At 47.1% G+C, this 144,179-nt stretch overlaps 1 protein-coding gene and 1 pseudogene across 1 annotated transcript; both read left to right on the top strand.

Annotated features, from left to right (window-relative positions):
• Positions 1-57,136: 57,136 nt before the first annotated feature.
• Positions 57,137-132,484, top strand: ONECUT3 (one cut homeobox 3). Its single transcript, XM_061601474.1, has 2 exons — positions 57,137-58,211; positions 132,192-132,484. Exons 1-2 carry the CDS (start codon positions 57,137-57,139, stop codon positions 132,482-132,484), a joined length of 1,368 nt encoding a protein of 455 aa, XP_061457458.1.
• LOC133373024 (5S ribosomal RNA) lies at positions 104,505-104,621 on the top strand (annotated as a pseudogene).
• Positions 132,485-144,179: the final 11,695 nt, after the last annotated feature.

Raw genomic sequence — 144,179 nt, 5'->3', positions numbered from 1 at the left:
GCTGTGTACTGGCCATCAGCAGGGTCCTCTCCATTGTCGTTTGCTTGGAGTTCCTGTCAGTTGAATAGAGAAAGTAAGCTCCGTAGGTTTTGCTGCCTGTATCCTTTTGCCTGCTACTTAATAAAATCTTTGACTTCCACCTGCCTGTGTGTTTATTACCACTGAATCTGCAAGATCCTTTGCCAGTTGGCAAGACACTAATGACTTGTGGAACTTAATGTCACAAAGTTAATGTCTAATGTTTTAACAGACAGTCATACGACACACCTTTTATAATTGGATGATTAGCTGGTTTTCTAGCTGCTTTTTAAAATTGTTTGTAACTGTTTATTTTTTATGTACACCGCCCAGAGAGCATTGCTATGGGTGGTATAAAAGTTCAATCAAATAAATAAATAAATAAAATAAAGTGGGGTAGTGGCCACTGAATGAGATGACTGTAAACAGGAACAAGATTCATGAAAGATCAGTCTATTCACCATGGCAGCTAAACAGAACACCCATGTTCAGAAGCAGTGTACCTCTGGAGAAGAACATCAGAAGAGCCTGATTTCCGGATCAGGCCATCTAGTCCAACATCCTGTTGTCACAGTGGCCAACCGGATGACCCCCCAGGAAGCCTGCAAGCCCTCTCCCCATTTGTGATTCCCAGTGACTGATATTCAGATGCGTCCTGGCTCTGACAGTGAAGGCAGAACATAGCCATCATGGCTAGTAGTCTGATCTTCCATAAATTTGTTTTACCAATTGGAGGGATGCCTTCATGCCATCACAGGGGAAGAATTGTAGCTCAGTGTCAGAGTGTCTGCTTTCCGCACAGAAGATCCCAAGTTCGGTCTCTGGTATCTCCAGATAGGGCTGGGAGTGACCATTCTCTGAAATCCTGGAAAGCCCCTGCCAGTCTGTGCAGGCGATCCTGAGCTACATGGATCAATGATTTGACTCTGTATAAGGCAGCTTCCTACATTCCTATTTAAATCAGCCGTTTCATTCAGAACCATGAGGACTGGAACCTTACTTTCTTTTTAGGGGAAAGGCCACTGCTCTCTGCTAGAGCATTATGAACCTTTATTCAGAACCATGGGAACTGGGATCTTCTTTTCTTTTAATTTCAGAGGAAGGACATACAGTCGAACGATGGCTTACAGGCAGATTTCCCTCTAAAGCTCAGCTTCAATTTGCACCCACGTTTATCAATTAGCATGGGCAACTTTTGTGGGAAGAAGCCATCGCTCAGGGGTAGAGCATGCAGAAGGTCCCAGGTCCAGTCCTTTCCTTGACCATCTCCTGGTAGGGCTGGGAAGGTCCCATGCCTGAAATCCTGAGGAGCTGCTGCCAGTCAGAGTAGACATTATTGAGCTAGATGGACCAATGATCTGACTCAGGATGTTCTTCAGTTCCTACGTCCTGTTAGAAGGCTCTGCAAGTCATCCTGCAGAAAGCAGGACCCCACTCTAGCTGAAGCACGGGCCCCCCTCTTGCGGACATCGTGGCCTCTCTGCACTCTGCATAGGCCGAGCAGTCATTGGGCTTTGATTGGGCGTTCGGGGGCATCTCTGAAGCTGCAACTTGAGGCTTGTTTTGAATCCACAGAAAGCACCATAGCCTGAAGAGGCGCTCAATATGCCTATCGATCAACCATTTCACCTCGATCGTTTTTTTCCCAGCGTGAGCTCCTGCCGCACCGTTGCGGTGCGGGACCAGCGGGAGAGGAGTGGAAGCATGGTGTGTGTGTGTGTGTGTGTGTGTGTGTGTGAATAAGAACATAAGGAGAGGAGAGCCCTGCAACAGCTGGATCAGGCTAGAGGGGGCCCATCTGGTCTAGCATCAGTGGCCCACCAGAGGCCCAAAAGGGAAACCTTCGAGGAGGACCTGAGGGCAACAGCAACTCTCCCCTGCTTGTGATTGCTCAGCAGCTGGTATTCAGAGGTAGACTGCCTCTGACCCTGGAGGTAATATACAGCCACCATGGACCACGAAAAAGATAAATAATTGGGTGTTAGAACCAATTAAACCAGAACTGTCACTAGAAGCTAAAATGATGAAATGGAGGTTATCATCCTTTGGACACATCTTGAGAAGACATGATTCACTAGAAAAGACGATAATGCTGGGAAAAACAGCAGGGAGTAGAAAAAGAGGAAGGCCAAACAAGAGATGGATTCCATAAAGGAAGCCACAGACCTGAACTTACAAGGTCTGAACAGGATGGTTCACAACAGATGATCTTGGAGGTCATAGGGTTGCTATGAGTCGTAATTGACTTGAAGGCACATAACAACAACAACGACTAGTAGATATTGACAGTCTTATCCTCATAAGAACATCGGAAGGAGTCTGGCTGCCCAATCAGGCCAAAGAAGACCCATCTAGTCCAGCGTCCTGTTCTCACAGCGACCAGCCAGATGCCCATTACAGGAAGCCCACAAGCAGGACCTGTTGCGATTCCCAACAACTGGTAATTTGCCACCTCCAACAGCGGTGGAAGGACGTGGCCCTCATGATTAGTAGTAGCCATTTTGCCAGGGGGAAAGTGGATCAGGTGTTAGGGATGGGGTGGGGAAGTTCGCCCACTTTGGATTTTAATGCAAACCTACCTAATTTGCACTTTTATTTATTTATTAATGAAATGTATATCCCTCCTTTCCTTCCAGCAGGAGCCCAGGGCCGCAACGAAAACCCTAAAAACACTCTAAAGCATTTTAAAAGCAGATGTTTAAATATATTTTAAATAAATATATTCCTGCATGGAGCAGGGGGTTGGACTTGATGGCCTTATAGACCCCTTCCAGCTCTACTGTTCTATCATTCTGTATTAAAAGAAAACATCTTTAAATATGCTAACCGAAATAATACGCCAAGCAGAGCTTAGCAGTCCTTTGAAACCTGCACTTCTCTGAATTTTGCCAAGTAATATGCTTGGTAAAGTCTGCATAAGAAAACAGCATACAAGAGTGTCCTATATTAAGGGGAATTGCAAAAAGAAAAAATGAGTTAGGCAAAGCTGCAAATAAAAAATGTGCGTGCTAGGAAAAATTTGCACCAAAATGCTGACAAATTTCCATGAGGATTTTAAAAAATAATAATTATGGATGCAAAAATGCAGAGAACTGAAATTAGGATTGGTGGTGGAGGCTCAAGAATGAATTGGACAGCCTTCAAGTCGATTCTGACTTATGGTGATCCTATGAAGAGGGTTTTCATGGTATTCAGAGCGGGTTCACCATTGCCTCCCTCTGAGGCTGAGAGGCAGGGACTGGCCCAAGGTCACCCAGGGAGCTTCATGGCTGTTTTGGGATTCGAATCCTGGTCTTCCAGGTTGTAGTCCAACACTCTAACCACTACACCACAAGTGGCAAGAAAACTTGCCAATTCCAGATACCAAATAGGTGACTATGACTCAGGTGCTGGGTTGTGTCCCCCCCACCCCCAGTAATCCAAGGGTGTCTTCTAGTATTTCGCGGGAGGGATTTAAGCACATAACTGGGGATTTCAGGTTTGTGCAATTCAAGCGGATTAAAGCACCCTGGAAGAGGTTCTTTGAAGTCTTTGAGAAGAACTCCTGAAAGATTATCGTGATGGGCTCGCCGGTTGCACAAGGGGTGGGGTGTGGAATCGGTGTGATGCCAAAATCCTGATCTTTGTCCATGTGCGTTGTATATGTGCATATGTGAGCTCACCACCAAAAGGAGGGCAAGAATCCCAAAGGGAGAGAATGGTGGGAAAAGTCATAATCTCCTCCCTGTGGTTTTCTCTCACATGCCACTGATTCATAATTGAACAAAATGTAGTTCATTTACCCCAGTGGCATGGAAAAGCATCTCCCAGAATAAGCTGGAGGGAAGGAACATCCCTCAGTGGTATTGAGCACTTGCTTTGCATGCCAAAGGTCCCAGGTTCAATCTCTGGCATCTTCGGGTAGGGCTAGGAATGATCCCCATTTGAGAGCCGCTGCCAGTCAGTGTGGGCCACACTGATCTAGACAGCCTGACTTGGTATAAGTCAGCTTCCCGGGTTCCTGTTTAAAGCAGATCTTTATCCAAGACCATGAGGACTAGAATCTTACTTTCTCTTTGGGGGAAGGGCCATAGCTCAGTGGGAGTGCACCTGCTTTGCATGCGGCAGTTCCCAGGTTCAATTGCTGCCCCCCAGGTGGGGCTGAGAATGCCCCCTGTTTCTGAAACCTTCTTCCTTATTTTATAGTCCTTGGAATCTCCATAGTTTGTCCTTCCTTTTCACCTAGCAACCAGGATGCATCTTTCCTGTGGTGGGTTCCTCTGAGATCAGGTACTCCCTAGATGTTATTTTCAGCAAATATTACGTCACAATAAAGAATGTTAAAGAATCCCCTCTCCAAATAGCGAATGCAAAATGTGGAAACTTTCTGAAGAGGCTTAGACATATCTCCTGCTCATCAGGAGCTGACTTCCAGATTTCCAGTGAACTTACAGCACAATCCCTCGAGCCCTTTCCAGTGCCGCACTCCCTTCTCTCTCTTTCGACCTCTGGGAAAGACAAATTCTTCCTGGTCCCAGAGCAGTTGCTGCTATTCTGCAGCCCCCCCTCCTTAGCCATCGGTTGCATGCAGGCGGGGCGGGGCGGGCGTGTGTCGGTGTGGGATTCTGATGCAAGGAATGGCCGAATCAATTAATCAATCATAACTGAGATTACTGGATGTGATCATAATTAATTTTCAAGACCTGATTGATCATGTCATGGCTGTTTGCTGTGTGTGCGTGTGCGAGAACTGAGATGATGAAGTGTGATCTTTTAAGGGAGCTGTTTTCTCGTGCTGATCCATCCCTCGGGTCCTGCCCCCCTCTTCTGCAGGGAAAGAGGTGTGGGTGCGGAGAGACAAAAATCACCAATCTGGTGACAAAAAGGAGGGCGAGTAATGTTACCATCTGGCTAGCGAGGGTGTGGATTGGGCAATGCGTGAGCCAAAATCCTCGTTAGCGGAATTCTCCATTCCTTCTCGCATGGGTCACAGAGAGACGTCAATGCATAAAAGCCGCCCTCCTGGAGGGAAGATATAGAAGGGTACCTTACCGCGAACGGGTTTGTCCATGTGGAATGGAGGAAGTGGAAACCGTAGGCCACGTTCTATTGTACTGTACCTTTTATAGGGCTCTCCGCCACTCTTTTCTTACCCCAATTTTACTAAGCAGCTCAGACTTACCTACTGAGCTGTACTTAACACACCTATTGCCAGACAGGAGCCCACAGGTTACAGTAAGAGCGGCTAGCTTCTGTGCTGCTGCTATTGCATGTCAGAAAACAATGATTTGTTGTTGTTATGTGCCTCCAAGTCTACTTATGGCGACCCTATGAATCAGTGACCTCCAAGAGCAACTGTCGTGGACCACCCTGTTCAGATCTTGTAACACGCAAGCCCACTCACCACTACAAGGTGACAATCCAGGGAGGGAACTCGCAGCAGCCGCAGCATGACTGATGGTCAGAGATGATAAAGAGAGTCAGAGCCCACCGACATCTGGAGGGCCACAGGTGTTCCCCCATCCCTGATCTAAGAAGCAGGATTCCATACCATATGCGAGAGATGGAGGAATGCCTCTTTTTAGAAGAGGCATTCCCTCCTGAGAGAGGGATGCCTCTTCTGAGATCAAGGTTGAGGGCACCTTTATTCCCCGCTCAGTGTTGTTGGACCCCCAACTCCTAGCAGCTCCAGTGGACAGTGTGGCCAGTGGCCAGAGATGATGAGAGGTGGTAGCTTAGCAAGATGTGAAGGGAACTAGGAAGCAAGAGGTTCCCCAAAAAGAATTAATTTTTCCAGGGCTGAGCAAACGATGCCTCCATTTCTTTGTGTTATCTTATGTACCATTTATTTATATATATCTTTGGCTTTTTAATTTAATTTTAATTTTCGATGAGCTGTAAGTCGCTTTGAGAGCACATATTTGCGTAGAAGAGCGGCTAACAAACGCATTCAAGGAATAAAAAGAAATCAATATCTCTGTGTTGCAAAATGGGCCGGGATGTAAAGATTTGTCCATTTTGGTCCCTGCCGTTTCTCAATTTGGTTCTGCAGCAATTTGCGATTTTTTTCTTTAAAAAAGAAATCCTCATGAAAATTCTCCAGCATTTGAGTGCGAATGAAAACATTTTTGTCAGTGGTTTTGAGTAAGGTACACACTTTTGCAAGCCATCTCGAGTCATATAATGCATTTTTTTTGGTATGTTCCTTTCACTCATATATTCATTTTTATAAACACTTTCCCCCTAACGTAAGCATTTTTGTAAATATGGCTTGCTGAACCGCATTGCAAAATTAGAGTAAGTGCGGCTTTCAAAGGATGGCTGTTTCCATTCTCATATTGTTTCAGAAAGTGCGAATTTGATGGATTTGGCTTGAAATGCGAACTGCGTCGAATTTCTCATCCACCCCTAAAAATTTTGCCATATATTCTTGTGTGGGTCACGGAGAGGAGGTGAAATCATACAACTGTTTTTCTCAGAATAGTCTCTCCCGAGGAATTTTGTCCCGATTTAATATTGAATGGAACTCTGTCATTGGTGGGTGAAGGCAGCGAAACAGGATCCGATCCTTTACTGTAAAGATATCCACCTAATCTTTCACAACATTAAAACTGGATCCACAGTTCACACCCAAAATTCAAGGACGGTGAATCTGTTTCACCACATATTCTCCATGGAAGGGCTGAAATTCTCTAGCAGTTCCGGATGAGCTCTGGAAAAGGGAGGGGGCAATCTCAATATTCCTCTGAAAATTCCTTTCTCGAGAAATTTAAGCTCAACCTTAGAATTAACGATCTCTGCATAGCGATGCTCAATAGCTTTCAGAATGAAATCGTGCAGCTTGTTACCGTTTCAGCGTTCCTTGGAAAAAGGAAAAAAAGAATGAAAAAGTAATTAAAATATAAATAAAGGTGTGTGTGGCAGAGACGTGGCCTTGTATTTCAAAAGGAAAACCCTTGTCCCTTAAAAAGAAAAAGCACACCCAGCCCTCCTTCACAATGACACCCACAAAGCGAAGAGTTTTTCAACCATTTAATGATGGCAATTAACAGATTTCAGGCTCAAATGGATGCTATCTCTTTAACAGAAGGGGGGACGGAATATTGGTGCCGAGGTCCCCGTGGGGAGTAAATTCATACGCTGGTATTGATTTGATTGTTATTCTCTCTAACCCCCCACCCCCCGCATCTTGCCTCAATCCCAAAGCCTCCTGGGTAATAAAGATTTAACAGGAAAGCGTTCTGATGTGACTTCGAATAGCAGAGAAAAACCAAAACAAACGCAACTCATATCATTCAAGACAGATGGACCAGTATCATCTCTCCGTTTGTCCGTTTCATTTTCTCATTTTCCCCCAACCTTAAATCCAGTTCTCCCCATTTGTGCAGCAGTTTGCCTTTAAAAAGAAAAATCCTCATGAAAATTCTCCAGCATCGTAGCGCAAATTTCTCCAAACATTTTTGGAGGGCGTTTTGACTAACGTGCACATTTCTGCAAGCAATTTCTCATCGTAGAATGCATTTTTGTATGTAATTTTTCACCCATATATTTGGTTTTTTGAGGCACGCTTGCCCCTTGCATACGCATTTTTATAAACATTGCTTGGTTGGAGGCCTGCTTTGCAAAGTTCAGATAAGTGCGAATGTCAAAGGATGGTTGTGTTTTAGCTCTAATGCTGTTTTCGAAAGTGTGAATTTGATAGATTTTGGCTTCAGATACTAACTGAACTGAATCGTCCTTAGCCAGTATTTTTAGACCCTTTTTTCTTTCATAGCAAAAGCTTGCTCATGTCATCTCTCCACTGCCTAATTTTGATTTTTTTTTTTTTTGGTGTGTGTGTTTTTAAAAATTGAGACATGTGCTTGATTATATAGGAGGCTGGGCCCAATAACTTCTAGGACGCTGGGCCCGATGTCCTGTAGGACCCTGCAGAGTTGCGTAGCGGAACGGAGAGTTTTGAGCGAGCTTATGTGTGTGCGTTTGAATCTTTGCTAAGATTCTACCTTCCCTGCAAATTAGTCAGACAGAGACTTTAAGCTTTAAAATAAGAAATTACTTTATTCTGGAAGTACATGCTTGATAGGAAAGAGTCCTATATCTAGCTTACTAGCTAAGTTGAAGCAACGAGCACTGAGCCCAGTACTCTCCCTCTTGCTGGTGGAGAGGGAGAGACAAAAGAAAGATGTCTGCTCCCCTCTCGAGAAAGAAGAAGACTGGGAAGGAGGGATTGAACTGGGATCAACATCCTTTGCATATCAGTCTAGCAGAAAGGAAGAGACAGCAGGAAATCAAAGGGATAGGTATAGCCTAGCAACCAAGATGTCTCCTCTCTAGCTATGACTTTAGCCCCATGCAGCCTCAACCCATAAATTGGAGTTGAACCTCATACATTCCAACAGATTAAACCAGGAGGGCCTTTGATGTTGAGCGTAGTGTATGAGTGGGGACAGTGACTCATGCAGAGATGCAAGAGGGCAGCCTCCTATATGGGTGGGTAGTTCTCCTGCATCTCTTCATTGAAAGGAACCCAGGAAGCTGCCTTATACCAAGCCAGATTACCGATACATCTATCTATACATATTGTCCACACTGACCCGCACCATCTCTCCAGGGTTTTAGTTATGACTTTTTCCGTGTCATACCTGGAGATGCTGGCAGTTGAACCTGGGACCTTCTGCATGCAAAAATCTGCTCTGCCTGTGAGCTACAGGTCCTTGAAGAGACCTAATCCCATTGGATGCCAAGATGAGAAAGAACCGACCTAAACCCTGCATTCCTCATCTGAGACCTTTCTTCGCATCCCCCCTTCATGGTAGGCTTGGAGGGTGGCAACTCAAGAACAGGCCTTTTCAGTGGTGGCCCCCGGCTGTGGACTGCTTTCCCCAGGGAGACACACCTGGCACCTTCTCTATCCACCTTTGGCGCCAGGCAAAGACCTGCCTTTTTGCTCAGGCCTTTGGTATGCTGTCTGTGTCTTTTTTGTTTGGGTTTTAAATGTTGTATATTGCATCTTTTAAAATTCATTTTATATTGTATGTTTCAACAATGTGTCGTAAGCCACCTAGAGACCACAAGGTATGAGGCAGCTAACAAAATAATAAGAATAATAAAAACCAATAATAATAATAATAAACAATAAAATAATAAAAATAATAAACAACAATAACAATATCTGCAAGCCAAAGAGGCCAGTTGGATTGCAGCACACATTTAGATCAGTGACTCATGCAGGGGTGCAACAAACAAGTTCCTCTTTACTCTGGCCTCATTTAATGAATTGCACGAGGTGCACACATGGCACACCACTGGGGATTACTGGTCTGCTTTAATAGCCTGGATTAAAAACACAACAACCCGTGTATGATGAAAATGGTACTTGTGACCGCGGCAGTGTCCCCCATCAATATACTTTATTTTCTCTCTCTCTCTCTTTGCAGATCCTTCAAGCAATTAAAAAAGCAAGCGAGGAAAAGTGAACGAGGCAAAAGGGAAGACAAAAGGAGTTGATGTTCCACTTCTAGACTATCACTTAGACCCTTGTTCCTCCGTACTGGGGGCTTATTAAACCTCATTCAATGCCCATAGCTGGGCAAGATCGATAGGTGCTCTGAGCAAAAAATGACTCTGTTTGGTCACTGTAGCCCATGTTGCCGAATTGATCCAACGCGGCTGCCGCATTTTGGGGGGGGGGAAATCCATCTCTCTTTTTTCCACCCCCCTTCCCAAGCCAGGTTGCCAGGCAACGGTTCTTGTGCGGGGGAGCCATTGGCCAACATCTGTGGATTGGTTTCTGATGTCCCCTCTGTGGTCAGTTGGTCAGTTTGGGGCCTGCAATCTGTCCTCCGGGCTGGCTCCAGGGGTTGGACAGAGAGGGAGTGAAATCAATAGCATCTCACATTTAACCTTTCTTCGTCTTCTCCTCTCCGAAAAGGGAGAAAGGGGGGGGACTTCTCAAAAACTATATTGACCCATCCCTTATCGCTGGGTAGCACCACAACAGCTTGCACGGGAGGTATCCAGGCTCTTTGTTGGGTCACTGGCCTGATTTTCCCCCTCAAACAGAAGTCACATCTTTCTGCTGGCTGGCTAGCTGGCTGGACTGAGACCCTTTGGGAGAGAGGGGCAGTCCTCAGGAACTAGAAACATGTGAAATAAACCTGGTTCTTCTATTGAGAGGTCAGGAAGAAAGCAACAGCTGCTAGGCTGCTAGGCAGGTCAAGCTCCCGGGCAGTTTGATTGCTGAAATGGTCCTTCCTTCCTTCCAGTATCACCCACCTTTTACCATCTTTCCCCCACCTCCCATTCCAAATCGATATTTCCGTCCTTCATTTCTGTATTTAGGGTTGTCTCCAACGTCTGTTCAGAGCAGACCTATGGGTTTTCACGGTAAGCGGTATTCAGCAGTGGTTTGCCATTGCCTTCCTGTGAGGCTGAGAGGCAGTGACTGGCCCAAGGTCACCCGGTGAGCCTCATGGATATTATTTTTTATTTTTATTTATTTATTTATTTATTTATTATTATTATTATTATTACATTTCTATACCGCCCCATAGCTGAGGCTCTCTGGGCGGTTTACAACAATATGGGGAATATGTGGGGATTCGAACCCTGGTCTCCCAAGTCATAATCCAACACACTAACCACTACGCCACACTGGCTCTCGATATATATATATATATAAAGGCACAGATGATGGTAACGAAAGCAAGGAGAAATATCATCCAGAACTGAAACAGGGCAGAGGTAAACAAACTCTTCCGAACGGCGTGCGGCAGATGGCAAATCAGTGACTAAACTTCAACAACAAGAAGAGTAAAAACAATAAATCTTCAGTAATTATAATTGATTGGGGACCCTGTAAGAACATATCTTCTAACGTGTGCTTACTTCATCATATATCGCACGAGCCTCATATACTGCACAAGCCTCCTTGCTCGATTGACAAATTGCAATCGGGAGCGAGTTCTCAAGAATGGTCCGTAGCAAAATCCTTTACATGACTACTCGGGAGTAGGCTAGATGGGCCTTTGACTTGATCCAGCAGGGCTCTTCTGATGCTCTTAACCAAAGATGTAACTGGAGACTTCCTGCATGTAGTCCCTCTGCTGCTGGGCTATGGATGCTAAGCATATTATAAAGCAACCTTATATTTGGTACCTTTGCTAGGTATTCTTCCTGCAGCATGAGCAGTGAAATGGGCCAGAGCTGAAATGTATTACTTGTTGTCAGGGATGGGTGAGAATTTCAATTCGGTTCGCATTTCAAGCAGAATTGATCAAATTCGCCATTTCTGAAACAATCTGAGAGCCGAGATTCGCACTGGGATGCAGTTTGCCGACAAACATTTACAAAAATGCATATGTTAGGGGAAAGCGTGCATAAGAATGAATACATGAGTGGAAATGACATGCAAAAAGTCAGGAAATTATGAGAAATGGCTACAAAAATGTACCTTTGTCAAAACTGCCTACAAAAAATGTGTTTATTTGAATGAATTCGCACTGAAATGGTGGAAAATTTTCATGAGGATTTTTTAAAAAAAATTGCAGATTGCTGTAGAAATGTAGAGGGTGGAATTTAAACTGAATTTAAAATGAGAAACTGAGAGAACTGAAACAGATAGATCTTTCCATCCCTACTTGTTATAGCCCACCTCCCTCTCTCCCTCCCTCTCCCTCTCCCTCTCTCTCTCTCTCCCCCTCTTCCTCTCCCTCACCCTCTCTCTCTCTTCCTAGAATCATAGAATCATAGAGTTGGAAGGGGTCTTGTAGGCCATCAAGTCCAACCCCCTGCTCACAGCAGGAAATCCACAGCTAGAGCATCTCCCGCAGATAGCTGTCCAGCCTCTGCTTGAAGACATCCAGCGAAGGGGATCCCACCACCTCCCTAGGCAGTCAGTTCCATTGCCGAACCGCCCTTACTGTCAAGAAGTTCCTTCTAATGTCCAATCTGAATCTACGCTCCTGCAACTTAAAACCATTAGACCTAGTCCTACCCTCTGGGGCAGCAGAGAACAAATCTGTACCCTCCTCTATGTGACAGCCCTTCAGGTACTTAAAGAGTGCAATCATGTCACCCCTCAGCCTTCTCTTCACCAGACTGAACATGCCAAGTTCCTTCAACCTTTCCTCATAAGACTTGTTCTCCATACCGGCTATCATCCTCGTCGCCCTCTTCTGAACCCGCTCTAACTTGTCTATATCTTTCTTAAAATGAGATGCCCAGAACTGAACGCAGTATTCCAGATGAGGCCTGACTAATGCAGAATATAGTGGGACTATTACTTCCCTCGACCTGGAAACTATAGCTCTGTTTATGCAGCCCAAAACCGCTTTTTGCCTTTTTTGCCGCAGCATCACACTGCTGGGTCATGTTCCTCTCCCTCCCCCTCTCTCCCTCTCCCTCTCCTCTCTCTCTCTCTATTCTTCTCCCCCCTCTCTCCCTCTCCCTCCCTCTCTCCCTCCCTCCCTCTCTCTCCCTCTCCCTCTCCCTCCCTCCCTCCCTCTCTTTCTCTCGCTCCCTCCCTCTCTCCCTCCCTCTCTCCCTCCCTCTCTCTCCCTTCCTCCCTCCCTCTCCTCTCTCTCCCTCTCCCTCTCCCTCTCTCTCTCCCTCTCCCTCTCCCTCTCCCCCTCTCTCCCTCTCCCTCTCTCTCTTCCTCTCCCTCTCTCCCTCTCCCTCTCTCTCCCTCTCCCTCTCTTCCTCTCCCTCCCCCTCTCTCCCTCTCCCCCTCTCCCTCCCTCTCCCCCTCTCCCTCCCCCTCTCTCCCTCCCCCTCTCTCCCTCCCCCTCTTTGCCTCTCCCTCTCCCTCTCTCTTCCTCTCCCTCCCCCTCTCTCCCTCTCCCTCCCCCTCTCCCTCTCCCTCCCTCTCTTCCTCTCCCTCCCCCTCTCTCCCTCCCCCTCTCTCCCTCCCCCTCTCTCCCTCTCCCTCCCTCCCTCTCTCTCTTCCTCTCCCTCTCCCTCTCTCTTCCTCTCCCTCTCCCTCTCTCTTCCTCTCCCTCCCCCTCTCTCCCTCTCCCTCTCCTCTCTCTCTCTCTATTCTACTCCCCCCTCTCTCCCTCCCTCCCTCCCTCTCTCTCTCCCTCTCTTTCTCTCGCTCCCTCCCTCTCTCCCTCTCCCTTCCTTCCTCCCTTCCCCCTCTCCCTCTCCCTCTCCCTCTCCCTCCCTCTCTCTCTCTTCCTCTCCCTCCCCCCTCTCCCTCTCCCTCTCCCTCCCCCCTCTCCCTCTCCCTCTCCCTCTCCTTCTCCCTCTCTTCCTCTCCTAGAGACTAGCCTATTGCACAAAGCTAATGGCTTATATCCAGGTACGTCATGCTCAGAGTAGACCCACTGAAATGAACGGACATGACTTCCTTAGGCCCATTAATTTCAATGGGTCTGTCCTGTGACTGACTAACATTAGATGCAACCCAACAGTTACCTTCATTGCTCTGCCTACTTTTGCCTGTGACCCCACCCACCCCACTGTTTCATGGCCCCCGGAACATTGCCCAGAAAAGAATGTGGCCCTCAGGCTGGAAAAAGCTTCCCCACTCCCCTGCTCTAACCAATGTACCACAGAGACCTCCCTCGGGTCGCCGGGTCAAAACCTCTGTCTGGGTGCAGGGTCTACAGACTGCCCCAAAGATAAAGGATTCTAGGCTTTATCACTGATTTGTACGCAAGGGATATTTCTTTGGATGTCTGCAGAACAACGGCTGTGATAAGCTGCACATCATGAATAATGTTTGTACTGGGCACTGTTTGGGCCCACCATGCCAAGAGAACGTCTCAACAAGACCATTAACTGCTCTCTTCCCCCACCCCCCCTTGGCTGTTTGTTTTCACTTAGGGCTAACATCATTGACGTCTCTGCTCAATATTTGACGGGCAATCCACTGACCCTGTCAGCCTCGGAGATCTTAGCAGCATCTCAGCCAGACATCCTTGCGTTCTTAAACCTCAGCATAAATCTTTGTTCTGATCCCGAGCCACCACCATCAAACTCCTCCTAATGAGGCTGATCGTGTCTTGCCAAGATTTGTGGACGGGCGGCAGGAGAGGCGATGCTCAGCCCACTGGCTGCCTTTGGAGAGGCAATTCTGGGCACAGTGAGTAGGCTTCTCGCGTCTCTGTCTTGCAACTTCGGGAAGGGTATGCAGAGCAGTGGTGCTGGGCAAGATCACCCTCCCCAGTCCTTCTCTTCTATATAAACGTAAGAGCCCTGCTGGATCAGGCTAAAGGCCCATGTAGTCCAGCATCCTGTTCTCACAGTGGCCAATCAGATTCCTCCAGGAAGCCTACAGGCAGGGCGTAAAGGCAAGAGCCCTTTCCTCATTGTTATTCATAAGAACGTAAGAAGAGCCCTGCTTGATCAGGCCAAAGGCCCCATCTACTCCAGCGTCCTGTTCCCACCATGGCTAATCAGATGGATCTGGGAAGACCACGAGCAGGGCTTGAGAGCAATAGCCATCTCCCATAAATGATCTCCAGAAACTGGTATTCAGCGACAAACCGCCCCTGATCCTGGACATGACCTATTGCCATCATGAGCAGTACCAACTGAACATAAGAAAAGCCCTAGCAGATCAAGCAAAAGGCGGCCCATCTAATCCAGCATCCTGTTCTCAGAGTGGCCAACCAGATGCCCCCATAAGAAGCCCACAAGCAGAACACCAACTCTCCGCACGTGTGGTTCTCAGCGACTGGTGTTCAGAGCCATAGCACCTGTAGCAGTGGCACTGGGCCATAGCCATCGTGGCTAGAAGCCACAAAGGGCCTTATCCTCCTCCATAAATCCTTTCTTTTTGTCTGTCCTGAATCTTCCAATATTCAGCTTCATTGTTGTTGTTATGTGCCTTCAAGTCGATTACGAGTTCAAGTCAGTTTCGACTTATGGTGACCCTATGAATCAGCGACCTCCAAGAACATCTGTCGTGAACCACCCTGTTCTGATCTTGTAAGTTCAGGTCAGTGGCTTCCTTTATGGAATCAACCCATCTCTTGTTTGGCCTTCCTCTTTTTCTACTCCCTTCTGTTTTTCCCAGCATTGTTGTCTTTTCTAGTGAATAATATCTTCTCATTATGTGTCTAAAGGATGATGACCCATCATTCCAGCTTCTAGTGATAGTTCTGGTTTAATTTGTTCTAACACACAATTCTTTGTCTTTTTCACGATCCATGGTATTTGCAAGGCTCTCTTGCAACACCACATTTCAAATGAGTTGATTTTTCTCTTATCCACTTTTTTCACTGTCCAACTTTCACATCCATACATAGAGATTGGGAATACCATGGTCTGAATGATCCTGACTTGAGTGTTCAGCTACCCCTGCTGTAAAATAAAATGCTTGCACAGCCGTCAAACAGCCAGTGGCAACATAGTGAAAACCTGACTTTGGTGTTCAGTGATACATCTTTGCATTTGAGGACCTTTTCTAGTTCTTTCATAGCTGCCCTCCCCAGTCCTAGCCTTCTTCCGATTTCTTGACTATTGTCTCCATTTTGGTTAATGACTGTGCCAAGATGTTGATGATCCTTGAGAAGTTCAATTTCCTCATTGTCAACTTTAAAGTTACATAACTCTTCTGTTGTCATTACTTTAGTCTTCTTGACGTTCAGCAGTTTTTTCAGCTTCATTGAACGCCCCCAATTTCTGGTATTATGAAAAAAGAAGAACAAGTCCTCCCTGTCCACTTTCTCTATTCTGTGTATCACTTTATACACCTCTATAATACCCCCTTTATTCATATTTTTTCCTAAACCTAAAAAAAGGTCCTCAAATTCAAAGATGTATCACTGAACACTAAAGTCAAGATCATTCAGAACATGGTATTCCCGATTTCTATGTATGGGTGTGAAAGTTGGACAGTGAAAAAGGCGGATAAGAGAAAAATCAACTCATTTGAAATGTGGTGTTGGAGGAGAGCTTTGCGCATTCCATGGACTGTGAAAAAGACAAATACTTGGGTGTTAGAACAAATTAAACCAGAACTGTCACCAGAAGCTAAAATGATGAAACTGAGGTTATCCTACTTTGGACACATAATGAGAAGACATGATTCACTAGAAAAGACAATAATGCTGGGAAAAACAGAAGGGAGTAGAAAAAGAGGAAGGCCAAACAAGAGATGGATTGATTCCATAAAAGAAGCCACAGAACTGAACTTACAAGATCTGACCAGGGAAGTTCATGACAGATGCTCTTGGAGGTCCCTGATTCATAGGGTTGCCATAAGTCCCTATGACATAACAACAAAAAAAGAGCCTAACCCCTCCTAGGAGAGTTCTTCCAACTCCCTGGATCATTTGGGTTGCCTTTTCCTACACCGTTTCCCAGCTCAACAATATCCTTTGTGAGGGACGGTGACCAGGATGAAACACAGAACTCTGAGTGAGCGGTGGTCGTAGCATCGATCTGTATGAACGGCATGAAGGCATTGGCTGTTTGATTTTCAGTACAGGTGCCAAAAGAAAGTGTTGTCTCCCTAGAAAATGTCTCTTACAAATGGTGACATGTCCTTTGGCCTCGTTGGCTAGCTGGGGATAAGACACACACCAGCCTTGACATAATAAATAAATAACCGAGCCTTCAGCACCATGGACAGATCGCCATGTGCTGGTTATGGAGGTCACACTTGGCTTCCTCATGGCTGAGTCCAATGCAGAGCTCGACTCTTCTCCTAAAGCACTTTTCAAAGCAGTCCCAAGATTGCATCCTCTTGGACAGTTTACAGCAAATTTATTTCTTTGTTTGCTTGTTTACAGCAATTCTGCCCAGCAGCTATGCCCCTGCCTGCCTGCCTGCCTGCCTGCCTGCCTGCCTGCCTGCCTCCCACTCCTGACCCCTCCCTTAGCCAAGAGGGCTTGCCACGCTAGCTTACAAAATCCAGTACCAAGATGGTCCCAAGCTCACAGTCTAAAAAACATGACACACGAGGAAAGAGGACCGGGACGGAGGAGGAGAAAAGCAAGCTCAACCACAGTACACCAGTGTGTGTGTGATAGATAGATAGACAGAGAGAGACAGAGAGAAGGAAGGAAGGAAGGAAGGAAGGAAGGAAGGAAGGAAGGAAGGAAGGAAGGAAGGAAGGAAGGAAGGACGGACGGACGGACGGACGGACGGACGGACGGAGAGAGAGAGAGAGAGAGAGAGAGAGAGAGAGAGGAGTTATTCTCAGGAACCGGAATGAATAAAAAGTAGAGAAAATTTGATAAGCCTTATCCCTAAGAATATGCCTGCTCAGTCAGACCAAACCTCCATTTTTGCCTTTCCCCCTTTCCCCTTGTCATGCCCTCCAGCTAGAATTCATCATCTTCCAACACAGAACACCCCCTCCCCCAAATAACTGTTTTACCAATTGTTTCATGGGATTGCTTTATCGCATGGTTTAACGATGGCTGTTTATTATCTTTAACATTTTAATGGGTGTGTTTTCTCGTGCATTTCAGTGATGGATGTGTAGACTTTAGCATTTGTGTGCCTGGTTTTAACACTTTGCAAGCCATTTAGAGCTGTTTTTTGGCATTAAGGGGTAATAACAACAACAGCCCCTAAGTTGTGGAATCCCCCCCCCCGCCAGGTGCATCTGAGACCTGCACTGTATAGCTGTCATCGCATCCTGGCCTTTGACACTTTATAAATATAAGGGCCCTTTCTAATTTGTAATTTTAGTAGATGCCTTTTGCATTGTTGTGACCTGTCCTGGGACCTACTGATGAAGAGGGTTTTCATGGTAAGCGGTGTTCAGAGGGGGTTTGCCATTGCCTTCCTCTGAGGCTGAGAGGCAGTGACTGGCCCAAGGTCTACCAGTGAGCTTCGTGGCTGTGTGGGGATTCGAACCCTGGTCTTCCAGGTTGTAATCCAACACTCTAACCACTACACCACCCTGTCTTTCTTAATAATAATATCTATGGGGAAAATCTGGTTTCTCTTCAAAACTGCATATTATTACTACTAATAATATGGAGACTGCCTTCAAGTCGATCCCGACTGATGGCAACCCTGCGAAGAAGGTTTTCACGGTAAGCGGTATTCAAAGGAGGTTTCCCATTGCCTTCCTCTGAGGCTGAGAGGCAGTGACTGGCCCAAGGCCACCCAGTGAGCTTCATGGCTGTGTGGGGATTCGAACCCTGGTCTCCCAGGTCATAATCCAGCACCTTAACCACTACACCACACTGGCTCTCTTTTACCTCTTTAGTCCCCTTTTAATAACACTCCCCTAGATTTCCTAACTGTATTTGATGTATTATTATCTATTTTAATGGTTTTTTGGGTTTGTTTTTTGTGTGCATGATTTTATTGTGAGCCACCCTGAGCGATGTATTTTAGGGTAGAAGAGTGGGACAGATATAGTTTAAATAAATAAATAAAACAAGAAACTGAGCTCACACGTTGTCGAACGTTCCAAGACTTCATCTCCTCCCTCCTCATGGCAAATGTCTGAGGCTCCTTCCTCAGCACAAGTCCTGAAAAAGATCCAGAGTTGGATTTGCTGAGGGTCAGCCAGCCTTTTTGTTCTCTTGCTCAATTTCCACTGGACGTCCACTGCAAGCCAGAGAAAACGTCGATAGAGACAAAGCAAGGTTATTAATTTTTCAGAAAAGAAAATGCATTATACATTTTCAGGAGAAATATTGATAAAGGCACTCAGTTGCCGGCCTTCCTCCTCCCCCCACCCAGCAACTTCTCTGTTCATCTCCATCTTGTTTTTTTTTACTTCCCAAAGGTTTCGTTTATAATATATTTTAATATTATCTCTCTGTTTTGATTATGGCTTGTTTAAAACAACAGCGACAGATTTTCCAGCCAAACTACAAGATGAATATTTTCTCTCTTCCTTGGCCAAAAATAAAAAAGAATGCATCCCCATTTGCCTTGATTTTAGAGAGACTGCTACCAGGAATGGATGTACATTAAAAAAAAAAAATCAATTCTAGACCAAGAAAAATGGATTTTGTGACCTGGACAAAATTATGTAATTCAAGGGCTGTAGCTCAGTAGTAGAGCATCTGCTTTCTATGCAAAAGATCCCAGATTTAACCCCCAAAATCCTCAGATAGGACTAGGACAGATAAAATAAAGTGTCCATGTTGTTCAAATGCCTGATCACCGTCTTGCAAAGCAGCTACTTTACTCCCAACTTAAGGATGGAAAACGGAATATCGGTGGACAGCAAAAGAGGTTTAAAGATGTTCTTAAAGCGAATCTTAAAAAATGCAACATGAGCATCGAGAACTGGGAAGTCTTGGCCCACAAACGTCCCAAATGGAGGTCAGCGATTATATCAAAGGTGCTGTAGACTTTGAAGAAGCACGAACACAGGGCGAACGGGACAGACGAGAGGGCCACTGACCTGGATGGCACTGAAAGAGGACCAGACAAATTCGTGACGGATAAGGTTATTGGTGGCTACCAGCCGTGACCTTCTGCTGGGAGGAAGGGTGGGATAGAAATCAAAGAATAAATAAATAAATGATGGCTACGTTCTGCCTCCACTGTCAAAAGCTCTTCTTGCGCCCCCTGCCTGAAACCCTGGGGAGTTGCTGCCAGTCAGTGTCGACAACACTAAGCTAGAGGGACCAAAGTTTTTGACTTGGTGTAAGGCACCTCTTACGCTCCTGTGGAGGATTTCCCTTATTTTGCATGTTTTATGGGTTTTGCCTACTTGCAAGGAAAGGCGAGGGGCAATACTGAAACTCTCGCGCTAGACATCCCTGGCATCTCAGCGCATGCCTGTTAGCTCCCTGACTTTTGCAACCGTACACCGGAAGCCAGAGATGTCTGGTGCAAGGATCTCCTACTGGATCAGGGAGACTGGTCCAGAATTAAATGTGTAGCGTACAGACAGCCATCTCTGGGCAATCTTGATGTGACCCTCTGCATGCCTGCATCACGATGCTGGCTTGCACACTGTTTTGACTAGTGCACAGGGGTGCTTCTGTGCATTGAGGGAGAGACGGCACAAAAAGAAATCTTGGCACCATTGTACCTACCAAGCACGTAGTGGTGTGTATATGTGTAGTGGCTACCCCCTAACCTTTTTTCTGCCCCCTTTTGCCCCCCAAAAATACATAATTAAATTTATTACAGGGGAACAAATTGTTCCCCCACCCACTTCCCACCCCAACTTTTGGGCTGGCTATGGCCTGACACCTACCGACACACCAATTACCAATGACCTCGGGAGGTGGTGGGCTCTCCAACCCTGGAGGCCTTCAAGAGGCAGCTGGACAGCCACCTCTCGGGGATGCTTCAATTTGGATTCCTGCATTGAGCAGGGGGTTGGACCTGATGGCCTTAGAGACCCCTTCCAACTCTGCGAATGTAGGATTCTATGACATCAACATTGCTTCCTTTGCAAAGGGATGTCAGGGTTTTATCCATGCATAATTGTGCTACCGCCAGATGCAGTGATGTTCTGGGACAGTAGTGTAGCAGCAAATCCAGAAGTGCAGGGTCCCTTCATGTTAGTCACAGCTATGCCCCCTCCCTCACTTTTTTTTTTTTTACTGCGGGATTGAATATGAGATCCTTGCTAATGCCTTCTCCCACAACAACAGACATCCTTAGGAGCCAATAAGCATGAAAGAGGAGAGTGTTAGCTACTGAGAAGAGTCTTCTCAGTGGTGGACTCACCTCCTTCACTCTGATTGGCTCCAATCAGCAGGAAAACACAAGGAAACATGTTAAAAGACTCTTCTCAGTGACTAATACACTCCCCTTTCATGCTGATTGGCTCATAGGATGCTGGAGACATATGAACCCTGCTGGGACCCTGCTCCCAAAAACGTAAAGGGTCTAAGACACCCCCCTGCCACTCTGGATGACTACACCCCTGGTCAGGGATAATAGGACTTGTAGTCCAGCAACATCTGGGGTTCCATGGCTGACAAACAGGTGCCTATTCAACAGTGGTTGGGCCTCATCTTGAGTACTGTGTCCAGTTCTTGTCTCCGCACTTCAAGAAGGGTGCAGACAAACTGGAACAGGTTCAGAGGAGGGCAACAAGGATGATCAGGGGACTGGAAACAAAGCCCTATGAGGAGAGACTGAAAGAACTGGGCATGTTTAGCCTGGAGAAGAGAAGACTGAGGAGAGATACAATAAGCATTCTTCAAGTACATGAAAGGTTGTCACACAGAGGAGGGCCGGGATCTCTTTTCGATCGTCCCAGAGTGCAGGACACGGAATAATGGGCTCAAGTTGCAGGAAGCCAGATTTCAACTGGACATCAGGAAAAACTTCCTAACTGTTAGAGCCATATGAGAGTGGAACCAATGACCTAGAGAGGTAGTGGGCTCTCCGACACTGGAGGCATTCAAGAGGCAGCTGGACAGCCATGTGTCGGGAATGCTTTGATTTGGATTCCTTCATTGCACAGGGGGCAGGACTTGATGGTCTTATAGGTCCCTTCTAACTCTACTATTCTATGATTTTATGATTCTATGAAGGATAGTAAAGATCTCCTTCCACTTAGATCTGGTGGGGGGAACAGATTTGCCCATCCCTAACTCCCTCCCTCCCCCAAGACCCTGGCTCTTCTTGCACCCCAGTTCTTCAGAAGCTGAATTCTGTGCCTCATGATGAAATTCTGTGCTCAGAATTGTGAGAAATAACTCCCCTTTCTGTGTCCGGCCAATAGGGGACCCACCCCGTTATCGTGGCGGCGATGATGACTTGAGAAATGGGAAGGTGTATGTGTGTGAGGGGGGGTGGCAGGAGGCAGAAGCTGTTGAAACGGTCTCTTTACGTCTCTTGTTGTTGACAAGACTATTCTAATCCCATCGAAGCTCTAAGTGATAGATGGAGGCTGTCTTTCTCAATCTCACACTATAGCATGCATTGATTTCTTTCTCTTTCTCTCTCTCTCTCTCTCTCTCTCTCTCCTCCACAGATGGATTTCAGAGGTAACCTTTCTCCAAAAGCAATGGAGGTGTGTTATTTTCTTTCATATCTATCGAAGAGGCTGGCAGCATGGGGAAACCTCACGTTGAGGGCCGCTCCACATTCCCTCCTATTGTGAAAATAGGAGGGGGCATTTTTGCGCCGTTTTCTTTGAGTGGGTACGGGGCAGCTTCTCTGAAATTTTCAGGAGGGGGTTGGAACAGACTGAGGCAAAGAGTGGCAATGAGAGATGAAGTCCTAGGCTTAATAAGCAAAATAAAAACTGATAGATTGCATGGTCAGGACAGCGTCCACCCGAGAGTTCTCCAAGAACTCAGATGTGAGATACATCACAAAAATATGCAATTTGTCCCTCAGATCTGCCTCCATACCTGAGGGCTCGAAAGTGCCCAATCTAACACCAATTTTTAAAAAGGAATCTAGGGGTAATCCCAGAAATTACAGGCCAGTTACCTTAATGGCTGTACAGAGCATGCTTATCAAATCTGCAGATGATACAAATTTGGGGGGCACAGCTAATACCGTGGAAGACAGAAACAAAAGTCAAAGGAACCTGGATAGGCTGTTGCACTGGGCTGAAAACAACAGAATGAAATTCAACAGGGATAAATGCAAAGTTCTGCACCTAGGAAAAAGAAACCAAATGTGCAGTTACAAGATGGGGAATACTTGGCTCAGCAATAGACATGTGAGAAGGATCTTGGAATTGTCATTCAGTCAGAGAAGCTACCGGGCAGCAGGGTGGACGGTACACCAGCAGCAACCCTAGTTTACTGTCTCCTTGGCCAACACTAGGTGCCGGTTTTAGACCCTTCGGAGGCCCACTGTGAATTGATTGCAAGGCACTTTGAGGGTAAAGTTGCTCACCTCCATAGCCATCTTGATGCCCCATCCACATCTACTGTAGTCCCCAATGAGGTGTCCAGTGCAATGTCTGCTGCAACTTCCTGGGAACGGTTGCAGTTGATGTGGCCTGATGACGTAGACAAGGTGCTTGCGTTGATGCGGCCAGCAATGTGTCCTCTTGACCCTTGTCCTTCTTGGCTTATTAAAGCTTGCCAAGAGGGTTTGATCAAGTGGATCCAGGGTGTGGTCAATGCATCATTGTGGGAGAGAGTGGTTCCAGCCACCCTGAAAGAGGCGGTGATCCGACCACTCCTGAAAAAGCCCACCCTGGACCCATTGGTTTGCAACAATTAACGACCAGTCGCAAATACCCCCTTTTTAGGGAAGGTGATTGAGAGGGTTGTGGCGCAGCAATTGCAGGTACTCTTGGATGAAACAGATTATCTGGACCCATTCCAGTTTGAGTTCAGAACTGGTTATGGGACCGAATCGGCCTTGGTTGCCCTGATGGATGACCTTTATCAGGAGAAAGACAGGGGGAGTGAGACCCTGTTACTCTTATTTGATCTCTCAGCAGTTTCTGATACCATTAACCATGGTATCCTTCTGAGCTGACTTGGTGACATGGGTATTGGAGGCACTGTTTTACAGTGGTTCTGATCCTATCTCCAAGGTCATTTTCAGAGAAAATGATTGGGTGATTGTCTTTTGGCCCCCTGGCAGTTGTGCTATGCGGTGCCACAGGGTACCATCTTGTCCCCCATGCTGTTTAACATCTATATGATGCCCTTGGGAGCAGTCATCAGAGGATTTGGGGCAAGGTGTCAGCAGTACGCTGATGATATCCAGCTCTATTTCTCTGTAACATCTGAATCGGGAGAGGCCGTGCAAGCCCTGGACCGGTACCTGGACTCGGTGGTGGGCTGGATGAGGGCCAATAAACTTAGTCTGAATCCTAGGAAGACAGAGGTGCTGTGGGTTGGTGGTTCCCTAGTCCAGATAATTGATCAGTTGCCTGCTTTGGATGGGGTTGTACTCCCTCTTTAAGAACAGGTCCATAGTCTGGGGGTGCTCCTGGATCCATCTTTGTTGCTAGAGGCCCAGGTGACCTCAGTGGCTAGGAGTGCCTTTTACCAGCTTTGACTGGTAAGAAAGCTGCAGCTGTTTCTGGACTGGGATAGCCTGACTACTGTTGTCCACACACTGGTAACCTCCAGGCTGGATTACTGTAATGCGCTCTATGTGGGGCTGCCCTTGAGGTTGGTCTGGAAGCTGCAGCTGGTGCAAAATGCAGCTGTGAGACTGCTCACTGGGGCAGGGTATCGCCACCATGTCACCCTGCTGCTGAAAGAATTGCACTGGCTGCCCATTTGCTACTGGGCCAAGTTCAGGGTTCTGGTTTTGGTGTGCAAAACCCTATACAGCTTGGGACCAGGATACGTGAAAGACCATCTTATCCCTTATATGCCCAGTTGATCACTGCGGTCTGCAGGTGAGGACCTCCTGCAGATATCATCTTATCAGGAGGTCCATTCTGCACAACATAGGAAGGAAGGAGATAATCTTGGTTGCCCTTTTTAAAAACCTTTTCCAACTCTACAATATTCTCTTTTGGTGAGGCAACCAGGATTGTACACAGTATTCCAAATGCTGCGACACCACAGATTTCTATAACGCATTATGATATCAGCCGTTTTATTTTCCATATCTTTCCTAATGATCCCTAGTGTGGAATTTACCTTTTTCACAGCTGCCGCACACTGGGTTGACATCTTAAAATCATAGAATCATAGAATAGTAGAGTTGGAAGGGGCCTATAAGGCCTTCAAGTCTATCCCTTTGCTCAATGCAGGAATCCAAATTAAATCATTAGGAAGTTTTTCCTGATGTTCACTGGAAATCTGGCTTCCTACAACTTGAGCCCATTATTCCGTGTCCTGCACTCTGGGACGATTGAGAAGAGATCCTGGTCCTCCTCTGGGTGACAACCTGCCATGTACTTGAAGAGTGCTGATCGTATCTCCCCTCAGTCTTCTCTTCTCCAGACTAAACTTGCCCAGTTCTTTCAGTCTCTCCTCATAGGGCTTTGTTTCCAGTCCCCTGATCATCCTTGTTGCCCTCCTCTGAACCTGTTCCAGTTTGTCTGCACCCTTCTTGAAGTGCGGAGACCAGAACTGGAACCAGTACTCAGGAAGAGGCCTAACCAGTGCTGCATAGAAGGGAACTAATACTTCATGCAATTTGGAAACTATTCTTCTGTTAATGCAGCCTAAAATAGCATTTGCCTTTTTTGCAGCCACATCGCACTGCTGGCTCATATTCTGCTTGTGATCAACGACAATCCCAAGATCCTTCTCTCATGTAGTATTGCTGAGCCAAGTATTCCCCATTTTATAACTGTGCAATTCGTTTCTTTTTCCTGGGTGTAGAACTTTGCATTTATCCCTGTTGAATTCCCTGTTGTTTTCAGCCCAATGCTCCAGCCTATCAAGGTCCCTTTGAATTTTGTTTCTATCTTCCAGGGTATTAGCTATCCCTCCCAATTTTGTATCATCTGCAAATTTGATAAGCATTCCCTGCACCTCCTCATCCGAGCCATTAATACAAATTGTTGCAGAGCACTGGGCCCAGGACGGAGCCCTGCAGTACCCCACTTGTTACCTCCCCCCACTTTGAAAAGGAACCCTTGATAAGCATTCCTCCCCCATGAATGTGTCTAACCCTATTTTAAAGCTATCCAAGTTGGTGGATATTTTTTTCTTTATCATGTTTATATCCTACCTTTCCTCCAAGGAGCTCAAGGCTGTATACATGGCTTCCCCTCTCCATTTTATCCTCACAACAACCCTGTGAGGTAGGTTAGGCTGAAAGGCAGTGACTGGCCCAAAGTCACCAAGTGAGCTTCATGGATGACTAGGGATTTGAACCCTGGTCTCCCAGGTCTTGGCCATCACCCTGTAGGAACAAATCCCATAGTTTAGCTATGCACTGTGTGAATAACTCCTTTCGTTTTGTATGTCCTGAATCCTCCAACAATGGATTCATTGGATGTCCACGAGTGCTAGTATTGTGAGAGGCCCTCCCTTTCCCCCTCGCCAGCATAACCAGAGAAGGGTGATATTGACAGGCTCGTCTCCATCTCTCTGTCAATTCCACTGTCGACATCATTAAAGCTAGCAGTGGATCTTAATTTAAGGTGTTAGCTAACGGATTATTTAATTAGTTTTCAATACTAAGGAAAAGACAACCAAAAAGATTTATGAAAGAAAGAAAGAGAATATTGTCACTACAGAAAGCATCAGGGACCCCAGCTTGTGGAACTCATGGTCTGAGACTCAGGTGATCAGTTGGAGAATTATCATAGACTTTGCCTGTGATAATTATGGAATTCGCTCCCACAATGATGAACAACTTGGATGGCTTTAATAGAGGATTAAGGCAAGTTGATGGAGGCGGAGGCTATCAAAGGCTACTAGCCACAAGGCTGTGTTCTGCATCCTCTGTTGGAGGCTGAGGATCAGTCCCGTTGGCTGCATCAAACGCTAGTCATACTCAGAAGAGACCAAATGAAATGACTGGACTTCTTTTCATTGGGTCTACCCCGATTAGAATTTAGTTGGATGCCACCAAATGAGCTTAATAAAGTTTACTCTCAAGTAAATGTGTTTTGGAACACGGCCTTCATATTTATCACAATGATTGTTGGATGTGTGGAAGATTGCAACTCAATTTTATGGGTAGTGGTGGTGGAAGTGTGCACACCAGGGGGGAGGTAGAAAAATAATCCACCAAGGTGGCTAGGCTGTCCATCTGACCTGCCCTCATCTACCTGTCTCCCTTCCTTTGTAAACTGATACCCGTTAGGGAAGCTGACAACTCCTTCCAATGACTCCTCCAACAATGATGATGATAATAAAATGGTGTTATGTGGTGAGCGAGTCAGACAAGGACTAGGGAGACCCAGGTTCAAATCCTCCCTCAACCAGAAAGCTCACTTGGTACAGTCATTGTCTCTCAACCTACCTCTCAGGGTTGTTGTGAAGAGGAGGGTCGAGGGAAGAGCCATGTATACTGCCTTGAGTTCCTTGTAGGAAAGGTGAGATATAGATAATGTTAATGTTAATATTAAGAGATGGATTGCAGTCTAAGTCGGACTCAGAGGAGACCCTTTGAAATTAATGGACCTAAGCAAGTTGGGTCCATTACTCTGAATGGGTCTACTCTGTATGACTTAGATACTACCAATTTTATAATAATAATAATAATAATAATAAAGAGTAAAAGCCTTTGTCTAAACCGCAGTCTGCAGGTCCATTTCTCTAAATGATAAAAGGATCTCGTGGAAACAGAAAGGGAAACTATTTTCACAGGCAAAATATGCATCATATTCATGCATCAACAATGCAGGTTAGGAGGAAAATAAGAAAGAACTAACTGGAAGAGAAGAATGGAAGGAAGATGTTTGCAGATGGCGGGGGCGACACCGTAAACCTGCCCTTTTTTACTCCTAAGAAACTCAGGCAGCGCCTGCGCGTTTCTATTTCAAAACGTAGCTCGTGACGCCCTGGGAAAGGAGCGCGCGCACTGTCGAAAGGTTCCAGCGGCCTTTCTCACGCCACCCCCCCCCACATGCAAACATGTTTAGATGTAAACAAGGCTGAACTCCCCCCCCCAATCTAAATCGATAGGGATGTTCCTGGTGATGGCCAACAACTTCCACCGCCTTTAAATATAACAGCCTTCTTTCTATTTTTATTATTATTTTTATTATTATTATTATTATTTAAAAATAAAGTATCTTCCTCAGTTTAATGGTCTTTATACTGCTTTAAAAAAAAGTTTTACAAACAAGGAATTCTGGCCCTACACACGAGGAATAAATCCCACAGATTGATTCTCCTTCCCTCGATTTTGCTGCAGTGGGGCGGAGGGGTAGGTGGGTGCGCGTGAGGCTTGCTAAGCGACGGGAAGGGGATCGATACCGATCGATGCGGAGCCCGATCAATCCAACTCCCATTCTGATCAATTTGGCGCAGGATTGGGCCTCTTCCGCAGGAAATTTGCCAGCCCCTTCGACCCTTTCACGCAGAGAAGGAGAGGGAGATATTTGTACAAAGAGCCAAGCGCGCAGGTGAAATCTGCAAGGCCTTGTCAGTTTCATTAAACTGGGGGAAATATGTGTGTGTGCGCGCAAAAGTGTAAATAATTAAGCCAAGCTGGAAATCTTAAAGCAGATGTAGGGCGGGTCCGCATACTCTAGTGTGGTTGGGTGGAGATAATATTTTTATTTGTGTGTGTGGGAATAATGGCATATATATATATATGCGCGGGGGGTGGGGATAAGATAATGAGATGCACTTGACAACACAGCAACTTTACCATAAATTTAATCCTACACTGTGAATATGTATCATATATATTCACAATATATTTACAGTGTAGTTGTGCGTATGTATATATATATATATATATCATTCACAATGTGGTAGTAAATTTATAGTAAAGCGGCTATCCCGGAAAAACATCCTGTTCCTTTTATGTTTATAAACAGATAATTTTAAGACATGATTAAGTGTGTGTGTGCTGGGCAAGTCAGGTCCCTTGCAAAAGAATGAACGAAAGAGAGGCTGTTGGTTTTCGTTCAGAAAGTTGGTTGGAAAGCTAAAAAGGCAAGCTAATTCCTGAGCATGTCAAAAGCCGGCTCGCAGAGGACCTTCCGCCCCCCCCCGTTTCTTCACAAAGGCTGCAACCTAATACATGTCTACTCGGAGGTAAGGTCCATTCTCAGAAATCTACCTCCAACCTGCCTGCTGTGTGTGTGTAGCAAGCAACTGCAACGCGGAAGAGCATTGCCCGGCTGAAGGGTTGGACTTTGGTTCCAAACTGAGGAAAGAGGCCCGTTTTGCAAGACTATTGATCGCGACTATTGCGTGCAGTGGAGCTTAGTTACTCCTAGGTAAGTGGTGTTAGGATTGCAGGCTGCTCGAGCTGGAGAAGGCTAGCGTCGCCCATCTACTGAGGAGTAAACCGGAGTGAACAGGGCTGAAATAGGAAGGGCGGAGAAAAAGCATCATAGAACAGTAGAGTTGGGAGGGGCCTGTAAGGTCATCGAGCCCAACCCCCTGCTTGATCCTATGCACGTTTACTCCGAAGTAAATTCTATCCCGTTCAACCAGGGTTACTTCCCAGGCCCAGCAGAGCAGGTTTAGGATTAGCAGTCTGGTTCCCCTCGATTCCCCCCCCAACCATCTGGGGGCAAATAATATGTATATTTTAATATATATATATGTTGAGGAAGCACATCCAGACCGCTCCCCTCTCCTCTTTTCGAAAGCTGGGCTCGATCCTGGCGAAATAGGAAGTATTGATGCAGACTTCGCAAGCCCTCCTTAGCACCCCGCCCAGGTTTCTTGCTATCAAGTTTCCCCTAAATGCTTCGCATAAAAAAATTAGGGAAGAGGAACTCTAAAGGTAACAGTGTATAGAGCAATGCAGAGGAAGAGGAAATGACATCAGATTATTATTATTATTATTATTATTATTATTATTATTCCAGCTAACTCATCCTGAGAGTAGACCCATAAGTAAGTCAGGCCCATTAATTTCAATGGGTCAACTCTGAGCAGGAGAAACTTCTCTACCTGTGACTGAAGACCTTCCTCTTTCAACAAGCCTTTTAAGTAGAGACCTTATCCCAGTCTGCCTCTGTGTTGGAACTGCTTTCTGAGATATTTTTAAAGCTTTTTTTATTTTTTAAAAAGGTTTTTTAAAAAAGATGTTCTGTTTTGATATGTTTTGAAGATGTTTTGTTTTAATATGTTGTAAAGTCTGTTTTTAAGATGTTTTGAAGTGTTTTTAGTGGGTTTTTGTTTGCCGCCCTGGGCGCCTACTGGGAGGAAGGGTGGGATATAAATTTAACAAATAGTACTACCAAAACGTATGCTTGCTTTTGGGCCTGGTTTTTGACGGGGGGGGGGGCTCCGTCTTATGAATTGTTGGTTGGGGAAGGGTGTTTTACAAATTCTTGATTGATGGGGGAATAAATGCTTTTTAGAAATAGGTGTGGGTTTATTGCTTTTGGCGACTGCCTCTTTGCATCCCTTATTTCCTGCATAAGTCGTTTTGAGACATTGTCCTCTCCCTGTCAAAAGCCAGGAGTAACTTGAAACATTACAAATTGTGTCCAACGGAGTTGACCATTCAAATGAATAGACCCGAGTTAGTCGTGCTCTTTAATTTCAGCGAGTCTACTTTGAGCAGAGCTAATGCTGGATAAACTTATTATATTATCATTATAATATTATCATTATATTATAATTATATATCATAATTACTGACCATTCAGATGAATAGACCTGAGTTAGTCATGCTCTTTAATTTCATTGGGTCTATAATAATAATAATAACAATAATTTCAAGCCAATCTACTATGAACTAGGACTTGCAGTGCATTCTTAGGCCTGTCTACCCAGAAGTAAGTCCCATTGAGTTTGATGGGGTTTACTTTTGAGTCAGTGTCTACATGTGCTACGTGGCTATACCATTCCCCCCAAAATCATAATGCATATTTTAAAAAAACACAGGAAGGCTCCTGGTGAATAAGCTGTTGTTTCTACGGAGAGAGAGAAAAAAAATATGTTTCTGGAGGGCTTCCTTTGAATTAAACACACAAACACCCCCACACAAAACATTTCGAAAGAAACCGGCCGCAGAGGTCACAGTCCCAGGCAAGACCACGATAAAGAGTTACTCAGCGACCAAGTCAGCAAGGTTTTATTTTAATTTATTTTAAGACACGCCAAACCCCAACATCATTTGAGATCAGTGGTTCAGATCCTCTCTCCCACGACTGTAATTTTCAAACACAGCGAAGGAATCGCCTCAACAGGATCCGATCCAGGCCAAATCGCAGATCCACACTGGAGGAATCGCGCTCTCTAAATCTAAGGCGGGCTCATCTCTTGCTCCTTCGCCGAGGCGGCGATCCTTTACGTCCACGCTTACTTGAGAGTAAGCCCTGCTAAAAGCAATCGGGTTTACTCAGCAGCAGGCGTGCGCTGTCAAAGTGACTCCCGGGAAAGGAGTCTCGACAGAGTTAGGATGCTCGTCAGGAGAGCTAGAAAGGGAGACGGAGGAAATTCAGGGCACCCCGAGAAATAAGGAATATAAACATCTCCACGGGCGCCTCTTTGTGTGTTTCTTAATCTACTTTTTAAAAATAAATACCGAACCTCTCAAAGCTTGCCGCAAGATGCCTGCAATTTTCCCACGCAGGCCAGAAAGCTGGGGGGAAAAAAACCTCGATGATGGGGGCGTGAGCGTGTTGGTGCGTGCCATTCAATGACAATATATTCCTACCCGTATAATTGCAGGCTGAATTATTTGGGAGCAAGCCGGCTTGCATCCCAGATTCCTGGCCTCTGTGCCTCATTGCGTAAAAATCTACCCGCGCCGCTGTCGTTTCATGATTTGCTCACAACCGAGTTACTTCAAAGGCACCCCGATTTTTTCTGTCTCTGGGTGTGGATTCAAGAAAATGCTATTCATAAATCTATAGTTCCATGCACCTTTCCATGCACGTTTCCTTGCAACTCACAGTCAAGACACCCTAATTGTGTGTGTATTATATAGAAATCTATTCACATACACGTAGGTCTGCAATTCAATACTCAATTGACGTTGGAGTAAGTTGCAACTGAATTACTTCTCAGCTGCTGGGATCGGGTTTGTTTGAGACCCAACCGGCTGACCTGCGTTATTGGGGGGGGGGGTCGCAACCACCACCCCTAAATCCCTGCAGGACTATTTCAAAAAAAACCCCCACATGAATGCACTTTCGGGTTTGTTTAAATGTACCTAAGTAAAACGCATTGCTTTCAACCTTTTTTTGGTGCGCGTCCTGCGATATCTCCGGGCCTCGCCTCGTGTGGCAAGATGGGTGTGTGTGTGGGGGGGGCAGACTCAAATGAAGTTCATGGGGGGATGAAGAAGTTGGTATTATTTAACAGTCAGAAAAAGGGCACCTCCCAGTCTGGTCGGCCGGAAGATTTGCTATGCCCAATTAACCCTATTGAATGCAAGGGGGCTCACTCCCAGGTAAGTGGAGTTAGGATTTGCACCCTCAGCTGATGGAGAAGAGAACCTTTGGGCATGTTGGGTTGGGGAGGGGGAGATCTCTCCCCCCCCCGTCAAATCACCCTGGTTTGAAAGCTGCAAGACCCTTATCTCTCCTGCATAACATTCTTGGGCACATAACCATTAATTTTTATTTGAAAACCTGATTTCAGTTGGGGGGGTGAAGAGTGCAATCTCTGGCCACCTTGAAGCATCTGCGTGGGATATTTGGGGAGATCCAGTTCATATTTAGGCAGAAGCCCTCAAGCGTCTATTATCTGGGGGTCAGCCCTATAGGATTGCCCTCTCAGACATGGGTCGGGTGCAGCCCTGGTCGTGCTTAGAGTTGTGCAGACTTGCCAGTTCGAGTCTCTAGGCCACAGGTTTTGTTGTTTTTGTTTAGAAATAGACCCCTCATACCAAAGCTCTCATGTTATTACATATGCGTGTAAAGTGGGCTCCTACTGGGAGGAAGGGTGGGATAAATCTATAAATAAAATAATAAATAATAATATAAATGTGTGTGTATATATATCCCCACATGTGTGTAAAAACATAGGCTTGTCCCCGCTAGTCCGAGTAGACCCATTGAAATGGATGAACCTAAGTCAGTCATGTCTGTTCACTTCAGAGGGTCTCCTGTCTTCTGAGTTCTTTCAATTTAGTTAAAACATTGAAAAAGCCCTTTAAGTGGTTTGCAGAGAAGGACTCCTTATGAATGAATCCACCCTTCCTCCCAAAACCAGGCGTTCTGTTCTGAGCTGTCTTGAGATTAACTCCCCCCTCCTCCACACATCATACGTTAAAAGCACATTATTTTCCTCCAAGAATCCTGGGAATTGTAGTTTGTTAAGGGTGCCAGGAACTGTAACTCTGTGAGAACTACAGTTCTCTGGATTCTTGGGCGGATATAATGTGCTTTAAATGTATGGTATGTGTAGGTGGAATATTTTCATTTTAAGACAATCAGGTTTTTAAAAAAGTCTTGCCATTTGAAACCAAGAACGTGACCTTTGAATGGGTGCATTCAAAACGATGTTTTGAAAGTGTATTATAAATGGGACCCTCCCTTTGGAATGAACATCACCAATATTCATCATCAAAAGCAAAAGAGGTCATGTGGGCCCATTAGAAGGAGAGCCCCCACCCTCCAGAAACCACAGTTGGGCAATTTTTTATTGCAACCCACAAAATGTCACCAAAATGCAGCAAGTTTGAGAGTTCTCCAGAGATCTTCGGCAAGATGTTATACAGAGCTGGGGGGGGGGAGAGGGGAGCCAGACCAAAATAAATAAATACATAGGCTGATGTTGGAGCCATTGAGATCATCAGCTTGTAGACTCGGTTCCATGATGGAGATCGCAGGCTGGGCCAGTCCCACCTCCAGCTTTGGGTAACATTCTGCCTGATGAAGAGTTCTGCAGAACCTGAAAGCTTGCCATACTTCTGTGACAGTGTGGGTGGTCCCATCAAAAGGCACTGATCTACTGAGGATGATGAAGATGATGATTACCACCACCTCCTGGACTCACTGTGCCCATTCTCACTGTAAGATGAAGACAAAGAGTGATTAATTCATTAATAATACTAATGCTAATATTGCACGTTTGTCCTACTCTGAGTAGACCCACTGAAATTAAGAAACAATGACTAACTCGGGTCCTTTGATTTCAGTGGGTCTACCCTGAGTAGAATGTCGTTAAATGCAACTTATAATAATAATAAAATAATGATAATAATTACAATACAATACATAGATAATATTTATATAATGTAATAGATCACACTGCACTGTGCGTTTAAGTTTAACCGAGCAAGCTCGTGCGTACTTCCGAGGCCGTCCCAGAATGACGAACGGTGCTATATTTATTTTTTAAAGCTTACTTTGCAGCTTCAACCCACCCCTTCAATGCGAAATGATTTCTGGAAAGTCAAATGTCTCTCTGTGTGTGGGAGGGCGTATATTCCAAAAGCAGAGCCTTCGGTAGATTTACTCAGAAGTAACCAACCTTTCCAGCGTTGGCCATATTCAGGCCAGACCCGCTCAATTAAAGGAAATTACATACTTAGGTCAGTTAATTCCACTCTCAGTAGAATTTAGTTAGATACCTAAAAATTTACCTTGCATTTTTTTTCATTGGCTTTCTTGGCACACAAGCCCCGTTGAACACGACGCGGCTTACTCTTGAGTGGACATGCCTAAAATTGTACCCTCTCCTCCAGTTTGTGTGTGCGCGCGCGCGTGGGCGCGCCATGCAGCCCGATCCCAAGCACGTTTACTCGGAAGTAACTCTGCCCACGCTTAATGGGGTTTGCCCCCGCGTAAAGCATGCCTCGGATCGCAGCCTTGCCAGCTTCACCTTGATAGATCTGTACGAATTTCCTCGGCTAACCATTGCTAATATTAATTAAACACAGAAACACAAGCCGGTCTGGCTGGCTGAATCCAAACTGGACTCACTGGAGGAAGGCGCGCCCAGAGTAGACCCGCTGAAATCCAGCGGATTGAGGTCGCATCAAGTCTCTCCTCATTTGCCCATATGCAGCCCAAGTGAAATGTGGCTTTAGGATCGCGGCTGTGTGCGAACAAGCAAAACAACAAGACAGTCGCGACTTGCAGAAAAATCCGGTTGATTTGAGAAGCAGCTCACTCGCACCTAGCTGAGAAGCAGATCACCGCATCTAGCTATTATTAATTATCATCATCATCATCATTATATTATTATTATTATCGTTATTGTTGTTGTTATTATTATTAAAATGAAACAAAATGCAAGACTCTGTGATCCTGTTTTTTTTAAGCAATTGAGGACACAAAAATCACTCCAGTACACATTCTTGTGGATACCTACATAAAGGGTGGCGTGTCCAGCTAAATCCTGCTCAGAGTAGACCCATGGCTCGTCCAGACAGAGGTCGAAGAGAGCATCGCCCCTCCAGGTGAGGTCTCTTTATTGATAGGGTCTGTCAATAAACTGACTCCACACAGGCGACTTGCCTGTGAAGTCCCATGGATTCCGATGGGTCTACTCTGGATGCGGCTAAGTGGGATGCACCCCTTTTCTTTAAATCTTTTTATTTTATTTTATTTTTTTAATCGCTGCTCATGCTGGGGCTTCGGACCCCAAAGGAGCCCACAGAATTCACGGGTGGATTTTCCTGTGCTGGCCTTGGCGAGGACAAGACACCGGCGAAGAGGGGCCGGTCGGAGGTGGGGGTCGGAGGTCTCCCAAGATAAAGCCCCCTCCGATTCCAGCCCTCTCTTGAACGCCATCTCCAACGCGTGCTAAAACGATGAGTCGGTTCGTCCAGACATAGGTAGAGGACAGCATCGCCGGTCCAGGTGAGAACTCCTGGAAAGGGGTGCCCTGGCTAGACTCCACGGGATATTGTCGAAAAAGCTCCGTGCCCAAGGACCCTACATGACAATCCCCACGTATATCTCTATAGACACGTGCACGCGCCTACCCAGTAAGTGAATGGGGGAGACCTGCAAGTGGGGTCCATCTTGGCAGGGGCCTGCGCGCCGACGGCACCCGGGACGCACAGCCCACGCGCATGGTCGCTGGCACGGCCCAAGGAGATGGTCAGCCACGCAGGGAAAGGCCTCAGCTCCGGGCCAGTGCCTCGCCCGCAGGAGGACCCAGATGCCAGGCCCCCGGCATCTCCAGGCTGGGGCGGGCCAGAACCTTGCCTGAACCCCTGATGGAGAGTTGCTGCCAGTCAGGGTGGGTGGACCGAGGGTCTCACTTGAGGGAAGGCACCTTCCTGCCTTGGCACTACATCACGATTACGTATTATTATTAGCCCTGGGCTCCTATTGGGAGGAAGGGCAGGATATCAATATAATAATGATGATATTGATAAAATTAATATTGCTGCTGATAATAATGATATTGACATTCATAGAATAATAGAGTTGGAAGGGGCCTGTAAGGCCATCAAGTCCAACCCCCTTTATAATATTAATATTATATTAATATAATTATATCAATTATAATTATATATTGATAATAATATTTATGATGATATTGATGATGATGATGATGATGATGATAATTAGCATTTTAACCCCACCTTCTCTCCAAAGAGCTCAGAGTGGTGTACATGGTTCTCTCCCTCCCCAAGTTCATCCTCACAACAACCATACGGGGTAGGTTAGGCTGAGAGGCAGTGACTAGCCCAGGGTCAGTGAGCTTAATGCCGAGTGGGGATTTGAACCCTCGTCTCCCAGGTGCGGTAGCTGGAATCAATCCACATTCAATCTTCTCTCCCTCTTACACACACACATACACACACACATATTTTGGGTGTGTTGAATCCGCGTCCCAACGTGTGCGAGAGAAAAGTTACCGCCGCCATCAAATGTCAGTTCCCTCCAGTCAACCCAGACAGGCTGGGGGGCTCAGGGGGCCTCCCCCTCCATCTCCTGTCTTTGGAGCTGGATCCACGACCACTTTAAGCCGGACAGCAATGGGTGGGTGGTTATCGAACGAACTCATGCTCAGAGCCAGACCCATTGTGTTTTTTAACTTGTATATGTATTTTATATTGTTGTACGTCGCCTAGAGTGTCCGTTAGCTCGGACAGATAGGCGACTCAAAAATAAAACTTATTATTATTATTATTATTATGGAAACCAACGAGTCCCCGGATATCAAGGGGTCTCCACTAGGGCTCAGCTGGGCGCGACCCTCCGACTTGACAGAGACCAGGCGCTCAGTCCTCAAGGCCAACCACAGGAGAGAGGGCTGGGTCTGTATACAGGTTGGCTTGGCTTGTTTGTTGCACCCAGGACTCGGACATTTACTCGGGAGTCACCCCGGCTTAAAAAAGAAGACAGCAGAACCGGCTGCCCAACAACCCCCGTGCGGCCCTGGCGCAGGCTTACTTGGGAGTAAGAAAGTACTCCCAAGGTCCACTCCGCCGGGCTTACTTCGAAGTTGCCGCTGGACTAGAGAACGGGGAGCCTTTGACGACCAACCCCCTCCCCCCGGTTTGCCACTCCCGATCGAAGCTCTCCAACATAAGAAGTGGCCTTGCACGCAGCTCAGTATTGCCCACACGGGCTGACAGCGGCCCTCCGGGTTTTCAAGCCGGGTCTCTCCCAGCCTCACCTGTGGTTGCCACGAGGGACTGAACCCCGGGACTCCCTGCTTGCAAACCACGGAGCTGTGGCCCTTCCTCTAAGGCCCCAGTCCTCATGGCTCTGCATAAGCGACTGGCCCAGCTAATTGGGGATTGCTGGCAACAGCTCTCCAGGGTTTCAAAAAGGGACATTTTCAGTCTTGCCTGGAGCTGCCTGGGCCTGAACTTGGGACCTTCTGCAAGCAACGCACTGGCTGTGCCACTTAGGCCCTTCCTTGTGCGAGTTATGGTGCGTCCCCTATAAACACAGTAAGCTCCCAGCCCTCAGGGTTCTGAATGTAGGGCTTCACTAAACAGGAATTCAGGCTTCCTACGGTTTCAGGCAGGGCGTGTTTCTCGGGCTATGGGGCTTGACCGTGGGATCTTTTGCTGCAAGGCAGTCCCTCCATCGCTGAGGCACCAGGCTTTCTTTGGCTAGTCCAGCCAGCAAATAAAAAACGAGACCCACTTTTTTGGGGTGTGGTGTGAAATTTAAAAAGGTGGTATTCAAGGCTAAAGTTAATAAACACGGCTAATTTAGGCTTAATTACTTTCAGTGGGTCTGAGTAGCACTTAGTTGACTGCAACCCAATAATAATAATAATAATAAGCGCAGCTTCCCCCAATTCCTTAATCTCCTTTAAATCCACTATCTTCCCGTGTAGGGAGCTGAGTTATATCCTGATCCTACTGGGAGAAAGAGCGGGATATAAATCTAATAAATAAATCAATAAATGATCTTTAAAACGATCATGGGAGGGATATTTCCAGAGAAGGGAACAGGAACCCGGATTAGTTCTCTCGGGTTCACACGCCGCTTTTCGACATCTGAAGGAGGGCCTGTGCTGCTGTCGGCTGTCGCCACCCTCCCCCCCCCAAAAAAAGGAAGAAAAAATGAAAGATCTAATTTGAAATAGTGAAATAGCTAAGTAGTTCTATTAGGCCTCCAAGCTATGTATTATTAAGAAATATAATTTTTGATGGCTCTTTGCTGTGACATCGTCTGCCTACATGACACTTGTTTTGACAACAAACAAGGAAAAAGCGACAGCTGTGCCCCGAGGTACTCACAATCACCATAATAATTATGTATATTTGCAATGCGTTCTTTAGTCACGACACATTCAGACCATTGCCGCTGCTGTAGTGCGCTGCTGTTCTTGCCTGTTCAGGAAGGGAATGGCCGGAGCTGGAAAATCCACCTAGACCGTATGGATTCTTGAGAGATGTATATATCCTATATTTCCTCTCGCTGCTGTGAAGAGAGCTCATTCCTCCCCGCTTCCCCTCCCCCGATCCCCCGAATCTTGCTTCGGAAAGTCCTCTGGGGAGAATCTTCGGTTTAAACCCAAGGCTGATTGCAAGCGCCTCCAGGACAGAGACTTTTCCTTTCTAAGAGGAGGGAGGTCTGCAAAGGTGTAGAGTTCAAGGGTTGCCACACTAAGCGAATAATGAGCTTTAGAGGATGAAAAGCCCCCCCCCCTCCGCTGATCAAATGCTAGAGGTAGGTTCCCTCATACACACACACACACACACACAATCATAAAAAAAGCTTTCTCGGATAATTCCCAGCCAATCAGGGAGCCTCGCCCTCCGCCCCTCTGGCTTGCGGTTGCCGTTGGACAAGTGCGGCCGAGCCGAGGCGCCAAGAAATCTTTTCCCAGCGTTGATCTATCGATTGCCCCAACAGAGAAAACAAATCTTTATGTGTCGAGAGCTGAAGTGTTTATGATAGATCTGCGGAGGAGAGGGGAGGGGAAGGAAGGGAAGGGCTTCCACAGGAAAGAAAAAGAAACCAAAGTCCTGCTCTCTTCTTGGCACTTTCTTTCTAGTCCACCTTTCTTTTTCCTTTTTTCTCTCTTTCCATCCTCTTTCCTTTTCTTGCAGTCTCTACTACCTTTCTTCCTAGTTTTATTATTTTCTATTTAGTGTCAGCTTACCCCCTCTCTGTGGATACACACACACACCCTTTCCTCTCCCTCCCTCCCTGCATCTATCTATCTATCTATCTATCTATCTATCTATCTATCTATCTATCTATCTATCTATCTATCTATCTATCTATCTATCTATCTATCTATCTATCTATCTATCTATCTATCTATCTATCTATCTATCTATCTATCTATCTATCTATCTATCTATCTATCTATCTACATCCTGAGTATATCTATCTATCTATCTATCTATCTATCTATCTATCTATCTATCTATCTATCTATCTATCTATCTATCTATCTATCTATCTATCTATCTATCTATCTATCTATCTATCTATCTATCTATCTATCTATCTATCTATCTATCTATTCTGATCATTCTATATATCTTACTTCCTACCTCTCTCCTTACTTCTCTGCACCCCTTCTCTCTTTCTCTGTGTAATTTATTTCATTTATGAATCACTTCCTATGACCATCTGGAAGCCATTTCACGCAAAAAAGCCCCGCATACAAAATAACTGCATCATGGAAACGATTACATATATACAAACAATCGCATATAAAAACCATTTCAAATAAATTCAGATAAGTTTGTGTGCGAGTGTGTGAAGCTGTAGCTAGTGTTACTCATGCTCAAGGTAGACCTATTAAATTAATTGACACAACTAATTTAGGGCACTAATTTCAATGGATCCATTCTTCATAGAACTTGAATTGGATACAAACCATAATTTATCTGCAGTCTGTTTCCTTCCTTGCAACTCTCATTCCTGTATAACCTTCCCTGCTCTCTCTTTTTCTATTTCCTCCTCTATTAATTCTCTCTCTCTCTCTCTCTCTCTCTCTCCTCTTCCTTCTCTGTCTATATCTATCTATTTCTCTGTCCTCCAAAGCAAAAACATTTGATTTTGTTCAAAGATGAATACATTTTATTAATAGTAAATAAAACATTTATTGGGTTGCATCTGACTCAGTAGACACATCCAAAGCAAGCAATGTCATTAACTTGGTCATGCCCATTGATTTCCATGGGTCTGCTCTAAGTATGACGTAACAGACTAACAACAGCTGCGTCTATACATTTATGAAGTCACTGCCTCTCTGCCTCATGAAAACCCTATTCATAGGGTCGCCATAAGTCAGAATCGACTTGAAGGCAGTACATTTACATATTAAGGTGCCACAAAACTCTGACTGGATTTTTTGCTGCAAGAGACTTATCACAATGGCTTGAAATTCAATTTTCAGGGGCAACGTTGGTCCAATTTCAAGTCAGTTTTACAAAACAACCCATCATATTCTAGCCAGGGAGCTGTCTCTGCTGTGCTGTGTATGTCTACTGATTAACATTCTGTGTCGTTCAGTCCAGAAGCATCTTTACTCTTAAGTAAATCCCATTTTAATCATAAGTAAATCCCTGGTAGTAAGCAAAAGATAGTGGCCTTAATCAACAATTGGACCTGCTAGACCAGGGGTGGGAAACCTTTTTTTCAGCCAGAGGGCCACATTCTTTTCTGGTCAATCATCTAGAGGCCACATAACAGAGGTGGGTGGGGCTAGAGGAAAAGTGGGCGGAGAAACGAATAAATCCCCCCTTTGCAGTGTAGGCTACGTTCTAAGAGGTTCTCCATTCTAGCTGTAGAAGCATTGGTGGGTGAGTGTGGGGATAAAGCAGAAAGAGAGAAGAGCCTCCAAGCTTCCTAGACTGTCTTTCTGACCTAACCTGGGCTAACCGTCCTTCAGGTGTCAACTAATACTCTTAGGGTTGCTGACCTCACTTCCTTCTTCCTCCTCTTCCAGATACAATGGTCCTTTATCTCTCCCTCCTGCAGGGATCAAACGGCAAGCATGGCTCTGTAAAGCACCTACAACTTAGTGAGCTAGAAAATGGAAATGGAGACCCTAGGAATAGGGTTTCCATGGTAAGCGGTATTCAGAGGGGGTTTACCTTTGCCTTCCTCTGAGGCTGAGAGGCAGCGACTGGCCCAAGGTCACCCAGTGAGCTTTGCGGCTGTGAGGGGATTCAAACCCTGGTCTCCCAGGTCATAGTCGAACACTCTAACCACTACACTACACTAGGTTAGGTCAGACGGACAGTCCAGGAAGCATCCCCACACTTTCAGGCAGCAGGGGTGTAGTCATGGAGGGTCACAGGGGGTCTTCGACCCTTTACTTTTTTGGGAGCAGGGTCCCAATGTCTTCAGCAGCCTGCAAGCCAATCAGCATGAAAGGGAGTGTGTTGGCCACTGAAAAGAGTCTTCTAACATGCTTCTTCCCTGCTAATTGGAGCCAATCCGAGTGAAAGGAGGCAAGCCAGCCACTGGGAAAACTCTTTTCGGTGCTTACACACTCCTCTTTCATGCTGATCGGTTCCTAGGCATTGACAAGGATCTCATTCTTAACCTCACAGCAGAAATAAAATAAATAAATAAAAGCTGGGAGGGGGCATGTCTGTGATCAACATGAAGGGATCCTGCACTTCTGAATGTGCCACCACACTACGGCCAGGAAGGAAAGGACGATGGGCTAGGTGGCATTTGGCCTGATCCAGCTGCCAAGCTCTTCTGATGCTCATTTAATGGCCATGATGACTGTGTGCTACCTCCAAGATCAGAGGCAGGATGCCTTTGAATATGATTCGCCTGGGGAGCAACCACAGCAGAGGGCTATTGCCTTCCTGCCCTACTTGTGAGCTTCCTGTTGTCACTTGATTGGCCACTGTGAGAACAGGAGGCTGGACTAGAGAGACCTTTGATCTGATCCAACAGGGCTCTTCTTGTGTTCTGAACTCAACAGTGTTTTGTCTGCCTTGGTTCATGGGCCTCTGGGGTTCTCTTTCAGCTGAGCTAACCAGCTCCAAGAGGTTGAGGCAACGGAAGCATTTACAGGTGAGACATTCTGGACAGTTTTCACCTGTGGCAGGTAAGCAAAAACAGCACCAAGTTTTGTGGCACCTTATGGAATCATGGAGTCGTAGAGTTAGAAGGGGCCTATAAGGCCATTGAGTCCAACCCCCTGCTCAATGCAGGAATCCAACTCAAAGCATCTCCAACAGGAGGCTATCCAGCTGCCTCTTGAAGGCCTCCAGTGTTGGAGAGTTCACCACCTGCCAAGGTCATTCGTTTCTGCTGGAAGTGTGGCAAGAACAACTCCTGTTTGGGTTCTGTTTGCATTCCAGAAGGAAGATAGAGTTAGCGTCCTCCAGGTGGCTAGACTTACCTACCTTTACGGGTGATCTTCTCGTCCTTTCTTCCATTGTAAGCTGATATTCTCAGGGAAGCTGACCTCACTTCTGACCTTCCTTCCTGTTTACTTTTCTTTGACTGTTTGAGGGGAGAGGAGACATCTCTGTCTTTGTTCTCTCTCCTGAAACATTAGGGCAGTACCCAAGTCCAGGCTCTGCACCTCCAACTTAGTTAGTAAGAACTAGGTATGCCTGCCCTATCTACTATGTATTTCTATAAATAAAGTAGGTTTTCTTATTTTACTAAGTCTTAAGTCTCAGTGATCTCAATGCACGGTAAAAGTCTGCTTTCTTAGGTAAACACACACACTGGCACATACGCAGCTCAGACCGCTGAATCACTCTGCATACACAGAACAGCTCCATTGTTGTACTTCTCTAACAGTTAGGAAGTTTTTCCTGATGTTCAGTCAAGATCCGGCTCCCTGCCACTTGAGCCCATTCCTCCGTGTCCTGCACTCTGGGACTATTGAGAAGAGATCCTGGCCCTCCTCTGGGTGGCAACCTTTCATATCTCCTCTTCTCAAGGCTAAATATGCCCAGTTCTTTCAGTTTCTCCTCAAAGGGCTTTGTTTCCAGTCCCCTGATCATCCTCGTTGCCTTCCTCTGAACCTGCTGTTATAGACGTTTTATGAATGGGAGTGGGAAAGATGTGGAGCTCCAGATGTTGCTGGACTACAGCTCCCATTATTGCCAGCCATGAACTCCGATAATGCTTCTTGCTCAGTAGTGTAGTGACAAATTCAGAAGTGCAGGGACCCTTCATGATAGTCACACCACACACCCCTCACAGCCACCCCACCTTTCCACAATCCCTTGGCACCCTTGCTCTTCCTGTCACCCACGCTCCACTACAATAGATGTCTCTAGGAGCCAATCAGCATGGAAAGGAAGGCTGTACGGTTAGCTACTGAGAAGAGTCTTCTCAGTGACTGACTTACCTCCTTTCACTCTGATTGGCTCCAGTCAGCATGAAAGGACAATGACTCTTCTCACTGGCTGTCTGCCCTTTCATGCTGATTGGCTCACACAGAGGGACCTGCTCCCATAGAAGTAACGGGTCTATGACCCTCTGTGATCCCGGATGACTACACCTCTGTTCTTAATTGCCTGGATGGATGACAGAGAGGAATGTGTGAGTAGATCAACATCCATTGCTCCATCTACTCTTGCTTCTGGCCCCACCCACCACTTATATGTGGCCCTTAGACAGTGGCCAGGAAGGGAATGCGGCCCTCAGGCATCCCCACCCTTGGAATACAAGATCCAGTTAACACAAGGTCTGATCTGCACAGAGGTAGAACTTGCAGGAAGGAGAAAAGGTTTGATGGTCAGGAGGAACTGGCCCCAAATCCTGGCGCTGGCTAGCTAGAGTCACAGAGCGGTCCACTTCAGCAGACATCCAAAGAAAGCCTGGGCATCCTGAGAGGCAACAGTCCTGCAGATAGAACTGTGCGGCAAGTGGATTATTGAAATCCTCTACCCTATTTGTGAACAGAGTAATGGTGGTAGCGGGAGGGCATTTCACCCCAATCCCCCAGAATTTCTCCAGTTTTTCAACTCTGCATTAGCAGCACTGCTTTCCTCCGGGTGACTGGCCACCTCTGGGTTTCTTTTTCCTAAAGGCAGCTGTAGAAACTGTGTTGGCAACCTCGCCGCCATTCAGCACAGAGTCCTCTCCTGTTGTTCCTCCCCAGTGAAGGATTTTGCCTCTTTTCCTGGAGATCACCTGGAGCCATCATGACCAGCAACCCCTGAGCAGGAGAAGAACCAAAGGCCTGTCTAGTCCGGCATCCTGTTCTCACAAGTGGCCAATCAGATGCCCCAATGGGAAGCCTGCAAGCAGGACCTTGTGCACATGCAGAGTTTTCAGTGTTCTGTGTTTACCTGAAGGCTTTTTACCCTGCCTTTAAACCAGTGAGACTTAAGCCTCTGTAAAAATAAGAAAAGCTATGTTATTTATAAAAGTACACAGTAGACAGGACAGTACCCTAGTTCTAGCTAACGGGGTTGGAGGCCCAATGGCCAAGGTCGGACATGCTTCAGGAGAGAGAACAAAGAACAAAGATGTCTTCTCTCTCTTTGGACAGTCGGAGAGGAAGGTAAACAGGAAGGAGGCTTCCCTGAGAGTAGGCAAAGAACACAGGTAAAGCGAGGCAAGCCTAGCCAGCTGGAGGACCCCCTCACTATCTCCATCTCCCCTCAAGTGTGCAAAGAAACAAGAATAGCCCTTGCCACACTTGCCAAGAGACCTGAGTGGTGTGGCAATTTCCATCCACCAGCCACTGGGATTCGGAGGCGTATATTGCCTCTGACCATGGAGGCAGAACATAGTCATTCTGGCTAGTAGCCGCCGATAGCCTTATCCTCCATAAATTTGTACAGTCCTCTTTTAGAGCCATCCAGCTTGGTTAAAGCATGCAATGATGCTGAATATGATGGCTCATTGGGTTGTATGCTGTGTTAGTCTTACTCAGAGTAGACCCAGTGAAATGAATGACCATGAATAATCGAGGCCTGTGAACTTTAATGGGTTATGTCCAGCGAAGACCCTCTGAAATTAATAGACTTGTTTAGTCATGTTCATTCATTTCGATGAGTCTCCTTTGAGTAGAACTAACATTGGAATATAACCAAAAGGGTCTGGTCTGACTTGAATGTGATTGGATGCAATCGTTTGACCTGATTTCGGCAGAATGATTCCTTTGTTCTTAATATTTGATGGTGTGTGTGTGTGTGTGAGAGAGAGAAATTTATACCAAAAACATGAGTTTCAGGAAGAAGGGCTCCAGTCGAAGCTTTTACCCCAAGGATATATTTTTGTATGTTCAGGGAGGACTATAAACAAGCAAACAATCTAGTGTGTATATGTGTATGGGCACTGAATCATGCAATCCCCTATGAACAACCTGAATGATTTGTGGAGGGATAGTCTGATTGCATAAAAATTGACTGGTATGCAGTGGGATCCAGCTTCAAGGAGAACAGCCCCACCCCACCCAAAGGATCATTTGGTGGGGGTGGTAGAGAGATTAAATGTGACTAGGTGACACAGTAACATTCCCCCCACCCCCAAAAGAAGCATCCACTGCTATGGAGGAGACAATTTGGTACCTTATCTCTATCCATTGTTCCACCTAGCTTTTCCAAGGAAAGGTCTCCCACTACCTGAAACCAGACCCCCGCCCTCCGACACACAACCAATGCTTGAGCACACATTTCCTTCCCTTTTGCCTAATGACATTGTATTGATTAGACTGGAGCAGTGTGGTGCCAGTGCCCAGTGGAAAGGCGAACAAGCAAGCATAGCTCAATTATATTTTATTAATTACCGAGCGGCTGGAGAGGTCCAGTCCACATCACAGAGAGCGAGAAGATATATTGCACCGACAATGCCCACAGCCATGCCAGAAAGGGGAGGCCGGGGGCGACACGACCCAACAGGGCTGGGGAAATTTGATTTTTTCCAGCTTGGAAATACTTTTTGATTATGATAATAATGATTGATTTGCATTATTAATTATTATTTTTACGATGCTGCTGCTGTCGTCGCCGTCATTATTCCGATGTATTGGTCACTGGACACCACATGAGGAACCTCTGTGTGGCTGACAAAATTTAGAAGCGTAGAAGCATGGCATACAATATTTCTTTTTGCAGTCATTTAAACACTAATGTATATACCGGGCCTACTCAGCAGAAAGCCTCAAAGTGCTTTACAAAGAGTGATCCAAAAACATTCATGGAATTGTTGGTGGTGGTGGCGTTATTGTTATTTTTACTCTGCGTTTTTCCAAAGCTGGAACTCAGGGCTGCTTACAAATAAAAACGAATACATATAGTAAAAAACATACGGAAACCTGCATTTAAAATTGAATTAAACTATATACGACATTAAAACATTTAAACATACACTTAAAATGGTTAAAACAGTTTAAAGGCAGTAAAACAATACCGCACACCTCTTGAACTCTATCCTTAAACATCTTCTATTCCAAAGGCCTATTGGAATAAGAAGGTCTTTACCTGCAGATGAAAGGACAGTAGGGAGGGGGCCATTCTTGCCTATTGTTTATAATAATAATAATAATAATAGTGATTAAAGCAAACATTTAACAATTGGCATTAAATTGTTATTAAAATATTTGTTTACTTATTCATTTATTGAATTTGGATCAGGCCCTTCCTCCTTTTGGAGCCCAGGGAGGCAAGCACAACAAAACAATTTAACGAGAAAAAGAAAAACATACTAGCAACAGTTAAAAACATTCCAAAACACAATTACAATTAAAAGCATTCTAGAACACAGTTAAAAACATTCTTTCATCTGTGATCTTTGGGTTGCCAGGAAGAGGCCAGCAACATCTGGAGGCCACTGGGATGGCTATCCCTGACTGAAGAAACGGCATTCCCTATTGCGTGCAAGAGATGGAAGAATGCCTCTATTTAGAAGAGGCATTACCTCCTGAGAGAGGGGGTGCCTCTTCTTAGATTAGGGATGGAGGCCCTCTGGATGTTGTTGGACCCCCATCTCCCAGCAGCCAGCAGCCAGCAGCCAGCATGAACAATGGTTAGGGACGATGGGAGTTGTAGTCCAGCAACACGTGCAGAGCAGCAGGTTGGTTACCTCTGATCTGTGGTGACAGCCCTGTCCGGAGAGGATGGGCAAAAAGAAGTTCCTTCTTTCCCTTTGGCCCATCCAAGCCCTCTCGTCTTAACTCATTGTTCGCTCACAGCCGCCCACATTCATAATATTCCAAAAGTCCCCCTCCCCCAACTGTCTTGAAGTCCACAAAAGCGAACCTGGAAAGAGTTGAGAAGGGCTGCAGAACCTGATTTAGCTGGTAGTTTTCCAGGTTGTGTCTCGCACCCTGCGCTGTCAATGGTGGGTGGGTTATAAAGATTTTGGGGGGGAGGGGGAATAAAATAAATAAATGCAGCTTTGACACTGAAGAGGTGTGCTTTGCAGATTGGGGGAGGGAACAGCCCTACCATCAGGCCAGTAATGGCGATAGTCAGGCCTGGGGGCAGAAAGCACACACACACACACACACACCCGCTGCCAATGATCTCTCTATCTGGGCTTTGGTTGGAACTCTCTCTGGGCTGCCCCCCCTCCCCAGGCCATGCCCCTCACTGGCTCTGTTGCTCCGCCCAGTTTTGCCTCTGGCACCGCCCACCACTTGCATGTGGCAAATTCAGAAGTGCAGGGGCCCTTCACGATAGTCACGCCATGCCCCGTCACAACCATGCCCCCCTTTCCACTTTTTCTCATCCCTTGCTCTCCCTGTCGTCTTGCAAGTCCACACTCCGCTGTGTGTTGGCTACTAAGAAGAGTCTTCTCAGTGGCTGGCTCACCTCCTTTCACTCTGCTTGGCTCTAATCAGAAGGAAAGGACGAGGAGTCTTCACGCTCCCTTTTCATGCTGATTGGCTCATACATAGGGACCTGGCTGGGACCCTGCTCCCAAAAAAGGAATGGGTCTATGATCCCCTGCGGCCCTGGATGACTACACCTCTACATGTGGCCCCTTGGAAGGCAATGTGGCCTTGGGCTGAAAAGGGTTTTTTTTCTCAAACAAGTAGTTCCGGCTGTCTTGACAGGAGAGCAAACAGTGATTTAACTCCTTTCTCTCTCTCTAACTGCTGGGTGGGGCAGGGGGAGAATAACTGGTGTGTGTCCCAGTTGCTCTCTGGCACAGACAGGGCCGGTCCTAGAAGTGGGCCGGCTGGATTGTTGCTCGGGGCATGGAGCTGAGGCACCAAGCTGAGCTCAGTGGCTGGGGTTTTTTTTTTAATGTCCTCTCTGCTGTGAGGTAGGGTGGAAAGATCTTCCTTCAATTAGCTGTAAAGTACTCTTCTGTTTCAATTTCAAAGGATACCCGAAAGAGGTCTCTTCCGCACAACATAGGAAGCAGACCTTTAATGTGGTGGCCCCCCAAATTTGGAATTCCCTCCCCTTAAATATCAGACAAGCACCGTCTCTGTTATCTTTTCAGCACCTACTGAATGTTATGGAAATATATATGCAGAGTGATTCAGAGGTCTGAGCCGTGTGTGCCAGTGTTTACCTTAGAAGCAGGCTTTTGCCCTGTGCTTAGATCACTGAGACTTAAGACTTAGTAAAATAAGAAAAGCTACTTTATTTATAGAAATACATAGTAGATAGGAAAGGCATAACTAGTTCTAACTAACTAAGTTGGAGACGCAACGCCCAGACTTGAGCATTGCCCTCATGGCTCAGGAGAGAGAGCAAAGACAAAGACGTCTCCTCTCTCCTAGGACAGTTGAAGAAGAAGACAAAGGAAGGAGGGGCAGGTCGGCTTCCCTGAGCATATCAGTTTACAACGGAAGGAAGTTTGGTAGAGAAGAGCTCAGGTAACCGTAGGCAAACCTAGCCATTCGGAGGACTCTAACTCTATCTTCCTTCTGGAATACACCCAAAAGGACAAAACAGGAATTGCTCTTGCCCCACTTCCAACACCCCTTCTCAATGAGTGTTTGGTTCAGCCCAAGAGATTCATCTTGTCTCGCAGCTTGCAGTATCTGACTTTGCCCAACGCCTTCATCAGAGTGTCTGCAGTCATGTCTTCCGCTGGACAATACTCCATCTTGAGTAGTCCTCTGCTGTAGGTATCTCCAATGAAATGGTGCTTCACGTCTATGTGTTTGGTTCATGAACTCATCCCTTCCGACTCCATGCATCCTCCATTGTCTTCATGCATCATGACAGGCCCAGGTATAGAGATTCTGAAATCTTTGAACAGTTGAAGTAGTCATGTCAAATGTCTGCTAGCTTCAGAAGCTGACACATACTCTGCTTCTGTGGAAGAGAGTGCTACAGTCTCTTGTTTCTTACTTTCCCAGCTGATCACAGAATCTCCATAGTAGAAGATGTTTCCACTGGTGGATTTTCAACCTGTAGTGTCTTCAGCCCAATCAGCATCTGCATATCCCACTAGTTTGGGGTCTCAGGTAGCCCCTAACTTCAGTTTCATGGTTGCAGTGCCCTTCAGATATCTCACCACTCTCTTGATTGCTTCCCACTCTTTCTTGGTTGTTCTACTCAAGTATCCCACTGCTAATGTCACATCTGGCCTGGTAACAATGCTGATATACAGCAGTCTCCCGATGGCTTCTCTTGTATCTCTTAACTTTTCCTTCGGCATCTGACTTTTTCTGGAATATTCTCTTGCAGTCTACAACTTTTCTTCCTTGAGGAAGCTTGGCCAGTGTCCAAGCTTTATTCTTGTGTAGAGCTTCCAGCTCTTCCTTGGCTGCCTGCCTCCACCTCTCAGCTTCAGCTTTGGATAAGGCTTCAATCTCTTTCCAGGTCTCTGGCTCTGGAAGTACATTTCTCACAAGGTAAGCAAGTCTTTCCGGTGGTACACTTTTCTTGGTGCATTCAGAGCATCTGGGAGCTGGTGCTTCAGCTGCCCCTTCTGGCTGTGATGCCTCTTCTGGCTGTGATGCCTCTTCTGGCTGTGATGCCTCTTCTGGCTCAGACTCCTTGTCTTCTTCTGCTGGTGTAGTACTGTGATCCCTTTTGTTGTGGAAGAATAGCTCAATTTCTTCCTCCATTTTGCTGTCATCTGTCTGGGGTGGTGCCCCTTCTGGTTGGTGCGTACACTGTCCTTCATCAAAGTGGACAGCTCTGTATACTTCAACTTTGCCAGTTTTGGGATCTATGACTCGGTATCCCTTCTGTGTTGAAGAATATCCAATGAATATTACTTCCTTGGCGGTGTTGTCAAATTTTGACCTCTTTTGTTTCGGGATGCGTACAAAGGCATTGCAGCTGAATACACGAAGGTGAGACACTCTTGGTGTCCGTGCAATAGCTTGAAAGGTGTTTTGTTCATTGCAGCTGCCGGAAGTCTGCTGTGCAGATAGGTGTTAATAACTGCTCCCCCCCCAGTACTTCTGTTGTAACTGTGCATCTTCCAACAAGGAACGAATCATCTGTCGGAATCAACGGAATTGTGTAGTGGAACTGAGAGTATTGAGCGAGCGTATGTGTGTGTGTTTGAATCTTTGCTAAGATTCTACCTTCCCTGCAAATTAGTCAGACAGAGACTTTAAGCTGTAAAATAAGAAACAACTACTTTATTCTGGAAGTACATGCTTGATAGGAAAGAGTCCTATATCTAGCTAACTTGCTATGTTGGAGCAGTCTGCACTGGTCCCAGTGCAGCTCTCATGCTGGTTAAGAGGGAGAGACAAAGGAAAGATGTTTGCTCCCCTTTCGAGAGAGAAGGAACTGGGAAGGCAGGAAGGAACTGGGATCAACATCCTTTGCATATCAGTCTAGCGGGGGGGGGGAGAGACAGCAAGGATCAAAGGACAGGTATAGCCTGGCAACCAAGAGGTCTCCTCCCTAGCTACCCTTTCTAACCCCATGCAGCCTCAACCCACCAAGTTGGAGTTGAAGCTCATACATTCCAACATCATCTGTCCAGTTCATGCGTTCCTCAACCCCATTTTGTTCTGGAGTATAAACAACAGTAGTATGGGCTCCTTCTAGGAGGAAAGGCGGGATATTAAATAAATAAATAAATTTCCACTCGGATGCCATATGCACCAGGTAAAAATCAGTGGAGTAGGAGAATGAGTGAATGCCACCTAAGATTTCCAGGCAAGGTGCCACTGGAGAGTAATTCTTTGGGAAGTGGTTGCCGTAGGAAAAGGTGCAGAAGTGGTGTGAGGCTAGGCGTTAAGGGAGGAATCCTTCTTTCCTGAGTAGCAGAGAAGGCCAGCAGCAGGCCAGAACCAGAAGGCCTGTGAGACTGAGCTCCAGGAAGCCGAATGGAGCTCTGCCAGAAGGGGTACGGAATTTGGAGGAGGTGCTCAGGAGAAGCCCGACCCAGTCTCTATTCCCTTATCCCCAAGTAAGAAGAAATGAAGCACGTCCATCATTCTGCTCAATCCCAGGGCAAAGAGGAGCCACAGGCGAGAATTCTCACATGTTGTCTCTGCATGCAGCAATTGTCACATGTGTCCCCCAGCTTTGTACACACACACATGCATGGATCCTTGTAGGGCGCAGCAACAGGACCTCTGACATCACACTGGCACCAGTCCTGGTAAACCTTCTGGGTGGCCCTGCAGAGCTGACCATGGAGACGTGGGCACCAAAGGTACTCCTCGCCCAGGGCAAAGCTCTGGCCACAGGCAACAAATTGTCTTGGGCCAGCCTTGCTTCTGAGAGTTGCGTGGAGGGCTTATATAAAGGGCAGCCGCTCAGTGCGACAGAATCTGCTTTGCATGCAGAAAGCTCCCATTTCAACCTGGACCCATCTCCCAGTAGGACTGGGAATGACAGCTTGGAGAGCCTCCACCCATCAGTATGGACAATACTGAGCTAGATGGCCCATGGGTCTGACTTCCTAAGGCACATTTCTATGTTCTAACTGAATGAGCCATTCTATCTGAGCCATGAGGACTGGGATCTTACTTTATCTTTAGGGGAAGGACTGTAGCTCGTTGCAGAAGGTCCTGGTTCAATCCCAATGGCATCTGCAGTTAGGGTTGAGAATGTCTCTGGTCTTACACCCTGGAGAGGCCCTGCCTGTCAGTGTAGATAATAACTGACCTAGATGGTCCAAGGGTCTGACTTTGCAGGAAGCAGCTTCCTATGTTTTCATTGGACCATCCGTTTATGTTGAACCATGAGGACTAGCATCTTGGTGTAAACTTCGGGGTGGGGGGGGAAAGGGAAGCCGCTGGGCTCAAGCCCCCTCCAGAGGCAGCCAGTCTGGGCAGCATTGACAGGCTCACATGATGGACTCATTTACAACAGCAGCTGCAGCACAGGACCGCCCTGTCTCCCTGTTGTGTCATTGTGCAATTCCCGTGATTCTTTGGAGCTTTGTTCCTGTTTGCTAGTGTTTGCTTCTAGGTTTCATAGAATCATAGAATAGTAGAGTTGGAAGGGGCCTATAAGGCCATCAAGTCCAACCCCCTGTGCAATGCAGGAATCCAAATCAAAGCATTCCTGACAGATGGCTGTTTGCTTGGGTTTGTTTCTTAAGATAATGCATCCCCAGCCTTAAAGGGTCCATGGCCCTCATAAGGGCCACATTCACACCAGACATTTATTCCACTATTATTCCACTTCAAACAGTCATGGCTTCCCGCAAAGAATCCTCGGAAGTGTAGTTTTAAGGGTGTTGAAAGCTGTCAGGGGATTCCTGTTCCCCTCCCGGAGCTACAATTCTCAGAGTTTTCTGGGAAGAGGAAATGGAATCGCTCTAACAGACTGTAGCTCTGTGATGAGACTAGGGGTATCCTAACAGTTCTTCTCCCTTCACAAATGACACTTCCCATGATTCTCTGGGGGACGCCATGCCTGTTAAAGTGCAATAATAGTGGCATAAATGTCTGGTGTGAACGTGGTCAAGGTGGCCAAGTCCTTAACTCTGGCCCCACTCACTTTTTTGGAGCGACAGACTGCAAGGCCTCAGCTGGGCCCAACACACTGCAAAGCTGTAAAGGGGACTGAACTAGCTATTATCTATTTATTTATTTATTATTAAATTTATTAGTTGCCCATCTGGCTGGTTATCCAGCCACTCTGGGTGACATACAAAATAAACATACAAATACATTAGACATTAAAAATCTAAAAACAATGATGATAAAACCTAGCCCACCCCAAAAGCCTGCCTGAAGAGCCAGGTCTTCAAGGTCTGGCGGAAGCTCATCATAGAGGGGCCATGGCGGAGATCATTTGGGAGGGAGTTCCACAGGGTGGGGGCCACAATTGAAAAAGCCCTCTCCCTAGTCCTCACCAGTCTGGCTGTTTTAACTGGTGGGATGGAGAGAAGGTCTTTTGAGGCTGATCTTGTTGGGCGGCATCGCTGATGATGCTGGAGGCGCTCCTTCAGATAGACTGGGCTGAAACCATGTAGGGATTTAAAGGTCAAAACCAACACCTTGAATTGGGCCCGGCAAGCAACTGGTAACCAGTGCAACTCTTTTAGCATTCTGTACCAGTTGGAGCTTCCCGACCATTTTCAAGAGCCTCCATAATATTACATATAAACAAACTCTTCAACATATTTTACACAGGGTCAATAACCATTTTTTCACAGTTGGGTGGAGTTGGGGTGTCATAGTCACCATGAAAAGCAACAACTGTTGTTAATGACTGTTTTCATTAAGGCATGAGCTTAACAACTTTAAGTTCTGTAATTGAAAGGCCGGAAAGTTGCCTGTATATCTACCTTGTCACATTCTTCGCTCATGCATCAGAGGACGTAAGCACTGCCCTCATAAATGCTCCTTAATAAATACTCCTTAAAGTGCCACAGACACTTTGGTTTTGTCTTTTTCTTCTGATAACTAGCATGGACTGACATGGCTAAGCCTCTCCTATTTTTAATATGCAATTCAGACAAAATATTCAATCTAGACAATGTCGACAAAAAAGAAACAATGCCAATCTGTTTCAAAGAGTGCGCATGAGAGAAGGGTTTTTGTCAGCGACCGTGAGTTTGATCAGCTGTCCAGCTTGAGCCAACAGGAGATAGCCTTAAATGGGCAGTTTTTAAGACTGATAAATATACTTGGGTCTAGAGCGGTTGCAATAGCGGCTCTCCTCCTGCAGAATCCTGATTTTTTCCCCTTTGAATTGGGTTCAGTCCTCCACTCTCACCAATTTGCCACGAATGGATTTGTTATTAGAAAGCAGACAGCCCATTCTGATGTTGACGCTTCCACTGGTGAAAGTATACCTGTGACATCATGCAGTGGTGACCTGAATCTGGGGCCAGGGGGAATCTCCACTATTTCTTTTTGGTAGGAAATTTAGCTAAGGGGGAGGGAGAGTCTTCTTATGTGAAAAGAAAGCCAGGACGACAGTACCAAGATGTTTGGAAGAGAACTTATGAATGGCTTTCTTATGATCTGGTAACAGACAAAGCGTATTGTGACATCTGTTGCTCAGCAGCTAATGATATCATCAGGAGACAAGAGGGCGAAATAGGTGATTGATTGTGTTGTAATTTTTTTTTAAAAAAAGGATGTTTACATTGTTAATTAAAAGTGCAAGCTTGTATTTCAGCTGACTGAGGATCTTTTGTTAAAGCCAAATGTCTTTTGCAAGTTGACCCTATGCAGGAGGAAGAAGTACCACTGAGTTTGATGGTGCTTACTCCCAGGTAACTATGCACAGAATTGCAGTCATGCCCTGTTCACTTAATTATGGGATTTTGTTAGTAGTTTGCTTTGAATGTCTGTGTTTTAAGGTGGAGTTTTTAAGCAGTGTGTTAGAAAAGGAAGATATATAAAAACCCGATGGCATGACTCTGGATTTTTCATAGCTGTGGGAACTGTCATGATGCACTTTGCATGTCAGGAATTGCCTCCAAATGTGCTTGACTTCACTTAGAGGAGACTTGGTTAAGAGTCTAAAGTGAAAAGAAGAACTTTGCCACTATTTGAAACTCAGAAACTGAGTTAGTGCACAGCAACTGTTTTGCACTCTGTGCTGGCTCAGAGACTACCACCATGCCTTTTCAAGATAAAAGCACCCCTGATGCTATAATTCAGTCAACTTCATCTTGCTAGGTCACCCTTCAGAATGACGGAGAAACAAGATTCCTGAAACTGAAGGGCCAGGAAGGTTAAAATGTTTCCCTACAGCCTGTAGTGTAGTGGCAAATTCAGCAGGGCAGAGTCCTTTCAAGATACCACAATCACACCCCCTTTCCCTCACCTCCCTTTCTCTCCATGTTGTCTCTGAGTCCACATTCCATTACATCCCCAGGTGCCAATAAGCATGAAACAGGAGATTGTGTGTTAGCTACAGAGAAGAGTCTTCTCAGTGGCTAACACGCTTCCCTTTCACGATGATTGGCTCATACTTAAGGACCTGGCTGGGACCCTGCTCCCAAAAAAGGAAGGGGCCTACGACCCCTTGCAACCCAGGATGACTACACCCCTGTCCATAGCCTCAGGATATTCTGTCTTACCTTTCCTAATATCAAATTTACATCCGTTTATTCTCTTGCACAGAGGCTATGCAGTTTGTCCTAGGCATATGCATGCACATTTGCAGATCTTAAAAGTGATCATCCTAAAAGAGAATTTCAAAGAGAGGACACAGAGGGAGAGACGGCTGAGATACCACCAGAAGTACTGCCCGCCAACCACATCCTAGGTTTGGCCCACTCTTGCCCCCCTCCCCGAAATTGGAAAGTCAGCGCCCCTGGTCCAAGGCAGAGTCTCTCCTCTCCCTTCCCCCATATCCTATGAGCTGGGGCAACTAGCATTGCGCCCCCAACTCATCTCCAATGGCGGGGAAGCGGGGTGTGTGGCGGGGTCCACAAAGGGAGAAACTAGACGGGGAAGGGGGGAGAGAGGGAAACTGGCAGGAGGATCCCCACAAAGGCAGGCGAAGCAGGCAGCTTTCTTGGCGGGGGTGGGTTAGCCCTCCCGCCCTTCCCCGGGTCCGCGAGCGCCCTCCGAGAGCCTCCCCTGCGCGGATGGATCGGGGGAGAGAGCAGAAACGCCCGTGATAGATGGAGGCAGCGATTAGGGCCGATGGAGTGCCGTGATGGATGGCTCGCCGATACAGTGAGAGGGGGAAGGCGGGGCGGTGGCGGTGGCGGCGGCGGCGGCGGCGGTGAAGGGGGCGCCTGCCCCACAGCGCCGCTCTCCTGTCCCAGAATACACACTCAGTCCTCAGCCTTCCTCCCTCGTCCTTCCTTTCGTGCTTTCCTCCCTTCCCCTTTTCTGCCATTCTCCCCCTTCCTTTTCTCTCTATTTCCTCCCTTCTTTTCTCTCTTTTCTCTCCCTCATCTTTTCCCACCTCCCTCCCTTCCTGCTTTTCTTCTTCCATCCTTCCTAATTTCTCTCCTTCCATCCTATTTTTTCTCCTCCCTCCCTCCCTCTTTTTCTCCTTCCTTCCTTCCTTCCTTCCTTCCTTCCTTCCTTCCTTCCTTCCTTCCTTCCTTCCTTCCTTCCTTCCTTCCATCCATCCATCCTAATCTTCCTTCCTTCCTCCCTCCCTCCCTTCCTCCCTCCCTTCCTTCCTAATTTTCCTTCCTTCCTTCCTTCCTAATTTTCCTCCCTCCCTCCCCCCTTTCCTAATTTTCCTCCCTCCCTCCCTCCCTCCCTCCTTCCTTCCTTCCCCATCTCACCCCCGCACACTCTCCCTCTCCTTCCCCTCCCTCCCTCTCCTTCCACCGCGCAGATTCACACACTCTCCCTCTTTCAAACTCCCTCGCTCAGCCTCCCGCCGCAATTGATTTCTCTCTCGCTCTCCTCGCTGACCCCCGCCGCCAGCCCCTCTGCCTCCCCCGTCCTTCCCTTCCAGCCCCCTCTCCAACGCTCGCCTTGTCCCTGCCGCGTGTGTGCGCAAGAACCCGAAGCAAAGGGCCAGGGGGCATCCTCTTCGCTGGTGGACGCCTCGCCCGGAGAGAGGGAGAGCCACCTGCGCGCCCGGCAGAGGCGTTCCAGTGCCCTGCGCCAGGCCGGCCCCCGGGGCTGGCAGGCGGGCGCTCCTGAGGAGCAGGGCGAGCGGGTCGCGCTCGGCTGGGTGCGGGTGCGGGCGTGTGCAGTTGGGGTTGTGGAGAGTCGGGGGGGACAGACCGGAGCTGGGAGCCGTGACGTCAAGGCGAGAGGGAGGCTGAGCCGAGGAGGCGAGCCGCGCGATTCGCAGCCACGGGGAACGGAGGAGGAGGAAAGCCAGAGCCACACCGAGGTGCACCGAGAGAAAGAAGCAGAGCCAAGCCCAGCCGAGCGCCCATCCCCGCCGCTTTCGGCAGGAGCGGGACCGGCCGCCGCCGCCCCTGCGCGCCCAGCTACTCCCTTTGCGCGCCTCCCGAGAGATCCCGATGGCGATCTCTTGAGATGGATCTGGATTGAGGAGGAGGAGGGGGGGACAGAGGAGGCGGAGGAGGAGGCGGGGGAGGAGGCGGGGGAGGGGGAGGAGGAGGAGGCGGGGACGGATCGCCTGGCCCGGGGAGACCGAGCGAGCGATGGAGTTGAGCCTCGACGGGCTCGGCAACCTCCACCAGGCCGGGGAGCTCTTGAGCCCCGCCGGGGCGCACGCCAGGCAGCCTCCCCCGCCTCCCCCTCCGCCTCCTCCCCCTCCCCCCCCGTCGGCTCACCGCAACTTGGTCTCCTCTCACGGCCGCCCGGCCATGGTCTCCAGCATGGCTTCCATCCTGGACGGGGCGGGCGACTACCGTCCCGAGCACAGCCTAGGCGCCCCGCTCCACCCGGCCATGAGCATGGCCTGCGAGTCGCCCTCTGGGGTCAGCACCTACACCACCCTCACCCCCCTGCAGCACCTGCCGCCCATCTCCACCGTCTCGGAGAAGTTCCACCACCACCCGCACCACCACCACCACCATCACCACCACCACCACCCGCACCAGCGGCTGTCCGGGAACGTCGGCGGCGGCTTCGCCCTCATGCGCGAAGAGCGGAGCCTGGCCGCCTCCATGGGCAACCTCTACGGCCACTATTCCAAGGACATGCCCTCCATGGGGCAGCCCCTCTCGCCTCTCCCGAACGGCTTGAGCCTCCACAACGGGCAGCAGTCCCTGGCCCCCTACGGGCCCGGGGCCCACCTGGCCGGCGACAAACTCCTCTCCCCCAACGGCTTCGACCCGCACATGCTCTCCAGGAGCGAGGAGCACCTGGCCCGGGGCTTGGGGGCTCCGGGCTCCGGGATGATGCCCACCCTCAACGGCATGCACCCCCACGGCGGGCACCCGCACGGCGGCCAAGGAAACGGCGCCCTCCTGGGCGAGCGGGAGCGGCAAGCCTCCTCGGCCCCGGGCTCCCAAGCCGGCGGCTCCGGGCAAGTGGAGGAGATCAACACCAAGGAGGTGGCCCAGCGGATCACGGCCGAGCTGAAGCGCTACAGCATCCCGCAGGCCATCTTCGCCCAGCGGATCTTGTGCCGCTCGCAGGGGACCCTCTCCGACCTGCTGAGGAACCCCAAGCCGTGGAGTAAGCTCAAGTCCGGGCGGGAGACCTTCCGGAGGATGTGGAAATGGCTTCAGGAGCCCGAGTTCCAGCGGATGTCTGCCTTGAGGCTGGCGGGTAGGTGCTACCCTTGGGGACTAGAAGCTTAGGCGTGGAGCGGCGGTGGCTGGAGAGGGCTGGGGGGGCGTGGAAAGAGAGCGGGGGAGAGGGAAGCTGGAAGTGTGACCGCCTGGGGACTCTGGTTTGAGGCGCGCCTGGCCAACCGGTCGTCAGAATGCGACCCCGGAGGCTGGAGGCGGAGAAAGTTATAAGAGAAGGGGGGGGGAGACAATGGAGAACGGAAAAAAAAGGGGGAAAGTGTCTGGAGAAAGCCGGGCAACCGTTGAACCTCCCCCGCTTTCCCCAAGAGCAGTGAGGAGATGGGAAGCTGAGCGACACGCGTGTCAGGGAGCGCGGCGGCTGATTCACACGGCCCTCTGAGGCAGTGGCTTGCGGGCGCGGCGGCGAGGGTGAGTCCTGGAGCGGGGTGACCTCAGCCCTTCCCTCCCCCCGATGGAAATTTCGTTTCGCCTCAAGACGCAAGGCTTTCCCCGGGTCGGGGGTCTGTGTTCACACGTTCCGTAACTGTCGCATGTCCAGATGGGAAGCGATGGCCTTCTAGGTATAGACGTGTGGAAAGAGCGAGAGAGAGAGAAGGAGGGGAGAGAGAAAGAGGCGCACACCGTGTGTGTGTGTGTGTGTGTGTGTGTGTGCGTGCGTCCGTGCGTCCGTGCGCGATCGATGATTATTCAATCATCGTCGCCACCCGCGCCTATCATCCGCTTATCTCTGTCTATGAAAAGGCCTGATTCCTGTGCGCGGCGTCTTTGGGGGCAATCCTACCCGTGTATACTCACGAGTAAGCCCCATGGGATTGAATGGGCCTTACTCCCGGGTAAGTGGGCGCAGGATCGCAGCTGTCATCTTGTATCCTGTGACTGATGATCTTGTATCCTGTGACTGATGATGCACCTAGCGGGGCAGGCACACACACACATTCACACGCACACTCACAAAATCTCACTTCCAAAAGCAGAATCCAGGGGTTATCCTCAAGGACCGAGGTATGGTCGGCGATCTCCTTAAACCGAGATGTCACACACGACGTGCGCGCGCGCGCTCGTGCCATTGTCTCCAGCTCCTACGCAGAGTAGACCTACTCAACTCAATGGACCTAAATTAGTCGTGTCCGTCAGCTTCAACGGGTCTGCTCTGAGCATGACTGACAGGGGATGCAGCCCATTGAAAGGAAGGCCCACGGCTAGTTTTAATTTCGCCGGGTCTACTCTGAGCAGGAATGAGTTGGGGAGGTAAGTTTCTGCCTCTTTAGGACGCAAATGGGCGCGCAACGCGGTTCATGCAGATGGGCGGGCGCGCAGTGAATACCATGCCCGAGAGGGATGGCGGGACTGACAACTTTATAAGCAGGAGCGGGAGGTGAAAAAAAAGGGGGGGTGAGAGAGGAGACGAGTCTCTGCCTGCGGGGAACTTACAGTCCAAAATCCACAATGGTGGCGAGGACTGAACGAAGTGACATGCTTCCATTACAGTGTCTGTGCGCCGGAGCAAGTATATATATAGCTGCACCACAACATACATTTAAAGCGCAAACCTGGGAACTGTAGTTTAACCATCACAGAGATGCAATCCCCCAGCACCTTTACCAAACTATAATTCTCAGGATTCGGGAGGAGGGCGGCGGCGGGGGAAACGTGATTTAAATGCGCTTTGAATGTATGGTGTGTGCACCGCCTGGTACAGAGGGGAGGGGGGGAATCTCGTTTTCCTTTTTTTTAATTCAAGTTCTCTTGCATCTGTGCGCTGCTTCTATCTATCTATCTGTCTGTCTGTCTGTCTGTCTATCTTCTCTCCATATATACATATTCTGAATATCTATCTATCTATCTATCTATCTATCTATCTATCTATCTATCTATCTATCTATCTATCTATCTATCTATCTATCTATCTATCTATCTATCTGTCTGTCTGTCTGTCTGTCTGTCTGTCTGTCTGTCTGTCTGTCTGTCTGTCTGTCTGTCTTTGTCATCTTCCTTCTCTCCATATATATATATTCTGAATATCTATCTATCTATCTATCTATCTATCTATCTATCTATCTATCTATCTATCTATCTATCTATCTATCTATCTATCTATCTATCTATCTATCTATCTATCTATCTATCTATCTATCTATCTATCTATCTATCTATCTCGCGTCAGGAGGTTAAACCCCCGCCGCTTTCAAACGGATTGATCTCTTAATTGGCCCTATTAATAAATGAAGCCCCAAGCCCAGCTCTGGCCCGATTCAGTCGGCAGCCTCTACCTGTCTGGTTTGACGCTTGTGAACAGAGATCTGTGTGTGTGTACCGATGATACGCCATCATGGCAGTTGGGACTAACTGCGTTTTGTTTACATGCCAGTCCTTGATAAATCCGTGTCACAGAAGGAAAAGTATGTGTGTGTGTGCCTTTGTCTTTAAAAGGCCATTTTCTTTCAACTGATTTAAGTATTTTATCTTTAAACTGTAATCCTCTGTGGAGCCTTAGGGTGAAGGTCGGGTAATAATAATAATAATAATAATAATAATAACAATAACAATAATAATAATAATAATGTACTCAGTGTTAATCCTAGAGTAGACCCAGGTCCATTCATTTCAATAGGCTGAATCTAAGATCTACTCAAACCTACTGAGATTGGTGGGATTGAAGGTAATCATGCCCATTCATTTCAGGGGATCTATTCTGTGTATCAATTTTACTTCAGTTTTGACTTGGAGATCCTCTTCCTTTTATTTGTGGCCTGGGGATTGCGGGCAACGTCAGCCCTCTTCCGAGTTTGTTGTTATGTGCCTTCAAGTCGATCACGACTTATGGCGACCCTATGAATCAACGACCTCCAATTGCATCTGTCGTGAACCACCCTGTCCAGATCTTGTAAGTTCAGGTCTGTGGCTTCCTTTATGGAATCAATCCATCTCTTGTTTGGCCTTCCTCTTTTTCTACTCCCTGAGTAGACCCAGTGAAATGAAGGGACCTGGCTGATTTGAAAAATGGAAATGGACTGCCTTCAAGTCGATCCCGACTTATGGTGACCCTATGAACAGGGTTTTTCATGGTAAGAGGTATTCAGAGATGGTTTCCCATTGCCTTCCTCTGAGGCTGAGAGGCAGTGACTGGCCCAAGGTCACCCAGTGAGCTTCATGGCTGTGTGGGGATTCAAATCCTGGTCTCCCAGGTCGCAGTCCAACACTCTAACCACTATGCCACACTGGCTGATTTAGGCCCATTCATTTGCGCGGACTTCCTCTGTGCAATCGGTGGGAGTCTTTCGCTCAGAGCACCACGGAGAGCAACTTTCTCTGGATTTGCGACGACAGCAACAAAACCGCCCTGGTCTTCTTTTAAAAAAAATACATGAAAGGATGCAAATGAATGAATGAATGAGGTTCTGAACCGTTGTGGATTTTGGATTCATTTTTTAAAATATTAAAATGGAGGGATAGATTAATAACTTTTAATGGTGGAGAGAGAGGGAACCTCTGCATTGTAATATCTGTGGTTAAGAGGGGAACAGAATGGTGCCCCGATGACCGTTCTGCAGAAGAAGAGGATCCTGCCAGCAAGACAGGGAAGGGCTTTAAGGGTCGTGAAAACCAGCTTTCTCCCTTAACACGCGTCCCCCTCCCGGGCAAGGTTTGGACATGTGTCTGAAGGAGGGACATTCCTTCCCCTATTAAAAAAACCCCCAACCAGTGCTTGGGGGGGCTATCTGTATACCTGTGTGGTCCTTCCCCCCAAAAAATGCATTTTCGCCAATGCAGGCCATGGGTGGCTTCTGAGGAAGACAGAAGGCTGATTTGGATGCCCCTCCTTCCAAGACAGTCAGGATGGTGGAGAGGAGCCCTCCGGAATCAGCCCAGAAAGCCGCTTGCCCCAGTGCCTTGCTTCCGATGCCGGGCGGGCGGGTGGGCGGCTCGGTGTAGTGCAGAAGGCAGGCAGGCCAGCTCTGGGCCACCCCTTGTGTGTGCGTGCGCTCCTCAAGCCTACGCAGCCCTTGAAGTTTGTGGCATGTGCGCCGGGGACAGACCTCTCTTCCCGCCCCCTTCCAAAGCTACCTCCGCCCCCCCAGCCCCTGCCTCGGGGGCTGTGTGGGGCCTGTCCTGGATTCTCCGGGTGATCGATGCCATGGGCTGAGCCAGAAGGGAAAAGTTCAAAGGTTGGGAGCCCTTGGGAGATGACCTTTCCTTTCCTAGCTAGTCTTTCCTTCCTCAGGAGCTTGGTGGCAAGTTCAGAAGCGCAGGATCCCTTCAGGAGAGTCCCAGCCGCCTCGCCTTCTAAGATCTTACAACCTTGTAAGACTGTAGAATAATCTGGCTGGGCTTGAAGACTGCTTTCTGCCTCTATGCCCTTGTTAATGCCTTCTCCCACAACAGCAGAGGTCCCTAGGAGCCAATGAGCATGAAAGGGGAGTGTGTTAGCTGCTGAGAGGAGTCTTCTCAGCAGCTGGCTCACCTCCTTTCACTCAGGGTGGCCCCAAACAGCAGAAAAGGATGCAGGTGAGAAGACTCTCCTCAGGGGCTAACATACTCCCCTTTCACTCCAAGTGGCCCCAAACAGCAGGAAGGGATGCCTGTGAGAAGACTCTCCTCAGTGGCCAACACACTCCCCTTTCATGCTGATTGGCTTGTGGGATGCTGGAGATGTAGGGGACCCTGTTGGGACCTTGCTCCCCAAAAAGGTAAGGGGTCCAAGACCCACCAAGACCCGGAAGTTCTACACCCCAGTCCCTCCTTCTCTCAACAGCCCCCACTTCACTCCTCCCTCAATCCAGATCTCTTGGCTGATTTCCCTTCCTATGCTGTTAGTCTTTCCAGTCCCCATCAGCCTATATATATATTTCATTGCACCCTTTTTTCATCCCTCCCTCCTATGAATGTAAGAGGCAAGGTTGGGGGCCAGTATTCATTACACGTGCATTGCTCCCTTTTTCCCCAACCCCCCCCTCTCCAGGCGTGGATGTTGTTGCTGAATAGGTCAAAATCAGCTGCTCTGGCTGACCTCTCCCCCCCATCAATCCCCCCTCCTCTCCTGATCTCCCTTCCAGGCAGATCAATAGGATAGCTCCTTCATTTTACAAATGGCCGCACAGATCAATTATCTATAACCAAGGCAACGCTGAACATAGGGGAGGGTGAAGAGAGAGCCGCCTCGGATCTGGCGTGGATCTGCTTTCGTGGGTGGAGAGGCCCTTCCATCTTGATCTGAACTCAGAGAGGGCTTTTGGGGTCTCTGTGTTCGAAAGAAATCACCACCCCAAACACACGCCCACCTCCCAGACTTTCTGATAATGAATAATTGGGATCATGAACTACTCACTGGATTGTAAGAGAATGTCTTCGAGAGCTTGCTCCCATGCACAATCCGGTGTTTTTAATTTAAATGCCAGTTTACCTGGAGGGGGGGAGGGGGTAGAGTTTTAATGACATGATTTCACTACCTGTTTTTACCCAGGAAAATTGGGAATTGCCCAGGTAGAAGTCCAGTGTCCTGTCGCTAAGCAGATGCCCCTGGGAAGCTCACAAAAGGGCCAGAAAAATGATAGACCCCAGCCCCTGTTCTTTACCCCTGGAATTGGGTAGTCAAAGATAGACTGTCTTTGAAGGTGGAGGCTCCATCTTGAGCCTTCGATGGTCCTCTCTCCTCTGTAGCTTTTTCTTGTTCTCTTTCTAGGTTTTGAAGCTAGCCTAAGATCATCTGGCAGTGAGTTCCACAATTTAATTTGTGTGTGTATGTGTGAAGAGCCACCATTTGTGTGTCCTGCCTGCTGCCACCTCCTAAGATTGGTTGATTCTCAGTTCTTCTCAGGGGTGTAGTCATCCAGGGTCTCAGGGGGTCTTAGACCCCTTATTTTTTGGGGAGCAGGGTCCCTATGTCTCCAGCATTTTATGAGCCAATCAGCATGAAAGGGGAATGTGTTAACCACTGAGAAGAGTCTTCTAACCTGCTTCCTTGTCCTTTCCTGCTGATTGGAGCCCATCCGAGTGAAAGGAGGTGAGTCAGCCACTAAGAAAACTCTTATCAGCAGCTAACATACAGCCTCCCCTTTTGTGCTGATTGGCTCCTAGGGACATCTGTTGTTCTGGGAGGAGACATTAACAAGGATCTCATTGTCAACCCCGTAGCAAAATTATTGGTTCTCCTGTGATGAAAGAACCACCTTTCCCCTGTTTTAGAAACCTTATCTGTGGTGGCTAGCCTGGTTTGTAATGGCTTTTAGTCAAATACAATAAAATGATGATGGTGGTGGTGGCTAGCCTGCCCCCAACTACTTAGATCTGGGATGTGGCTTCAGCCCCTATCCATTGCTGGTCCTACTCAGAGTAGCCCCATGGAAAGCAACAAGCATGACTAACACAGGCTCGTTCATTGCAGCGGGCCAACTTTGGGTAGAGAAAGCAACCCACTGGGAAGAAATGAGCCGTAAAGTCGGCCACAATTAAGGAATGCATAAATAAATAAATAATTTGCCAGAGGGCTCCAGATACCATACGAGATAATCAAAAAGGACTTTCAACACCCCCCCATCTACCCACTCACCCACCTACCTACATGCATACAGGTTTCTAGTACAGTGGGATATGAATAACGTCTGAACAGCAGAACCCATGAATACTGTTTGCAGAAGGGTGGGTGAAGGAGAAAGCAATGGAGGATACCTAGATATGGCTGTGCACGCTTGCCAGAGTTCCATTTCATTCCCTCTCTCATATCTGCAATTGTAAGGGTTCCTGCTCTCTCTCTCTCTCTCTCTCTCTCTCTCTCTCTCCACCCCTTCACACTCTCCCCCCAACACAACAGCCCCTCCTTTGGCTGCGGTCTCCTATGGTTGTATCAAGGTGTACACACTGATTTTCCCAGCCTCCTTGGAACCACAACAGGTAGAGGTGTGCAAACATTGCAGACAACCACATGACTTCATTACAAATCCATCCATCCATCTATCTATCTATCTATCTATCTATCTATCTATCTATCTATCTATCTATCTATCTATCTATCTATCTATCTACCTACCTACCTACCTATCTGGCCTTCGTTTCACTTTTCTTCACCATTGCATTGGGCCACGGCCACCCCCTCTCCAAGGCTGCAGTCTTAACTGGGAGCAAGCACCCACTGAGTTCAACAGGGCTTACCTCTGAGTAGGCATGGTGAGGGCTACCCTGTACAACTGGATGGACTGCTGGGGGAAGGACGCGTGGTCTTGTGCCTATGATGATGTGTTCATGTACTTGCAGGCAGTGGAGGCTTGTCCATTTGGCCAAACGGGGCGCTGCCCCACCAGCCTCAGCAGGCCCCCACCTGCCTGACTTCTTACTCACATCCAGCCCAGGGGGTGGCCCTGCCTGCCAGCTTCCTCCTCTTCAGTCAGTGTTGCCCTTGCAGAACTAAGAAGGGAGGAGGAGGGCAGGGACAAAGCTAGCATGAGTTGGCTCTGTCCGTCATTGGCTCTGGCTCCACCTACTGTTGGGTCTTCCGGCCTTCCGCCTCACCAGTTCCAAAGGGAACCAGCCGCCGCTGCCTACAGGGATGGCACTGTAACAACAACAGCAGGCTCAAGTCAACAACAACAACAACAACAATATAGATCCAATTAAGTCATACTCAAAATAGACCAACTGGGTTGAATGTAACTAAGTTTTACTCAGAGTAGATCCATTGCAATTAATGGGTTAGTCAAGTCAATCAATTTCATTGAGTCTACTCTGATGTTGGATGCAACCCATTGACATCAGTGAACTTAAGTTAGTCATGCCCATTGATTTCAGTGGGGCTCTGTGGGTATGACTTAGCTGGATACTTTAAAAAGCATAATCTAACTTTATCCAATTATACTTAGAGTAGACCCATTGAAATTGAATGGCATGACATTGATTTTTTTAAATTTATTGTTTCATTTATATCCTGTATTTCCTCCAAGAAGCTCAATGTGGTATTTATTATTATTATTATTATTATTATTAAACTCAAGACTACTGAAATTAATAGACATATATTAATGCTCTTTGATTTCAGTGGGTCCACTATGAGTATGATTTAGTAGAAGAAATACTACTACTATTATTAGTAATCATTAATAATAATAATAGAGTTTGTATACCACCTTTGAACCCTGAAGGGTCATCTAGGCAGCTGACGATGACAAGAGTCAATTGAAAAATTCCATTGGATATCAAAATATAAAACATCACAACATTTTAAAAAAAACAGAGGTACTTATTAAAATCTTATAAACTCCGAGCTTAAAACAGATGAGAACATCAGCAAAAATGCCGCCTGTGTAAAACTCCGCTGACCTAAAATCTATAGAGACTATTGCTAATGTATTGTGATGTTAATGTATATCCGTTGCTTTTGCAAAGGGCGGGGTTGAGGTGGGGAGCCAGGGCATCTGGCATAAATATATCCCAAAATAAGCACTGTTCAGCCAAAGTGCAACACTTTGGAATCTCATTGATTTCATAGTCTCCTTGAGTTTAATGGGCTTGCTAGCATATACGTTAAGTACATAGGCTTTCAGCTAAGTTCTACCCCGAGCAGTCCCATCGAAATGAATGGGCCTAAGTTAGTCATGTCAAGTAACACTGAGTACAACCCACAGCAAGTCATAATCGGCGTAGAGCCATTGAAATGAATGCGCATGACTGCATGGATTTCAATAGGTCTGCTCTAAGTAGGAACACAGGCCAAGTCCATCTAGTGCAGTATTGGCTGCACTGACCAGCAGCAGCTCTCCAAGGTTTCTGACTGGAAACATGCCCAGCCCCACCTGGAGCTCCTGGGGGTTGACCCTGGGAACTTCTGCATGCAAAACAAGGACTCTGCCACTGAATTGCAGCCCTTCACAATTAGGGAGGACTTAAATAGGCCCAGTTGTCCACAGGGGTTCCAGCTTGAAATCAGCCGGATTCCAAAAATGCCAACTGCGTCTAAACTAACGACTCAGACATCAGGTGCCAATTCCAAGCTTGCTCACTCAGAAGTAACCTCGTCTGAGTTCAGTTCATGCACAAGATAGCAGTCTCATAGAGTGTGATCCTACAAATGTGTCTTCTCATTCATTCTTGCTATGTTTGCCATTTCCTCCCCCCTCCCACAAAGAGTTCTGGATAACTCAAAAGCTTGCACGCTGTTTTGTGACAGTTAGGCTGGCTCGAATAAATGTCGCAGCCTTAGTCTGATTTGAATACTATCCGTCTTATCTTTCCATCCTTTGCAGGGGGAAAAAATCATTTGAAAAGGATCAATTGCCTTTCAATATCCTTCCTTTAACCACTTTGTCACAGTCACAGTTAGGGTGCTGAAGGAAGAGTTGGGGGGGGAAGTATGGCTCCTCATAATTTGATTTTAGTTTATTTAAAATAACACAGAAAAAGCAAATATTCATTAAACCAAAACCAAAGGAAATAATTTAACCCATATTTTTTAAATAAAGGAGAGTAATGAATATGGTCTCGCATCCTCTTCAAATCACCCAACTTTTAACAAATTTATTTTCATACCACACAGTTTGGGTGGGATGCAATGCTGGTCCCACTCAGAAGCTAATGGGCATGACTTAGGCTGCAATTCAATACATACTTACTTGGTCCCATTTTACCCCATGGAGCTTACTTCTGATTAGACATGTACCTAACTTCAGTTCATTCATTTCAGTGGGTCTACTGTGAGCAGGGCTTAATGGAATGCAACCCTTTCCCTTGTTTGGACGTGATTAATTAGCTTATACATTATTGTTTGATCCCAAATTTGAACAAGCATTCCGACAGAGGTGGGTGGGTTGGGGGATCCTTTCCAGATCAACTTCCCCCTCCCCACTATTTTAAACACATGTTGATGGACAAGGAAAAATGAGGATTTGAATTCAGCAGTGATGGAAGTGTGTACATCCATGTGTGGGAGGGGGGTAGTAGTGTAGTGGCAAATTCAAAAGTGCAGGGTCCCTTCATGTTTGTCACAGCAGTGCCGTCCCCCCTTTTTTTGCTGCAGGGTTGAGAATGAGATCCTTGTGAATGCTTTTTTCCACAAACAACAGTTGTCCCTAGGAGCCAATAAACATGAAAGAGGAGACTGTTAGCTACTGAGGAGAGTCTTCTCGGTGGCTGACTCACCTCCTTTCACTCTGATTGGCTCCAATCAGCAGGAAAGGACAAGGAAGCATGTGAGAAGACTCTTTCCAGTGGCTAACACACACCCCTTTTGTATTGATTGGCTTGTAGGTTGCTGGAGACATAGGGACCCTGCTGGGACCCTGCTCTCAAAAAAGTAAGGGGTCTATCCTTCCCCCCCGATTCTGGATGACTACACCCCTTGTGGTGGGGAATAAATTATCATGGTATAATGGGTGTGAATGTGGCATGGTGGATCCTGACCCACTAGCCTTAAATCTCTGGGAATAAGTTAGACTTGCATACTAAGATATATATTTTAAACATGATGCACAGGACTGTTGCTGTCAAATAAGGACCACTGAGACAGGGCGTCATTATATCATGTGGCACACATTTGTTTGATTTTATTTTGACTTGACAGGATTGATATACCGCTTAATCATCACAGTCTTCAAGTAGACTAACAAAAAGCAAAATGAAATATGCATTCAAAATACCAACCAAATCAGATGTTAAAAACAAGGTTTACCTAATTTTTCCTTTAAAAAGAAAACACACACAATTGCATGTTCAAATTACATGTCTGGGTAGGCTTGCCTAAAGAAAAAAGTTTTTATTTTTTTTAGTAGGCTCCCAAAACAATACAGTGAAGATGCCTGCCTAATATCAATGAGCAGGGAGTTCCAGAGTGTACGTAGGTGCTACCACATTGAAGGATCGGTTCCTTTCAAGTGACATTTATTCACCACAGGAAGGCTTCAGTCCTGTGGCGGGCTTGGTGGTTTCTGTGACTAGAACCTAGAGGCCTGTCACCAGAACCGGGCCCAAACAGGGAGGGAGCCACGTACAAAATGGCAGCCAATTACCTATGTTGCCAGTTGAGCTCTATGCTGGAACGACCTGTGTATAGAAGCAAAGAAGTTACCTCTGAGTTACTAACTGATTAGAGGCGTTAGTAGCTTAATTCAAGGAGAGGGGAGACCCTTTGTGGTGTGGTAGCCTACCAGTAGTTCCAAATCTGCCTTCAGTCTTTCTCCGTATGACGTGCTCCAAGACTTGGGTGAAACTTTGCGGGTGGGTGTTGCTGGAGGTGTGGCAAGAGCAACTCTTGTTTGCATAGCTTGAGGGGAGATGGAGATAGACGGGGTCCTCCAGCTGGCTAGGCTTGCCTGGCTTTACCTGTGCTCTTCTTTGCTTATCTTCCTTCTGTGTAAACAGATACTCTGGGGGGGGGGGAAGCCTCCTTCCTGTTTACCTTCCTCTCCATCCAAAGAGAGAGAAGACATCTTTGTTCTTTGTTCTCTCTCCTGAAGCATGAGGTCAGTGTCCAACCTTGGCCATTGTGCCTTCAAACCCCGTTAGCTAGAACTAGGGTACTTTCCTGTCTACTGTGTATTTCTATAAATGATGTAGCTTTTCTTATTTTTACAGAGGCATAAGTCTCACTGATTTAAAAGCAGGGTAAAAAAGCCTTCAGGTAAACCCACGTGCAGCTCAGAACGCTGGAAACTCTGCATACACACACCACATGTGAACTAGGCAAATCCCTCACTCTCCTATGAGAGAGCTAGAATAGGTCCACAAATGCAAAGATGTATCACTGAACACTAAAGTCAGGATCACGCAGACCATGGTATTTCTGATCTCTACGTATGGATGTGGAAGTTGGACAGTGAAAAAAGCGGATAAGTGAAAAATCAATTCATTTGAAATGTGGCGTTGGAGGAGAGCTTTGTGCATACCGTTGGCTGCGAAAAAGACAAATACGTGGGTGTTAGAACAAATTAAACCAGAACTACCACTGGAAGCTAAAATGATGAAACTGAGGTTATCATACTTTGGACACATCATGAGAAGACACAATTCGCTAGAAAAGACGATAATGCTGGGAAAAACAGAAGGGAGTAGAAAAAGAGGAAGGCCAAAGAAGAGATGGATTGACTCCATAAAGGAAGCCACAGACCTGAACTTACAAGATGTGAACAGGGTGGTTTACAACATATCCTATTGGAGGTTGCGGATTCATAGGGTTGCCATAAGTCGTAATTGATTTGAAGGCACATAACAACAACAAAGTGGTGGCGATGCATGATGTGCATTTATGAGTCTTCAGCAAGTGTCACAAGCAAAAAGATTCTGTCCCCTAGAAGCTGACAGTCCTACGTTTTATTACAGTACTAGTTAAAGACCTTAAGGCAGCCTTTCCCAACCAGTGTGCCTCCAGATGTTGTTGGACCACAACTCCCATCTTTCCTGACCATTGGCAATGCTGACTGAGGCTGATGGGAGTTGTGGTCCAACAACATCTGGAGGCACACTGGTTGGGAAAGGCTGCCTTAAGGTGTCAGAGTCAGACTGGAGGATATTTAAGGGCTTTCATGATATTTCTAAGACACATTGGCTCTGCTTCCTCCCCTTCCTGAAGATATTAAGCATAGGGGTGAGGAGGCCAATGCACCTTTGGTATATAACTGTTCCCAGGTTCACACATATTCCTGCCCTCCACTTGATTCTCTACACCTGATGGGAGAACAGCTGAACTTGTGAACAAGCCCCATTGGAAAGCATTGCATCGGAGGCAGCTCATATGGCTAATCCTCAAGCAATGGGCCTGCACATGATGCATGCATGAATCAAACGTAGCTATGTCGGCATCACTGGCCTGGGTGAAAATCCTTCATGGAGAGAGTCTAGCAGAGAACAGGGACTCATTCAGAGAGATGAGAGGCATTGCCCAAGCACACAGACACAGGGAAACAGCTTCCTTCATTCCCTGTTCTCAAGTTGAACCCAGAGAACATAAAGCATGGGGAAATTATTTATGAAAGATGACGTAAAGGCTGCTGATTCAGATGTGCTTAAACAGTGGCTATTATACAGATTTAGAGTGGCAGTTGGCTATGATGTTTCCATGTTCCCAGACAGCTTATTTCTGAACCCCTGCTGGAGATAGTGATGAGGTCCTGATGTTGCCTTCACATCCCACTTGTGGGCTTCCTGAAGGAATTTAGTTGCTGGGCTAGACTAGGTATGGGAAGTCCTACAGATTTCCTGAACTACAACTCCCATCACCCCTAGCAACCTTGCCGGGGATGATGGGAGTCATAGTTCAGCAACCTCTGGAAGGCCAAAGGTTTCCCACACCTGGACTTTTGCTCTGACCTAGCATGGTTGCAGAGTTTTCATTTATTTCAGAGCTGGACTCTTCCAACAAAACATCACAAGCTGTAAGGACCCAAAAATTGATGCATGTGCACCTTTCTATCGATACATGTGGACAGTGTCATTCTGTACATGTCTACTCAAAAGTAAACCTCCCCAAGTTCAATGGGATTCACTCCTAGGCACACTGGACATAATTCAGGATAGCAAAAAGCACCTGAGTGAGCTTTGTGTGTGCATTGAATCCTGGCTAAATAGTGCACCTTCCTTAGAATTAGTCACACTGAGACTTAAGCTTCAAATAAGAAAGCGACTTTATCCTGGAAGTACATACATGCTAGGAAAGAACTCTAAAGCTATTGTAAGTTGGAGATGCAAACACTAAGCCTAGCGTTTGCCTTCATGCTGTGAGGAGAGAGACAAAGAGAAAGTCTTCTCTCTCTCAAGAGAACAAAGAAGCCAGAAGATGTGGTCAGTATCCTTAGAATAATAGTTTACACAGGAAGGAAGAGCTATCAGGAGATCAAAGGATAGGTACAGCTTAGAGATCAGGAGGTCTCCTCTCTATTTACCCTTTTTAACCCCATGCAGACCCAACCCACCACTCTGAGATGAACCACATATTCCAGCAGTATATAGGATTTTGTCAGAAGAAAACAATCTGAGCTAGTGTGCGATCTGGTTTCCTTGCAGGAAACTAGGTGGACCTTTGATAGGAACCTCAAGGTCTCTGGGAATGACTTTCCAGCACGTTGACAATTATATGTGTGTGGTTTTGGTCGAAAGGTAGGTATATGGAGGAGCATGCAAGAGAACCCTGTCTTCCTGTCTCTTACACCCACCTATTTTCTTACACCTGGCGTGGAGACTTGTAGACAGTGATTTCTCCAGCCAATGTGTCTAGACGTTGTGTGCGTGCAGAGTGTTAAGGTAGGTGCTTCTCACCTCCCTCCACTCTTGACACCTGGGAGGTTTGACTTGCAGATCAAGGATGGGAAAACTGATGGTGGCCCCCCAAAATGTTTGTGGAACCCCAAACCCCATCGGCCCTGACCATTAGCATGCAGGGGAGGGTGCCCTTTTCATCCCTGCATGAGTTCCTGTTCTTTCAGCTTCTCCGAAGCAGCCTGAATTTGGAGCAGCTCAGTCTGCCTTGCCTCTGTGGAGGTGTGATTGGGCCCTCCAGTCAACATGGAATCACAACAAACAAACACAGACAACACCTGGAGGGGCGCAAGTCCTCCCCAGTGTAGAGTCCATGAGAACTATCCATACAGAGGAACATCCCCCCTCCTGTCCCTGTGGTCGTGAAGGAGTCTTCCTGATGGGAAGGTGGCTGAGACAGAACAGGGACTCATTCAGAGCTGCAGGGGGCAATCTCTTCTGAGGGCTTCTTGCTGTGATTCTGTGTTGACTGGATGACCCAATTGCACCTCCACAGAGGCAAGGCAGACTGAGCTGCTCCCAGTTCAGGCTGCTTAGGAGAAGCCAAAAGAACAGGGACTCAGGCAGGGATGAAAAGGGCAGCCTCCCCAGTAGTATATTCTACACAGATTCCGAATGGTGGCATTAAGAAGCAATTAAGGAACCCTCAGCTGCTTTCAGCTGGAAGCTTCCCGATGTGGTTCCACAAACCGGTTTCCCAAGGCGTTTACACCTCGTCCCTTGTGATCTCTGGGCAGAGTCCACATCCCTTCAAAGCCAACAGCAGAGGTCCAAACCGGAGGTTTCAAGGACCGGGGCAGGTGGAGGCGTCTCTCAGCGTCTCTCAGCGTCCCTTGCGAGAGGCAACACAGGTGTCGGGTGACGCTTTGCACGGGACAGCGAACACGTGTCGCCCTTCCTCGACACGAAAGTCATCTCCCTGCAAGGGTGGGGTAGTCACACATGAACAATCCGCACTCAGCTCACATAATTTCTGAAGGGTTATACAGCCATGAAAAGTGTGTGTGTGTGTGTGTGTGTGTGTGTGTGAGAGAGAGAGAGAGAGAGAGAGAGAGAGAGAGAGAGAGAGAACGGGGTGAGGGGAGATCTAATTGGTTGCAAGAGATGCCTGCCTCGGATCCAGCATTAAGGAAAGGATCATTTTTAATACATACCAATAAAAGAAATGAAATTGGGGGGCCCGTCCAGTAAAACAGCTAAGCATTTTTAAAGTCCCATCTGGGTTTCTTTTTTGGGGGGGAGAGATGTGACTTGCTCAATTTTAAGCACTTGCTCAATTCTTCAAATGAAACCCAAGGGGGCTCAATAAAGGCTCACCCTTGGAGAGATCCTACCCCGCTTATTGCATTGATTATAACACAATTTTTTTTTAAGTGCAAAATTGTAACATGCAGTTCAGCATATATTATGAGCATTAGCTGATCAGAAATATAATATATGATAATCACGCGTTATATATCTCCATAGCGGTAGCCAAAGAAGCCTTACTCGGAGCAGAGTTAAATGGGTCTACTCCGAGCACGCTGGATGTCATTTATAAATGTAGGACTGGCTTCTAGCCAACCCAATGCTATTAACAGGCCTAAATTGGTCATGTCCATTCATTTCAATGGATCTACTCAGAGGAGGAGCAGCGCTGGATTTACAACCCGTTACATTTAATAAGAGTTATATTAGTATATAACTTGTGTGTGCAATTCATATTAGGCCTGCCTGTGCTTCTCTCTGTTGAACACCTATTATAAATCACACGCTTTATGAATCTCACTGGCACACGTATTCATACTTGAATACTCACATTTGTGCCAATTCCAGCTGTTGCTTTTGTTATTTATTTATTGATTTAATTTATTGATTTAATTTATATCCCGCTCTTCCTCCCAGAAGGAGCCTTTAAAAAAAAAAAAGCTTTTATAAAAAGGTTACCTTCCCTATGACCCTTTGAGGCTGAAAAAAAATGGATTAAACTAAACTTTGACCCTCGATGGTTAAAAAAATCACTTCACACATTGAACTGAGGGGGGTTTACTTCACTATTCCTAGGATATCCTGTGTGTGTGATCTTGTGGATCACGATGAGCTGAAGGCTGTGCTGGGTATGCATTCTCTCTCTCTCACACACAATTGTGATTAACAAAACAGAGGTTTTTATTTTACTAGCAAAACGTTTTGGCTTCTGCTTTCATCAGCGGCCGACATCCAAATGCTGCTACCAAGGTGGTAGTTATAGAGCTTTGAGGATGGAATGCTCAGAGGGGCTTCCTTTGCAGAAGCGAAGTAAGGTTTGCCCCTTCCTCCGGGCTAAGGCCCTGCAGTGCCAATGTGTCCAGAGAATATATCCAAAAGTTCTCCCTCTTAGTCAATGCTGCTGGATCTCTTGGCATCTCTATCGCTGTTATAGAAAAGTCCCACAGGCTGTGGTCCTCAGGGTTAACACTTATGCAGTAACAGACTTATGCAGTAAAATAAAAACCGCAGTTTTGTTAATAACAATGTGCATATTTTTAGGTGATTAATGGGATCCTTACAGGGATCCAGAGCAAGCTTAGGTGAAGTTCTGTTCGTTGCTTTCAAAACTGTCTGTCTGTGTGTGTGTGTGTATATGTACATGTGTGTAAATGTAAATGTACTGCCTTCAAGTCGATTCCGACTTATGGCGACCCTATGAAGAGGGTTTTCATGAGGCTGAGAGGCAGCGACTGGCCCACGGTCACCCAGTGTGCTTCATGGCTATGTGGGGATTCGGGGATGTCTGTATATATGCACCTGTGTCTCCATGTATGAATACGCATGTGTATGAGTAGTTATCATTTATTTACTTATTGCATTTATATACTGCCCCATAGCCGACGCTCTCTGGGCTCTCTGGGCGGTTTACAATTAAAAACATTAAAAACAAATATGCAAATTTAAAAACACATTTTTAAAAGGCAATTTTTAAAAAAAGAAAAGCATGCATGCATGCGTCTCTATGAATGTGTGTGTGTGTGTGTGTGTAAGATGGAAGGAAGAGGTAGCCGGTGTACCTGGCAGGCTCTCTGTGGTGGCAGAGAAGAGGAAGAGGAAAAATTCAGAGAGAGAAGAACGACGAGGAAGGGAGAAAGACGAAGGGAAAGGCGAAAAGAGGGAGAAGGATAGGAGGAATGGAAAGGGGAAGGCAAAGAAAGGAAAGAGGAAGAAAAGAGGGAGGGACAAAGCGGTGGGGAGGAGGGACAACGAAAGAAGGGAGTCGCGGCTGCCATCCAGCCCGGGTCGGCTCAGAGACTCAATGGGACTTACTCCCGGGTCATCGTGTCCTGGCTGGGCTGCAGCCTTACCAAGGTAGCGAAGCCTGAAAAAGCAGGGAGGGAGGGAGAAAAGGTTTCTCCGGAGGGCGGTGGACATTGATGTGCCTCTCCCCCAGTCCCCAGCCCCCCAATCCCCCCAGCCTCTTTCCCCCAGGGGCCGCCGCCTTCCAGGGTGTCCCCAAGAGCGCCCCTTCCTCCAAGGCGGCCGCCGGAGCCCCCTGCCCTCCTCCCCCTTGCCCGAGGGGGTCTGCGGGGTTGATTTATGGGGGCGACGCGGTCCTCATATGTATTTAGACCCATTCCGTGGGTGTTTAATTAGGGCGGGCGAGTGGCATCCTTTAGTTCCAGTCAATGCCCTATTGAAAAGCCGTTAATAGCATGCAAATGGTCCCCCTGTCTTTACAAGGCTCTGGTAAATAAAGATTTAAAGACTGCCCACAATTGGCTCTTTAAGTACCCCTGTTGTTCGCTCTAATTGAGCCGTCCGTGTTTTATTTCCGAACCGACCAAATAAATAATAATTTGAAAGGCAGGGAAGAAAGGGAAAGGGGGGGGGGACCCACCTAGGGTTGTATCCAGGCTGGAGTCATACTGGGAGGAGACCCACTGAAAATGAAGGCAGAGGGTCGACTAGGCTCCATTCGTTTCAATGGGTTGGCCAAAATGAGGAACCGCGGAAGTCAGCCAGGGGTGTAGTCCTCCAGGGTCTCAGAGGTTTGGGAGCCAGGTCCCAGCAGGGTCCCTAGTTCTCTAGCGTCCTATAAGACAATGGGCATGAAAGGGGAGCGTATTAGCCACTAAGAAGAGTCGTCTGACTTGCTTCCTCGGCCTTTCCTGCTGGCTGGAGCCAATCAGAGTGAAAGGAGTTCCTGCCTCAAAAAGCCATGTTGCTGAGAGTGAAGATCCTGCAATTGCAGAGGGAGAGGCCGTGAACCCTGTTGATAGCATCCCATCTACATCATCAAGCAGTTTGGTAGTAGCAGGAGATAAAAGTGCCATCACTGAATCCAGTCACTGACGCCATATCTCTGACAGTGAGAAAGGACAGAGATGTTGAGAGTGACAGAGAAGCAGGAAGCAGCATTCAAACCTGGCCAGATTATTCTAATATCGTAGAAAATGGAAACAGACTGCCTTCAAGTCGATCCTGACTTATGGCGACCCTATGAGTAGGGTTTTCATGGTAAGCAGAGGTGGTTTTACCATTGCCTTCCTCTGGCCCAAGTGACTGGCCCAAGGTCACCCAGTGAGCTTCATGGCTGTGTGGGGATTCGAATTCTGGTCTCCCAGGTCGTAGTCCAACACTCTAACCAAGTACACCACACTGGCTCTCTAACACTGTAGAAAGTTGTTTAATTGTAGAAAGGGGTGTGGCTGTGACTATCATGAAGGAATCCTGCACTTCTGAATTTGCCACTACAGCACTAGTCAGCCTGCTGGCCCATCCATCTCCATTCTTTCTGGGGTTTCAGACAGGAATCTCTCCTAACCCTTCTGGAGGTGCCGGGATTAAATGTAGGACCTCGCAGATGTGCTGCCAGTGGGCTATGGCCAATGCAAACACAGAGGCCAATTCAAGCACAATGCAGCAGACGTGGGGAACCTGTGGCCCTCCAGACGTTGTAGGACTCCAACTCCCAGCAGCAGACAGTATGGCCAAGGGACAGAGAGGATGGGAGTTGGAGGCCAGCAACATTTGGAAGGCCAAAGGTTTCTGCCATTCCTGATTCTTGAAACTCCCTTTCTCAGGAGGAAAGGCCTAAACACAGGCATCCTCCCATTTCTGGCATGCAGGTAGAGAGTGCTACTTCTTGGATCAGGGATGGGGAACATCTAATTGGATTTTATTAGGTTACAATAAAATAAAGCAAAAGGAAAAGTATATTCAGAAGAGGCAAAAACCTGCTTGAACTTGCATGGGCCATAGTCCAACAATATTGAATATAGGCATTTTTAATGGGGGAGGAAATATCATTGTATGAACATGAGAATACCAGTCTAACTCAAGTGAAACTAGAATGAAATTTGGAACCTCTATGGTTGCCAGACACAGTTTTAGATATTGTTTCTAGATGTATGCCATTTCCCCTGTCAACAAAATGCAACAGGGGCTTTCCCTTTCTTTCCTGTTGTGTAGGAAAAAAACCCCATGCAATTTCTTCCCCAGTTTTATTATTATAAAGAAGAGGTATCTGTCATTTGTCTATCTCCATGGATCTTACTTGGAAAAATGGAAATGGGCTGCCTTCAAGTCGATTCTGACTTATGGTGACCCTATGAAGAAGGTTTTCATGGTAAGCGGGATTCAGAGGGGGTTTCCCATTGCCTCTTCCTGGATCTTACTTAGAGTAGAGCTATTCCATTGAATTGATTTAAGTTAGTAATGACAAACATCCACGGATTTCAAAGAGTCTACTCTGGGATTCAACCTTATCTATCTATCTATCTATCTATCTATCTATCTATCTATCTATCTATCTATCTATCTATCTATCTATCTATCTATCTATCTATCTATCTATCTATCTATCTATCTATCTATCTATCTATCTATCTATCTGTGTCTTGTGAAACAGATACCATAGCTAATGGCCTACAATCTGGATTAGCCAAACCTAGTAAAAAATCTCTCTCTCTCTCTCTCTCACTCTCACTCTCACTCTCTCTCTCTCTCTCTCTCTCTCTCTCACTCTCACTCTCACTCTCACTCTCACTCTCACTCTCACTCTCACTCTCTCTCACTCTCTCTCTCTCTCACTCTCTCTCACTCTCTCACTCTCTCACTCTCACTCTCTCTCACTCTCACTCTCTCTCACTCTCTCTCTCACTCTCTCTCACTCTCACTCTCACTCTCTCACTCTCTCACTCACTCTCACTCTCTCACTCTCACTCTCACTCTCTCTCACTCTCTCTCTCTCTCTCTCTCTCTCTCTCTCTCTCTCACACACACACACACACACACACACACACACACACACACACACACACACACACACACACACACGAGTCCTATCTAGAGTTAGGAGGAAATGAGACCCAATGCAATCAATGTGCTTCAGAATAAATGAAATTAGGATGGACTCAGGTGTGGGGGTGATGAATTTTTTAAAATAAGAGAACCTGCCTGCCTTAAATGGGGGGAGGGGTAGAGGCGGGGAGAGGAGGAAGGGGAGGAGAAGCAACCAGGTGTAGCCCCATTTCCTCCCAGTTAGAAAGCATTCCATTGATGCAAGAACAAAACATGAAGGTGGCAGCCCAAGAGAAGGGGGGGCAGGCCGGCGGGGGAAGGATGAAAGTGACAGAATTTTGCAAGAACCCCCGTTATATTCTAATGATTAGATCTAGAAGTGTTTCAGTCCCCTGGTAGCTGGCTCTTTACATGACCCAGCATCAATCCTGCTTAGAGGAAACCCATTGAAATGAATGGGATTGAATTTAGTGACCAACTTCAGCCCCATTGGGTTGAATTCAACTAAATCATACTCAGAGTTGACCCACTCTGGTCTTGACTAGCAAAAGCCCCATTGATGCCAGTGGGTCTCCTCTCAGTAGGACCAAGCCTAGATCCCACCCACGGAGCGAGTGGATCCTGACTGCTGAGCAACTCGGTAGTAGGTGCAGGTAGGCCTTCCTCACTAACTGGTTTTATGGGTTGCTGAGATGAAGCCGATGTAAGAATGCAGATCTTACGAGTGTGCATGTCTATTCAGGAGAAGCCCATATAGTTCAATGGGACTTACTCCCAGGTAACTGTGTCTAGGATTGTGGCCTAAAAAGGCACAACAATGCTTAACAACAACAATAAATAGGATTATTATAAATTATTATTAATTGGACTAATACCTGAAGGTGTCCAATCAACTTACAATAATAGTAAAAATATTTTTAGTAAGTGTATATATATATATATATATATAATCTCACAGTCCAGATCCTATACTTGGAAGTAAGTCACACTGTATTCAGTGGAGTTTATTCCCAACTGAACTTTGCATTGGATTGGAGCCTTAGACACAGTTTCTTGAGAATAATGCCAGTGAAATCAGAGGATATATTACTGCTGAGAAAAATGAGGATGGGATTCGAGTTTTATTTATCATCATCATCATCAATAATAATAATAATAATAATAAATTGGATTATTATAATAAATAAATTATAATTGTACAGGTCTCCAAGCTCCTTACAATATTGTTAAGAACCAAAATAAATATACCATAAAATAAAATAATAAAGGAAACCACCACCCCCAGGTCTAGGTGTGTAGAAAAAGCGAGAAAGAGGACAGATGAATTAAAAAGAGACTGGAAGGGAAAAGAGGCCGATGAGAAGATAATTTGAAATTCCTGGGAGCCAGAATCATTTATTCTGGAGACAGCCGAATGAGAGAATCGAGAGTGATTTCAATTTCTAAGCATCGACACCATCCATTTTGAGGAATCGCTCGCCCCTGGATTCAATTTCACGTCAGCCTGCGGTGTGATCTGTCCTTACATCGCAGCAAACGATTTTTCTAAAGACGCGTTTACTCGCGAGTAAGTCCCACCGGTATGCAGTCGACCGCTTACTAAATGCGCCACGTCGGGTGTTTTCGAAAAGGCAGCCTTCCTTCCGAAGAAAAGAATGTCCAAATGGGTGGGTCGGGAGGCAGGAAAAGACAATTGGGTTTATGGCAAATTGGGGAACCTCCCCCTCTCCGAAAAAGAAAACATTAAATCTGTCACTTTTTTAAAAAAAAACCAACTAAAACAAAAGATTAAATTTGCAAGGTCTGTTCACTGATTTAAACGCAAAGATTTGCTTTTTGCTTTTTAAAAAAATCCTTAATTTAAATATATGTGTGTGTAAAACCTTTAAAAAATAACAGGCTAAGGCTAACCCGAAAATCGCAGCTACAATGCGCCAGGAAAACCGTGGCCCGTATTCATCTCCGTTCTACTCAGAGTAGACCCACTGGAATCAATGGACTTGACTTAATCGTGCCGATGGATTTCAGGGCGTCTCCTCTGAGCAGGACTTTCCTGGATAGAGTTTATTTCCAGGGACTAAGCGACAACAATGCCCGTTTTAAGCGTGCGCGTGTGGCGAGTAGGCAAGGGATTTTTGATGCAATGATGATTATTATTATTGCTTTTGTTTATGCATGATTCAGTTACATTAAGAGAGTCTCCCGCGATTTGCTGTCCAGGAGTCGCCACAAACGTCAGTGTGGATTGCAGCCATTTGCAGCAGATATGAATAAGATTTATTATTATTATTATTATTATTATTATTATCAAACAAAGAAAAAAAACCACGACGTTGATCCTAGAGACTAGAAAGGGTAAGGATCCGAAAATGCCTGTTAAGACACAGAGACGTTTCTGAGCAAAAAACGGTTCCACCAACCAGCTAAGCCGGAATCCGTGAATTGGGGCCGAGATCTTAGGCACATTTCCTTGGGAGTAAGCCCCATGGCACTCTGCGGGGGTTTACAGAATCCTAGAATCGTCGAGTTGGAAGGGGCTTCTAAGGACATCCAGTCCAACCCTCTGCTCAGCGCAGGAATCCAACTTCAAGCATATTATTTCTGGGCAGACATGCGCAGAGGTCTAGCGAAGCACCGGGGATATTTTTCTGGAGGCAAAAGGCGGCCCCGAAGCTGCTAATTCAGACACTTTTTGGGCTTGAAGTTCAGAGTGTGAACGGGGGTGAGGGAGGGGCAGGCGCCTTCTGCTTCAAACTGTTAAGCCCCTGCTGAAAACCTTGCCGTTCCGCCAGGCTTTAGGCAGGCAGTTGAGGAGAAGCCTTATTTTTTTTCCCCTTGGAAACAGCTGACATTTGCTTTTCTTGTATTTTTAATGTATTTAATTCTATGGCGCCGGCGGTTTCCGACGTGTGGTAAAGCGCTTTGACGTTTTGGACAAAGTAGCGGTAAATGAACATTGTTTTATATAAATAAAATAAAATAAAAGACAGGGGTGAAAGTAGAGGAGGAAAGGGGGCAAAAATGTATGTGTGTGTGTAGCGGTAGATGAATATTGTTTTATATAAATAAATAAAATAAAATAAAAGACGGGGTGAAAATAGGGGAGGAAAGGGGGCAAAATGTGTGTGTGTGTGTGTGTGTGTGTGTGAGAGAGAGAGAGAGAGAGAGAGAGAGAGAGAGAGAGAGAAGGGTGGCTGGGTGGGAAATCACAGAGAAAGACAGAAAAACTTAGGAGAAAGCAAGGGTTAGGGTTAGGAATGGAAGGGGAAGAGAAGGAAAAAACAGAAGGAAGGGAAATGGCAGAAAGAGATTAGGAGGAAGAAAGGGGAAAGAGAAATAAAAGAAAAGGGAGGAAATAGTAAGAAAGGAGAAAAAGAGGGAAGGGAAGGAAAGAGAAGAAAGAAAAGAAAAAGGAAAGGAATGAGTGAAAGAGGCAGAAAGGAAGGAAGGAAAAGAAAAGAGAGGAAAGAGAGAAAGAAAATGGAAAAGGAAGGATAGGAAGAAACAAACGGTAAGAAAGAAGAGAAAGAAAGGGAAGAGAAAGAAAGAAAAGGAAAAGGAAAAAGGGAGGAAAGAAAGAAAAAAGAAAAAGACAAAAGGAAAGAGAAAGAAAAATAAGAAAACAAAAGGAAAAGGAAAGGAATGAGAGAAAGAGGCAGAAAGAAAGAAAGAAAAGAGGGAGGGAAAAGAAGGAAAGAGAGAAGAGAGAAAAGGAAAAAAGAAGGAAATAAAAGGAGAAAAGGAAAAGAAAAGGAAGGGAAGAAAGAGGAAAGGGAGAAAAAAAGAAAAAGAGAATCGAAAAAGGAAAGAAGGAAGGAAGGGAAGAGAGAGAAAGAAAAATAAAAAAGACAGAAGGAAGGAATGGGAAAGAAAGAAATTGGGGGGGAGAAAGGAGAGGAAAGGAAAAAGCAAGAAAGGAAAAGAGGAAAGGAGCGAGAGAGAAAGGAGCGAACGGAAAGGGAGGCACAAAACACAAGCGAAAGGAAAAGGGGAGAAAGCGCGCGAGACTGGCGCGGAGGAGGCGCGGAGGACCCCGGCATCCGGGCAGGAGAGCGGAGGCGCCCGCCGGGCCTTGGCTCGCCCCTCCCCCTTCTGCTGCCCCCCCCGGCCCGCCTCCCCCCCTCCCGGCCGGGCTCCCATTTGCCCGATTGCACCGAAGCGCCTTATTATCCCGAGCCGGCTTCTACGGAAGGGGGCGCCGGGTGTGGGCTGCTCGCCCCCCCGTCCTCATCGATTGCCCTCCCTAATTCATCACCGTCGCCCGATCGATCCCTCCCGCCCAGCCTTCCTGAGATCACCGCCCCCCAAGAACCGAAAGTCGCCCAACATGGCGCCGGGCGCCAATCCGGAGTCAGACGAGTTCTGACGAGGAAGAGGCTCACAGGATTGTCCCGAGTCAGACCGTCGGCCCATCTCGCTCCATCTTGTCTACACTGACTGGCAGCGGCTCTCTTCAGGGCTGCAGGCAGGAGGCTTTCCCAGCCCTACCTGGAGACACTCCCCCCCCCCACGAGATCTGGGAAAGTATTCCCTACACAAGGGCCTGGGTTGCTGGCACTCTGCACACGCTCAGGAGACATTTGGTCTAGCAGAAGGTGGAGATCTGGCGCCCCAACGATGTGCCTTTGGGTGTTCACCACGTGGAGGACTTTGGCTTAGCATCTGGCTGACGTGGAGCACCTTCGTCCTTTGGATGCGCGTGCCAGTGACTGACCTGGGCCTCATATTTTCGAATGAATTTATTTTATTTATGAGAGAAAGAACCCAACACCCTGCTTAATCCACAAAAAATATCTGTAAGCAGCAGCGTAGTGGCGAATTCAGAAGTGCAGGGTCCCTTCATGACAGTCACAGCCACCGTGGGGTTGAGGTCTTTGCTAATACCTTCTCCCGCAACAACAGACATCTCTAGAAGCCATTAAGCATGAAAAGTGGAGAGTGTTAGCTACTGAGAAGAGTCTTCTCTGTGGCTGACTCACCTCCTTTCACTCTGATTGGCTCCAATCAGCAGGAAAGGACAAGGAAGCATGTGAGAAGACTCTTCTCAGTAGCTAACCCATGCCCCTTTCATGCTGATTGGCTCATGGGATGCTGGAGACTTAGGGACCCTGCTCCCAAAAAAGTAAAGTGTCCAAGACTCTGGACCACTACACCCCTGTCTCTAAGCCTTGGTTATTCATTTGCACTGAGAACATCAGAAGAGCCCTGCAGTGCTGGATCAGGCAAACTGTTCTCACAGTGGCGAACCAGGTACCTCTTCTGGGAAGCCCCCAAGGCAAGTCCTCCCCATTTAAACCTCTTTTTGGATTGTTTTAAGGCCCATTTTTAGTTGTTGTTGTATGACTGTAAATAATAATAATAATAATAATAATAATAATAATAAAAATTTTATTTCTAATCACCTTGAGACTTATGCAAAAGGTGCGTCATAAATTTATTATTATTATTATTATTATTATTGGCGTAAATGAAATGATATGAATAATTATCCATAATGCACAGATCAGAGATCACCAACATTTTAAAAGCAAATGTATGTAAACTAAATTATGTGGCTGGGTAGTTAATAATTCAATAATTCAAAATGTTTTGAGGGTGCTTGTAAAACAGTATAGTGAGGGTGACTGCCTAATGTTATAGATCGGACCAGGGGTATATCCAGGCTCTCGGAGGGTCTTAGACCCCTTAACTTTTTTGGGAGCAGGGTCCCAGCACGGTCCCTATGTCTGTAGCATCCTATGAGCCAATCACCATGAAAGGGGAGTGTGTTAGCCACTGAGAAGAGTCTTCTCACATGCTTCCTTGTCCTTTTCCTGCTGATTGGAGCCAATCAGAGTGAAAGGAGGTGAGTCAGCCACAGAGAAGACTCTTCTCAGTAGCGAACACTTTCCCCTTTCATGCTTTTTGGCTCCTAGGGTTATCTGTAGGGTTATCTCAAGGTGGTGTCCATGGCTCTTCTCTGTCCCATCCTCACAACAAGGTGAGGCAGGTGAGGCTGAGACAGTGATTGACCCAAGGACACAAATGAGCTTCAAGGCTGAGTAGGGATTTGAACTCTGGTCTCCCAGGTCCTAATCCAACACGCTGACCCTTACACCACTCTGACACTTACAGAATTTGGATATCCTCGTCTGGGTGTGAGCTGACGAGGCCCCAAACGTCTTACAATTGGCACCTGAGGGCCTGTTTGGATCAACCAGCGATAGCTGTTAAAATTGGCGGGCACCAGGGACAAGATCTTTTCTGACTATAATCTCTGGCATGTCCTCCTCCAATAATTATGTTGGCCCCCTTGGGAGGATCATATATCCGGAAAGTGGTAGAGACTAGTGCCTCCGATGTCAGTGGGGCAGGGAATCCGCTCCGGGTTTTAGTCCGAACTTTCAAGGAGCTGTCCAAGGTTCAGCAAGTGAGAGTTAGGCCTGCCAGACTGAGGGGGGGGGGACTGGATGGATGCTATCTCCTACCTTGCGGGACGCTGCTTGCCATCATCCTTTGATCTGTTGCATGGGCTCAGGTCCTGCTTTGGAGCGTCTTCCAGTTGGGGCATCTAGTTGGCCACTGTGAGAACAGGACACTGGACTAGATGGGCCCCCGTTGGCCTGATCCAGCGCTGCAGGGCTCGTCTTAGGTTCTTATGTTGATGCAGCTTCAGGTGGCTTTCCATGGGCACAGGGTCTGGCTAAGACAGCATGCATTGTCGCTCAATTTTTTTTCTTTTCTGGCCTGGCTTGCATGTTAGGAAATTGTTTTGTTGTTATGTGCCTCTGAGTCGACTACGACTTCTGGCGACCCTATGAATCAGCGACCTCCAACAGCATCTGTCGTGAACTGCCCTGTTCAGATCTTGTAAATTCATGTCTGTGAGAGGTTGTGATGCTTATTGTTTTAGGCAATTGTTGTCGCAGCCTGCTTTGGGGTCTTATGGCAAAAGGTTGGGCTGGGGATCTCGGGCCCTGGGAGCCAACTGCGGCCCTTCAGGTCTCTAGATCTGGCCCTTAAAGCTCTTCCTGGGCCAGATCTCTCACCAACCCTGTTTGCCTGGCTAGAAATGCATCCTCGAACTCTGATCGTGCCTCTTTGCTTGCCTGGAGGAAGGACAGAGAGGGGTGTGCAAATGTGTGTAGAAACTACCCTACTGGACAAAGGTAAAATTGGGGTTCAGTGCCCCACTCACTTTTGCCTTTGGCCACTCCCTCAAGTGCCCGCCATCCCCCGAAGGTCGTCCAGAAGGGAACGTCACTCTGGGACTGAAAACATTTCTCACCCCTGAAATGAACAAACCACCGCTGCAATTCCTTCTACTTCTAGATTCATCCAGCTGGGCCGGATCCAGGGCAGTATGGCACTCAATATGACAGTAGAAGGTGTCTCCCAGTGAGTCAAGACCATTGGCCCATCTAGCTTAGTAGTGTCTACACTGACTGGCAGCAGCTCTCCAGGGGTTTCAGGCAGGGAGGCTTTCCTCCAGCCCTACCTAGAGATGCCATTGGGGACTGACCTTCTGCATGCAAAGAAGATGCTCTAGCCCTGAGCTACGGCCCAGTGGCTTTAGATTGGTGGACCCTTCGACAGTCTAACTTTCTTGTCTAAGGAGGATGGGAACCAGGCCAGTTTAGATTCAACTAAAGGAGGGTGGGTTTTTTTATTTCTTTTTGCATGGGGTGTGTATTTGTGTGTGAGACAAAGTGAATGTGCCAATGTGGCGGAGCCAGATTTCGGCTGAACATCAGGAAAACCTAACTGTTAGAGCGATATGACAATGGGACCAATGACGTTGGGAGGTGGTGGGCTCTCCAACACTGGAGGCCTTCAAGAGGCAGCTGGACAGCCACCTGTCAAGGATGCTTTAACTTGGATTCCTGTGTTGAGCAGGGGGTTGGACTTGATGGTCTTATAGGCCCCTTCCAACTCTATGTTCTATGATAAGTGTTGGGGTGCAGCTCAGCTTGATAGGGTTTGCATGGGGAAAGGGGTAGATGAGAGAGGAGAACCTGCGAGCTCCCTATAGTGTCTTTCTGACCTCACCTGTGCCGACCTTCCTTCAGGTGTGCAAACTGGTACTGTACTCTTAAGGTGACTGACCTTATTTCCTGCTCTTCCCTCCCACCTTTGGGAGAGGAGCCATCTTTCCTTTGTGTGGGTCTCTCTCTCTCTCCCCTGCAGAGATGAAAGAGACAGCAGGTTCTTGGTACCTCAATTTTAGTTAGCTAGAACCTAGACCTTTCCTGCCCAGTATGTCTTCCCTATATAATAAATGCAAACTTTCTCGTTTTCTGAAAGGCAGAGGCTCAGGGTGGTTATATCCAAGGTCAAGTGCACTCTTTTCAGCAGGGATCCCACTGCACATCAGCATCTGCCATTGTTCACCTAAAATGCTAACTGGAAGATCCTATGCTTTAGGGTGGGAAAACCAAATTTGTGAGAGAATTCTTTCTGTGACATTTCCCCCCAGGGTGGTTTCCTTAACATTACATCAAAGGTGGCACCTTCCAGACTATAGACTGTGAGGTAGGTTAGGCTGAGAGGCGGTGACTGGCCCAAAGTCACCCGGTCAGCTTCATGGCCAAGTGGGGATTCGAACCCGGTTCTCCCAGGGCTTAGTCTAGCATTCTAACCACTACACCACACTGGCTGTTGTGGTTCTCTCAGTCTCTTACCTTTCCAGTCTTAAATTTTCCACATTTCTGCAGTAGTTTGCAATTTTTTTTAAAAAAAATCCTCATTAAAATCCTTCAGCATTTTGGTGCAAATTTCTCGTAAGCATTGGTGCCACTGCACTAAAGGTCCGCTTCCTATGCTGTGTAGAAATGACCTCCTGATAAGATGGTATCTGCAGGAGACCCTCACCTCAGAGGGTAGTGATCAATTGGATAAGACGATCTTTCAAGTGTCCTGGTCCCAAGCTGCATAGGGCTTTGCACACCAAAACCAGAACCTTGAACTTGGCCCGGTAGCAAATGGGCAGCCAGTGCGATTCTTTCAGCAGCGGGGTGACATGTTGGCGATACCCTGCCCCAGTGAGCAGTCGTGCTGCCACATTTTGCACCAGCTGCAGCTTCTGGACCAACTTCAAAGGCAGCCCTGCATAGAGTGCATTACAGTAATCCAGCCTGGAGGTTATCAGCGTGTGGACAACAGTGGGAGCCCATAGGTTTCATTGGATTCTCAAAGGGGTCTTGACCTCCCCAAAAGGTCAAAAATCAGTGCTTTAGGGGGAGGACCACAGCTTGACTTTGCATTGTTTGCAAAGTCTCAGGCGTCTCCAGGTCAGGGGTGTAGTCGTCCAGGGTCTCAGGGGGTCTTAGACCCCTTATTTTTTGGGGGGGAGCAGGGTCCCAGGAGGGTCCCTACGTCTCCAGCATCCTAGGAGCCAATCAGCTTGAAAAGGGAGTGTGTTAACAGCTGAGAAGAATCCTCTAACAGGTTTCTTTGTCCTTTCCTGCTGATTGGCGCCAATCGGAGTGAAAGGAGGTGAGCCAGCCACTGAGAAGACTCTGCTCAGTAGCTAACATCCTCCTCTTTCATGCTCACTGGCTCCTCGGGGCATCTGTTGTTGCAGAAGCAGGCCTTAACAAGGACCTCATTCTCAACCCTGCAGCCAAAAGGGGGAGTCCAGGGGACATAGCTGTGTAACATGAAGTATGTCCTGCCACACTGTGAAAGAGGAAAAAGAATATTTTGCAACTATTACCAGGCCTGGTTCCATCATTCCATTTCCCCTCCCTCCCTCTCGCCCCCTCCACAGTGTTGCAGTTGTAACTGCAGGATACTGGCGCTCTGTTCTGCCTTGACTCTCCTGTTGCGTTATTTCCCCAACAGCAGAGATCCTCCAAAGGGATGGGGGAATTCTTTGGGGTGGAGTGTGTTTCTAACAACAACAACAACAATAAGAATAATAGTTGCATTTGCAACTAGTTGATAGCGATGGAGGGGGTGGAGAAGAAGAGAAAAAAAGGGGGTTGGAAGGTGAAAGAAAGACAGGGAAAGGGAAAAAAATAAGCCCTGTATGCTGCGAGATGAAATGAATAGGTAAGAAATCTTTAAAAGAAAAAAAATCAGCGAAGCGATCGATTCCAAGCACAAAACAGCAAGCTGGGATATTGACGAACACATCTCCTGGACCCCCAATCTGGGAGGGAATAAAATGGGGGGTGGGAAGAGAGCGAGAGAGAGAGAGAGAGAGAGAGAGAGAGTTGGGGAAAGGACAAAGGAAAAAGAGGAGAAAAAAGGGGCTGAATTGGAAGGGTCTTAGTGCAAACAAATGTATGTATTTCATATATATTCTGTGTGTATTTATGTATACATGTCTGTGTGTGCATTTATATTGTGTGTTGTATTCAGCTAAGTCCTACTCAGAGTAGGCCCACTGAAATTTATGAACCTTAGCCCTGACTTCAGTGGGTCTACTCTGAGCAGGACTAGCGTTGATGACCACCCGTTGTATCCAACGTTAGTCTGAAGAGGAGACCCCTTTAAAATTAAAGGGCTGGACAGCCATCTGTCGGGAATGCTTTGATTTGGATTCCTGCATGGAGCAGGGAGTTGGACTTAATGGCCTTATAGGCCCCGTCCAACTCTACTATTCTAGGATTCTATGACTCAGGGTGGCAGAGTCTCTGCTTTGCATGCAGACTGTCCAGGGTGCAATCCTCAATGGCATCTTCATGTAGGAAAAGACTCCCTGCATGATGTCCTGGAGAGCCGCTGCCAGTCAGTGTTAGCAATACTGGGCCAGATGGGCCAGATGTAAGTTAGAAAGCTAGTAACTCCAGGAGGAAGTATTTCCCATTGTGCTGGCTTTCTATCGGTAGGGTTTTTTTAATTTAAAGAAATAAATGTAGGGGAGCATTCAGAAATGCGATTGACGGTCCACCATCTCCAACCAGAACTGGTACAGACACCTCTGTGCAATCAGGACTCTACCACCGCATTTTTCTGCAGGGGTAGTTTAGCCAAGGTAAGATCATGCTTCGGTGTGGACTTGCACTCAGTGAGACTTACACCTGAGGAAGTCCTCAACATTTCTAGTGGAGGAGTATATTTTTAAAAAATTGCAAACATTTTTATCAGACCATGCGTATCCATAGGGGTGTTAGTAATGCTCAGAGCAGACCCACTGAAACTAAAAGACGTGTCTGACTTAGCTCCGTTCATTTCAAAGGGTCCACCCCAAAGTAGAATTTAGTTGGATACAAGCCACTGTGACTCCACAAACTATACATTTAAAGCACATGGCTTTCCCCAAAGAATCCAGAGAACTGTAGCTTCCTTACCACAGAGCTACAATTCCCAGCTCCCTTAACAAACTACAGTTCCCAGCAGGGCCGGCGCCAGGCATGATTGAGCCTTTGGGCACCAGCCTGCTCTGGGCCCATGGTGCTGTGGCCCAACACCTCCCCATACAGGTGGCGTTGGGTTAATAAGCCCACCTGTGCATGCCACCTACCTCTTGTGAATGACGTGCATGCATAGCACTTAAGCCTGCCATCAATCAAGATGGCGGCAGGGTGACAGCTCCTTAGAGAAGCCCCTGCCGCCATCTTGGGTGATAGCAGGCATGCGCACATGGCATTCAAACTGGAGCCCACTTTTGTGTATTGGGAGCGGTGCCTGGGAGCTCCCTCTCCGATCCTGCCGCAGATCACTGAATGGGAGCGCCACCCTCCCACCCTAAGGAGGGGCTCTCCAGGGCCCCCTCTGAGCCACAGGGGTCCTCGGCCAGGGCCCGACCTGGCCGCCCTCTGGTGCCAGCCAGGATTATTTGGGCGAAGTCACATTCTTTAAATGTGCTTTAAAGGTATGGTGTGTGAGCAGCCTTGTCAATAACCACCCACCCACCCACACACACACGTACATGTACTAGCCCCACCCCGTGAGAACATGGCCAAGTTCTACATTACTCCTGCCCTTAAATCGAATCGACACCCAGCCACTCAATCTCGCCAAGCGAAGCAAGGAATTAAACACAGCATTTGATGCCAGGCCGAGAATTTATGAGTCAGTCGATCTTATTTTCGCACCCCCTCCTCTTCCCCCTTTCCCTTCCTACCATGAAAGCTCTGAGACACCTTTTTTTAGAGGTATATTCAGTGGAGTTTATCTCTTTTTGCTATTTATTGAGGGCTTTTTCTTTTTGTGTGTCGGGAAGAGACATGTTTAGTATTTGTGTGTGTGTATATATACATCACACAAAGCTTTTAGCAAAAGGAGGGAATAGATCCGCACTATAGAGTAACACAAGGTTGTATATGTAATTAGGTTTCCCTCAGAGTAGGCCCACTGGAATGAATGGATTTACATTAGCTATGCCCATTGATTTAAGTGGTTCAATGAGTTGGACTCAAATGTGGCCCCCTTAAAGCCAGGGTGGGGAACCTCAGACCAGGGAGGCACATGCGGCCCTCCAGGCTTCTCAGTCTGGCCCTTGGAACTCTCCCCTGGCTACATCCTTCCTCCACTGACCACACCCCTCACTGGCTTTGCACCCTCAAGAGTGGAATGTGCTCTTGATCTCTGGGTGGAAGATAGAGAGGTGTATTCAGAAACTAGCCTCATGTGCAAGGCAATTAGCCTCCATTCCTCAGCCTACTTTCCCATGTTGCATGCGGCCCTCGGAAAGGTTGTCCAGAATGGAATACGGGCCTCTGACTGAAAGAAAAAAAAGCATTCTTCACCCTGCCTTTTAACAGTCACAGCGAAAGCCTCGTGTGCTTGGAATAATCGTCACTGGCTATGTTTATTTGGAGAAAAATTGAAAGATATATCTCTCAAGGAATTGAAATCTCTTTTGGACTTTTTGTGGAAAGAATAAAGTAATGTTTATGAGATTTGATGATTAATTAAGATAACTACTGGAGGAAAGTGATTTTGTAATATAATTTTAGAGACAGGATTGTTATATATTGTAGACTTATGGTTGATCTGCGACAAATCGGAAGTCAACATTTTATTTTTTTTGTATAATTGTTTTTGTTTTGTGTTGTTTTTTTGTTTTTGAAAATTTGAATAAAAATTAATAATAATAAAAAAAGGAATAATCGTCACTGGCCTAGTGTTGCAGCCAGACAACAAATGGATTGCATAAAGTGGGGAGCAGTGCCCCACTTCCCGACAAGTATCCCCCCTTTGAAATTGGAGGCCGTACTCTCGAGCGACTTACTGTCATATTTTAGCAGAGAATTTTACTAAGGCGCAACTGAGTTGTGCTGTGTGTGTCCTGTGCGATTTATCTCAAAGGAGCAGCCTTTTACCTTGCATTCAGAGCACGGAGACTTTGTAGGATAAGAAAAGCTACTTAATTGATAGAAAGGCATAGTTGATAGGACAGGCGTAACCACAGCTTGGAAGATTACTTTTAAAAAGTAATAAATTACAGTTACAATTACGTGGCCCCCAAAAGTAGTAATTACCATTGTTGTCTCCCAAATGGGACAACACCATTACAATTGCTCTGAAAGTAACTGATTGCTTTTTCTCAAAAGTAATCACTACAATTACATTTCAGTTATTTTTTTAAAAAAACGCCTACGAAGTGCTGGCCTTGGCTGCTGCATGTCTAAGTAGACTAAAACAACATTAAATATAAACACACACATAGAGAGGTAGTAGAATTATTCTTTTTATCCATAAGACTGGTAAGGGAGGTGGGGAGGGAGGCAGAGGCCACTACTCAGATCTTTGCACAACAAACCAAGTGCAACCCGCCCCTTCAAAGAATGAGCCACCAGATTTACTATTATTATGTGTCCTGCTCTGAGCAGACCCATTGAACTTAAAGGACATGACTTAGCCCCGTTAATATCTATGGGTCTACTCTGAATAGGAATGAGACAACCCATCGCCACAATCATTTCTGTTACATATTTGTTTAGTATTACATTGTCACCCCACCTTTCTCCGCCTCCCAGTTTTCTCTTCCCAACAACCCTGTAAGGTAGGTTAGGCTGAGAAACAGTGACTGGGCCCACCATTGCTGAATCAAACAGGTGCCCTTGAGTTTCTTTCCTGATTTTTCTTCAACTTTATTTATTCGTTTATACAGAGAGACTTTGCACTTTCTGAAAACCGAAACAAACCAACCATGGCTTTCTTTTGCATGGCCTGGCTAGCGGCTAGCTGCCTTCAGTTCTAGGAATAAGCAGGGGTGTAGTCATCCGGGGTCTTGGGGGGTCTTAGACCCTTTACTTTTTTGGGAGCAGGGTCCCTATGTCTCCAGCATCCCATGAGACAATCAGTACGAAAGAGGAATGTGTTAGCCACTGAGAAGAGTCTTCTAACATGCCTCTTTGCCCTTTTCTGCTGATTGAAGCCAATCAAAGTGAAAGGAGGGGAGTAAGCCACTGAGAAGACTCTTTTCAGTAGCTAAAGCTCTCCCCTTTCATTATTACTAGCTCCTAGGGACGTCTGTTGTTGTGGGAGAAGGTATTAACAAGGATCTCATTCTCAACCCAGCATGAATAAAAAGGGGGGCGTGGCTGTAACTATCACGAAAGGACCCTGCACTTCTGAATTTGCCACTACGCCACAGGGAATAAGCCATATTAGATTGTGAACTGGCTCGTGGATCGAGGCCAAAATGAAGACTGAGAAGGTGAGGTTTTGTTTGGGTCTATATAGGTGCGTAACGTGGCACCTTTTCCCAGGGAACTTTTTTCCCCATGAAGGGAGTAAATATTTTGCTTTGGAGGGTTTAATGTGTTTCTTATGCTTAGCTCTCAGCATTCAAACAAGGGTATGCAGAACATTTTGAATATACATGGAAATGTATCTTGTTTTTGCTTTCTTTCTGTGCGCAGTCCTGGATGGTTTCCAAGTTACTTTTGTTTAAGCATTTTATTAGAAATTAAATACATCTAAAAGATTTTTTTTAAAAAATTATAGGCAAGAAACAGGGATCTGAAAGACGCCCTTTGCCAGGGGTGGAAGAAAGAAAGAAAGAAAGAAAGAAAGAAAGAAAGGAATGGGGCAAAAGGGCAAAAGGGAAAGAGGAAGAAAATAAAGGAATAAAGATGCATAGGAACACAGGAAACTGTCTTATATGGAGCCCGACCCTTGATCTATCTACCTCAGTATTGTCTACACTGACCGGCAGCGGCTCTCCAAGGTTTTTGGCAGTGGTGTAGTCTGAGGTCTCAGTAGACCCGCTGCAACGAACGGACAGGACTCATTCAGGTCTGGTCATCTCAGTGGGTCTACTCTGAGCAAAACATAGTGGTTTTGCACGTGTGTTTTATTCCGTTGACGTTGTAAAACTTTGACGAAGGGTTTTTCTGGTGTCCGGAGGGATTTTTTTCTTTTAGAAAGAAACAAGCTACCCTCCCCCCCGGAAAACAGGGAATTCACAGCTAGGCAACGCATGGATTAGGAACAGCCCAAACGTCACAAATTGGTGGCCAAATAAATAATCAACTAACAGTGCGATCCTCTGCACAGAAGTGCGCTCATTTGTGCCTGGTGGAGCTTACTCCCGGGTAAGCGTGCCTGGGATCGCACCCTCAGTGGGGTTCACTCCTGACTAGGCAGGTACAGCATTGCGCTGCAAAACGGTGTGAACGCGCTTTCATTTAATCCGGATTTACAAAGCCCTGCAATTTTAAACAAACAAGCAAACTCGGAAACGGATCTGGATTAAATGTGGATAAGTATTCTACTGTTCTTCGGTTTTAGGTAGAGAGGGTGGGGGTTATTAGCATTACCTGAAACGCCTGTTATTTCTGAAAAGTTTGAAACTGTTTGCAAAATGCAAGGCTTACAGGATGAAACTATTTTCAGCGAGTTTCAAAACCAAAACAGAACCTCTTATCCATTCTGGGAAACTTCCACCCTTGCTCCGGGTGCAAATCTTTAGGAGCCAGTGACTCCGGATTCGTTTTCCGTTTACACGGTTACAGTCACAGGCGTTGGATCCACTTTGAAATGCCAGCGTGTGGTCCCAACCAATCAAAAAGCAAGAAACCTGACCCAGAGAGGTCTTCTCTAGGACCCAGATTTTCTTCTGTTCAAGGAATATTTTTACATTCACTTCCAGGAGTTTGGGGGGGCGGAGGAGGGAGGATCAACTTAAGCTGGGGTTAATTTACTCCCCCGCGCATTAATTATAAATAGAAATATCCCCAGAACTGTAGCATCCCAATCTATTAGCGGGACTTAATTATGATAAATAATTAAGGGATAAATCTTTGCTTTGCTGTTCCAGAGGGCTTGTCAAATTCATATCAGGATTTCCATTGAATTCCCTTGCAGCAAAGAAAGGGGCCGTTTTTCACCTGCCAGTTTGATCCTGTTAGTTTCAAGAAAGATCTCTCTCTCTCTCTCTCTCTCTCTCTCTCTCTCTCTCTCTCTCTCTCTCTCACACACACACACACACACACACACACACACACACACACACACACACACACACACACACACACACACACACACACACACACACACACACACACACACACACACACACACATCTGTTTACATTTTCCATTAAGAGAATATCATCATCATCATCAACAACAACAACAATAATAAATACGAGTTGGATCTAAGTCATATTCAAAGTACACCCATTGAAATCAATGGACTTCAGTCAGTCAAATTCGTTCATTTCCATGAGTTGACTTTATTTATTTTATTCGTTTATATCCTGCCTTTCTCCCAGAACTGGGACTCAAGGTGGCTTACAAAAATGAAAGCAAACACAGTTAAAAACGTATGAATAAAGCATACAAAAGTTAAAATTAAAATGTAGTTAAAATGAAACCCATTTAAAACAGAGTGATTACAAAACCCCCACGAAAATAGGACTGAGTCTACTGGAAGAAGCGATGATAGCCAGTGCAAGCCTCACTATGCCTACTCAGAAGTAAATCCTATTGGATCCAATGGGGCTTACTCCCAGGTAAAGCTGGGTTGGGATGGCAGGCTTAGTCAGAACTCAGAGGAGACCTACTGACTTCATTGATTCATACTCAGTGACTAACGTTGGCTATCACCTGATGACGATGACGATACGAATAAATAATAATTTATCTTCTATAAAGTGACACCCTCATTTCATTTTCTTTTTCTGGCAAATCTATATTCTTTTCCTTTTGATCACAGTGAAGACAGGCCAAGGATCGCCAGGTGTGGCTTCTGCAGGGCTGAATAGATGCAAGGATGGTCCTAGCCAGGCTTTCACCCTAGAGCACCCCTGAACGTTACACACCCACCAACCCACCCAAGGGTTGCTCACTGCGGCGAGTCTTTCCAGAAGTTGTGGGTCGTTTATACAGGTCTTGAACCCCCGAACCATAAGAGGCTGTGTGACAGAGAACACAGCCCGGGCGCCCTGAGGCTTGCAAGCAGAAACCCTCCCTGCCCGCCTCCTTGGCTCTTTCCCATCCTTTCTTTCTCCCGGCCTCTCCTCCCGCACTCTCCTCTCCTCTCCACCCTCATCTCTTCTCCTTTCTGTTCAGCACATTTCTTTGCTTGCTCATTGCTTTTTCTCCTTCACAGTTTTGCATCCCTTTAGTTTCTCCTACATTCCTTCCCTCTTCCACCCCTTATCCTTCCATCTCATTTCCTTCCTTCCTTTTTCTTTCCTCCCTCTGTCTTTCTTCCCTTCTTTCCTCCCTCTGTCTTTCTTCCCTTCTTTCCTCCTTTACCTCCCTCCCTCCCTCCCTCCTTCCTTCCATTCCTGCCTTCCTTCCATTCCTGCCTTTCCATTCCTGCCAGTCGCCCCTGGAACCTTCATGTGTGTGGGGGGGGGGGAGGGCAGGGAAGAGATAACAGAGCCGCGAAAACTTCTCTGGGCGACCTTTGAATCAATTTGAAAAAGCTCATTTAACTGATAAGTCCTGAAAGCCCCAGAACTAATTTGAAAATACACCTATTAAAATCCCATTGCTGGTGCCAGAGCGAGGCTGGGAGGGCGCGGCCCAGCCGCTGTGTCTGCCTGGCAGAAATGGCCAACAAAGAAATTGTACTTTTGCTATGGGGGGGGGAGGAAGAGAGAATTATGAGGTTAAAGGATACGGAGGCCTCTCCCCGGTTCTCTCCTGATGGCGCAGGCTGGGCCAAGCGCTATTCATTCCCCCCAGGGAGCAGAGAGACAGAATATTGAATTTTAAGCAAATCCAATATGTTATTATTGGGGTAAGTTTTAACCGTGAGGCTGGCCTCTGTTGAAGGGAAACCACTGAGCCTGCAAACCTTCCCGAAAGAAAGGCGGAAAAACAGTGTTTCCTGTTATTGCAGCCACTTTTCGGTTGCTCAGGTTTACCTCTACATAGTGCCAAGGAAGGCTGCATGGCTGGATTGGGGCCCCATGCCCCCTTTCCCCAGCGTCAGGGAGTTCACAGGGACGATGTGAAGGCAACGGCCCACTCCTGTCGTTTGCTCCTCACCCCTGGGTCATCGGAGGTGGACTGCCTTGGAGACTGGAGGTTCTATTTGGCCATCATAGAAACCACTGCTGGACCAGATCAAGAGTCCCTATAGGCCAGGATGGGTAGGATAACCAGCCTGGTGTTAATGACACACACTCATTCCCCTTGTCTACACATATCTTTAGACGTCCATATGGATATATCTGCTGCAACAGCCAAGCAGGCTGAAGTCAGGTGTGGGAAGATAGTGAGGAAAGACAAGGCGTCTCCCCCTCCCCGTGCCTCTCAAGAGAAAGACCTGAGTGTGCTCCAGAAACATTCAGAGGTCAGGCCACTCAGAATTGGGGGTTCCACCCTCCCCAGAGACTTGGAACATTATGGTCTCCTCAAAGGAGGTGCAGAGGCAGCCCCCACCTGCCTAATCTGCCTGTTTTCTTACTGTGATGTGTTAGCCGAGAATTGAGCTAAGACGCAGCAGAGTTCTGCTAGGTGCGCTGTGTGATTTACCTGAAAGGAGGAGGGCTTTTTACCTGCATTCAAAGCATTGAGACTTTAGATTTTGTAGAACAAGACAGGCTATTTTATTTATAGAAATATATAGTTGAATCTCAGGGCTGTAGTTGTCCAGGGTCTCAAGGGATGTTAGATTCCTTACTTTTTTGGGAGAAGGCTTCCTATCTCTCTCTCATCCTATGAGCCAATCAGCATGAAAGTTATCCACTGAGAAGAGTCTTCTCACATGCTTCCTTGACCTTTCCAGCTGATTGGAGCCCGTCAGAGCGAAAGGAGGGGAGTCAGCCACGAGAAGACTCTTCTCAGTAGCTAACCCTCTTCATGCTGATTGACTCCCAGGGACATCTGTTGTTCTGGGAGATGACGGGAAAAGGGACCCTGCACTTCTGAAGTTGTCACTGCATTCCTGATAGGAAAGGCCTCACTGCATTGGAGGTGCGGCAGGCAGGCTTGGTCATTCGCTCCATGCTAGAGAAGAACAAAGGCCCAATGTCGCCTTTCCCTCTCCTGGATGGAGAAGGACAGACGGAGAGTTTGGCACTGAGGCCAGCTCCCTGAGAGTTATCAGTTTACAATGGAAGGGAGACAGCCAGAGGAACTCAGGTAAGGCTAGGCGGCCTACCCAGCTGGAAGACCCTCTCTCCATCTCCTCTTAGGTACGCAAAGAGCCATGTGGGAGTTGTTCTTGCAACACCTCCAACCTTCTGCCCCCACCAGTCCCAAAGGGGGCCAGTCACCGCAGCTGGTGATTGATTGATTGATTGCTGTAGATAGGCCTTGTCTGAGCCTCTGTTGCGTGATGTATATGGAAAAACACTATGCACGTTAAATGACTATGCATGCCTATTCTGGTCAGCTAGGAAGGCTACTAGCCATGATGGCTGCATTCCACCTCCTCTACCAGAGCCGGTACGTCTCTGAATACCAGTTGCTGGCAACTCCAAGCGGGGAATGTGCTGTTCTGCTCAGGTCTTCCTCATGGGCTTCCCAGAGGAGACATCTAGTTGGCCTCTGGGAGACACAACAGTTCTTCTAGCCTGATTCAGGAGCCGTCTTTTGCTGGTTCTTAAAGTTCAACAGCTACTAGCCGGGATGGCTATATATCGCCTCCAGCAGTGGCTGCTGGTGACTCCACGTCAATATGGCAGTGGAATCCACGCTGGGTTTTAGCCCAGCTGTCAAGGACAGCACCTTGGACAGCTCCATGACAGCTCAGACTAAAATCCAGAGCAGATTCACTGTCATGAAGCCGCCAGTGACCTCAAAGATCAGAGGCTCCACACCTCTGAATGCCAGTGACTGGGAATCACAAGTGGAGTGGGTTGCTTGCACTCAGGTTCTGCTTGGGGCTTCCCTTTGGGACATCTGGTTGGCCACTGGGAGAAACTGGATCCTAGGCGAGATGGGCCTTTGGTCAGAACCAGCAGGGCACTTTTGACGTTCTCATGACCCTTTTGCACATCTGTCTTGCACTTGAGGTGCAGCTGGGAAAAGGGCATTCTTTTGTTGTGGGGGTCTCAGCTGTGAAATTCCTTGTCTTGGGGACCCTGTATGACCCCCCCTCCAAATTTCTCCAGTTGCATTTTGTGTTTTGAGACCAGCAGAAACAAACATTTTTTGCTGACCTTCCTGTTGTTGGTTTTCACCCTCGTTCGTGATCTCTTTATTTTTTAAACAAACTAAATTGTGATTATTTTTATTGCTGATATATATTTTGCTACCTTGGATGTCTTGCAAGAACTGGAAATGTGTGTGTGTGTGTGTGTGTGTGATACATTTTAAAACAAACAAAAATCTTTTGAGTGTTCAAAACACACTGGAAGGTAATCAATGTTAATCATACCCAGAGTAGACCCAATGAAGTAAATAGACCTGCCTAACTTAGATTTATTCATTTCAATGGGCCTACTCTGAGTAGGAGAGCCAGTGTGGGGTAGTGGTTAAGGTGCTGGACGAGGACCTGGGAGACCAGGGTTCGAATCTCCACACAGCCATGAAGCTCACTGGGTGAAATTGGGCCAGTCACTGCCTCTAAGCCTCAGAGGAAGGCAATGGTGAACCCCCTCTGAATACTGCTTACCATGAAAACCCTAATCATAGGGTTGCCATAAGTCAGGATCGACTTGAAGGCAGTCCATTTCCATTTCACTCTGAGTAGGATTTAATTGAATACAACCCACTTTACTTACAGACGCTATCTCAGTAATCCTCACAAACAGCCCTCTAAGGTAGGCCACACTGATTATTTCATTTAGCTTTTTTAAAAAGAAAAATCAACGCATTTGAAATGTGGTGTTGGAGAAGAGCTTTGTGGATACCATGGACTGTGAAAAAGACAAATAATTGGGTGTTAGAACAAATTAAACCAGAACTATCACTAGAAGCTAAAATGATGAAACTGAGGTTATCATACTTTGGACACATAATGAGAAGACATGATTCATTAGAAAAGACAATAATGCTTGGAAAAACAGAAGGGAGTAGAAAAAGAGGAAGGCCAAACAAGAGATGGATTGATTCCATCAAGGAAGCCACAGGCCTGAACTTCCAAGATCTGAACAGGGTGGTTCATGAGAGATGCTCTTGGAGGTCGCTGATTCATAGGGTCACCATAAGTCGCAGTCGACTTGGAGGCACATAACAACAACAACAACATGGGAACTTCAACAAAATGTTGCAGTGTGTGTGTGTGTGTGTGTGGTTCCTATTGGGTGTCCTCTCCTAGAACACTTCCTAGCAGCTTTTCCACAACTGTCAGCATTCTGTGCCAACCAAGCATACTTTGTTCTTATTAGATTATTTTGAGTCGTCCCCCCCCAAACTCGTTGATGCTTCCTACTTATGTGTGGATGGTGCTGTTTCAGCTTACTTAATCGGTACTTGCAATCCACATGTCGGAAACTGAAGGAATGCTGACATTTAAAAACCATTAGAGAGAGAGAGAGAAAGAGAGAGAGAGAGCCCATCCAGCCACAAGGCCAAATGGCTACTGATCAATGTGACCTCAATCCTGTGTTAAAAACTGGTGGCACTCTGTTTGTGACATTCCTTTTCCAGAGAGGCTCACTGGTATCTTTCTGGTATCAGTTTAAAACTTCCAAAAACGATATCCTCGTGGGCTTCTTAGATTAGATTGTTTCAGCTGCTACTTTTATTGCAGTCTCTGGAAAGTCGCAGTTGCATTTTGTATTTTATAAGAGTTTACATTTTATATAAATCTCCCTCGAAACATGCTTGACGGGAGATAGGTGCTTTGCATGTCGGAGGTCCCCTGGCAGCTTCAGATAGGGCCAAGAGAGAGTCCCTTCCTGAAATCCTTGAAAGCTAGTCATTGCAGACAGCGCTGATAGGCCAGTGGCCTGATTGTGCATTGCTACCTTCCTGTGGAATTAGTTTTGCCATTTCTCCTGGTGAAGCCAAAATGACATGCAGCTCAGAGCGAAATCTCAAAACAATCGGAGGAAGAGAATGGGGAGTCCATCTGTTCCACCTTTTCTTATCCCGAAACAAGCAAGGGGAAATTGCATCGTAAATAGCGTGGGATATATATGCGCCTGTGTGCATTGGGGGAAGGGAGGCGCGCTTTGCCGTGGCTGCTGATTTCCACCGCAAGTTATTAATGACCTAACGCAGAGCCGGTGTGCCAGGAGACAGGGTAGATTTGCTGATTGAATGGAAATTGGAAAACTCGTTAATACCTCAAGCAATATAGATCATCTGGAAGAAGATTTAAGTGGAGCCCGTGAGTGACTGATGGGTTTTAACACCTTTTGGATCTTTAAATTATATCTATCATAAAGCCAAAACTAAAGGGGTCCCGCCAAGGGGGAAGGCACGGATGGCGTCAGACGCTGGGCACATGATGTGCTGGAGACCTGTAATGGTGATGGCCCTGGGTTAGCACTGAGTCCAGACGCGATGGAGGCAAGCTGTCTGGGGCTTGACACTAGCCCTCCCAAACTTGGTGCCCTCCAGATGTTGCTAGACCATAGAATCACAGGATAGTAGAGCCGGTCCAACCGTCTGCTCAATGCAGGACCGCAAAGGCCATCATCCCAGACCACTGGCCATGCTGACTTGAGGCTGATGGATGCTGGAGTCCAGTGACGCTGTCGAACCACAGCTCTTGCCCTCCCTGAAGTTTAGCCATACTGGCTGCTGGGAATCGAAGTCCACCCCCCCCTCCCAAAGCTGTTCATGCTGAAGATGGGGGTTGGACTTGATGACAAATTTAACAATGAAAGGAAAGTGGAGAAATCAAAGGGAAAAAATAATGAAATGAAAATATTAAAGGAAGAAAAATAAAAAATAAAAGAGCAATAATGTATGGATAGTAATAATAATACTAACCAGTAGTGTAGTGGCAAATTAGAAGTGCAGGATCCCTTCATGATGGCTAATGCCATGCCCCCTCCCTTTTTTGCTGCTGAGTTGAGAATGAGATCCTTGTTAGTGCCTTTTCCCACAACAACAGATGTCCCCAAGAGCCAGTAAACATGAAAGGGGAGAGTGTTGGTTACTGAGAAGAGTCTTCTCAGTGGCTGACTCACCCCTTTTTACTCTTATTGGCTCCCATCAGCAGGAAAGGACAAAGAAGCATGTTAGAAGACTCTTCTCAGTGGCTAACACACCCTTCATGCTGATTGGCTCGTAGGATGCTGGAGACATCTAGGGACCCTGCTGGGACCCCGGTCCCCAAAAGTTAAAGGGTCTAAGACCCCCTGAGACCCTGGACCACTACACCATTGATAATATAAGCCCTCCAAATAGATATCCACCCAAAGCTGATTATATGAATCATAGAATCATAGAACAGTAGAGCTGAAAGGGTCATATAAGGTCATCAAGTCCAACCCCCTGCTCAATGCAGGAATCCAAATCAAAGCATTCCCGACAGATGGCTGTCCAGCTGCCTCTTGAAATATATCCCAACATGGCCAGGTACAAGAAATAGATTCTAAAACATCCTCATCATTCTGCAAAGCATTTTTAACAGCTTGCAGTAACCTTTTTTTTGTCAGGGGGAGGTCAGTCTTGTACCCCCCCCAATCTTGCAGTCCAAAGCGGTTTGAGTCTTCCCTTCAGGCTGGACCTGAAAAAATATTGGTGTGTGTATGTGTGTGCGCAGAAGAGAGAGACTGAGAGGGGAAGCCTGCATTTCCTGGGCGGCGGGCAGGCTTTGTCTCACATCTTCGATTTCAGAAAGAGAATTAATAGCATATTTCTTGTTTAATGCTCCCAGCCACAGACTTATTTTCTCCCAAGCCCCACTGATTTTGATGGAGGTCTCTTGCAAGGAAGCATGCTTAGGACTGCAACCTTATTTTTTTAAAAAATTCCGCTTGGGAGAACGGCCGGCTGTATCTCAGTGGTAAAGCGCATAGAGCCTCAGACTCAATCTGGCAGATGTCCAGGTAGGCTTGCCAAAAACCCTTGAGAGCTGCTGGCAGCCATTGTAAACAATGCAAAGCCAGATGGACCAATGGGTATAAGGCAACTTCCTATATAAACTGACCCTTTATTCAGATCCTTGAGGTCTAGACGCTTATTGTATTTGTAGAGAACAGACCATCGCTGAGTGGCAGGTCATCTGCTTTGCATGCAGAGTCCCTGCTTCAATTCCTCGCAACTCCAGATAGGGTTGGGAAGGAGCCCTGCCGGCAACCCTAGACAGCTGCTGCCAGTCAGTGTAGACAGTACTGAGCTAGATGGACCCAATGGTCTGACTCGGTCAAAAGCAGCTCTGTTTCAACATCACGGCTCGGTTGTAATTTGGATGCAAAAAGCCCTTTTTTCTTCAAGTAACCAGAGGGGTCCAGCAACAGGGGAGGATGGCAAGCTACTTGCCCAGGGCTGGCGTCAAGGGTTGGCACAGTCGGGAATCTGCCAAGGGCCCAACCCCAGAAAGGGGCCCACTGGCAAGAGCTCCCCACAACCTGTTCCTCCTCTTCCCCATTGCAACCAGCTGGTTCACCTGGCTCTTGCTCCGACCAGACAATAGTGATGGGGGTGAGGAGGGAGAGAAGGAAGAGGAGTGGTCACTGCCTGATTGCTCACTGGCAAAGAAGCAGGGAGGAGCAGAGGAGCAGCAGCAGTTGGCAACAATGGCAGCGAGGATGTAGTCTCACTGGAGTGTGCTTTTGCTTAAGGGCCTTAGGAAGGCCAAACAAGAGATGGATTGATTCCATCAAGGAAGCCACAGACCTGAACTTACAAGATCTGAACAGGGTGGTTCACGACAGATGCTCTTGGAGGTCACTGATTCATGGGGTCGCCATGAGTCAAGATCGACTTGATGGCACATAACAACAACAATCGCTAAACGCCTGGGAGACCTGGGTTCAAATCTCCCTCTCAGCCATCAAGCTCACTGGGGGACCTTAGGCCAGTTCACCTTCTCTCAACCGAACCTGCTTTGCATGTTTGTCGTGAGCAGGCTGGCTGGTCTAGCAGGTCTGTGTGCACGTGCAGAGGTTCCCTTGCCTGTCTCTCTGGTGCCATCTATGGGTCACCCCCTCAAACGTCAGCTCTTTTATTTCTTTATTTAAATGTTTTTTCAGCCACACTTGCATAAAAATTGAAACAAGGCCAGGTGCAGTGTAAAAACATGGTAGTATATATATAAAACCTCAGTTAAAAGCATCAATAGCATATCAGTTAAAATTGGCCCGTAAACATTAAATAAACCAGTTTTTAAAAGATGCCTGAAAGGAATCAGGGATGATTTCTGCCGAACCGTAACTGGAAGGGAGTTCCACAGGGCAGGGCAGGCCATACTAAAGGCTCTTTCCCTGGTAAAGTCCGAATGAACCTCAGGGGTGCTGGGGACCGCCAAAAGTGCCCCAGCAGAAGATCTCTGTGACTGAGGTGGAACATAAAGATGGGCCCCTGTTAAGTTATGGGAGGCAGTGATGGCCACTTATTTGGATAGCTTCAAAAGAGGGTTAGCCTATGGCCATACTACCCTGAACACGCCTGATCTCATCTGATCTCGGAAGCTAAGCAGGGTCTGGCCTGGTTTGTACATATGGGAGACCGCCTGGGAAAACCAGGTGCTGTCGGCTTAGAGGGAGGCAATGGGAAACCACCTCTGAATACCTCTTACCATGAAAACCCTGTGCATATATCCAGAAAAAGATTCATAGGGTAGCCACAAGTCAAAATCGATTGGCTAAAAAGAAATGGCCCACTTTGCAGGACAGATCTGAGTTTGTGAATTTTTGCATCCATTCAGTCCAAAGTCTAAAATGACCTATGTGTGGCATGCCCTGGTCAATATTCTTTTTTCAAGGTGGTGGTGTCCTCCACCAGAGTGCAGGCAGACGCAAAAACAGTGTTCATGCGATTATATTTATATTGTTGCATCAAGATCGCTTTGCTGCAGTATTTTATCAATGCACACATTCAGATTGCTAACTGGGAGGTGTGGGGGGAAAAGATGTTCACGAATTGAAGGAATTGATAACTGGTCCAGAACATGCCCGATCTTGTCTATCTCAGGAGCTAAGCAGGGTCAGGCCTGGTTAGTACGTGGATGGGAGACCGCCTGGGAATCCCTGGTGCCGTCGGCTTAGAGAGAGGCAATGGTCAACCACCTCTGAATACCTCTTACTGTGAAAACCCTGCGAATATGTATCCAGACAAGATTCATAGGGTTGCCGTAAGTCGTAATTGACTTGAAGGCATATAACGACAAAAAAGAGGATTAAACAAATTCATGGAAGAGGAGGTTATCAGTGGCTCTGCTCTGCTTCTATAGTTGGAAGCAATAGGCTCCTGAATACCAATTGCTGGAAACTGCAAGAGGGGGGGAGTGCTTATGTGCTTAGGTCCTGCTGCCGGCTTCCCATGGGCATCTTGTCGACCACTGAGGGGACAAGACGCTGGACTAGATGGGCCACTGGCTCTTCTTATGCTCATAGGTATTTTGGGCCTGAGTTGTTGAGGGCTTTGTGAATTAATCCAAGAGCACTGAGGCCCATCCGGCAGCAAGTTGACAACCAGTGCAACTCTCTCAGCAAAGGAGTAACAGGCAGGGATGTCGTCATCCAGGATCTTGTGGGGGGTTCTTAGACCCCTTCCTTTTGGGGGGAGCAGGGTCCCTGCAGGGTCCCTTTGCTTTCAGTATCCTATAAGCCATCAGCCTGAAAGGAGGGTGTGTTAGCCACTGAGAAGAGTCTTCTAATGTGGTCCATGTCCTTTCCTGCTGACTGGAGCCCATCAGAGTGAAAGGAGGGGAGTCAGCCACTGAGAAGACTCTTCTTGGTGGCTAACACTCAACTCTCATTCTTATTGGCTTCTAGGGATGTCTGTTGAAGTGGGAGAAGGTATTAACAAGGATCTCATTCTCAATCCCACAGCCTAACATGAAGGGACTCCAGCACTTCTGAATTTGCCACTACACAACTGGCAACAGGCTCCCGGTAGCGTACTTCTGTGAGCAGTTTGGGTGTTAGCTGCAGCTTCCAGACCAGATTCAAGGGCAGCCCTAATTAAAGCACGTTGCAGTAATCAAGAGGCTACCGAGTGATGTGAGGAGCAGCAGTGTCGTGGCAAATTCAGATGTGCAGGGTCCCTTCATGACAGTGACAGCCACGCCCTTTCCCCCCCCCGTTTTTGCTGCTGGATTGAGAATGTGATCCCTGTTAGTGCCTTCTCCCACAACAACAAACATCCCTAGGGACCAGAGTGTTAGCTTCCGAGAAGAGTCTTCTCAGTGTCTGACCCGCCTCCTTTCATTCTGTTGCCAATCAGCAGGAAAGGACAAGGAAGCGTGCGAGAAGACTCTTCTCAGTGGCTAAGACACAAATTTCATGCTGATTGGCTCGTAAGGTCCTGGAGACATTGTGATCCTGCTCCCAAAAACATGAGTGGTCTAAGACCCCCTGAGACCCCAGGCAACTACACACCTGGTGGGGAGAGGAGGAAAGAAAAAGAAAGGACCCCCTTTCCTGTGTGAAAAATGCTGTGCTTGAGGATGGATCATGTGGCGCATGGAAGTAGGAAACTCCCTAGCATTGCCCTTTAAAAAATGACCCCCATCTGGAGCTGTTTCTTCTGGCAACGGACCCATAAATCATGGGAAGTAGCTGATAGATTTCCAATCGAGTTCCTCTTCCCACAACCTGCCTCGCTCCAGCTGCAGGACACGTTCTCCCCCTTCCTCCCCCCCGCAGCAACCCCAACTTCTGTGGTCAACACACTGGCGGGTGGAGAAAAAGGGGGGAAGAGGGAGGGAGAAAGCCGGATGGACCATCGATCCCTGCCACCTGTCGATTTTATTGAAATCCCTAGAAGCAGCTTGAAGAACAAAACATGTTGGGTATATTTTTTTTTGCGGGGCTGGGAGGCTGGGATGCCTGGACGGTGACGTGACCAGAGGCACGAGAAACCCTGGGAGATGTGGAGACCGTTGTCTCCAGGTGGAGCTGGAAATGCCAGTCCCAGGGCTGCTGTGTATCTTCCCTGGTTGGGGGCACTGGAGATTCCCTCTCTAGGAAACCTTTGGATCTGTATAATCCCTTGAACTGTTTTAGTGGTGTGCCCCCAATCCACCCTAGGACACCCTTGATCCACTCCAACATGCCCAATCCACCCTGGCAAGCCCCCAATTTTCCCTGGCAAGCCCTTGACTTTCCCTGGCACAGCCCCAGACCAGGGGTGTAGTCGTCTGAGGTCTCAGGGGGCCTTGGACCCTTTACTTTTTGGGGGAACAGGATCTCAGCACTGTCACTATGTCTTCATCATCCTATGTGACAATCGGCATGAAAGTGGAGTGTGTTAGCCACTTTCCTGCTGATTGGAGCCAATCAGAGTGAAAGGAGGTGAGTCAGCCACTGAGAAGACTCTGCTCAGCAGCTAACACTATCCCCTTTCATGCTCATTCATGCTCATTGGCTCCCAGGGGCATCTGTTGTTGTGGGAGAAGCCCCCAATCCACCCTGACATGACCTCAGTCTGTCCTGGTGAGCTACCCCTCCAATCCATCACTGTCAGAGCTGCATTCGGCCCCTTGGACTGGGCATTGGTGCCCCTGGGATAGATTAGGGACCGGTGAGAACTTTGACCCAGTTTGCATTGAAAGACGTATTGATCAAACTGGCGCTTTTTGAAATGATGCGAGGACCGAAACACAGCCCGCCTTTGAAATTCACACTTGTCCGAATGTTGTGATGCCATTTGCCAACCAAGCAATGCTTGCAAAAATGCCTATATTAGGGGATAGGGTGCATAAAGAGGAACATCAGGGGTGTCAGAAAGAGTGAGAGTGAGATAAGGGGTATCAGAAAGAGTAAGTCCAGGGGTATCAGAAACAGTGAGAGTGAGACCAGGGGTGTTAGAGAGAGTAAGAGTGAGACCAGGGGTGTCAGAAAGAGTAAGAGTGAAAGCAGGGATGTCAGACAGAGTGAGAGTGAGACAAGGGGTATCAGAAAGAGTGAGAGTGAGATCAGGGTGTCAGAAAGAGTGAGAGTGAGAGCAGGGGTGCCAGAAAGAGTGAAAGTGAGATGAGGGGTGTCAGAAAGAGTGAGAGTGAAAGCAGGGATGTCAGACAAAGTGAGAGTGAGACAAGGGGTATTAAAAAGAGTGAGAGTGAGTCCAGGGGTGTCAGAAAGAGTGAGAGTGAGACAAGGGGTATTAAAAAGAGTGAGAGTGAGTCCAGGGGTGTCAGAAAGAGTGAGAGAGTGAGATAAAGGGTGTCAGAGAGAGTAAAAGTGAGACCAGGGGTGTCAGAAAGAGTGAGACAAGGTTGTAGGGGAGAGAGAGAGAGAGAGAGAGAGAGAGAGAGAAGGGATGGCACTCTCATACACCTCTGACCTGTGCTTTCTCTGGATGTCAGGGTCCTCCAGAGAAGCCACTTGGCCCCTCCTCAGGGCCAATCCTTTCCCCCAACCTATCCACTTAGTAGCCCCAGCCCAGCCCTGCCTTTGAGGCCTTGGCCCTGAGCTCCCAAAGGCCTCTTGGAAAGAGAGCTTTCTTCACGCACATTGCTGTGCTCATGAAGCCTGGCAGTGTCATTTCTCTTCCTCGCTGGTGGTTGAGGTTCCCCCCCGCCATCGACCCTCCCCATGCCTATTAGCTGTAATATCCGTTAAATATTTCGACAGCTTAACAGGGGAATTGATTGCTTGTTACTCCAGACAGAGTTTTGATGGGGACAGGGAGATGTTGGCAGAGCCGGCCAGTTGCCAACGGCACCTGAGACAGTGAGATTAGAATCTCTCTCAGGGACGTCCGTCATCCCAAACTGTGCAGATGCATTTTTTCTCTGCTATTTATATCCTGCCCTTCCTCCCAGTGGGAGCTCAGGGCGGCAAACAAAAGCGCTAAAAAAATACTTTAAAAAGTCATAAAAACAGTCTTTAAAATATATTAAAACAAAACATCTTTAAAAAACATTGTCATCTCAATAACGATGGATGGATGGATTTTCATCATTCCATCCTTTCCTTGTTCTCTAGATTGTGTTGCATCGTGCCCCGGCACGTAGTCATCCAGGGTCTCAGGGGATATTGGACTGCTTACTTTTTTGGGGGGCCAGGTCCCAGCAGGGTCCCTATGTCTCCAGCAACCTATGAGCCAATCAGCATGAAAGGGGGATATGTTAGCCACTGAGAAGAGTCTTCTAATGTGCTTCCTTGTCCTTTCCTGCGGATTGGAGCCAATCCGAGTGAAAGGAGTTCCAATTCGTTCCCACTTCAAAAAGCCAAGTTGTGGAGAGGGAGAATTCTGTCATTGCACCAGAAGAGACAGGGAATCCTCAAGGAGTTTCGTAGCAGCAGGAAATCAACGTGTGTAGACACTGAAGTCAGTAATTCGAGTGATATCTTTGACAGTGAGAAAGGACAGTGACAGAGAAGCAGAAAGCAGCCTTCAAGAAGGTTGTATAGTCTTCGAAGCGGGCATGGCTGTGACTCTCATGAAGGGACCTTGTGCTTCTGAATGTGCCACTACACGACTGATTGTGCCCCTCCCAAATGCATAGCTGCCTTATCTATTGTAAGCTGCCAGTCAGAGCATTGCTTGGTGTTGTCTACACTGACTGGCAGTGACTCACCAGGGTTTAAGGCAGGGGACAGGCCCAAAGCTACCTGGAGATGCCAGAGATTGACCCTGGGACCTTCTGAGTGCAAAGCCTGTGCTCTGTCACTGAGTTTTGGTCCTTTCCTCTAAAAATAAATTAGGATTCCAGTCCTCATGATCCTGAATAAAGAGCTGATTTAAACAGGAACAGAGAAATCTGTCTTATACCAAATCAGATAATGTGTCCATATAGCTCTGTACTGTCGGCCCTGACTGGCAGCGGCTCTCCAGGGTAACAGAAGGGACATTCCCAGCCCTACCTAGAGATGTTGAGGACTCAGCCTGGACCTCTGGTGTGCAAATCTCTGCTGATTACAGCCACCGCCTGCTGCAAGAAATCAGTGCTGGTCCGAAAGGATAGCAAACTGGCAAATTCGGTCAGAATCCGGTACTAGGTCCAATTTAGCAGACATTCTTCCCCCGTCCCTAGAGTGGTGTGACCTACCTGAAAGGACCCTGAACTTCCGGATTTGCTACTACATTACTGGTCATCAAGAAAGATCCCACACATCAAGGGCCAAATGCCTGCTGCTGCACTCCTGTAGTCAGGGTAAGCCAACACGTTCTGGAGGATCCGGAGGTGACATGATAGAAGTGTGTAACGTGATGCACGGCCTGGAGAAAGGAGATAGAGAAAAGCTTGTCGCCCTCTCTCATGACACTAGAACTCATGGACATCCAATGACCCCGAACGTTGGAAGATTCGGGGCAGACACAAGGAAGGACTTCTTCATATTGTGTAAATGTGTATATTTTAGCAGAGATCGTCAACGGTCTGAGCTGTGTGTTTGCCAGTATGTGAGTCTACCGAAGTGGCTGGACTAAATGGGACCCCATTGGCCTGATCCAGCAGGCTCTTCTTATAGATGCCTATCGTGATAGAAGAACCTCCATGTTCAGGGAAAGTCTACCTCCGAATTCCAGCTGTTGGAAACCGCAGGAGGGGAGAGTGCTCTTGCGCTCAGGTCCTGCTTGTGGGCTTCCTGTCATGGGCACCTGGTTGGCCACTGTGAGAACAGGAGGCTGGACTAGATGGGTCCCCTTTGGCCTGAGCCAGAAGCCAGGCTCTTCTCCCGTTCTTCCGTTCTTATGAGCACACCTCTCCCAGCCCTGGCGTAGATAATCCTGAGCGACCTTCCAATGTTCTTGAAAATGGAAATGGACGGCCTTGAAGTCAATTCCAACGTATGGCGACCCTATGAAGAGGGTTTTCATGGTAAGCTGTATTCAGAGGGGGTTTACCATTGCTTTCCTGTGAGGCTGAGAGGCAGTGACTGGCCCAAGGTCACCCAGTGAGCTTGATGGCTGTGTGGGGATTCGAACCCTGATCTCCCAGGTCATAGTCGAGTACCTTAACAACTACACCGCACTGGCTCTCCCAATGTTCTTATTTTTGTATTAAATATCGGATCATTTCCAGGGCTTTAATGCCATCTCTCCCCACCCCCACCCCGCCAATCTGTCTCCACGATGACCCCTTGACCCAGCAGGGCGTCCCCTTGCTTTAAGGCCCTTCTCCAGACGCTGGTATATTTGACACTCGGCGACAAGCGTTTGACTTTCATTCACCCGAAACTCCTCTCTCGTCTTTTCTCTAGTTAGTTTTTTTGCTGTCTTTGGAGCAAATTAAAACCTCGTCCATTATAACTTACCACATTGAGATTGAGATTGAGAGAGAGAGATCTCCACAATTACTCTCGGAAAATGCCACCAGGGAAATGAGTTAATATAACCTCCAATGGTGTATTAAAAGACGCTCATTTCAAGCTGGAGTAACCCTGTCACTGCATCATGCTCTCTCTCACTCTGTGTGTGTGTGTTTGGTGGCACTGGGAATCCCTAACTATCTGTCCCCCAGGGCTCAGTTTCAACCCTTTTGGCATCCCAGGGCCCTGGAAAACCTTTGCATCCATGTGAGGACTGCGACAAAATGTTGCAGCGCATCCCCACCCTGAGCCTTTGCAGACTATTGCAACATATTACCTGCTGAGCCACTTTCTGCTTTGTGTGCAGAGGTCCCCTGGTCCAATCCCTGGTAGGCCTGGGTGTCCCCCCTGGAGAGCTGCTGCCAGTCAGTGCAGACAGTATGGAGCAAGAGAGACCAAGGGTCCAAAATTCAGTGGCAAGGCAGCTTCCTAACAGGGCTGCAAGGTGATTAATTGAGGTGAGGCGGTCTGTTCAGATCACGCCGGTGCTTTGTCAATTTCCAGGCCTGACTTCAAGCTCTGGTTTTGATCTTCTGAAGCTCTGGATGCAGGAGTGGGGAACCTCCCGACTTGGGGCTGCATGTGGCTCTCCAGACCTCTCCACCTGGCCCCCGGGACCTTCCCCAGGCAGCCCTCTGCGCTGCTGTTTCTCCACACCCTCCTTGAGTGCTTCCGGCCTGGCTGGGATGTGTCCTTCCATTGGGATGATGTCTCTCGCTTCCCTGGATGGAGGACAAAGAGGTTCTGTGTGTAGCGACTGTTGACTTGTACACAGCAGAGCAGAGCAGCATGTAGAAGTGACATCTGTTGCTCCACCCACTTTTTGCCTCTGACTCCACCCACCTTTGCCTTACCCTGAGATGTGGCCCCCAGTAGGTTGCCTACGAGGAGATGTGGCCCTCAGCCTTGAAACGGTTCCGTTCCCTTTCCTTAATGACTTGGAAACTTCCTGCATTGAGCAGGGGGTTGGACTTGATGGCCTTATAGGCCCCTTCCAATTTTTCTACTGTATGATTCTATGAACAGGTGACCTGAAAGAACACCTTTCCCCCACGTAGGCCCGCCTGATGCATAAGATCCTCACTGGACAACTTGCATAGTTGGTGGTGTGCCTGTTCTGCATCCCATAATACCCTAGCAACCCAAATCCTCATCAGCCCCTCCAGTCCCTTATCTTTCCTCCCGACGCAATGGATTGGGCATGTACGCCTGAGTATAAAAACTTGTATAAAGATGTATAAAATGTATAAAAATGAGAGCACACTAAGGACTAGAATCTCGGTCATATTTCAAAGAGCAAAAGCAGGTTTCTGCCTATGCTGACAGCCTCCTGCTTTTGAAGATGTCCATCGGTCATGCCACCAACAGTCGTGTAGTGGCAAATGCAGAAGCGTGGGGTCGTTTCATGACAGTCACAGCCATGCCCCCTCACAGCCACACCCCCTTCCAAGATTATAAACCGTCTAAGATTATAGAATAATCTGGCCAGGTTTGAATACAGAGTTCCGTTTCTTGTAAATGCCTTCTCCCACAACAACAGAAGACCCTAGGAAGTAATCAGCATGAACAGGGAGTGTGTTAGCTACTGAGAAGAGTCTTCTCAGTGGCTGACTCACTTTTCACTCTAATTGGCTCCAATCAGCAGGAAAAGACAAGGAAGCCAACACCCCCCTTCCATGCTGATTGGCTCATAGGATGCTCAAAACTTAGGGACCCTGCTGGAGCCTGGCTCCCAAAAAAGTAAGGGGTCTAAGACCCCCCCCCGAGACCCTGGAGGACTACACCGCTGGCCAAAGTTTGTTTCTTTGGCTTGCAATGCTTTTATGTGCTGTGACTTGGACATCATTTCCCTGGGAAATGGCTCAGAGAATTACGAATGCATAGCGCCAGCAGGGATTGGATTGACGAGGCTGCTTTGCAGGTTCATGTGCAGAAATTCTCCTCAGTTAGCCCCTCACTGCGTGAAATCACTACAAGACCGTGTGAGATCTAAATCATTTTCTGGGCATTGTCTACAGAGGGCCGGGGTACCAGAGGCCTACAGTTCCCAAGGAAGGCAATGCATGTGCCTGATGCTGGTATTTTCGAGGGGTCGTCGCTCACCGGCAGAACATCCACCTTGCACGCAGAAGAACCGAGGTTCAGTCCCTGATATGTGGATTGGCCAATGATCTGAAACCCTGGAAGAGCCTCTGTCAGCCAGTGTACACAGTAATGAACAAATCTTTTTTTGAAAAGTCCTCATGAAAATTCTGCATTTTAGTGCAATTTTTCTCCTAATATGCACTCGTTTGTCTGCACTGATGCCAAATATACACATTTTTGCAGTGCCATGTTCCCCCAATAGAATGCCTTCTGTGCATGTTCATAATATATGCATTTTCACGCATGCTTTACTGAAGTATATGCATTTTTGTGTGCATGACTGGAGATCTGGATTGCAAAAATGCAGAGCGGAGCGGATTTCAAAGGATGGCTGAGTTGAGGTGCGTCTACTTTTCTTTGCAAAGTACGAGTTGGGTCGCTTCACCTTCAGATGTGGACTGAATCAAATCGCTCCCCCATGCCCTGCTCTCACCCACTTTAAGGTTGTTTATTATTAATCATAATAAATTAATCATAGTAAATTAATTTTACTAATTATTAATTAAATTTATATCCCTCCCTTCCTTTCATGCTCCTAACATTACAGGCTGGAATGAAAACTCTCCCCTCCCACCCAAAAGGCAAGTTCTTTCCGCCGAGAAAGGTCATAATTACTTAGCAAATACGGAGGTGAATCCAAGACGAGTTCTGTCATCCCACACATTCGCTCAAACTAGGGGTGGAAAGATCTGGATTCGATAGATTTGGCTTGAACTGAATCCCCGCCCCCCAGCTCAAAGGCTGGCTTCCTGTATAGTGAAACTGGGTCAGGGGAAAAAAAAAAGCATTTAACGTTTCTTAATGATCAGGTGAATACCGATAATTCTGCATATGTAAACATAGACGAGATCAAATATCGCTGAGCGAGGGGATGGAAGTGACAATTCAGAGTCCGTCTCCTTGCCTCTAATTATGCGGACATATTTGCAGTGGTTGGCCTTGGGATGCCGTTGGTGGCTGCATAATAATAATTTTTAAAAAACGATTGATCAGCCCCTCTAATGAACAGCTTTGGCTCAGAGTAATTCTTGCTGGAGAGTTGGGCCATGTGCAGATTTATTGGGAAGTCTGGGCAACCGGGGCTGAAGGGAGTGCCAAGAGAAAATGTTTCCTCATCAATCTTGGTGGCGAGGTTTCGAGCCAGGCCTTGGGAACGGTTGGAAACCTCACCCAGCCAGCCAGCAGCTTGTTATATGCATTTGAGAGGCTTGTTAAGAGGCGCGAAAGCAAAGGACCATTGCCAATCCTATGTCAGGTTTATTGTTTCTGGACTCTGGCACTGGCTGTCTCCGCCAGCTGTAATCACCCTCATTTTGAGCTTGTCAAGAGCAGCAGACAACAAGAGAGACAAACCAAGATCTTAAAAGATCCTATGAAAAGCCCTGGTGGATCAACTCCAACATCCTGTTCTCACACTGGCCAACCAGATGCCCCAAAGGGAAACTCACAAGTAGGACCTAAACACAACAGCAACTCTCCGCACTTGTGAATCCCAGCAACTGGTACTCAGAGGCAGACTGTGTCTAGGAATGGGCAAATCTGAGCATTCCAGTTCCTTATTCTTCCAATCTTAAATCAAATCTCCCACATTTCTGCATGTTTGTGATTACTTGCCTGGAGAACCGCTCTGCCGAATTCAGACAAGTGTGAATTTTGAAGGATGGCCGTGTTTCGGTGCACCTATAGTTTCAGAAATTGCAAAGGAGGTAGGTTCACTTTTAAATGTCAACTGAGTCAAATGACTTTCCCATCCCTAAGATAACATCGTAGCCTTATCCCTTTTGTCTGAGCTCCCACTCCCATTGATGCATGTGGGGTTTTTTTGGGGGGGATTGAAAACAGAGTCCACAACGAAATGTTGTGTAAGAACCCTGAACCGCTGTACATGCTTAAGAAGAACTATGGTGTGGCAAAGAGGAGATGGAATGATTCCATCAAGGAAGCCACAGACCTGAACTTACAAGAACTGAACAGGGTGGTTTACAAGAGATGCTCTTGGAGGTCGCTGATTCATAGGGTCGCCGTAAGTCCAGATCGACTTGAAGGCACATAACAAAGACAAATTATTGGCTTCTCTTGACATTCTTCAACTGTTTACTTCTAGGTGACCTCCCCATCCTCTGAATTTCATTTTACAGCAGGGGTAGGGAACTTCTTTCTTTTGTTAGGTCAAGGGCCACGTTCCCTTCTGGGTAACCTTCTGAGGGCCACATGCCAGTAGTGGGCGGGGCCAGAGGAAAAAGTAGGCAGAGCAATGAATGTAAATGCTGCCTTTGTACAATAGGCAACTTTCTACACACACTTGCACATGCCCCTCTCTGGGAAGCAAGAGGCATCATCAGAATTCATGGATACATCGCAGCCAGGCAAAACCACTCGAGGCGGGTGTGAAGCAAGGCTGGCTAGGGAGGGCCCTGAGGGCCAGACAGCAAAGACTGAAGGGCCACATTGAGCCTGATGTTCCACACCCCTGTTTCACAGCAAAATGTCAGTGTCCCTTTTCCCAGAGGAGTAACTGTATGTTTTTCTGCTTGCAAAAATGCCGTATATCTGAAAAATTATATGTACAGTATATATTAGGGGTGAGAAGATCTGTCCACTTTGGTTCTGTCAGTTTCTCATTTTTGCATTCTTAAATACAGTTCTCCACATTTGCCATTTTTTTAAAAAAAATCCTCCTGAAAAATCTCCAGCATTTTAGTACAAATTTGTCTTCATAAACACTTTTTTTTTTGGCAGTTTTGACTCATGTTCCCATTTTTGCAAGCCGTTTCTCATCCTATAATGCATTTTTGGATGTTATTTTCATTCATAGATTCATTTTTAGGCAGACTTTCCCCTAATAAGCACATTTTTGTAAACATTTGGTCCAATCTGAATAAGTGCCAATTCCGAAGGAATTTCGGTTCTCATATATTGTTTGGGAAACTGTGATTTTTGACAGATTTGCCTTGAAAGGTGAAGTGAATTGAATTTCTCACCCACCCATATCTCAAAGGCTGGCTTCCTGTATAGGGAAACCGGGTCAGGGGGGGAAAAGCATTTAACGTTTCTTAATGCTCAAGTAAATACCGATAATTCTGCATATGTATTCATAGATGAGATGCCCTAATGTGCACATATTTGGCAAAATCTGAATAAGTGAGAATTTTGAAGGAGCACTGTGTTTCGGTTCTGAAATTGTTCAGAAAAATGTGAATTTGCTTTATAGAATTGTAGAGTTGGAAGGGGCCTCTAAGGCCATCGAGTCCAACCCCCTGCTCAATGCAGGAAGCCAAGTTAAAGTATCCCCAACAGGTGCCTGTCCAGGTGCCTCCTGGAGGCCTCCCGGGTTGCAGAGCCCGCCGCCTCCCAAGGTCATCGGTTCCACTGTTGTACCGCTTTAACAGTTAGGAACTTTTCCCTGATGTTCAGTTGAAATCTGGCTTCCTGCAACTTGAGCCCATTATTCCATGTCCTGCACTCTGGGACGATCGAGAAGATATCCTGGCCCTCCTCTACGTGACAACCTTTAAAGTACTGCACGCACACACACACACACACACACACACAAACGGAAAATTGGTCTGGAGGGTTTCTGAAGCTCAGGCCCTCTGGACTACCCCTTTTCCTTTTAGAGAGCCCTGTCCACCTCCCCGTCCATCCTCTTCTGAGTCTTCCTGGTGACCTCCCACCCCCCTGCACCTGCTCTCCTCCTTGCACCAGGCATCAATTGAGCTGTCACACATTTCTCTGGGCACCCTCTGGCACCAGCGCAGACTTCCCCTGCCACATTGTGTTACTGTGGCAGTTTATTAGGAGCAATTGGCTCAAGTCACATTAGCTGGTGCTGGCTCAGAAGAAAAGATTGAGAGTGAAGGAAGGTAGGAAGGAAAAGCAGAGGAGTGAAAAAAGACGGGACTGGCAAGAGCCCTTGCTTCTTTTGTCTTCCTTCTTTCCTTCCTGCCTGCCTGCTTTTAACGTTCCTCCCTCCCTCCCTCCCTCCCTCCCTCCCTCCCTCCCTCCCTCCCTTCCTTCCTTCCTTCCTTCCTTCCTTCAGATGACAAAGTTCTTTTCTGAAAGAGGCGAAAATAGATCCGGGCAGCAGGCTCAGGAATGTTTCGTATTGCCTTACATCCTAATTTGCTGAGTTCAGAGGAAGATTTAATTTGCTTTGCTGCAGACAGTCTGCTTGGGAGTGCACGCTCTGCTCAGGGCACGCTGGCTGCATACCAATCACGACGGGAGTGACGTCGACGCGGATGCCCCCTGCTCCAGGGGAACCAGTCCTGAGAGCTGTGCAAACAGGTCTTTCTAATCCAGTATCCTGTCTCTGATGGAGGCAGGATTGCTGGAAGAGAACCTAGAGCAGACCCACTTAGAATAGGGGGAAATGCAATTCAGTTCTCATTTAAAGAACTATTAGATTGGCACTTTCTGAAACAACGAGAGAGTTGGAACACAGCCGTCCTCTGAAATTCGTGCTTAGCTGAACTTTGCGATGCAGTTCTCCCAGCAAAAATATTTAAAGAAATGCACATGTTAAGGGGAAGTTTGGATCAAAATGAATATTTTAGTGAAAGTATCATCCAGAAATGCGTTAAATTAGGAGAAACTGCATGCAAAAATGGGTACGATAGTTAAAAAGGCATAGAAAAATGTGTTGATTTGGAGAAATTTACATTAAAATGCTGGAGAAATTTTCATGAGGATTTTTTAAAACAAATCCGCAAATTGCTGCAGAAATGGGGAGAACTGAATTTAAGAAATGAGAAATGGAAAGAACTGAAACTTACAGATCTTTCCATCCCCAGAATAGACCCACTGAATGAATGGAGTTAAGTAAATTGTGCATTTTAATTTTAATGGGTATACTCTGAATATGACTAACATTTGACTCTCTCTCTCTCTCTCTAAGCCATGAGGAACCTTTGGCCCTCCAGATATTGCTGCACTACAACTCCCATACTCCCTGGCCATTGGTCATGGTTACTGGGGCAGACCGGAGTTGTAATTCAGTAACTTCTGGAGGGCCAAAGGTTCCCCACACCTGATCTGTCCCTTTGACAGAACAACTAAAGAGCATGCAAGTCCCTCTCGCAACCCCGTCTTGGGAGCCAGGCCTCCATGGACCCTTCAGCAACTACATGACACGATAACCAGATGAACCACCTCCAAAAGTGCAATCAAGGTGGTACTAGGGCCCCGATCCTCCAGTGCTGCCCCAGTGAATACACAAGACATGGCTGCATTTATTTATTTATTTATTTAATTTAATTTATATACCGCCCTAAGCCCGAAGGCTCTCTGGGCGGTGTACAGAAAGATAAAAACAAGCACAATATATGAATACAATAAATACAATGAATCAAGAAACAAAACAACAAACAATAAAAGAACCAAACAACATCCAGAATACAAAATAATGATGAAAATGCTATTAAAACACACTTTAAAATGCCTGGGAGTATAAAAAGGTTTTCACCTGACGCCGAAAAGATAGTAGCATCGGCGCCAGGCGCACCTCATCGAGGAGGCTGTTCCACAGTTCAGGGGCCACCACGGAAAAGGCCCTAGTTCTGGTCACTGCCCTCCGAGCTTCTCGATGGGATGGCACTCAGAGGAGGGCCTTAGATGTTGAGCGCAGTGTACGGGTAGGTTCATATTGGGAGAGGCGTTCCACCAGGTATTGCGGTCCCATGCCGTGTAGGGCTTTATAGGTCAGAACCAGCACTTTGAATCTAGCCTGGAAACAAACAGGAAGCCAGTGCAGACGGGCCAGAACAGGTGTTATATGAGCGGACCTTCTGGTCCGCGTCAACAATCTGGCCGCTGCATTTTGGACTAATTGTAGTTTCTGAACAGTCTTCAAGGGCAGCCCAACGTAGAGCGCATTGCAGTAGTCTAGTCTAGAAGTTACCAGAGCATGAACAACTGAGGCGAGGTCATCACTGTCCAGATAGGGACGTAGCTGGGCTACCAAACGAAGATGGTAAAAAGCATTCCGTGCCACCGAGGCCACCTGGGCCTCAAGTGACAAGGAAGGATCGAAGAGAACTCCCAAGCTACAAACCTGTTCCTTCAAGGGGAGTGTAACCCCATCAAGAACAGGATGAACATCCACCATCTGGGCAGAGAAGGCACTCACCAACAGCTTCTCGGTCTTGTCTGGATTGAGCTTCAGTCTGTTAGCTCCCATCCAGTCCATTATCGCGGCCAGGCAACGGTTTAGCACGTTAACGGCCTCACCTGAAGAGGATGAAAAGGAGAAATAGAGCTGCGTGTCATCAGCGTACTGATGGCAACGCACCCCAAAACTCCTGATGACCGCACCCAGCGGCTTCATGTAGATGTTAAAAAGCATGGGGGACAGTACCGATCCCTGCGGGACTCCACAATGGAGAGTCCAGGGTATCGAGCAGTGTTCCCCAAGCACTACCTTCTGGTGGCGACCCACCAAGTAGGAGCGGAGCCACTGCCAGGCAGTACCCCCAACTCCCAACTCCGTGAGTCTCTCCAGAAGGATACCATGGTCGATGGTATCAAAAGCAGCTGAGAGATCAAGGAGAATCAACAGAGTCACACTCCCCCTGTCCCTCTCCCGACAGAGGTCATCATACAGGGCGACCAAGGCTGTTTCGGTGCCAAAACCGGGCCTAAAACCGGATTGAAATGGATCAAGATAATCAGTGTCATCCAAGAGCCCCTGGAGCTGGCCCGCAACCACCCGTTCCAGCACCTTGCCCAAGAACGGAACATTCGCCACAGGTCTATAGTTGTTCAGGTTATCTGGGTCCAAGGAGGATTTCTTCAGGAGCGGTCTCACTACCGCCTCTTTTAGGCAGTCAGGCACCACTCCCTCTCTCAGAGAGGCGTTTATTATCTCCTTGGCCCAGCTGGCGGTTCTGGTCCTGCCAGCTTTCACCAGCCAAGAGGGGTAAGGGTCCAGCACAGATGTGGTCGCCCGCACCACTCCAAGGATCTTGTCAACATCCTCAAGCTGTACAGATTGAAACTCATCCAATAAATAAGGACAAGACCGTGTTCTGGATGCTTCATTAGATCCCACTGCCATAATAGTGGAGTCTAAGTCCCGGCGAATGCATGCAATCTTATCCTGGAAGTGCCTCGCGAACTCATTACAGCGGGCTACAGATGGATCTATAATATCCCGAGGGCCAGAATGTAAAAGCCCTCGTACAATTTTAAAGAGCTCCGCCGGGCGGGAGAGAGATGCCTTAATTGTGGCAGCAAAATATCTCTTTTTTGCTGCCCTCACTGCTACTATATACTGCTTAGAAGAGGCACTCACCAAGGCATAATTGCATTCGTCAGGAGTTCGCCTCCATCTGCACTCAAGCCTCCTCCTCTCTTGCTTCATCACTCTCAGCTCCACGGTATACCATGGAGCTGTATGAGCTCTACATAGGAGGGGGCGCATGGGAGCGATCGTGTCAACCGCCCGGGTCATCTCTGTATTCCACAATCCAACCAGGGCTTCGACAGGAGCGCCAGTCTTCTCAGTCGGAAAATCCCCCAGAGCCCTTTGGAAACCCTCAGGATCCATTAGTCTCTGGGGGCGGACCAATTTAATAGGTCCCCCACCCTTGCAGAGGGAAAGGGTCACTGTGAGCCTAAACTTCAGCAAGCGGTGATCTGTCCATGACAATGGGGTAGATGAAAAACCCCCAACCACCAGATCACCATCTCCATGTCCAGTGGTGAAGATCAAATCAAGAGTATGTCCCGACACATGCGTTGGGCCAGTAACAACCTGAGACAGCCCCATGGTTGTCATGGAGGCCATGAAGTCCTGAGCCGCCCCAGATAAAGCAGTCTCGGCATGGACGTTGAAGTCCCCCAGCACCAATAGTCTAGGGGACCGCAACAATACCTCCGAGACTACCTCTGTCAGCTCAGTTAGGGAATTTGTTGGGCAGCAGGGTGGGCGGTACACCAACAAAATTCCCAGTCTGTCTCTCTGGCCCAGCACAAGGTGGAGACACTCCAAACCAGTTGTCACCTGGACAGGGTGCTTGGTGAGTGAGAAAGAACTCCTATAGACCACAGCAACCCCACCTCCCCGTCCTTCGGTTCTACCATGATGCTGAACCGTATACCCAGGTGGGCAGAGCTGGGAAAGGGCAACTCCTCCCTGATCGCCCACCCAGGTTTCAGTTATACACGCCAGGTCGGCAGCCTCCTCCACAATTAAATCATGAACAAGGGAGATCTTATGGTGAACCGACCTGGCGTTTAACAACAGCACATGGAGATCCGAAGGCTGACTGATAGAACAACCAGCAGTCCTGGGGATGTGAGGAGAACCGGAACAAGTCACAGACACTACTTGTCTGGGACGAGTTCCCCTTATCTGGCACGTTCTCCTCACAACGCCATACCTCCCATTACCCGTCACTACGCTAATTGCCCCCCCCGAAAGTCTTCCCATTGGAAGAGCCAGTGTGGCATAGTGGTTAGGATGTTGGACTAGAACCTGGGAGACCAAGGTTCGAATCTCCGCTCAGCCATGAAGCTCATTAGGTGAATGTGGGCCAGTCTCTCTCTCTCTCTCTCTCTCTCTCTCTCTCTCTCTCTCTCTCTCTCTCAGCCTAACCTACCTTGCAGGGTTGTTGTGAGGATAATATGAGGATGGGGAGAACCATGCATACCTCCTTGATCTCCTTGGAGGAATGGTGAGCTACAAATGGAATAAAAAAATAAAAAAATAAGTGGTGCTAGAGGAAGTCATGTGCCTAAATGATAGCCTCCCGGAACAGCCAGGAAGAGAAATGCTCACAGGTCTAAAACAGGGGCTTGGAGTAGCTTGGAGATCCACTCTGAGTCAAGCAGGGGTGTAATTCTCTGGGGTCTCAGGGGGTCTCAGACGATAAGACGTTGGGCTAGATAGGACATTGGAGCTGATCCAGCAGGGCAAGTGTTATGTTCACTTGCCAGGCATCTGGGATTGGGATGCATGGGAACTATACAGATGGGGGTGCATGGGAACTATACAGATGGGGTGCATGGGACCTATCTGAGTTGGGGTCCATGGGAAAGATTTAGGTGTCCACCCATTGTATTGAGTTGCACTGTTTCTCTTGGCATGCCAAAATTGCATTCACACTGGCACAGAACTGGGGATATGTGTGTTTTGTGCATAATATAAACAGTTGTTTGTCTGTGTGATGTAGAACTGAGCTGGAAATTCATCAGAAGACATCCTCCCCCTTGAGATTTACCCTTTTCCTCATTCACCCAATGGTGTAGTCATCCAGGGTCTCAGGGGGTCTTAGACCCCTTCCTTTTTCGGGAGCAGGGTCCATATGTCTCCAGCATCCTACGAGCCAATCAGCATGAAAGGGGAGTGTGTCAGACCCTGAGGTGACTCTTCTCACATGCTTCCTTGTCCTTTCCTGCAAATTGGAGCCCATCAGAGTGAAAGGAGGTGAGTTGGCCACTGAGAAGACTATTTTCAGTAGCTAACACTCTCCTCTTTTGTGCCTATAGGCTCCTAGGGACATCTGTTGTTATGAGAGGAGGCATTAACGAGGATCTCATTCTCAACCCAGCAGCAAAAAAAGACGGATGGGTGTGGCTGTGACTATCATGAAGGGACCCTGCACTTCCGGATTTGCCACAGCACCACTGCATACGCCCCTAGAAAAAGAAGGGTATGTTGCAGTGTCTTTCCCAGTTTTCCACCACCAATTTTTTGTGCAACAACCTGGCTTCCACCCCCGCACCCCAAATTGCCCCAGAACGACTACACCAGGGGTATTGAGGAGGGTGCAAAATGTCAGCCAGGGTGCCATCATCGTTGCAAAATAAATAAATAAAAACAAAAACTCCCCAAGCCTGGTGAGCCCTGCCCCTGAGAAACTGTCTGAGAATTTCTTCTCCCCCTGGAGAAATTTGGGGAAACAGCTACTCTCCCCCACTTCTCCTGCAAATAAGCTGGTGGATTTGTTGGGGCTGTTTCTGCAGAGCGCTAACCAAGAGAGCCTCGTTTCCAGATGAACCCACAGTGCCACCTTGTGACCAGCAGGATGCATGACACCAGAAATGCTGTTTTTTCTCTCTCGCATGGAACATTTGGAGTTTGGGAGGTCTTGCAGAAATCTGTAATGCGAACAGAGTTGACTTCTTCTTCATTATTATTATTATTATTATTATTATTATTATTATTATTATTATTATTATTATTATTATTATTATTATTGGCATATCCCATGAGGCATGAATAGCATGGGAAATCATACATTAGCAACTCCAAGCATGTGAAAATTGGCTCTTCTGTGTCTACTCGGGAGAACGCCCCATTGATGCCTCCTCCTTCATCGCTGCTGCCCTCTGTTGGAGAAAGGGAGGTGGAACAGGAGAAGCCAGCATGGGCACCTGGGCTAAGATGGTGCCCATGCTCAGAACCCACATCAGTTTGGTGTCAGGAATTTTGCTGGAGAAGCAAGGTAATTTGTTGGGCTGCACACCAGGTTCAGCCAAGTCCTGAGCCAGATCAGGGCTGTTTGGAGGCTTGGGGGCTGCCGCCGAGTCGAGTTCAGACAGCCATGGAGTGCTACGGGTCAGATTGGATGACCCCAATCGAACCCAAGCTGTCAGGGGCGGGGCATCAGGCTGGAAGAAGAGGCAGCCATCAGATGGGAAAACCCACAAAGAGGCCAAGACCCGATGCTGTGGCTCTCCTTCCTGGCTGAGCGCCGCCCCACAGGATCAGTGCACCACTCATCACTCATCCTGCGGGGTGCAGGTGGGGGCTTTGCAAGGGGTTTTCCTGCAGAAATTGCCGAAGTGACCCTGATGTCTGTTGGGGGGGCAGAGTTAAGGCAGCTGGTCTAATGTTTAATTAAGGTTTTTAAAAGAACCTATGCGGTAATAGCTGCATGTTGTCAATTAGGGTGGTTTTTTTAACTTTAATTAAACACTCATCCCACCCCTCACACTTATTTGGGAGTGGCTTTGAGGTGGGGTGGGTAACACCTGGGTTAACCCAGTACAGGTTGGCCTGATGCGCCCCCCCCCCGGGTTGGAGCCATGGAATAGATCGAGGGGATCAGTGCACTGCCCTAATATTTCGTGCTGGGTGGGCTGGCTGGCTATTAAAATGCTTCTGCAGTTTGCACCACCTCCTGATCTGCCATGCTGTGCCTCCTGGGTCAGTTTCTGGCTCCTCCCACTGACCAGTCCATAGCCACTTCTAGAACCGCCCACCAACCAGGTGCTCAAAAACCACAGATTGATAACCCTGAGCCATTAATTGGGTGCGTTCTGTGACTCACAAGTTCCTGAATAAGGAGGATTGCCTATGTCCTCTCGGAAGGCAAATTTGATCACGCCAGCCCCGTCACAAGCACGGGCGAGAGATTCAATTCAGTTCGCGTTTCACGCCACATCGATCAGATGCGCACTTTCTGAAACAACGTAGGAACCGAAACACAGCCATCCTTTAAAATGTGAATTTCGCCATGCAGCTCGCCATCCAGACGAGGTTTACAAAAATGCACGTGTTGGGGGGAACCATGCGTAAAAATGAAAATATGAGTGAAAATAACATGCAAGAAGGGATTATAGGATGAGAAATGTCTTGCAAAAATGTGTACATGAGTCAAAACCACGAACAAAGATGTGTTTATTCGGAGAAGCTCAATGCTGGAGAATTTTCATGAGGATTAAAAAAAAAAAAATCCGCAAATGGCTGCAGACATGTAGAGAACGGAATTGGGGGGAAAAGAGATAAACTTTTTTAAAAAACTGAAATGGACCGCTCTTTCCACCCCTACCTGGGGGTCACAGTCATTTATCTACCATGCCCCACCCTTACACACACAGGGATGTTCACTTGTGTGCCAATTCCTCCTCATCATCAGATGCTGATGCCCGTCAACACCGGGATCGTAAAGGACCTTTTGTGAACGTTCTCCCCTTGCGCAACGAGGATCTTTACACTGAAACCACCCCCCTGAAAAAATTGGCAATCTTTTGTGGTTTGCCTAAGTCGCCAGCGTTTCAGTAATAGCTCTGTTTGTGTGTGTGTGCGCGTAAAAACCAGAAAATTACAGGTTGTGTTGTGAAGGAGGGCTGGGACAAACAGATGCATTTACAGGGACAATGGAGGAGTTGGTAGATCTGTCAGTCTTCCAGCATGTGGAGAGGCATCGGGTATGTTTAGCCAGTGAAATGCTTGCCGGGGATCACTCAGGGAGAGAGAGAATTGCCACCTATCAACAGCAGGGCCTTCAGGGGGCCCCTATTGTCCAGCCCCTTTGAAAGAAACTATTCAGTAGGTGCTTGTTTACTCTTTTTTCTTCTCTCTCTTTTTTTTATTCGGAACTGGGGGGAGTTGGAGGACAAACCCTTACTTGTGCTTGGCAGTTTTTGGGAAGGGGCCGTCTCTTCGTGAGACAGTCCCTGCTCTGCATGCAGAACGGTCCCAGGCTCAGTCCCTCACATCTCCAGGCAGGGCAATGGGCCTGTGTGTGTAAGGCACCATCCTGTTTAAATTAGTTCTTTATTGGAAACCATGAGGACTAGAACCTTACTTTTGAGAGGAAGGCCGTTGCTCAGTGGCTTAGCAGCTGGTGACCTGTGAAAGGTCCCAGGTTCAGACATTGGCATCTCCAGGTGAGGCTGGAACCGACTCCCTGCCTGAAACCGTGGAGAGACACTGCCAGTCAATGCAGACCGGAGATGGAGGATGTGCGGTCCTCCACATGTAGCTGGACTACAAGTCCCATCAACCCCACCAAACACGCTGAATTAACAGGGGGATGGGACTTGTAGTCCAGCAACATGTGGAGAACCAAAGGTTCCCCACACCTCAGAGAAGGCCACCATCTGAAGGAGGGCTGTGTTCTGATCCACGCATGAATCCAGGAAAGTATGAATAAGGTCAGGAAATGCGTGGAAATGTGACCTGAACAAAATTATCTTCCATATGTTCCAAACTTCCTAACAGTTAGAGCCATATGACAATGGAACCAATGACCTAGAGAGGTAGTGGGCTCTCCGACACTGGAGGCCTTCTACTATTCTATGATTCTATGATCTGTATAAGGCTGCTTCCCATATTAAACGAATGCACACCTGAAATAGTTAGGTGGCCAGCTAGGAGTGGATCCAAGCTCCAGCCTCAGCAAGTGCTCCGAGTGTTCTTTTTTAGCAAGTACATAGAATCATAGTATCAGAGTTGGAAGGGGCCTATAAGGCCATCCAGTCCAACCCCCTGCTCAATGCAGGAATCCAAATCAAAGCATTCCTGACAGATGGCTGTCCAGCTGCCTCTTGAAGGCCTCCAGTGTCGGAGAGCCCACCACCTCTCTAGGTCATTGGTTCCATTGTCGTATGGGTCTAACTGTTAGGAAGTTTGGAACATATGGAAGATAATTTTGTTCAGGTTGCATTTCCATGCATTTCCTGATCTTATTCATACTTTCCTGGATTCATGCATGGATCGGAACGCAGCCCTCCTTCAGACAGTGGCCTTCTCTGAATTTTGCAATGTAGTTCTTCATGCAAAAAAAGAGCACTTTACAAGGGGAAAAATGGAAATGGACTGCCTTCAAGTCGATCCCGATTTATGGCAACCCTATGAATAGGGTTTTCATGGTAAGGGGTATTCAGAGGGGGTTTACCATTGCCTTCCTCTGAGGCTGAGAGGCAGTGACTGGCCCAAGGTTGCCCAGTGAGCTTCATGGCTGTGTGGGGATTCGAACTCTGGTCTCCCAGGTCCTAGTCCAACACTCCAACCACTACACCACAGTGGATCTCTACAAGGGGAAAAGAATACAAAAATGCAAATTGTGGTAGAACACGCTCAGGAAAATGAAAGGGGGAATGCATACCAAAAAAAGAGAGAGTATTTTTACATTATTTTGCTATCTTTAGCACTTGGCAAAGCTTAGTGGGGTCTGGAGTAAAGTAGGACCATCCCAGGCTTGGACCGAGTCCACAAATGAATGCAGGCCTACCTTGCAGCTAAGGCTGTAACAATTGCTTGAGCTATTGTATGTGAAGTATTCCAAGCAGTGTGCTATTTATTCTTGTCTCTTGTCAAAGAGGGCAGACCCCAGTGAGTCTGTAGACCAGAAGGAACACAGTGGCCTTCAACATGAATGCCCCCTGGAGTCTCCTGATGGCTACATCAAGGCTGCCTAGGCAATCATTCACAAAGAATGAGAGATATGAAAAGAGCTTCCATCAGTGGAGGGTTTGGAGATCCTCTGTGTATAGATTCAACTGCAGCGGCTATTGATTCCTACTCTGCTGAGCTGTAATTATATTGAACTGCAAAAGGGACATGCTAAGCAGCTTCTTGGAGAATTTAAGGAAGTGAAGAATTTATTTAAGATTTACTGTTATCAGTGCTTAATTTGCAGAAGTGATGCTGGGGCTCACTGCTCTCAGTGTCTGAAAAGCATTGCATGGCAACTCTGGATGTTTGAGGAGGGGTGGTGGTTTCATCCACACTGAGGGAAAGGCATTCTGCACATGTTCAAAATCTCTCTCAGTGTCTGGGCTCACTTTAGGACATGGCATGGCAGAATTTGTTGCCATTGGCATGATCCTGATACCTGTGTGCATGGGGAACATGAAAAGGTCCCTTAAAACAGGCAGCCACATGGTGGTAAATTTTGAAGTGCAGGACCTCCTCATGACTATTCCTACAGCCATGTCCCCAAAGTGAAGTCCACAGCCATGTTGTCCTGTTCTGGTTCCATGGAGGAGCCCATTAGGTAAGGCAGGTCAGGTGTTGCATTATCAGGGAGAGCTCTGGCCGAGCAACTTGCTCCAAGGCAGCATGATGGACAGCTCCCAAGCAGGACAAGTGTTGCAGTACCATGGAGAGCTCTGAGTAAGCAACTTCCTCCAGGGCAGCATCGTGGGCAGCAAGGCAGATATGGTGTTGCCGCATCACAGAGAACTCCGCGTGAGCAACTTCAAGGCAGCATCACGGGCAGCTCCAAGGCAGGTTAGGTACTGCACTACCATGGAGAGCTCTGACTCAGCAACTTGTTCCAAGGCAGCATCATGGACACCTCCAAGTCAAAAAGGCAGGTCAGGTGTTGCAACATCATGGAGAGCTCCTGTTCTTGCTTCGAGGCAGCATCATGGACAGCAGGAAGGCAAGTCAGTTGTCACAGCTCCGTGGAGAACTTCTAGTAAGCCCTTTGCCCAAGTCAGGCTTGGATATGAACTGAGGCCTTTTGAGCCTCTGCCTCCAGTCTAGCTCCATCAGACATGCCCCCTTGTGGATACCTAGAGTCTCTTGAAGAGCCAACGCTCTGGCCTGAAGACAGTCACTTCTGTGCTCCGTGACCCCATGCCTGGTGCATTGTCTGCATTGTTGGACTGGCAAGGTAATATGGGAGTCCCTCGATTCCTCAGGCCCAGAGAAAGCATTTATGAGGCTCCTGGTTCTGATTCTACAGGCCCTAGCACCGTAGGATCTCTTTTTATGAGCTGCCTGCCTGCCAGCCTCAGGTTCAGTGGCTCCCGGATCACCAGTACCAGGTTCAGAGCCAGGAGCCCAGTCCACATCCCCAGCCAGTGACACTGCAGGTTCCTTCTCTGTCTTTGTGGCTCCTGGACTCTGGGTGAAAGGTTGGACAATGCTGGGTTAGAGGGACGCATTGTCCAGAGCCTCAGATTTCTAGAGTGGAGCAGATGGCTTGCATGCTGAAGGTGGAGCCTCCAGTGATACGCAAGACCTTCCCCGCCTGAGGTTTTGGAGAGCCTCCGGCAGTTGGAGGTGACAATGCTGGATTCAGTGTCCCCATCTGACTCAGGGATGGGTGGCCTCAGGCCCAGAGGCCGTAAGTGGCCATCCAGGCCTCTCAAACTGGCCCTTGGGACTCTCCCCACCTCACACTTTGTCCCCAGCCATCCCTCGCATGGTTGCTCAGTGGCAGAGATCTGCCTTGCCTGCAGAAGGTCCTGGGTTCAGCCCCTGCTGGCGTCTCCAGGTCGGTCTGGGAGAAACTCCCCCTTGAAAACTTGGAGAGCTGCTGCCAGTCAGAGGAGGCAATATTGAGCTAGATGGACCAAGGGCTGGACTCAGTATACATCCCCCTCACTGGCCTTCCTTCACACTCTCCTGGAGTGTTTTTGCGTGGCTGGAATGGGCCCCTTGAACTCTGGACATGCCTCTGGCTTGCCTGGATGGAAGAGAGACAGGTGTGTGTGTGTTGTCGTTATGTGCCTTCAAGTCGATCACACCTCATGGCGACCCTATGAATCGGCAACCTCCAAGAGCATCTGTCGTGAGCCACCCTGTTCAGATCTTGTAAGTTCAGGTCTGTGGCTCCCTTTATGGTATCAATCCATCTCTTGTTTGGCCTTCCTCTTTTTCTACTCCCTTCTGTTTTCCCCAGCATTATTGCCTTCTCTAGTGACTCCTGTCTTCGCATTATGTGTGTGTGTGTAGAAAGGTAAAATTCACATTTGTTGCCCCGCCCACTTTTGCCCCTGGCCCCGCCCACCACTAGCATGTGGTCCCCGAAAACATGTCCAGAAGGGAATGTGGCCTTTAGGCTGAAAAGGCTTCTCCCCAGACCTCCTTTCTGTTGCAGTTACATGCCTTCGAGTCGATTACGACTCATGGCAACCCTGTGAATCCTTTTTGGATACATTCAGAGGTATTCAAGAGGTGGTTTACCATTGTCTTCCTTTAAGCCTACGGCACCTGGTATTCCCAGGCGGTCTCCCGTCCAAGTATGAAACAGGCCTGATCCTGCTTAGCTTCCGAGATCAGACGAGATCGGGTGTGTTCGGGGTAGTTAGGAAACGTTAAATCCAGGGAAGTGGTTCTTTCACGGGTGGGGTGGGAACCTGCAAAAGGTGGCTCAGAGATGTCATCGGATCAGCCTCGGCAGTCCTGGTGGAGCTCGTCATTGGCCTAACAAGTCCACGCTTGCAGCCTACCACAGCACAGCACATTCCACTCTGGAATGCTACCAGTATATTGCAGCCTGCCCAATGTATGGCGGCAGGAATGACCTAAGTTACAACCCTGTCTATGTCGTGCACAGAGAATCAGTCCACGTATGCCATGCAAGCGGTTTGTATGAGGTTTTTTTTTTTTTTAAATTTGTTTGCTTACTGATGACATCAATGCATTCGGGGAAGATCAATGATCGAATCAATTTGGTGCAGGGGGGGTCAACGGGAAGCTATCGTGGGGGGTGGGGAGGAAGGATAATGGAACAGGGTGTGGGGTGTGTGTGGAAGGGTTGCCTGTCACAAATGCTTTGATCCAAATTCTAACGTGCAAATCTCTTCCCTCCCCCCTTTTACATCTTTCTTCAATTTCCTTTTAAAATGATGGTGTCTTTTAAAATAAATAAATAACTATTGCTGTTATATGCCAAAAAGGTTTATATTTTTCGTTTTGTTTTCCTTGCAAGCATCTGATGGTCATAGGGTACGTTTATTATTCCTCTGCTGGGGTTTTGTTTTTGATTGAAGAACAGCCAAAGCTTCATCCCAATCTTTCAAATGAGAAAGGGGAAAAAACCAAGGATTAAAATTCACTCTTTGAGAATGAAAAAGGGGAGACCAAGGATCACTGGAAGGAGAATGTAAAGCGGCTGAAGACACCCTCCCTACGGTGCCCATGCTGGTTCCTTTGATCCGCTGTTGTCTCTCTAGTCAAACAGGTGTGGCTGGTTTTTGGAGCAATTGGGAACAAAACCTACTAAACCTGTTTTGCAGAGATGAACATGGCAGGCAAGTGTACTCACTGCAAGAAATGGCCATGCCTCCTTCAAACCATTCAGCTCTCTGAAGGCCAAGCTGAATGTTTTCTTCCCGCTCAGAACTGGAGGGAGGGTTTCAGACAGGGAAAGATGAAACCAGCCCCAGATTTGTCACAGTCAATACCCAATTCATGGCAGTGGTGAGATGGCTTGCATCCACCATTTTCCTCCCTCAAGCCCAGAAGGTTGTAGCCAACTATGTTTACTCAAGGCAGACCCATTGAATTTAATGGACCCAAGTTAGTAGATTTCATTGGGCCTACTCAGGGTAGGATTAACACCAGATAGAGTCCAGAAGACTCCGAGGGTGATGATGGGGTGTAGATGCTCTTGGACTCCAACTCCCATCAGCCTCAGTCAGCATGACCAATGGTCAGGGATGATGGGAGTTGGAGTCCAACAACATTTGGCAGGCCACAGGTTTCCCATCCCTGGTTTCAGAAGTAGCGTTCCCTACTGCAGGCAAGAGATGGAAGAATGCCTCTATTTAGAAGAGGCATTCTCTCCCAGGAGATGGGAATGCCTCTTCTTAGATCAGGGATGGGGAAATGGGCTGTGATAAGGCATGCCACAGTCAGACAGTGGGGCATAGCTCCCCAGGAGCCCAGCTAGCAGAATAATTTGTGCAAATATATGCAGGTTCACATTGTGCGTATAGAGAATGCAGAGATTGGAATAACCGGCTGAATTTTCTTTCATTTGGGGGAGGGGTGAAAAAGAAGGGTACAGATAGCCCTAACAAAGGACCACAGAAGTGCACAATTGAGGGTGTGTGTGTCTTGCCTGGGGAGGGGGAAGAGCCGGTTTCTTGTGACGTCTATTTGGGTGGGCGTGGGGGGGGAAAGAAAAGTTAGAAGCGGCCTTGACCTGCATCGATTTGATGGTTGTGCTCTTCTCCTCCTCCTCCCTCCTTTCCCCTTCCTTGTCTCGCTTCTCCTTGGACGGCGCGCAGCCTGCAAGCGTAAGGAACAGGAACAGCAGAAGGACCGGAATCTCCAGCCGAAGAAACAGCGCCTCGTCTTCACTGACCTCCAGCGCCGCACTCTGATTGCCATCTTCAAGGAGAACAAGCGCCCATCCAAGGAGATGCAAATGACCATCTCCCAACAGCTGGGCCTGGAGCTCAACACCGTCAGCAACTTCTTCATGAACGCTCGCCGGAGGTGCATGAACCGTTGGCAGGAAGATCCCGGCACCAACCCTGGAGTCCCTTCTTCATCAACAAGCACTTTTTCCAAAGCATGATCTTCCCCCTCTTGACCACCCACTCCTGCCATCTCCCCTCCTGCCCAACTCCACACAGCAGCTCATGGCCTTCTCCATGCATGCATCCCTCTCCCTCTCCCATGCGCGCACATTGTGCAGCAACAAGCCATGCGTATCTCACACACAACTGTCCGCATCTGGTGCCGCAGAGCCTCTGGGAGCATCCGTAGCGAGCTTTCGCCTTCAGCCTCCATTTAAAAGCTCACACCTGATTTGTGGAGGGCCATCTACTCACCCTATCTCATGAGCAACCCCCAGAACATTTGGTTTAGCTGAGAGATGTCGCCTATCCCATTTAAAAAAAAAAAAAAGTCAGAAGGTGTTGTATTATTCCGATGGCAGGGCAGGGCTGGGGGATTGAGAAGCAGATTTAATTGCAGACATTTTCAAAGAAGTCTGGTTTGAAATTGTCACTAAGGGGAATGAAAGTCTTAGCACTGATGGCCGTAGAAGGAGTATGTGGTGCATGCCTTAAAAACAATCCAGCATCAAGCAATTGCAGGGAGGACAAGGGCCCAGGTGATGTTACCATGTCAAACTGGTACAGCTCACTGAGATAAAGTTGTATCTCCTCTCCTTCTGGCTTTTCGCAATCCCTGGATTTTAATCCCAGACCCATAGAATACATGGTTTGCATCGCAAAAGGTTCCAAGTTCCATCCCTGGCATCTCCAGGTAGGCCTAGATAGTATCCTTTTGGAAACCCTGGAGAGCTGCTGTCAATCAGTGTAGATGAGTATTTTACTACCTTGGGTCTCTGGATGCTGTTGGACTACAACTCCCATCATGCTTGGCGATTGTCTTAAGCTGGCTAGGATTGATGGAAGCTGTAGTCCTACAACATCTGGGGACCCAAGGTTGAAGAATAGTGCTGTATACAATACTGAGCTAGACAGACCAGTGGTCTGACTCGGTATTAGGCAGCTTCCTAGGTTTTTCACTTTGGCTACCTTGGCAGCAGCAAGATGTGCTAACAGGGCCTTACCTTTTGGGACACACCTCAGGTCCAAAATATCCAGCCACCTTCCTTTCCCTCACATTTCAAACGAGGGTTGTTATTGCAAAGCTGATAACAACCCTTTTGGATGTTGCGAGGGGAAAAAGCAAATGACCGGGTCGAGTGGGAATAATTTGCAATTGGTTTGGGGACAAGTGGTTGCAGCCTATGGAGTGGCAAAGGGCATCAGTGGTGGCATGTATGAATGTGGTTTATGAGAGTGTTTCTAGATTTTGCAAGCCAAAGATGCGTACAGGATCTGAGAAGGGTATTTTATATATATAAACCTAAAACCAATCATAGGTACAGCTTTGGTCCGACATAGGACTAATGAGGGGAAAGCATGGAGATTCATCCTGGCAAGCATCATCAAAACATTATCATGCTTTTCTCATGCACATTTGCCCCCCACTCCCTCCCCGCAGCTCAACACCCTTCCTTGCATCTCATTCTCTGCACAGCCCACTAACAGAAGGCTTCACTCTCCAAGTCAACTCCCCTGGAAATGCACCACAAACTAGCTATCAAGTGCACAACAGTGTGATTCACATCTACAAAAAAAAGAGAGGGGGGAATCAGCTCAAGAGAAGACTTTATTGTTTTTGTTATTGTTTTATTGACGATTCCTCTCAAAGGAATTCCAAGCCAAAGTGCGAAAAGGAGGGGTGTAGAAACTCGTTCAAAATATACCCCCTCTTCTCCCCCCAGAATCAGTAGAGGGGGGAGGAATCCAAAGCTAAGTTGCACTGTGTCACCTCGAAAGAAAAAAGCGGGTCACAAAGCACATTTTAGGTACATAAATCGGGTATTTAAAAAAAAGAAGACGCTTTAACGAAACCAAAGGAAAGGAGATGAGAGACTTGTTCTTTGTTTCCTGGACACTGGATCTGCATCCGACCTTCCATTTGACCTAGGTTTCATTCTAGACGATGGCCCCAAACTGGATTGATTCTGGCCACCTCCTCCCAGAGTGCCCACGAGCCTCACTTTAACATCCTTCCTTTGCCTGCGTTACCGAGAAAAGTAGGGATGGGGAATTAGAAACTATCAATATGAGAGAAGCCCAGATTTGTGAATCTGCTTGCAAAATACAGACAGAGATATATTTAGGTACAGATCTACTTTGAGCACGGCAGGAAGTGTAACCTACCCCCTCTCTGTTCCCAAATCATCCCCCAGCAGGTTTCTATTCCTGGAATAATGAACTCTACAAAAAACTCAACAAGGATCTCTGACAACGTGTGAAAGATAACCAACTATTTGTGTGTGTGTGTGCCAATTAACAGCCTGCCTTAAAAATAAGACCGATACACATTGATACTCTTCTTCAGCTCTGGAAGGTTTTCCTCTACAGGGGCTGGCATCATGAGTCACAAGTAATTTGCAAGGAAAAAAGAAAAAACGCCAAGATGGCGACATGGTCAAGCAGACGAGAAATGCCATCTCCAGTCAAGTCTCCAGGCAACGTTGTAGCCCAAAGATCCAGAGGAAAGGGGGTTAATAAACCCCAGGTGCAGGAGAATCTTGCCCTCGCCACTTCCCTGGTAAATGTGGAATTCTGTGTATGTGTGTGCGTTTGTTTTTGTAAAAAATGGGACAATACCAAATTGATGCGGGTAAAAATAGCACCATCTCTGTGCAGTTTTTGCGTTCACTTTACGTTGAAGACAATGCGTTAAAGCGATGGTTAGGCACCTTCTGGAAAGGGAGGGGAAAAATTACAATCGAACAATGTTACGGATGCAGAAAAGAGGAAGGACTTTTTTAAAAAAACCACAACCTTTTACACACACACACACACACAAGATTATGTCCCAATCTAAGCTCCTGGGCACGGCCATCAGGGCGCGATATGCTGCTTTAGATGGTCAAACCAACCATATGGGACAATAGAACCATGGCCAGAGGAAAGGGGATGTCTCAAAAGCCAAGGTGTGTTTTGCCAAAGGAGGAAGAGAGGATGCAAAAAGTGAGGAAGATGAAAGGTTCTCTCTCCACCCAGGGTCCACCCCCCTTCAAGTGCCCCCCATTCCCCCCACCGTGTCTTGTCTTGGTGTGATGTGTCAATGCTAACAGACAATGGAGGACGAAGATGGTGGATTTCCGTACCTGATTTTGTGGAGTATTTAAGGGCTGAAAAGCCACACACACCCCAAAAAAGGAAGAAATGGAAAAGGTAATAAGGGGGCCTGACCTTGCCTAAAAAAAAAAAAAACCTCAAGAACGAGAAAGTTGTTAATCAACAACTGGCCCAACATGCAAAGACGTTTTTAGTGAGACCCAGAGAAATATAGGCTACCTCACTTGAGTTTTTGACTTTTTTGTGATTTGAAAATCACATCTGATACCAAAGATTTGTTCCCCTTGCCTGGTTTGTGGTGGAATTGAAATGTGTTCCCTGACTGTCCTTACCCTAGATCCCCTGCCAGCACTGCAACAGTTCATAGTTGCTCACTTTCTTCCTTTTCAATCACTCCCCCCAAGAACCAGAGAGAACGACAGAGAGAGAGAGAGAGAAATTGATCTTTTAGAGTGATAGATGAGTGCCTTTTTCTTGTACCAAAGGTGTAAACTACATTTCGTTCAGCTTCTGTGTCCTATAAACTCCCATCATATCACTTCCGTTCTTTAATCAGATGGATCCTGGTGACTCTTGTAGCTTTTGGGTGATGGGTCAGAAGAAGTAATGTTCTCCTACTACCCCTTGCTCTCCCTAAATAAATCCTTCCCTTCTCACCCACCCACCCAGAGACAAATCCCTCTCCCTTCCCACATCAATGTTTCAAGCGTGCTCTGAACGGATACACAGGTCATCCACACACATGCTGGCACGTACATAGAGCGATTCCATATGGGGAACAGGTTTTGGCCTTCCACAGTCAGGAGAAGGGCTGCTCAGAATCCAGATCCCCATCTTTCCAGATAGCTTTGCCCCCTCCTTCAACTTGGTATGACCAGGGAGAATCCATAGCTCAGTGGCAGAGAACATGTTTTGCTTGCAGAAGATCCCAAGTTCAATTTCTGGTGTCTTCAGTTTCAAAAGGACCCTGCACAGCTGTTGAGGGGAAAGTCCTCTCTCTGTGTGTAGGTGACGCTGGAGAGTTGCTTCCATCTGAGTAGATATTACTGGAAGAGATGGTCCAGGATCAAAGGAGCAAGGCATTGTGTAGAACTCTTGGTGGGCTTCTTGGCTGAGTGAGGGAATTGGAACTGGTCTGACAGGTTCTGGTCCAACACTCTAATCACTATACCCAGTGGAGACCAGTGTCTCTGATGTCAGGGGGCAGTGAATCCATGCTGAGTTTGAGTCTGAATATTCAAGGGGCTGGACCTATTTTGGGAATTGGGTTCAGCACCTTGGACATTGCCTTGTAAGTTTGGACTAAAACCCAGAGTGGAGTCACTGTCCCACTGACATCAGCAACACCCAGCTTCCACTTCCAAGCCAGCTGTCTAATGTATAGGGATACCTGCAAAACGAAACAGACAGAATAGATTTCTGTTCCTAATGCCCATTCAGACATATTACTTTCGGGATGGGGGGGGGGAATAATTCTGCTGCTCTCAATCTTGTTTCATGTCACTGAGACTGCGATCTTTTGAGTCCAACTTTGCAATTCACAGTTTGGATCGCTCCACGAGACTGCTGCATCCGGCCTAGATTCTTCTAAAAAAAACCCCATTCTGGATCAGGGGACAAGTAGGTTTTTCCCTCGGAGGGTAGCCAGGAGCCTCTTGAATGTGAGGGTAGCTAGCTTTGCCTCCAGGGTGAGAGGCAGTCTACCTCTGAATGCCGCTTTGCTGGGAGTCACAGGTGGAGAGAGTGGCTGTTGTGGCTCAGGAACTTGAGGCATCTGGTAGGCCATTGTGAGAGAAAGGTCCCTTTGGTGTGTTCCAGTAGGGCACTTCCTATCTTCTTAGAATCATAGAATAGTAGAGTTGGGAGGGGCCTATAAGGCCATCAAGACCAACCCCCTGCTCCATGCCAGAATCCAAATCAAAGCATTCCCGACAGATGGCTGTCCAGCTGCCTCTTGAAGGCCTCCAGTGTCGGAGAGCCCACTACCTCTCTAGGTCATTGGTTCCATTGTCGTATGGCTCTAACGGTTAGGAGGGTTTTCCTGATGTCCACTCGAAATCTGGCTTCCTGCAACTTGAGCCCATTATTCTGTGTCCTGCACTCTGGGACAACTGAGAAGAAATCCCGGCCCTCCTCTGTGTGACAACCTTTCATGTACTTGAAGAGTGCTATCATATCTCCCCTCGGTCTTCTCTTCTCGAGGCTAAACATGCCCAGTTCTTTCAGTCTCTCCTCAGAGGGCTTTGTTTCCAGTCCCGTGATCATCCTTGTTGCCCTCCTCTGAACCTGTTCCAGTTTATCTGCATCCTTCTTGAAGTGCGGAGACCAGAACTGGATGCAGTACTCAAGATGAGGCCTAACCAGTGCTGAATAGAGGGGAACGAATATTTCACGTGATTTGGAAACTATACTTCTGTTAATGCAGCCTAATATAGCGTTTGCCTTTTTTGCAGCCACATCACACTGTTGGCTCATATTCAGCTTGTGATCAACGACAATTCCAAGATCCTTCTCGCATGTCGTATTGCTGAGCCAAGTATCCTTCAAGAGAGGGGCTCCTGCTTTTACCTCCTGCCTGTGAGCTTCCTAGAGGATTATGATTGGCCACTGTGAGAACAGGTGGCTGAACTAGATGGGCCCTGGCCTGATCAGGCAGGACTCATCTTAGATTATTTGGTTCTTACCACAACATGGGCTGTAGGCGCTTTCCCCCAGACCACAAGTAACTGACCTACCTTCCTCTCCAAGATCCCTCTTTCCCAAGCTAAATCTCCCATGCCTTTTGACCCAACACCCAAATGGCTTGTTGATACCAAAGATAATTCTCCACTCAGGAGAAAAAAAATCAAATATTCAACCAACCAACTGCCATCCTCCTCCCCAACGCTCGCTCCAGCACAAACCCGGCAAGACTTTGACAATGTTCTCTGAAATACCTCAAAAATAAATATATTTAATGTATAGTTTATGTGACAAAAATAATAATAATGATAATAATAATAATAATAATAATAATTACTTAGCTAGTTTTTGGAATTTGCAACTTGAAGCTTTATACTGTTAAATTATAATTTTGCAGAGAACGGCATGTTACGATTACTTTCAGATGCTCGATGGGAGACGTATTGAATGTTTGGAAAGGAAAGGGCAAACGAGTTAGTTTCGTGATTTTTAAAAGAGAGAGAGAGAGAGAGTGAAAGAGAGAAAAGGAAGGTTCCTTGGAGTTTACAGATTTCATATTTAAACAAGTCCTTTAAAAAAAATCATGAGTAATATGAATATGTGCTCTGTTCTCCTCTCCTGCTGAGTAATGTGTTATGAGAGTATTTATTCTATGTGTTTACCTGTTCAAATGTAATTTAAGAAGAAGAAAAAAGACCAAAAAAAAAAAAGAGATGAAATGGAAATTTGATTTATGCATGGAAAAAAATATACTCTTTCTTGAAGTAATGTAATAATTATTGAGGGGTTGCGGGGGGAGGACGGGGTTTGGTGTGCTGTCTGTCTGACCAAGGTTTCATTTTGACTTTACAAGGTCTGTGCATGGGCCTATTTGTTTCATGTGATCGTGAGAGTTTCTGATGTTCTCTTTTTCCGTTCTTCTTGCCTCCTCTTCCGCCCTAGTCTTTCTGTCGTGTGTTAGGGTGTCGCTGCACAGCAGCAACGGCGGGTGTTGGGAGATGCTTCTCTGGGGTGAGGTGGGGAGAGAGAAAGGGCCATAGCTCAGTCCCCGATGACATTTCCAGGTAGGGCTGAGAACATCCCCCATCTAAAATCCCAGATAGCTGCTACATGTGGACAACGGACCAATGTTTGACTCGGCAGAAAACCAGCTTTTCATGCAGGATCATGAGGACTAAAACCTTACGTAATCTTTGTGGGAAGGGCCATAGCTTCGTGGCAGAGCATCTGCTTTGCATGCAGAAGGTCCCTGGTTCAATCTCCGGCATCTCTAGGTAGGGCTGGGAGAAGAACCCCCAGAAAGCCGCTGCCAGTCAGTCTCAACAATATTGAGCTAGATGGAAAAAATGGTCAGACTTGGCATAAGGCAGCTTCCTATGCGTCCTGCATTGAGCAGGGGGTTGGACTTGATGGCCTTATAGGCCCCTTCCAGATCTACTGTTCTATGCTTCTATGTTCCTAGGAGCTGAGGGCTGGGGTTGGCTTGGACTACTTTCAGTGGTTCCCGTGACCTAGCAAATGATAGAATTGTGTCTCAGTCAACGGCTACCCAATCCGTGCCCCACCTTTCCAACAACCCCAAATATCGGCACCTCAGTTCAACTTTCTGTGTTCCCTTGTAGTGTCCAATCACAAGTGTCTTTATACAGAAAAGAGACAATCATTTGCAACACACACACACATACATACACATGTACACACACACAAACAAGTGAATCAGTATCTTCATGGGTAGACCTCTCCTGCCGTGATCTTTGGGACAAGGGGAATCGCATGCCTTGGGGTGCCAGTCCAGATGAACTCTGGCTGCAGCACGTTTTCTTTCTGGTCATTCATTGGGCTCTTGGACCAAAAATGTCAGGGAGGGACATTTCCTAGCAGTGACGCTTTTAGATCCAAGTTTGCGTGGAAATTAGTTTTGGAAAAAGTGCTTCATTAAAAAAACCCATAGTTCTAGGGGCATCCTTCCATCTCTGAGGGACAACTCTATATAACTGTCTTTCAGGACTCGGAGGCCCACCACTTGAATGCGGGAAGGGCTGTAGATCGGTGGTAGATCAGGTGCTTGGCATGCAAAATAAAAAGTCCAGGGTTCAACCCTGGCTTCTCCAGGTAGATCTGGGAAAAATCACTCCCCTTTGAAACCCAGTCCATGTAGACTTGTGGCGGGGAAATATCTGTGGCCCTCCAGATGTTGTTGGCCTCCAACTGTCATCAGTCACAGCAGCCGGCATGGCCAACGGTTGGGGATAATGGGATTCGTCAGTCAGGAAACATCTGGATAGTTTCTGGGTCCATGTAGACCAGTGTTCTCCAACCTTGGGCCCCCAGATGTTGTTAGTTGGTTAGTTAATTGAATGTATATCCTACCCTTCCTTTCAAAAGGAGTCCAGGGTAGACGTTGTTAGTTTAGCCAACGGTCAGAGATGATGGGAATTGGGGTCCAGCAACATCCGGGGACCCAAGGAGGGTGAACATTGGTGTAGACGATATTGAGCTACATGAACCAGTGGTCTGACTCCACATAAGACAGTTTCTGTATCTCCATGTTCTTCTGTTTAAGCCCTTCCTGGGAGGATTATAATAAGGTCTAAAAATTAATGGGCTCCTATTAAAGGAGTGTTGATGGCTACACAGGAGAGGAGAATGCTCCTGCACTCAGGTCCTTCTTGCGGGCAACTGGTTGGCCACTGTGAGAACAGGATACTGGATTGGATGGGCCACACCACCAGGCTCTTCTTATGTTCTTAACTTGACCGTATCTGAGAGGGCTCTCTAGGCCTATATGAAAGCTCAGAATAAAAACAAACTCATCAATGTTGAGATCAGACCAATGGGTCACAGTATTTTTTCATTTGGACTGGGTTGTATCCAGTTATACTGTGCTCAGAGCAGACAAATTAATGGGCTCAAGATAGTCACACCCATTCATTTCAATGTGTCTACTCTCAGTAGGGCTAACACTGAATACAATCCTATGGGAGGTATCCAACCATAGTCATAACTCAGAGTAGCCCACTGAAATTAATGAACACGACTAACTTAGGATCATAAATGTCAATGGGTCTACTTTGAGTAGACCTTATTTGGCTATAGGGCACTGACTCCAGGTCTTTCCTGTGATGTCAGTGATAGGAACTGGGAGCCAAATTCATATTTTATTTTATTGTCTCCAGATGTGAACAAATCTAGATTGGCCCTTGCACAATTTCCACACTGTTCCGGTACCTGTGTGTCAAAAGGGGGCCACCAGGTCAACAAACACAGATGGATGAGTGTTCCCACATTGCCTTCAGCCTTGTTGCAAAGAGTCCTCTACTGACACAGCTCACTGGCCTCTTGAAACCAAAGGGTCATGAGATAACCCAGTTGACTCCACACATAAGCAATAATGGATCAACATTTGTGTAGTGTTTTAACAGCACAACAGTTGACTGCAACAAATGGGGAAACAGCGAGTCATACTCACAGTCAGCCCAGTGGGTTCTATCCAACTAAGTTTTGCTCATCATAGACCCACTGAAATGAATGGACCTAAGTTACCATGTCCATTAATTTCAATGGGCCTGCTTTGAGTACAACCAGTATGGGATACAACCCATTAAAGGCCATGACTTACTCTGGGCCATTAATTTCAGTGGGTCTTCTTTGCATAGAATTTAATTGGCTACAACCTAAAGAGAAAGCCTTGGATTAAATATGGTTCTTCAAAGTCCTTGGTGCCAGAAACTCCTAGATGTTCTGAGTCTGGGTTTTTATCACTGAGCTGAAACAGATTGATGGCTTATAAGACCTGACACCAAATCTAGCATCCTTTACTGTCTCCTAATTTCCACCATCTTGGCTATCAACTTTTGCGTCATCATCACTGCAGTTCTCAGACAGTTTCAGGAGCAACCTTTTCAGGATACCAAAGATAATTGATTTCCTTCCTTCCTTCTTTCCTTCCTTATAGAGATATCGACAATCCAAACTTGTCCTAAAGACAATTCTCTCTACCACAAGCAGGGTGGTGGTGGTTCCTCAGGTATAAATTTTGGGAACTGCGAGGAGGAATAGGGAATCCCGTTTCTTTGAGCCATCACGGAGAGCAAGCTAGGATGTGCCACCACCTAAAAGGAGACAGGAGCATATCAGTGGTGTAGAAGATAGACTTCTAATGCAATAAGAGGCTTTGACAGGTGCTTTCTGCTGGCTCCCTGGCCTCCCACCTGGTGCACTCCCTGCTCTGTTGAACCAGTGAGGTAGGTTGGGGGGCATTCAGTTCCTGAGCCAGGCACTGTGCAAAGCCACTGCTAGGAAGAGTCCATAATTTGATGTTCCTCAACCATTATGATCAGACCCACACCTTACATTTAAAACACTCTTGGAGACAGTATTCCTCTGAATGTCAGTTGCTGGGAATAACAGGAGGAGAGAGCTGCTGTTGCGCTCAGGACCTGCTTTCGGTTTTCTCATTGGGGCATCTGGTTGGTCACTGTGACAACAGAATATGCTGGATTAGAGGGGCCTGATTCCAGCTGTTCGAGAAACCAAAATTGACAGATTAATCCATCCCTAGATTCAGCAGCTTGGACAGCTCCTTGAAAGCCAGACTAAAACCTGGAGTGGATTTCACTGCCCCACTGACATGGAAACACCAGCCACCACTGCTAGTTTTAATGAACAAATGGGTCAGGATATAGGGGCTCTCAGTGAGTTGTAGCCAATGTCAATCATACTCAGAGTAGACCCATTGAAATTGATGGACATGACTAACTTTGATCCGTTAATTCCAATAGTTTTCCTCTTAGGGCTTAGTTGGATACAATCCATCATGTGGATGAGCCAACGCAGGTCGAACACCATGGGTAGAAGATTCATACTCCCTTCCCCTCTCAAATGTAATGATTCTGGATGGGTGATACTTTATACATTGAGCTATTGAGGGCCAAGAAGCCAGTGGAGACAACCAGCCCTTGACTGAATGGGTCAATTGCCTCAATGGGAAAAAAAAGGCAGCTCCGTTGACATTAGCGATATGGAAGCTTGTCCGGAGACAATAGTTCAGTGATGGCTCCAGTCAACTAGCAAGGAGGGCACACATTCCAGCCAATCTCCTCTGTTCATGTAGCTGAGTGACAGAGACCATATACTCCTCCATGTCTTAACCAGAGCTGGGAAAAGTTACTTTTTTGAACTACAACTCCCATCAGCCCCAGCCAGCATGGCCACTGGATTGGGTTGATGGGAGTTGTAGTTCAAAAAAGTAACTTTTCCAAGCTCTGGTCTTAACACAACTGATACAACCGATTTAGCCTAATTGGGACAGTTGGTTCCAATTATTACAGGAAATCTGTCCCAAGCTGATCAACAGTATGAAACAACCAAGGGTCTTGCAGCCCCTGAAAAATGGGTAAGGGTGATACCCCGTGTTAGCCAGAGTAAATCCATTAATGGGCCCAAATTAGGCTACATCCATTTATTTCAATGAGTCTTCTCTAAGTATGACAGATTCACCCTAACAAATTTATTTCGGGAAAATCTTTTGGAGGCTGGAGACCACTTCATCAGATGGGTGAAATGACATTTTTAGTCTGCAGTTATATAAAGCATAAAATAGTAAGGTGAATAGGAATGAGGTGTAAAATTTACAGTCATTGATAACTTAAATGTATGTTAAATAAGCACACCCTTCGCAGTAGGAGATTGATGATAATTTACTCCATTTTGCTGAGATGATTGTATTTGATCTGTACCTAAGCAAATGATCACTGGCTGTAATGTTGACATCTCATTGCCATTCATCTCCCACCTTCCAATTAAGATTTCATTTCATGCATCAGACAAAATGGGCTCGAGTCCACAGAAACGTATGCCAAAATCAATGTGTCTGCCTTTAATGTGACATAAGACTCTTCATTGTTTTTGCTGCAA

This window comes from Rhineura floridana, chromosome 18 (assembly GCF_030035675.1).
Source record: "Rhineura floridana isolate rRhiFlo1 chromosome 18, rRhiFlo1.hap2, whole genome shotgun sequence".
Lineage (NCBI taxonomy): Eukaryota > Metazoa > Chordata > Lepidosauria > Squamata > Rhineuridae > Rhineura > Rhineura floridana.
This window is presented reverse-complemented; position numbering and strand designations above follow the sequence as displayed.

Bases quoted from the DNA above. Each gene is read 5' to 3' on its own strand.
- ONECUT3 (XM_061601474.1), top strand. From the start codon at position 57,137: ATGGAGTTGAGCCTCGACGGGCTCGGCAACCTCCACCAGGCCGGGGAG. The intron at 58,212-132,191 runs GTAGGTGCTACC...GACGGCGCGCAG, and splicing joins GTCTGCCTTGAGGCTGGCGG to CCTGCAAGCGTAAGGAACAG.